Source organism: Camelina sativa, chromosome 9, assembly GCF_030686135.1.
Source record: "Camelina sativa cultivar CO46 ecotype springtype chromosome 9, ASM3068613v1".
NCBI lineage: Eukaryota > Viridiplantae > Streptophyta > Magnoliopsida > Brassicales > Brassicaceae > Camelina > Camelina sativa.
In genome coordinates, this window is record NC_141888.1 from 6,114,986 (window position 1) to 6,222,360 (window position 107,375).

Here is a 107,375-nt window from a genome sequence, read left to right on the forward strand (position 1 = left end):
TCGTCCACATGGATACGAACTTTGTTCTTGTAACTTTTCAAACTATGTGTGGTTAAAACCATGTGGATAGAGCGTTTCGAGTACTGGCGTTTTCCGCTGGATAAATCCTTTCCGTACACCATTTTTTAAAGATTTGTCAGAACTTTAAACGTGTTATCAGTATTCCCTCTCTCTCCTTACTGTCTGCTCTGTTACACATTAAATGCTCCTTCAAAAGCACTGTCGTGATGTAACATTTTTGCGCCTACAACCGCAGGCTCACTGTTCTCTTCCGTAGACTACTCCGTCTGTTGGCTCAGCTTTTAAAGATGTCTACACCAACTGCAATAATTTCCCCACAACTATTACTCTTGTAACAAATAATCGATAAGAACTTTTATGACCACAATATACTGTCCACGTGGATTTCTTTACTTAGCCCATTTTTTTATAGTAAGGTTGTTTCTTAGGAATCAAGTTCCCCCTGGATACGTCCACGTGGTTAGGTTTTTGCAGTTACTATTTAGGGCTACGTGTTAGTGTTTTCGTTTACTGATTCTATATAACCAGAGTATCTCTCTGTTATGAGATAGCTGAAAATGATTCCGACGTACAAAATCGTCTATGAAAACTGCTCTCAGGGAAAATGCGGACATGGCCGAATTTTACCTAAAAGGCATTTCCCTCGTCCGCACAGTGCACTGACACCGGTGACTGAACGCTAACCAGCGGAAGAACCAACCACCCAACCTCTTGTTCGCCTGAATCCTGAGGTTTGTTTCATTCTTTTTACAGTACGAATCCAGATAGATTTTTAAGCACTGGTAAATTTAATATTTATACTTGTCGCTATTACAGATCCCAACACGTAAAGATCTACACGTCCCAGCACCAATTCTGGCGAAAATTGTCAGCTGCGTAGCTCAGGATGGCATCAAACATTTGAGGAACTGACTTGTCGCAGGGGGTGCAGGTAGAGTAGCAGTTCACTCGTTGAGTACACTTTCATCGGTTAGGTTGGATCGCCATTCCAAATTTGTTAAGTGGTCAAGACTGGATTCTATGTACTATGATTTTTTTGGGTGGTGTTTATACGCTAAAAATCCTTACGCTTTGTATGTGAAAAGTTTATTCTTAGCTTTCCAATGCTGTGATCTAAAAGAGGCTGTCTCTTTGATGAGTACCATTAAACATGTGTACCCAGTTGCTGAGTTGTTGTGGATTATGCTGAGTTGTTACTGGACCTACAAAAAAAAGTATCGTTTTGGTGATGTTGATAGGATGGCTGACTCTCTAATGTACCACATCTGCAGCATGCGGCCAAAGCGATGGGGGACTTATTCTAATACTTGGCGCTTTGAAGATGTGTCAAGTTGCGGTAATAAACATGCAACGTTCGGGGAATTCAATGGGGAAAAGTGTATCGACTGTATCTTCTACTATCTATCGAGAGATATACTGCTTCTATCTTAGATATAATGTTTGTATGTTGCTTTTAAATCCGCTCAAACTCCTATCCTATAAGATCTGCTTAAGATTTGCTACTCTAATATGAATTCTACTTTTAGCATTTGAATTTTCTTAATTCAGCCGACAATCTAATGATGTCCACTTTAACTCGACTTAAACAAGAGTATCTAAACACATATCCACAGCAAACCTATCCACAAGATACTGCAGGTTATCTCTACCTCTACCTACATTTCCTAAGAAGACAAAGGTTTCGATCCACGGGGTAATTGTAGGTGGCTATATTAACGGGTTAATTGCTGGCAAAGGTTGCTTTGTAGTTTTGTACATTATCCGTCGGCTAGATAAGAAATGGCTATCTGTCCACTTGGATACTAAATATGTGGATTACAATTACAAAGATCATACGTCGTTGAGTTTACTTCCTTGACTCAATATTCCACAAACTGTTAAGATTAAAAGTTCCAAACAACTTACACCCAAAAAAAAAAAGGTTGGAAACAACAGCATAATAGGTTTAACGATACTTAGTAAATGCAGACAACAAGTCTTACCCGTAGCAAAATATAAATTTCATAGCAAAATGTGGTACAAAACAGCAAACCCTAATCTTAACCTTTTACCAAAAAAAACAGCAAACCCTACTTAAGAAGCTTCTTAGACGTGAAATCCCTTCCATCATTCTGCGTTGAGACGAACAGCAATTTCGGACCAATCAATCGGAGTAGGAACACCACACTGCTTTGCGTCGTGGTCCACAACAACTCTCATCGCCTCTAACTTCTTGTGCTCTGCCTCCAAGTCCACAAGTTGTTGTGCCAATATTTCATTCAGTTGGGAGAGTTTGGCGTCAATTAAATCGACTTGATGCTTCAGGGCGGTACACTCTTCCTTCTTCTTCATATGATCTTTAATCATATGAAGAATATCTTTGAAGCGCTCAGCCGCCTCCGCCTCAGCCACGGCTCTTGTCTGACTGAAGGCTTCGCTCACGGCCAGAAGAGCTTCCTCCTCCCACTCGAAGTCAGCTTCCCGTACTGGGCGTTTGCTGGAACTCTCCCCGGCAACGGTCAACGGGCGTGTTGCTTCGTCTTCCCACTCTGACATTGGTTTTGAACGTTTCCTTGAACTCTCTCCCGCCATAGCTCGACTCTCTAATGGAAAAAATCGATGGATCTAAGAGTTTATTTATAGTTGAAATGATTGAAGAGAATGGAACGTTTCACCGCTTTAAGAGGGAGAAGAGAACGTATTCAGAGAACCAAAAGACAAGAGGAGCCAACGTTTCAATGACACAAATAACCTCCAGATATCGGAAAGACACCTAGGAATTCGAAACGGTATAAGGAGATATCGAAACGATGCACTGAATATTGATGTTCATGTACACAAAATAACTACCACGTGGATAGCAATAACCAAATAACAACCACGTGGATAGCAACAACGCGTACACTTAAAAAACTGATTAATGCTATTTGTATCCACAAAATAGTAATCCACAAAATAAGTTATCTTCTTTATTTATGTTCAATTGTCCTTCCAATCACATTCAAATGTGTACACACCTGATAAACAAAACTCTAACACTTACTAATACATAGAAAAGTATGCGTTTGATCACGTCTATTCGTAAATTTGCAACCAAAGTTCTAGATTTATCATCAATAAAATGAGTTTAGTTAAAGTAGCCACAGAAATTCACCCAGATTACAATAACTTAGGATAAATACACAATATCTTTAGCTAGGTAAAAGTAGATACACTCCATGCATCTCTCCCCGTTCGCTTCTTTAAGAGCTTTGTGTTCCCACAAACACTCTGGGAAATCTTCAAAATACCATGTCTTCTGGTATGTGCTTTTTCTTTGAGGTCCGATCAAGTAGATGTGGTACATCAAAGAGTCCGCGAGTTTGCCTGCTTCAGTAAATCCATACTTCTTCTTAAACTTCCAGTACACATCCATATTTAGAATGCCAGCGCAGCTGCTCAACATTATCCACAATACTTCTGCCACTGGGTACAGACTCTTGACCGTACCGACCAATTCAATTGCCTCATTCAATTGAAGACATTGAAACACTAAGAACAAGCTTCTCACATACAAAGCATACGGATTCTTCTGGTTTAGACACCTTACAAAGAAACCATAGAAGACATGCGAAGGCCTTGACCAGGTCACAAACAATGGATCTCGGTTCAACTTTACCGACGAAAGCGTCTCTGGGGAAAAAACAGCTACTATTCCCTCGCAACCAGCAAGTATCCAGTTTTTCAGCGCCATCGGGCCATCTTCAGATACCAAACTCACGATTTTGGCAAGTATAGGGGCTGGGATGTGTAGATCTCTCCGCGGAGGTAACTACAAAAAAATCCAAAGAAAAGGGGCTCACATAACATATTGATTCGGAGATCTGAAACAGTATATGTAAGAAAACGAACCTGTAACTTTAAGATCTCAAAGACCTGTCTACTTCTCCATCCGATCGAGCAAGGAACCTTCGTATCATACTAGAATGGCTGGGAACAACAAACGATCGGGACAACCAAAACCCAGCCGGGCCAAACTCACCAAGAGAAAGATTCCACCTGTCGACATCGCTCCTAGTGAATCAAATGAAGCTGATCATCCTCACAATCAAGTTGACCAGTCAGGTAACGATGAGGAGAATCTACAACAACTCGGTGATGATATACAACCTGAGCAAGCAACCATACGAAATGACGTTGATGATGAAGAACGTGACCATGAGGAAGTTATCCCACTACGTCGAAGTCAGCATCTCAAGTTTGATCCATCAAACTGGAAAACACTTGAGTATACTAAAACAATGTTGCAGTCGCACATCCTATTCAATATGTATGCACTATTGCACACTTTCTTTTGGAAACACCAAGTGTTTCTTGGTCAAGTTGACAAGCATTGGATGCCACAAACATATGATGAAGCCAAGGAACACAAGGTGTTGCATGATGCGGTCAGTGCTGAAACTACGGCCATGGAGCAGAACCATACATGGGATGAGGCTGACTTACCAAAGGGAAAGAAAGCAGTCATATCTTGCTGGATCTTCTGTACTATTAAGTACAAGAGTGACGGGGAGATCGAATGCTATAAAGCAAGACTTGTCGCGAGGGGTTCACACAAACGTATGGGGAGGACTACCTTGATATGTTTGTTCTGGTTGCTAAGTTACACACGGTCAGGGTTGTTCTCTTGTTGGCTACAAACTTGAGTTGGGAACTTTGGCAAATAGACGTTCATAATGCGTTCCTACAGGGTGAACTCGAGGATGAGGTTTACATGTGACCTCCACCTGGTTTAGAGAACACCATTGGTCCTGTAAAGGTATTTAAACTCAATAAGGCCATTTATGGTTTAAAACAGTCCCCAAGAGTGTGGTACCATAAACTGAGCAACACCCTACTTGAGAGAGGCTTTCGCAAATCAGAAGCCAATCACACTCTCTTCACCTTGCCAAACGACAAAGGTATTGTAGTCATCCTAGTTTATATTGATGACATCATCATATCTGGGAATGACAAGGTAGGAATTCAAGTTACTAAGGATATTCTCAAATCAGTTTTTGATATTAAGGACCTTGGAGAACTTAAATATTTTCTTGGAATAAAAGTATATAGGTCTGACGAGGGATTGTTTCTATCACAAAGGAAATATGCTCTTGATCTTTTGAGTGAAGCAGGAAAACTTGGTTCCAAGGCAGTTACTACACCACTTGAAGAAAATTATAAAGCAGGAGGAAAGGGGGAGCTTGATGCAGCTCCATTTGAAGATGTCAAACAATATCAGCGATTCGTAGGTAAACTAGTACAACTTCCCAAAACCCTTTTTCATCAATTTCTGCTTAAGTATTCCGGTTCCATGGTTTTCCCTAAACCAAACCGACCCAAATGGACAATTAAGTCAATCTGGTCGAACTAGAATTTATTGGTGCCGACGATCGACACCCATCCCCAAAACCTATATTTTGGTTCGCGGATATTACAAAAAGTTTTGTAAGATTAGGTAAAATTTAACCCTCCAATGGTAAGTTCTAACCAAGTTTCTAAGCCAATTTGTTTTTAAAATCAGAGAACTTGTTTTACAAGCAACAACTAAACAAACCAAAACCATTTGAGATCCAAATCAAAAAACATCCTTTCATTGCACAACCATCACAAACAAAAACCATTTTCAATAATTCAAACCACTGTACATAAGTTCATACATTGGCAAAATAATTGATATAACTAAAAAAAGATAGAAATAGTACCTGATGGGTGTAGAGGTTCTACATAAGTTCAGACATTGGCACAATAACTGCAAATTTTGAGCACACCAAGCTGCGGAACTGAATGTCTAGATATATAACTCTGCATTTCTCAAATCACTGCGATCCTGATTTGCAGCTTGTTTACATTGTCCGTAAAATCTACTATACCCATCAAGGAAACAATAGTAGGGGTGGTTAGCAAGCCGCTCCAGCATCTGGTCGATGAAAGGCAGGAAAAAGTGATCTTTCCTAGAGGCCGCGTTGAGCTTCCTATAGTCAATACACATTCGATGACCTGTTATTGTCTTTGTGGGAATTAGCTCATCTTTCTCGTTTCTGATAACGGTGATTCCTCCTTTCTTCGGAACGCAGTGCACCGGGGACACCGAAGTACTATTAGAGATGGGGTAGATAACTCCAGCATCGAGCAACTTCAAAATTTCCTTTTTCACCACTTCTTTCAGGTTTGGGTTTAGCCGACGCTGAGGTTCTACACTAGAATACGACTCATCCTCTAGGTTTACCCGGTGGGTGCAGAGATAAGGGGATATACCCTTGATGTCATCTAGAGTGTAGCCTATTGCTCCTCTATATTTTCTTAACTGAGTGCAAAGCAATTTCAGCTCTTTTTTGGGCAGGCTAGAATGACGATAACTGGATAAGTTGAATTTGGTCCCAAGAATGCGTACCTTAGCCCGAATGGAAGAGGTTTGAGTTCTACTTTAGGCGCCATTGACTCGGACCAATCATCAGTGGTTTGAAGTTGCGACTCGAAGTGGTGCTTGATCCACCTGCTTGGTGGAATGGTCGTGTTAGTGGCCGGGCTGGTGATCGGGTGGCCTTCTGTTGAGCAGCTGCACGACATGATGCAGCAGGTGACAACTGACTTGTTCAAGCTTCGGTTTTTGAGCATCATCCCCTCCTTTTCAGCCTCCCCCATGTCTTCACTTAACTCCGGTTCGATGACTTCCCAATAAGTATTAAGCAATTCCTTATAGAGCTCCGTTTCTTGGTGTATGAATCCCTCCTTACTATCTTTTGTTAGCGCTGTTTGTAGGCAATCCCCGATTTTTATCTCCTCAAATGGCTCCTCACGCAGTTTTTCTAACTCCTCTATCCAGAAGGTTTTCCCTGCGATTGTGGGCTTTTTCATAGTTTCCCGAATATCAAACTGCATAGTAAGGTCTTCCCCTAGCTTCAGATTGATCTTCCCGTTCCTCACATCTATCATTGCTCCTGCGGTGGCTAAAAATGGTCGTCCTAAGATAAGCGGATCCCTTGGTTCTACATCCATTTCCAAAACCACGAAGTCGGTTGGTACGTCTACTAATCCCACCTTGACCGGCAAGTCTTCCAATACTCCACTTGGCAACCTTGTGGTTCGATCTGCCAGAACTAGTTGAATTTCAGTGGGTTTGAATTTCTCAAATCCAAGACGTTTGGGTACAGTTAAAGGCATTAAGCTGACTGATGCCCCTAAGTCGCAGAGACATCTTCCGAACGTCAAAGGTCCAATCGAGCAAGGCAATGTGAACGACACTGGGTCGCTCAGTTTTGTAAGTGCAGTAGTCCTCTGGATTATAGCACTGCACTTGTGATTGAGAATGACCATTCCTTGACTTGTTTGATCCGTTCCATCACCGCATCCTTCAGGCATTTCTGGTAAGGGGGTATCAGGGTGAAAGCGTCCATTAGAGGCATGCGAAGCACGAGTTCCTGCATCTGTTTTTTGAACAATGCCTTGTACTTCTCAAGAATTTCCTAACAAAACCTTCCAGGAAATGGCAAGGGTGGCTTGTAAGGTGGAGGGATAAATCGTCTCTCCTTTTGTTTCTCTCCTCCTGGTTTGTCTGTAGGTAGTGTGCTGACCGGAATGTCCACCCGATCATCTATCCGGGTAGTGTGATCGGGTACAGGGTCGGGTTGCTCTGTAGAGTGGTTTGGTGGTTGAGCAGGAGTGGGCGGCTCATGGAGATCCCCCCATCTAAATCATTGCTGTCCGCAGTAATGTGTGGTGGTGCCTCCCGAGGTGGTAATTGGCATCCACTCCGTAGTGCTATGGCGAGCGCAGACTCCTGACTTTTTTAAGTTGAAGCCGAGTTATCAGTAAGCACCTGAATTCGAGAGCTCAAAGCATCAAACTTGATGTGCAGTTTCTGATAATTGGCGGATAAGCGGCTTCCGAGCTCATCGAATCTTGTATTTATCTGAACGGCATCGGTCTTCTGAGTTGACAGTATTTGGTGCATCAGTGAGAGCAAATCGAGGGATGAGGAAGTGTGTGAGGTTATCGGGCGGATAGTCTGGCGATTGGGGATGTAGGTTCTGTGCCTTGTGTTGTGACTGCCTTGATTATTGATGTAGTACATATCTGCCAGCTGAGCACTCTCCCCATCTTGTTGCTGAAACTGGTCTTATTCTGAGATGGCATGGACATGCTGTTGTTTGTTGAGGAGCTTATCCAACTTGTCATTGAGGGCTTTCATGTGTCTCTTGTACTTGGCATCATCCTCTCCAGTAGAGCGTATAATGCGATCATACTCCTCATTGTAGTGCCCATCAGACTGAGCCAAGTTCTCCACAAGTTCCCAACCTTCATCAACATCCTTGTTGAGGAAGTTCTCATTACTAGCAGTGTTCAGCAACATCCTGATCTTAGGGACTACACCTCGGTAGAATGTACTCAACAATGAAGCATTGCTGAAGCCATGATGAGGGCATCTGCTTGTGTATCCCTTGAAACGTTCCCAAGCTTCATTGAACGTCTCATTGCTTTTTTGAACAAAGCTGGAGATGTCATTTCGCAGTCTTGCGGTTCTGGAGTTGGAGAAGAATTTGGCTAGAAACACCTTTTTGCATGCTTCCCAGATGGTGATGGACTCCTTGGGGAGTGATTTCTCCCAGATGGGTGCTTTGTCTCCCAAAGAAAATGGGAAAAGCCGGAGTTTGAATCCATCTTCACTAACTCTACTGATCTTGGTTAGACTACAAAGCCTATCAAACTCATCCAGATGGTCCAATGGATCCTTCATTGGCAGTCCATGAAACTTGTTGCGTTGTATCATCTGGATGAGACTACTCTTTATCTCAAAGTTGTTGTTTTGGACAGCAAAGAGACATTTAATTACTGTTTGTAGCCTCTCTCTCTCTCTTTCTCTGCATTCTTTGCTTTTTAAACAAACTAGGTGGGTGCCCGCGCTATGCGCGGGTTGTTGTTTTCATTTGTGTTGTTAATTTTTTGGGTTTGTATTTTTGTATTTTGACGTTTATTTTTAGGATGTTTTGTGTATATTTTTAAATTATATATGTTTAATAGCAGTCGCCTCAACCGATATTTCATACTCTGCAATAGATGCAATAGATGTTTGAGGAGTAGTAGGATACCAATTCCTTTTTCTCGACAACCGCAGGAACAACAATATCAAACACCTTCTTTTCAACCGCAACAGTTCCACCTGCAGCAGTTGCAACAACAACAACTACTACTAAAAACACTCAAATACAAAATTACATCATCTGAAGAAGTATGTATAATCCAGTTGAAAATAATAAGCAAGTGTCTTCACAAAAACAAACAAACTTCACTAACCAACATCTTGTCTCAATATTTTTAGGCCCTAGGTGAACTAAATTTTTTAGACCTCTTTCACAGTAATTTTTTTTGTCCCCTTTGTTCAAAGGTTTTGTTCTGAATTTTGGAGTGGACTCTTGAATTTTGCCGCTCCCGCCACCCCCTTGAGCTGGTTAACATCGAGAGGCTTTTGAAAAGATTTGCGAGACTTTTGTGTTATGTTATTAATTTAACTTTAGATTGAGAAAGTGAGGTTGCTTCTAATATGCGATGAGGCTAAGTGCATACACCCTAACCAAAAACCCTCAAAGAACCTCAACTGTAACATACCATAGCAATCATATCCAATACTCTGGATCAACCTATTGTACTAAGAGTTGCTACACAAAAATATAGGAAATGAGAATGAATCAATACAATACAAACTACACACAAAAAACTTACAAACAACAAATGGTCAAAGATACACTTAAAAGATGAAACTTTAAGATCGAGCATGTCAGAATTGAGGTTACCTTGAAGACGGGTTTAAATCTATCTTCACCAAGTTTGTGAGTTGGGTGAAAATATTTGGTCGCGGAAACTAACTTGAAAAGAGACATATTTGGTTTTGCTTCTACTCAAATTACCTCAGTCTCAAAAACTTTTTCTCTGGTTTTGTGATAGAAAATTGACTGAAATTGGAAAATCAAAGAGAGATATCCGAAGAAGAGAGAAAGAGGAAATGAGAGAGAGAGAGAGCCTAACTCTCCAAATGTATTGCATTTCTACTTCGGGTGAAAATTATGGCAAATCCATTACAATTACGCTCTAGTTTGAGACAATTATAAAGGATATGTTGGTGGTGATACACGGAGTCTCTGTTACAACGTGAACACATCAGCCGCTACTCTCTCTCATTCTATAGGTTGAGGACGAAAAGCATATGGTGTGAAGAAGAAGAAGAGCGAGACTTTTTACCTTTTTTGATTCGGTGTGCCAAAAACTTACGAGTAGAGAAAAGCTGATGTGGAACCGAGAATAATTATCATTGGTTCAAAAATCTGAGCTGTATTAATTGTTATATTTTGATTGGCTAGCTGTTTTAAATTAGGTGTCAGCTCCAGGTTGTTCTAAAATGCTGAGGTGGCATGCAGAGGGAGAGAGTTAGCCCACTTTCATATTATAGATTACTAGCAATCGACCCGCGCTACGCGCGGTAGTTAGATGAAAGTGTATTCCGAGTTTTGTTGTATATATTTTTTTTGGTTTTTGTAAATTCATCTTTACGTTTGTTTTTGTATTTAATTTTGGTTGCTTATGTTGTTTTGTTGGATATTTTAATAAAAATATTTTTTGGAGTAAGTATAATTTAGTTTGCTGTTTTTAAAGGAAAAATTGAGATCATCTTGTGTGTTTATAATACTTTTTAAAAAAGTTATTATTAGAAGTTAACATTGTTTAGTTGAAGTTGTTATTTTGTTGTAGCTGTTAGTTATCATTAATTTATTATTATTTTCTATTTTGTGGTTGGATTGTTATTTAATATTTTCATATGTATTTAGTAAACTGTTGGAGTAATTTTTTTGTCAATGTTTTAGTATTTGGAGTGAAAAATATTGTGGATTTTATTAAGAAAAATAAATAAGTTATTTATTGTGGATTTTATTGTCAATATTTTTTCTAGGCTATTTTTGTTTGTTTCATTCAGACCCAATTTCTCTGTAAGACTTATAATTTGTGGGTTAATTGGACCATTATTTGTATGTTATTGAGTTGAAATTGATTTGTTCTTTTTCAAAATCCGATGTCCTCGTGAACAGATAGGAGAAGAGCAATTTTCCGATCTAGAGGTCTGTTTGAGGACTGAACTTATGTCTTTGATGCTCATAATCGTTTTTTTCAATCATTCCTATCGTAATCGTTTTCCTTTGATTTTTTTTTTTGGGGTTTGCATATTTGGTTGATTCCTTGCTCGCTTCGTATCTATTGGGGATATTTGGTTATCCCTTGTTGATTTTGATAAAGGTGAATGTCAATTGGGTTGCAAATTTGTTTATATGAAAATATGTTGGCTTCTTTAGGTTTCCTAATTAAATTGTGAGTTATTTTGTGTTATTTGTTGTAATTTTTTTCCCGTTTGTCCTGTGAGTGAATTTTTTTTATTCGATGTTAGTTGTGTTTTGGAGAAAATTAATTTTCTTGTTTATCTTGCTGTAATTTTATAAAGTCCGGGTTGTTTTTTTGTTTCTTTGGTTGTCTTTTTCATATAATTTTGTGTTATGGTTATCTGATTGTGACATTCATATATCTGAATCTTTTTAGTTTATTTAATATGTGTTCATCTCTTTGCGTCTTTGTCTTTGGTGATGGATTTGTGAAGTGCTGCCAAATAATTATTTTAACTGATTTCTAGTTGTGTTTCCTTGATTGTTTGAAAGTGTTGCTTGGGTTGCCTTGTTTTGATATTTGAAATTTTAAATTATGATCAGTTTAATAGAAATCTTTAACTATATTATTACCACTAATGAAAAATTATAGTATTGTTTTCTTATTTTAACATTTAATTTATTTTACATAATTATTTTTTATTTAAACTTTCGATTAATTATAATTGACAAAAAATATGCACTAAATGAATATTTTAAATTTATTTTAAAATAAAAAAAAAATTGAATTCATAGGATTTAAAAATAGTGATGGGTCTAGAGAATTTGAATGAAATAGTGTTGGGCCTACAGATTTTAGATGAAATTTAGTTGATCAGTTTGTCATTTGTATGATTGTTTAAAGGACTTATTAAAATCTGTAAGGCGGTTGTTTTGTGTTATTTGTTGTAACTTTTTTTTCCGTTTGTCCTGTGAGTGATTTTTTTTGATTCGATGTGAGTTGTGTTTTGGAGAAAATTAATTTTCTTGTTTATCTTGCTGTAATTTTATAAAGTCCGGGTTGTTTTTTGTTTCTTTGATTGTTTTTTCATATAATTTTGTGTTATGGTTATCTGATTGTGACATTCATATATCTGAATCTTTTTAGTTTATTAAATGTGTGTTCATCTCTTTGCGTCTTTGTCTTTGGTGATGGATTTGTGGAGTGCTGCCAAATAATTATTTTAACTGATTTGTAGTTGTGTTTCCTTTATTTTTTGAAAGTGTTGCTTGGGTTGCCTTGTTTTGATATTTGAAGTTTTAAATTATGATCAGTTTAATAGAAATTTTTAACTATATTATTACCACTAATGAAAAATTATAGTATTGTTTTCTTATTTTAACATTTAATTCATTTTACATAATTATTTTTTCTTTAAAATTTCGATTAATTATAATTAACAAAAATATGCACTAAATGAATATTTTAAATTTCTTTTAAAATAAAAAATTGAATTCATAGGATTTAAAAATAGTGATGGGAATAGAGAATTTGAATGAAATAGTGTTGGACCTACAAATTTTAGATAAAATTTAGTTGATCAGTTTGTCATTTGTATTATTGTTTAAAGGGCTTATTAAAATCTGTAAGGCCCATAAAATTAAAGAAGATGTGACTGATGTGGCAGCTGAGGTGGCTGCATCAGAAGTGACAAAAGCTAACTTTATATATATAGATACTTAATCCAACATTTCTTTAGTGTTTGTTATGTGAGAAGAGTTTAAGCGTATTAATGTCACTACTACAAAAATCAATTCTGTATTCAGTAAGACCAGAGTTTTTATTATACACTTGCAATTTCTCATTTTCTCTAACAAAGAGAAAAATACAGAATTAAATGAAAAATAACAGTGAGATGTCATCGTCGAGGCGTAAACACAAGTTGCAGACTATATCCAAATTTAGAGTTTTCTTTTTTCCTTCTTCTTCGTCTTCTTCAAAACTCAGATCATCATCAGATCTTCGAAACCCCAATTTCACAAATCAGGTAAAAAGTCTCCCCCCTTTTTGTCTCTTTCTTGTTCATCTTCAATCCTCTCTCGTAGATTTACCAAAGTGGTTCTGTCTCTTTACGGATTTTGTTAAATGAGAGTTTGATGTTTTGATGTTTTGATGTTTTGATGTTTTGATGTTTTTCTCTGTCTTTTGGAACATTGGGTTTTGGTTGAGGCAATTCCTCTGTTTACATGTTCTTCTGGGTTATTTATACCTGTTGTTGCTTATACTTTTCTGGGATTGTCTTTGTCTAGGATCTCTATCTGTTATTTATCCGACTTTGTATATTTCATCTCCTTGACAATATGGGGCGCAAGATACACTCAAAAGTGAATCTGGTGACGAGGAAGACAATCCCAGGATTAGCAGCAAGGGAGAGAAAAAACTAACAACTGGTTTTCTTAATTAGTTTCAGTTCTCAGTGATTTTGCAGTCTCTTTCCTATGGAAGATGCTCATTCAGTGAGTAGTCCGAGACGAGTTTTAAGCTTCTCGAAGAGAAAGAAGCAAAATCCCGGTTACCGGGACTCAGACAGCAGAAGGTCATCTCCGTTCAAAGCATCACAAGTTCATCATGGACCCAAACCCTCAGAGGTGTATGGTTTTGTAGGTTCCATTTCGACTGTTGTTGCCACTGTCATCTTCTTGATATGGGCTTACGTACCAGATAAACTCTTGGAGTCTTTAGGTATCCATTACTACCCAAGCAGGTACTGGGTACTGGCTATGCCAACCTATTTGATGGTGACTTTGATGCTTACTTTGGCTTTTTACATTGGTCTCAACTTCATCGCTACTCCACCTCCAACCTCTCTCAATACCTTGTTTGGTGAGCTCCCCTCTCTTATAGAGATTACTTTCATCTAATAGCTAGCTAGAATGTTTTAAATGTTGTAGGTGCAGGGAAGTGGGTTTTTGGAGTTTGCTTGCTTTGATGATATTTGTATGTTTGGTATGGCAGATGAGTACAGTAGAGAACCCGGGGAACTCGATCCTGGGATGGAAGAAGGTGAAGACAGGCCTATAGATCCAATTTCTGACATTGATATTACAAGAATCAATGATCTTATGTTACAATTCAAGTGATGTCAAGTGTATCAGAGATATGATTATGATATGATTATGATTCTCAATATCATATCATATCATATCATATATTATGATTGTGTATACTTTAGGAAACAACTGTAATTAGCTAAACCTAGTCTCCTCCTAGCTCCTCTTGTATAAATACCTCTATGTACAACTATTGTGAATATATCGAAAACATATTCTCTACATGGTATCAGAGCCTTAATCGATACTCTCAAATTTTTTTCTCTCTAGTCGTCTCTTCTTGATTTCTCTTCACCCTCTTCATTTCTTCTCTTTATTCTTTCTCCATGGCTCTCGCTGCTGAAAACGTTGACACCACTCAAGGTCTTCTTAACGTTAATATGATGAATGTCACCAAACTCAACTCTACCAACTACATAACGTGGAGTCTTCAAGTTCACTCCCTCCTTGATGGGTACGACCTTGCCGGCTACATCGACGGTTCCAAACTCCCGCCAGATCAGACACTCTCCACCAATCCGCCAACACCGAATCCAGCTTACTCGACCTGGCGGCGTCAAGACAAACTTATCTATAGTGGTCTCCTTGGCACACTCTCCCCAGCTCTTCAACCTCTGGTCTCCAAAACGAAATCCGCTGCTGAGATGTGGAAAACAATTTCCTCCACCTATGCCAATCCAAGCTGGGGACATCTTCAACAACTTCGGTTGCAGATCAAACAAACCTCCAAAGGTGAGAAAACCATTGATGAGTATATGCAGACGCTGACGACACGTTTTGACCAGCTTGCTCTCCTTGGCAAGCCCCTTGCTCATGAAGAACAACTTGAGTACATCTTTGCTGGCTTACCCGAAGATTATAAGTCTGTCGTTGACCAAGTGGAAGGTCGTGACACTCCACCTTCTATCATTGAAGTCCACGAAAAGCTTATCAACAAGGAAGCTAAACTCCTTGCTCTCTCCCTGTCCACACCGTCCCTTGGACCCGCCTCTGCTAATGTTGCTACCTCTCGACAGAGATCCACCACTGGGAAGCAACAATCTCGTCAATCTCAGCCCTGGCACAACAACAACAACAATAAGCAGCAATATCAGCCATCACGACCGGACAATCGCATGACCAGAGGTTATCAGGGCAAGTGTCAACTCTGTGGCGTGTTTGGTCATAGTGCCAAACGGTGTACTCATCTCCAACAACCACACTCCTCTCAGTCTGGCATTCTTCCTTCTCCATTCCGTCCGTGGCAACCTCGGGCCAACCTTGTTGTTGCTTCACCTCCATGGGTAATGGACAGTGGGTCTACTCATCATCTCACAAGTGATCTCCACAACTTGGCTTTGCATCAACCCTACAATGGCGAGGATTCAGTTCTCATTGGTGATGGATCCGGTCTCTCCATCACCCACACTGGTTCTCTTACTCTTCCATCAACCTCTCGCCCTCTATCTCTTAAAAATGTTTTGTGTGTCCCACATATACAGAAAAATCTGATATCCGTATATCGCCTATGCAATAACAATCAAGTCTCAGTTCATTTTTTCCCTACCTATTTTCAGGTGAAGGATCTCAGCTCGGGGGTTCCGTTAATCCAAGGCAGGATTAGGGGAGAATTATATGAGTGGCCAACCTCTCCAACCGTCTTTCAATCCTTCTTCACAACCACCACACCACACCTCTCGATCACTGACTGGCATCATAGGCTTGGTCACCCCTCTCTATCTATCACAAAACAAGTTGTCTCTCAATTTCTTTTACCTTGCAATAATAAATCCTCATTAAACACTCTGTGTCCAGACTGTTCTACTAACAAATCTCACAAATTACCTTTTCACCAAACATCCATAATCTCCTCTCGTCCCTTGGAATACGTTTTTACTGATCTCTGGAGCTCACCTACTATCTCAGTTGATAATTACAAATACTACTTTGTGCTAGTAGATCACTTCAGTAGATACACATGGCTATACCCTCTCAAACTTAAGTCTCAGGTTCGCGAAACTTTCAAAGCCTTCAAAGCTCTCGTTGAAAATCGTTTCTCCACGCGCATTGGAACCCTCTACTCCGACAATGGAGGCGAGTTTATTGCCCTCTGCACCTATCTTGCTGACTCCGGTATCTCTCATTACACTACACCACCGCACACACCGGAACACAACGGTGTTTCTGAAAGAAAGCATCGTCACATTGTTGAGACAGGCCTTACCCCACTTACGCATGCCGGGCTCCCCAAAACCTATTGGTCCTATGCTTTTGCCACCGCCACATACCTCATTAACCGTCTTCCCACGCGGGTGATTGCAATGGCGTCTCCTTTTTCCAAATTGTTTGGCTCTTCACCAAACTACGATAAACTACGAGTCTTCGGCTGCCTCTGCTTCCCCTGGCTTCGCCCATACAACACCAACAAACTTGAGGATCGATCGACGCCGTGTGTCTTCATCGGTTACTCTCAAACACAGAGCGCATATCTCTGCCTTCAACCTAACACTGGTCGCATCTATATCTCCCGCCATGTCAAGTTCGATGAAGCTGTCTTCCCATTTAAGACTCTCAAATCAACATCACCACAATCTCACACAGAACCTCCTCAATCACAACCTTCCTTCTCCGTAATACCACTCACCGCAACCACTCCACCACAGCCGTACCCAAACCCACCTTCTCCACCATCGCCACTAATATCTCTCTCCCCACCGGAACCCGCAAGCTCGGGTTCTCACTGCCAAGGGAATTCTTCGACAGAGACAACACCGCCTTCACTACCAAACGACAATTCGGGTTCTCCTCAATCTGGATCGGCTACTGGGCTCTCGATGACAAATTCTCAGTCAGGCCCATCTTCGGCCCAAGAAGGAAGTCCAGCTCACAGTTCTTCAACACCTCCAGGCCCACCAGATACTAACTCTCGTGCCAACTCCCCTGTTCTCCCGTCGCCACAACGCACGCCATCTCCGATTGCCGCTGCTCCGTCTCCTCCTCCTCCGGCACATCCGATGCTCACACGACGGAGGAACAATATTACTAAGCCAAATCCGAAGTACAACTACGCTGCCTCTCTCTCGCGTCTAATTCCGGCGGAACCACAAACGCTTGCCCAAGCTCTCAAAGATGAACGCTGGAGAGGTGCCATGTCCCATGAGATCGATGCCTTTGCCAGAAATCAGACCCTTGATCTTGTCCCTCGTCAACCACACTTCAATGTTGTTGGATGTAAGTGGATTTACAAAAATAAATTTCAGCCTAATGGTTCTCTTGACAGGTGCAAGGCTCGTTTAGTAGCCAAAGGCTACAATCAACGGTTTGGTGAAGACTACACCGATACGTTCAGTCCGGTCATAAAATCAACCACCATCCGCCTTGTTCTTGATGTCGCAGTTACAAACTCTTGGCCAATACAGCAACTTGACGTCAATAACGCCTTCTTGCAAGGAACTCTATCTGAAGAAGTATACATGGAACAACCGCCGGGCTTCGTTGACAAGGACAACCCAACCCATGTCTGTAGACTACGCAAAGCCATCTACGGTCTCAAGCAGGCACCAAGGGCGTGGTACACTGAACTTCGCACTTTTCTTCTCACTCTTGGCTTTACAAACTCACTTGCGGACACCTCTCTGTTTGTTTTAAAAGTTGGTCGGGAGTTCGTTTATTTACTTGTTTATGTCGATGACATACTAATCACGGGAAATAGCAAACAAGGGATCAGTCGGATCCTTCAACTTCTTGCAGATCGTTTTTCAGTTAAAGACGCTGAAGACCTCAATTACTTCCTCGGCATTGAAGCTCGTCGCACATCAGCAGGTCTTCACCTCTCACAACGGAAATACATACTCGATCTCTTACATCGGTATGACATGACCAACGCAAAACCGGTTCTCACACCAATGGCCTCGTCACCGAAACTCAAGCTTCCATCCGGTGTTGCTCTGTCTGATCCTCTCAAGTATCGTCAACTCGTTGGGAGCTTACAGTATCTTGCCTTTACAAGGTTAGACATTGCTTATGCAGTGAATCGTTTATCTCAGTTCATGCACCGTCCTACTGATGTACACTGGCAAGCTGCGAAACGGATACTACGTTACCTAGCTGGAACACCGACCCATGGGATCTTCTTCTCTGCAACTAACAAGCTCAATCTCCATGCCTACTCGGATGCGGACTGGGCCGGTGACTCCGATGACTACGTCTCAACCAACTCGTATATTGTTTATCTTGGTAAACATCCCATCTCTTGGACCGCAAAGAAGCAAAAAGGAGTTGCTAGATCCTCTACCGAAGCAGAGTACAGAGCTGTCGCTAATGTTGCCTCCGAATTAAGTTGGATATGCAACTTACTCACTGAACTTGGGATATCACTTGCAGCTCCACCAGTCGTTTACTGTGACAATGTCGGAGCCACATTTCTCTGTGCTAATCCTGTCTTCCACTCTCGGATGAAGCACATAGCCATCGATTACCATTTTGTTCGAGGTCAGGTCCAACACGGTGCACTTCGAGTCGCTCATGTCAACACTCAAGATCAACTAGCTGATGCTTTAACCAAACCATTACCCCGTGCACGGTTTATCCATCTCAGAAACAAGATCGGAGTAGCTCCCGCTCGTCCATCTTGAGGGGGCGTATCAGAGATATGATTATGATATGATTATGATTCTCAATATCATATCATATCATATATTATGATTGTGTATACTTTAGGAAACAACTGTAATTAGCTAAACCTAGTCTCCTCCTAGCTCCTCTTGTATAAATACCTCTATGTACAACTCTTGTGAATATATCGAAAACATATTCTCTACAAAGTGATGCTATATATGTTTTGTGTCAATGAACTTTTTGTTTGAATATTTCTATCGAGGTAAACTTATTAATAGTATAGTGTGTGTGTGTAATCACTGTTGTTTGTAGTTTTTTTTTTTTTTTTTTTTTTGTGACAATATTTGTAGTATTTTTCTCTTTCTCTGCATTCTTAGCTTTTTAAGCAAACTATAACCTACGAAACTCAATACCGTGTGATGTTTTGTTACAAACCACTTAATCCTACATTTCTTAGTGTTGTTATGTGAGAAGAGTTTAGCGTATCAATGTCACTACCACAAAAATCAATTCTGTATTCAGTTTATACTTGCAACTAGGATGTACTATTCGTTTTCATAGATTATTTAAATAGGTTAGTATAATAATATAATCAGGTTTTTTAGTTAGTTAATATATGTTGTTGTATTTACAAAATTTATCCCACACTAAATTTCTTTGTTTTGTAATATCAATATTACACTGTTATATATATTTTGGTGTTTTGACAATAATTAACAGTACTTGCTAATAAAATTATATGGGTTCACTTTCAAATATACAATAAAGTATGATTAAAATCAAATTTGCTAAAATAATTATATGAATAAATTACATCATATAATTTTTTGTATTGTTAATATATCTATATGTCCGTAACATTGTTAAACTATAATAGATTATATTTAATTTATAAGGAATAAAAACCTTTATACAATTTTTACTAACACAAAATATAACAAATATTTTGAACTTTTGAGCGGACAAAACATAACAAAATACAACTTTTTGAACTTTTGAACTTTTGAAACACAAACCTTTTGAACTTATAACAAAACATAACAAATATAACAATTTTTATTAGAACCTGAATATTATCATATCTTCAGTATATCTTCAATATTGTTTCTTATTTCGACTAACATAATTAATAAAATCGACTGCGACATTTTTGGCAATAATATATTTTTGGAATGTAAATATAATTCGAGTTTTAATCATTTATGTTTTCGATTAATGGGATCTGATTCACTAATTTTGGGTTGTAACATATTATATTAAACCGACCTGTTTTTGATAATTAACTTTAATGATTTTAGATTAATGGTGTTTAAGACCATGGCTTTTTGGCAAATTGTTTCACAAAAGATTATTGCACAAAAATATACTTCAAAAATATTAAGATAGATTTAAATATATATCTGTTTATAAAAATTCAAATCACATCATATCCTGAAAAAAAGTTAATAAAATATTAACTTTATGTATTAAATAGTATTTCAAATAATTAAATATAAGATTAAATAAAAGTGAAAGGATAATTATATTTTAATCTAACATATTGCTTTAAATTAGGTAGATAAGTTTTAGGAAATTTAAAATTAATATTATCAAATAGGAAAATGATTGTGTTTGGTTGTAAAGATTGTAGAGAATTTAGTTGGGACTTGTTTGGATACAAAGATAATAAAATTGATAAAAAAAAATGTACTCCAAAAATGCTAAGATAGATTTCTCATTTTTTTTTTTTAAAATTAAATGAAAAAATAGCAGTGAGTTGTCATGATATGATTGGTAGAAATAAATCCGACGTGGACATCATCGGTTATTAAATATAAGAGAATATTATCACTTATGCTATGTACAGTGTCAAACATCTTTGGCAATGCCACTTCTCTCAATCCATTTCCCCGCTTGCCACAGTCTCATTGCAGAAAGATTATTATACCCTCATTTTATTTTGAAACACAAATCTAATTATTTTCCCTATTTTCTTCTTTTCTGGAAAGTTGACATAAATCAGTCAGACAATTAAATAGGCATCAATAAACGTAACGCCGATCAATAACCCAAATTCTTTCTCCAAAACCCAATTCTCTCTCTCTCTCCTCTTCCATCTTTGTCTCTCTCGGCTTCTCATCTTCTTTCATCTCAATCTCTTTCAGTCGTCCGCGGTGCCATAAAATTAAAAGACCTCCGTCTGATCCGTCTTACTCTGCCAGATCTAGTTCTGCAGGTTTTATACCTTACACCACTTGGTATGATGATAGTCAACTAATTTGCGTTGTATTTAGGGTTTATGATTTTATACTCTTACCCTTTTTTTGGCTTTCAGTCTTCCCCAAAACACCGAAGGAAATCTTTCTGGTGGCGCCTCTAGCAGGTTAGGGGAGATAATGGTCCACAGTTCTGTAAATTGTCTATTTGTTTATGCATTAAATTGTTTATTTGGTTTTCCGTTTTATGTCTATTTATAACAAAATAATTTGTCTACACCGCAGATCTGCAGACATGGTGGACGGGATCCAAAATTTCAGGTTTTTGTCTATCCTAGTTATGTTTTTAAGTCGTTTGTATCCCTTTAGCTTTACAGAATTGATGTCCTTTGCTATCAAAAGAATCTTGTCCACACTGTAGATATGTATTTTAGATGGACCAGACCCAACAAATATAGTCTTATGTCCTTTGCTCTATATAGTGTTTGGTTTAAACTTTTTATGTCCACACTGTAGGTCTGCTATCTATGCATGCATTGATCATGATGTGCCTCCGGTGGACCAGATCGAACATCTAAGGTTTTAGTCCGCCAACATTATGTCCCTCATTCCATTTTATTGACCATATCCTTTTGTGTCAATTGCTAACAAACCAACTTGTCTACAGATACGGTGGACGAGATCCAAAATATAAGGTTTTTGTCTATCCGATTATTTCCTTAGGTTTCTTAATTCGTCCATATCCATTTGGCTTTACATTTTGTTGTCCTCTACTATCAATATAAACTTGTCCTAACTACAAGTATGCTGTCAACACATGCATTGATCATGATGTGCCTCCGGTGGACCAGACGAACATCTAAAGTTTTTGTCCGCCAACATTCTGTCTTTCTTTTCATTTTGTTGACCATATCATTTTGTGTCAATTGCTAACAAAACAACTTGTCTACATTGCAGATCTGCAAATATGGTGGACATGATCCAAAATCGAAGATTTTTGTCTACCCAGATTATTTTCCTAAGTTTCTTAAGTAGTCAATATCCCTTTAGCTTTACGTTTTGTTGTCCTTTACAATCAATATAATCTTGTCCACACTATAGGTTTATAGTTTAGGTGGACCAGATCCAACAGGTATGTCTTTACGGACAAGTTTATCTTTGTTTAGTCCACTACATTTCTGGTCCATCGTACGCTTACTTTTTGTCTATCCATCTATTTAGTCTATTAAGTTCCCAATTTTTGTTTTATAACTATAAGTCCATCAAACTCACATATGTTTTGTCCATCGTTCAGGTTTGAAGACATTCAACCTGACACTGGTGAACTCGCCGAGGACAACAATGTTACTGCACAAAGAAGGTATGTCAGTTTTGATCATTGTTAAGTCCACTGTATATTCATTTCTACACCACAATAGGTTTACTTCTTGTCTATCTGACCATGTTGTCTATTAAGTTCCTGATGGACCATTTTTGTTTTCAAACTGTAAGTCCATCGAACTCACATGTGTGTTGTCCATCGCACATGTTCGAATCTGTTCAGCCTGACATTGGTGAACTAGTGGAGGACAACAAACAAGGTACTTCTCTATGGACTAGTTTTATCATTGTTTAGTCCACTGCATTTTTATTTATGGAATATAGTATGCTTACTTTTTGTCTATCGAGCCATGTTGTCTATTAAGTTCCATATGGACCAATTTTTATTTTCAAACAATAAGTCCATCACACTAACATGTTTGTTGTCCATCGCAGAGATCCGAAGACATTCAACGTGACATTGGTCAACTCTGGAGGTCAATAATGTTACTGCGCCAGAGAACTCCACCGACTTCATTTCTTTTTTTTCCTAGATGTGTGTACGTTTAATGTTGAACAATGACAATTACTCTAATACAGCTTAATTAAAGAGGAAAAAATCTTGCATTAATTCCCCTTTGGCATACGTACAAAACAATCACATCATCACCATTTTTGTTTGTTTCAAACCACATGCCCAAAATCAATAATTTTATTTTATTTTTCTCATTTCTTTAGGTCAAAGGGTTAATTTAGTCTTCTTACATCTCCCTATCATGTGAGAGAATGACATTTTTCAGAAGGAATAAACAAAATGGCATTTGTAAGAAGTTTTTTGAGGAAAATGGCATTTCTGGCCAAAATCTCTTTTTTTTTTTGTAACCATTGGGCCAAAACATGCCGGTCCATTACCCTAATCCCTACATTCGTAGGGAGCGAGACTCGATCCCTGGTGTGATGGTGCTTTGTGCATTAAGGACTTACCTTTGGCCACTGCACTAAGATCACTTTACATATTATGCAACTTTTTTATAAACTATAATTTATGCGATTGTTTTAAAAGTTTTTTTAGATAAAATATTGTGCAATAAAATCATATGTTAAATACGATGACTTGAAAAAGACACTTATTTTGTAAGTTTTATATTGTTAATGATTCTAGATAAGTACTCGTGCTATAATAATGGTTAAATTTTATTATACAAAATTTTGTATATTTTCTATTTTTAAATAAAATTTTAATATGTTATATTAGTTTATATTAAGACCCGTGCTAGAGCATGGGCTGAAATTGAATATTAATAAAAAATGAATATTTTATAGATTGAATCATTTATATTTTGTTTTTAAAAATTAAACTTATGGTATATCCGAAAATAAAACTATATTTTAATTATAATAAATAATATGATAATTTATTTGTTTCACAAAATATATTCATATATATAAATGAGAGGTGAAATATAATATTAACAAATTAATATGTAAGTTAGATATCAAATGATTTTATTTGATGAATAATTTAATAAAGTAAATTAATATGGTAAGTTAGATATATGATATCAATGATTATTTAGAATATTCTCTTTAAGTTTTTTGGAAACAATAAATCTAGACTATACAAATAATATAAAACTTAATCTATAACCTATTTGTAACCAACTTATTAAAATTATATATTTTACAAAACAAGGTTGTGTACTCTTATTTTATTATGTAGGTGAAACAATCCTTCCCGTTTTTTTTTTTTTAATACCTTAATTTACTAGTGGTCCCATACCCACTAACATCCTAACATCAATCAATAACCGCGGATAATCAAATAAAACAAATTCCATTAAACCAAAAGAATTCCAACATTCAAATCCAATAACCAATAACATCAATCAAATAAAGAGATAACCAACAACTAACATCCTACAATGTTCCTTTGACTTAATCTAGCAACCTAACAACAGCTAGACCACAATCAATCAAGTCTCTAGAACATCCTCCTCCTCATAGCCCTTGATTCCACGATCACACTTTTCCTTTACCTGCACACCACAAACAACAATTGAGATGCGTAAGTATTATCATAAATACTTAGTGAGGCCGTCCTCCCATCTACTGGGTTATACACACAAGCATATGAGACCCTCAAGTTTAAGCAAAACAAACAACACACAACAATACATCAAACCAGGAAAACAAGTCTCGGATAAGACCGGTGTCGACCGATGCTATGTCGGCGTCGACCGATGCTTCAAGAACAAGTGCCGACCGATGCTCCTCAGACGGTATCCATCGATGCTACTCAAAACGGTGTCGGCCGATGCTCCTCAAAAGTGGTATCGATCGATGCCTCCTCTGCAGACACGATCTGCGCGAAAACCCAGCGACGAACTCCGACTCCAATCAACCCAAAATCGACTCCAATCAAGTCTAACCATCTCGGAATTCACTAGAAATCACACAAACAACGAACCCAAGCAACAAACAAACAAACAGCAAGGAAAACACTCAAACAAGAGAGATCTCATGCTTAGATCAACCATGGTCAAGCACTCACCTCAAGAACAGGAAGATTGGATTGAGAAACGTGGAAAACAACACCTCCAGAAGCTCCCCCTTCGTTTCCAGCAACAGATAACCCTCCTACAGCTTCAGATCTCTCCAAAAACTCCAAGAACAAGCCCAGAAAAACCCAGAAACGTTTTCCTCTCTTTTCTCTCTTTCTTTTTACTCAACGGCGACAAATGAGACTTTTCTGAAACCCTTCTTTCGTCCCAGACACTTAACACACGATTAGGGTTTTAAATCAAACCAAACCGAACCAATTCGGCAATTAAATCAAACCCGACCAAACCGGAAAAACATGGTGTCGATCGATGCCACCAAGGGTGTCGATCGACACCCACACCAAAAATACACAAATTGGTTCGCGGGCGTTACAGTAGGGATACAAATTTTAAGGTTTAAGACCAACTCCAACCCATCTCCATTTCTACCTCCAAACTCCATTTTGGAGAAAAACCTTCTCCAACTCCACTTCATTTCCATCTCCAAAATGGAGATCTCTATATTTGTTTCTATATTTGGAGATTTTTAATTCATTTTTCCATTTTTGAGTTGAGCTTTTTTATTTGCAAATCAGTCCTTTAAATTTATATAGATTTATATTTTATATCTAAATACAGTTAAATATTATTATTTTCTACTTAAACTTATAAATAATAATTTTAAAATTCAACAATTAACATATATAACATAGAAAATAGACAATACAAACAAAAGTACAATATAACATTACTACCAATAAAATTTAAAACACATAATATAACTTAAACTGAAGATTAAAAACAACTTAATTCAACAAGTTCTAATAATTGATGATGTTGTGTAATGTAATGTTATTCAATAATAAATTTTAAATATAAATAACATACTAAATTTTTCTTTTTTGCTAAAAATAAAATAGTTGGGTCAAATTTGTAATTTTAATAAATAAAGAATCATTATATAAATTAATAATAAAATATAAGAAGAATATTCTAAAAATATTCTTTTTTGGAGCAAATATGAAGAAGTATGTTGGAGTAAAACCATCTCCAAAATGAAATTACTCTAAAATAGAGTAAAAAATGAAGAAATGAGTTGGAGAGGGTCTGGTGTCAAGAACAAGAAGAAAAGGCGAGGGCCCATTATGTTCAGTTTTTTGTCGAAAATAAAAAGACTAAAATACCCCTACATTTTAAAGTATGTCCTCGGACTCTCTAAAGGTTAATTGGGGAAGAAGAAAACTCTCCGTCTCTTTATACTTTCTCTCCTCTTCTCCTCTTGTTCTATTTTTTTTTTTCCGATTCGAGCAAAACAATTTTCACAAACGAAGTTTTTTTTTCTTTCCCCCATCACTCTCGCACTTCTCCACCTTGAACTCTCTCTTGCTCGATTCCGGTGATTCTCATTCGCTTTTACTGCTTTTTTTAAGGGTTCACGATCTGAGGGTTTTTGATTTACTCTTATTGGGTATTTGTTTCCTGTGTGACTATTAACTTTCCTGTTACTGTCTCTTTGATATTGAAAACAATTAAATATCCCAACCCTAATCTCAAATTGCTTCTTCTGGGTAATCGTTTTAGATGTTAAATTACTAATCTTTTTTGTTATTTGTAGAGTTGTCAATTTGAAAAAATGTCGCAATCAGCTGTAGATGTGCCGCCAAAAGGTGGGTTCAGCTTCGATCTGTGTAAGAGGAATGATATGCTTACACAAAAGGGTCTTAAAGCTCCTTCTTTTTTGAAGACTGGTACTACCATCGTTGGTTTGATTTTCAAGGTTTGCTTTTTTCATTATCCCTTAGTTTTGTTTATAGATGAATGGGAGCTGTTTTGTACTTAGTCCTAGGAAAAAATTGTGCCGAGACTTAATGGGTCTAGAAGTTGAATCCTAATCAGTATCGCAAGCATACGACTAGATTGCTCTACTTATTAGATCCTTTTACAAGTTCTCATCTCTACAAGTAGGTTTTGTGTACTGCAAAATGTGGTGGTGGTTATTAATTATCAGTTTTCTGCCTTTTTGTATAGTTTAGAGAACAGTATTCAAACCTGCGAAGATGTTTCTGTTCCTGCTCTAATAGTTTGTCTTTTGGATTCATTTTAGTATATGATTGGTGGAAGGTATGTAACGCTGATTTCAATATTTGGGTATATGTATAGGATGGTGTGATACTAGGGGCGGATACCCGAGCAACTGAGGGACCTATTGTTGCTGATAAGAACTGTGAGAAGATTCACTATATGGCACCAAATATATATTGCTGTGGTGCAGGAACCGCCGCTGACACTGAAGCAGTTACTGGTATTTCACTCTCTACTACCTTCAGTGTAGGACAGATTTTGTTTTCTCGAAAATCAGAATCTAATTGACATAATGTGTTGCTCCCTAAACTTAATGCTTAGTTATCTTGGTTTCATTCTCATTGTCCAGATATGGTCAGCTCACAGCTGCGGTTGCATCGTTACCAGACCAGTCGAGACTCTCGTGTCATTACTGCTTTGACCCTTCTCAAAAAACATCTTTTCAGGTAAATTGGTTCTGTCTCATCTAGAAACTCGTCTTAAAGAAACATAGAGATTACTTAACTGCCTAAGTTTCATTTCAGCTATCAAGGTCATGTCTCTGCTGCGCTTGTGCTTGGTGGAGTTGATATCACTGGGCCTCATCTGCATACTGTAAGTTTTAATTCCCGGATGCTGACTCCTGAGAAGAGATTTTTTTGTTTGTTTGTTTATTGTTATTCATATCACATCTGACCATTTGTCTTATACACAGATATACCCACACGGTTCAACTGACACTCTTCCATTCGCTACAATGGGTTCTGGTTCTCTTGCTGCTATGTCTGTGTTTGAGGCAAAGTACAAAGAAGGCCTAACTGTAAGTAGGCGGAAATATTCATCTTTCTGTTTCCAGATACATTATTTTCTTCTGTCTAATTAATTTCTTGTTACAAAATCCTCTAGAGGGATGAGGGAATTAAGTTGGTCGCTGAAGCCATATGCTCGGGTATATTCAATGACTTGGGTAGTGGTAGCAACGTGGACATCTGCGTGATTACAAAGGTTTGTCTTCAACCTGCTGTAACAAGTACCTTTTGATTAATGTACAAACTCCCTTTGGTCAACATATAAAACTCATAATATATCATCTCATTGACATTAAAGTGACCAAGTAAATCACCAACAAACCCACAAAACCCAAGTCTTAGCATTGTCATTAGATTAATGAAATGTCCTCTCCATTTGGTTTAATGCAATCCTAAATCCTCTGTTCAGCAAGTACACATTACGCTGGCCAAGTTATTCACCACAAAATCAAACTCTTTGCATTGCATCTGTTTTGTTGCTTTTGGAGCTTATTGTTTTACACTGTGTTGGCAAACAGGGGAACAAGGAATATCTGAGGAATTACATGGAACCAAACCCAAGAACCTATGTCAGCAGCAAAGGTTATTCCTTCACCAAGAAAACCGGTAAGTTACTCTTTGAGCACACAACAAAAAAGCCTCGGGTTGAATCCAGTTTTAATCCTTGGTTTATTTCTAACTTCTATCTTGTTGGCTTATTGTGTGACAGAGGTTCTTCTCACCAAAATCACCCCATTGTTGGAGCGAGTGGAGATTACAGAAGTGGGTGAAGCCATGGAGGAATGAATAAATCATTCTCAAAACCTTTGCATTGATCTACACCAAGGCTCTTTGTACTCTCATGTTATCATCTTCCCCATGTTTAAGGATCATTCGATACTTCTTGGTCTATGTTCATCTTAGATTTTTCTATAGAGAGAGAGAGATTTCTTTCTTTCGAATCGTATAAAAAAAACTTGGGTTTCTGCATTTTTCTACTTGTACTCGGTGCTTTCTCACTTTTGTCTTCTTGAAAAACCACCAAAACAAAGTTTATATCCTTCATAAAATAACTACATAGACTTTTTTTTTAATACAAAACATGATCTGATCAGTAAACCGATAGCAACTTGACCAAATTCAATCCGAGTTTGATATGATTTTAACTAGGGGTGTCAATCGGGCTGGCCCGGCCCGGCCCAAAACCCGTAAAGCCCGCTTATGTTTGAGTCCGGCCCGGTCCGGCCCGAAATATTTTCGAGCCTATATTTCAAAGCCCGAACTCGGCCCTAACAGGGCTACAGGGCTTTTCGGGTTTTTCCGGGCTTTTCTTTAAAAAAACAAAAATAAACTTATTCTTTTAGAAAAAAATGAATATATGTATAAAATGAGCTAATCAAAATTAAAATGACCATAGTATTCATTAAATTATTTTAAATATTAAAAAACAAAGAAATTCTTAAACTTATATTAAGTAAAACATAAAATCCGAAAAGAACCGAGGATGTAGAGCATGCTTTGGTGCCTTATATGTCGTTCTCGGTATTAATGTCTTTTAAATCTTTTTTTGTCATCGAGTTCTACATATAAAAGAAAATTAAAATTTGTTAAATTTTAACAAGGATAAATTATTGAAAATAAGTAAATATAAATAACAACATATTACCTTCACATTGATCCAACCACCGATTTGTGGGTTTTGCTTACATCTGGCTGCATGACGGTGCATGGTTGATGTTCCACAATCTTTTCCAATTGTAAGTATTACGTCACAGTACTTGCATTTTACCATCTTTTGACCATCATTGTTACTAAGAAGATCGAAGTGCTTCCATATGGGTGAAGCAAAAAAACGGTGTTCACCTATATCCATATTATTTAACTCATGTAAAAGGAACAAAAGAATAGGATTCAAATACTATCATCGAAATAAGAGAATCATTTGATGAAAGAAATCATCAAAACATTGCCTTCCACCAAAAACAAAAGCAATAGTGTCTCTTTAATTAATTCAAAGAAGTATACGTATAACTAAAAATTCAAAGAAAACACCAACGACTCAACCTCAACGTATGTGATCTAAAAAGGAACCCTATTGTTTGTAGTTTTCAGTGAGGCCGGCAAATTAAATCAATACATGTACACATCGATATACTTATATATTCAAACATGATTAAACACATAATTTAACTAACAAACTTGCTAAAGATAGTGTACTCACGAATTGAAACTTGAAAGACGATGAAAGCTGGTAAGCTGGAAACAGGTTTTGTTTCTTAGATTTATAGTGCGGCACCGTTAAAAATTAGGGTTAGAGTTTTAGCTCAATTAATTATTTTTTTATAATATTTTCCATACAAATTAAAAATAAAAAAATAATTATTTTATTAATTTAAGGGCTTTTCGGGCCGGCCCGAGCCTGACCGGGCTAAGCCTAAAAAACCCTATAGCCCGAACGGGCTTAGCCCGAAAGGGCCGATTTTTTTTGGACATAAATTTGAAAGCCCGAGCCCGGTATTTTTCAAGGCTGGGCCGGGCCAGCCCACGGGCTTCGGCCCTAATTGACATGCCTAATTTTAACCCGATTCTTCTTTTTCTTCACTCAATTTTTATACGTATCTTTTTCTTCACCTAAAGTCAAGAAACATGTCTATTGGAGTACTAAGTTGTATTATTCATCTTGGATGGTCAGTTTTAATTTCTTTCTTTTGATTGGTGAAACATTGATTTCGATCGGTTTTTTACACGGTTACGTGAGAAAAAAGCAAAGGAGGAGAAGGCTGATATCGAAACTAATGCCGCGACATCGCATTCAAAGTTGTCCTTATTTGAATTGAACCAACAAACTGAACCCTAGTGTGAACAATGTTGTGTTTTGAATCTGAAGTACGTCTTCTTCAAAAACCGACTTAGAGAATCTGATTAAGACAGTGACAAATTAAGAGTTGTGTGTGTGGCCGAGTCTGAGAAGTACTACTGAACTCACGAGTCAAGTGATCAAAGATTTAAACGTAATTTTTGTGATAATGCCTTGGATAAGAAGGCTGTCCGTGGTTGCCTAATGCTTACGACCTTAGGATGCAAGTTGATAAATTGGATGCATGGTTTTTGGTTTTAAGATATATATCTAAAGATATATTATAACTATAAAATTCAAAAAATTATGAAAAAGAACCGTACATATTAATGGTGCACCGTAAAGAATAACTCAAGATGGACTGCGTATTCTCTAGTCTTTATTTCTAGTATTTTAATACTTAAAGAACATACATTTTATTTTCTCCCACAATCGGTGTTAACTGTAAACCAAAAGAGTATACTACAATAAATGATAACAAAGTACACAAAGAGAAAGAAGAGGCTTGAAAGGCCGTGTTCTTGAAAGCAATGCTGGCGGTCGAATCCAGCGTCGTGGGAATAAGTATACTGTTTAAATTAGCAACTTCAAAGGGACACTCAACATTTACCCTTTCCTCGTCTATTCTTATCATCTCCTTCTTCCTGATCTTTTCTTCACCAACAGGTGTCTAATAACTTGAATATATACGACTGTTCACAACCATATTTTCTCATTGATTTAATCTGATTTGGATTTTTGTTTTTTTGTAGGTTAAGATCACTTCCTCCACTAAGTGCCTCAATACTCTGTAGTCTGTAAGATTGGACTTCTTGGATTTCTAGGGTAATATCTAAATAACACATTCCATCTTCCAATATATAATAAGTATGAAATTAGCATTCACTTAAGTGTTACTAATATATGATTTTTGGCTGAAATAAATACAAAAAATGCTAAAACCTGATAATCAATTACTAAAGTGTTGCTAATATATAATTTTTGGCTATCAGCCGTCGTAATATAGAATTTACGTTCACCCTAAACAAAGACATTTATGTTAATAACTGCTAAACATGAAATTAGTTAGAAAATATCTAAAGAGTGCAATATATAAAAAATTGGGTGAAAATTCATTTTATCGAACGTACTTTTGCAAAGGTTGACAAAAAAAAAAGAAGGTACTTTTGCAAATAATGTAATGTACATTCATTTGGACCATTCTAAGATATAATACTATTTAACGTGCTAAATAGTAATATATAAATTTTAAGAAAATAAATCGCATTTCTATATGATATAGATATAACCACATCACAACTTAAATGTCTGTACTGAAAAGTAGCATAATGCTGGCTCGAAAACGCGTTTTATATAACAAATAACTATCATGAACAAAGTTGCATAAAGTGTTTTTTTGGTACATTAGATGCTTCCGTAAAAAAAAAATAGTATTACAACATTAATTGGTGTTCCCAAAATTAGATGAAATCAACAAAAATTCGAAGTAATCCATGGATAATACTACCATCTAAATTCGTCGATTAGAGGTAATCAATGAACTGATGGTAGAGATTATTTGTAAAAAGAATAAACTAATATTAATATTTAATGTTCATAAGATGCACAAACTAATAAATCACAACCGTCTCAAAAAAAAAAAATTAATCATTTTCACATATTTTTTATCATATTTCAAATCTTGAATATTTTGTTTTTTGTTTTATTACTGTTCTTGCATGAATTGAATTTTCAATTAAATTATCATTGTAAGAATTTAACTATATATTTTGTTTAATATGTATTCTAAATTGTGTTCAATTATATATATATATATATATATATATATATATATATTTTATTTTTTTTGACAACTAAGATATAGCTTAGTTGTAAAGTATGCACCACGTAAAAAAAAACTAACAGGTTCAAACTCTGATTTTAAAATCGCCAAACACAAAAAAGCAGTGATAATAGTAGCGCAATCACGGCGAGATGAATAAAAAAACAAAATTCAACACTCCAAACACATTATTCAACTCAGTAAATCACCAATTTTTGTTTCAATTATATCATTCTTTTTTTAAAATGCCTTGGAAAGTAAACTATTTTATGTATTTTTAATAATAATAAATCATCAAATCTGCACCATGACAATAATACATGACTTAAATGGTATTTTCAAAAGTGTAATAAAATGAGGGCATTTTTCCAAATTTACTCTTTTAGTAAACTCGATTGATGGTAAAGAAAACTACATAATCTAAAAAGATTATGAAGCGGTGACAATTACTCTTTTTATAGGTGACAATTTTTGTTTCAATTTGTAGTTTAAAGATTTGTCTATAATAAAAAATTTAGATATTTCAGAGACTTCTTTCTTTCGAATCCCACCTATAAAAAGACAATTTTAATTAAAATTTATGTAGTTTCCTCAACATTGGTTTGTGCAAATTAAACCAAACCAAATCGTACCGTGTGGTTTATCAAGAAGATTGGTTACAAAATACGGCGTCGTATCTTTGGATGACGTGTTTTTGTTCCGCTAATATCTCTCTTACACGCGCCAATACGAACACTTACACATCTAATAGGAAATAGAGATACGCACACATAGTGTCTTCAATATATCCATTTAAGACGTTACCAAAAGACCGACTCTAGTCTTTTCTATATCTTTCAGATTTGTTATCTCTCGTTCTAAACGTAAGATTGAAGAGAGGACGATGGAGAAATTATCTAATGGCGTAAGAGATCACTCTTTGATCAGTGACAACACTATATCACCTTCAGCTCCTGCTCCTCTTAAACAACCTTTCGTCATCGGTACGAATTTTTTATTTGTCTTTCAGATTTTAGAAAAATTGATTTCGTTTGGTTTAATTGGATCTGCTAAATTCAGGTGTTGCCGGAGGAACCGCCTCCGGGAAGACGACGGTATGCAATATGATCATGTCTCAGTTACACGATCAACGTGTTGTGCTTGTGAACCAAGTAATTATTATAAACTCTTAAATCTGTTTTTTCACTTCATATCATCACGAGCCCTATCGAAAACAGTCGTGTGAAAACATTTGATTTGTAGGATTCGTTTTATCATTCCCTTAGTGAGGAGAAATTAAAGAAGGTTCACGAATACAACTTCGATCATCCTGGTGAGTGATTGATCTGATGAGGACTGATTCGATTTTGTTTGGAAAATCTTGATTTTTGATTGATTGAAAACTACACAGCTGCGTTCAATACCGAGGTTTTGCTTTCGTGTATGGAAAAATTGCGATCAGGCCAACCAGTGAATATTCCTAGTTACGATTTCAAAACCCACAAGAGCATTGAATCATCAAGTCCGGTAAAGAGATGCGTAAAACCTATGAATTGTTTCATTAGTAACACCTGATTATGGACTAATGCTGATCTGTATTCAGGTTAATCCTGGTGATGTAATCATCTTAGAGGGAATCTTGGTTCTTAATGATCCTCGAGTTCGTGATCTCATGAACATGAAGATCTTTGTCGATACAGGTTTGTTATTTCCTCGGCTTCATTCAAGGCCTTAATGCTCATATCCAATACAAATTTACACCAATATGCAGATGCTGATGTACGACTCTCGAGAAGAATACAGCGTGATACTGTCCAGAGAGGAAGAAACATCCAAAATGTTCTTGAACAGGTTCAGTGATGAGTCTGAATTTGACTTGTTTTGATGGGAAGATAATAATGTTGTTTTTTCCAGCTTTTTAATCATCAGACCATCACTTTCGTTTTCAGTATACCAAGTTTGTGAAGCCGAGCTTTGACGAATTCATCCAGCCATCGATGAAGTATGCTGATATAATCATTCCTAGAGGAGGAGACAATGATGTTGCAATTGACCTCATTGTACAACATATTCGTACAAAGCTGTGCCAACACAATCTCTGTAAGATATACTCAAACATCTTCATCATATCTTCTACGTTCCAGATCAAAGGAATGCATACTCTTATCCGCGACGTCAACACAGCAAAGCATGATTTCGTCTTTTACGCTGACCGATTGATTCGACTGGTATAAGCATCCAGTCAGTACATTAAAGTTCCGGCGATAGGTTTTCTTAGAAGAAACAAAACTAAACTTGGAGTTGTGTATGTTTGTTTCAGGTTGTGGAACATGGACTTGGTCATCTTCCTTTTACAGAGAAACAAATCACAACTCCAACAGGTAACTGAGCCAATAAAATGTTGGAGTTAAGGTAAAGATTAAAATGTCACTTAAGTAATCGACTTTTTGAACTGAACAGGATCAGTGTACACTGGAGTTGACTTCTGCAAGAGATTGTGTGGCGTCTCAGTGATCAGAAGGTATCTAATACAAAGCTTTGCTATCTCGTTTGTTTGTGCATCTTCTATCTTAGGTTTATGTTTTTGATATATACAGTGGAGAAAGTATGGAGAATGCACTAAGAGCTTGCTGCAACGGTATTAAGATTGGTAAAATCCTCATTCACAGAGAGAATAACGATGGTCGTCAGGTCTGAGATAACATTGCCTGCAAACATGTTTCCCCTATACATCTCAGCTCAACAGTTTTGCTCATTCAAATGATGTTTCTTGCAGTTAATATATGAGAAGTTGCCTAAAGATATCGCAAGCAGACATGTCTTCCTCCTCGACCCTGTTCTAGCTTCAGGTTCGTAGTAATACACAAAGGATATTTTTCGAGTCAGTTGTTGCAGAAATGTCTAATTAACCTTCTTAAATTGTTAACAGGATACTCTGCAGTGAAAGCTATAACTTTGCTTCTGAGCAAGGGAGTTCCAGAATCACAGATCATCTTTCTCAATCTTATAGCAGTAAAGACATACTAAAGAAACCTATTGTCCATGTTTTTTCTCTAGGTTAATTAAATATTATATACTAACACAAGAAAAAAAACTGCAGGCACCTCAAGGTATCCACGCGCTGTGCAAGAAATTCCCGATGCTAAAGATTGTGACTTCAGAAATCGATGCATCCCTTAATGAGGACTCGCGTGTGATACCAGGCATGGGAGAATTCGCAGACCGTTACTTTGGTACAACCAACATTAGTGCAAAAGTAACAACAAGCTTGACTGCAAATCTCAAGTCAAGAAGCTAAAAAGATATACTCTTCTATAGTCATTAAGCTACTTGGGAACCAACAAAGCCATACCATTATTATCATACAAAACTTGAATACTCTTCTGATTCATCCTGAGATTCTCTTTCTACCATCTTCATTCTCATTTTGCTAATATTTATCCTATTTCTCTAAATTACTCTATCCAGTATACATAACATTACATTGATCAAACCCATTCATTCTTTTCTTAGTAGACTAATCTCCAGTCTTATAGTTGTCTATTGTGTACAACTCCAATACCAATACTGATTTATTTAGGCCTGATATGACTTGAATGCGTATAAAAAAATAATAGATTTGTCATTTCATTGCTAATTCCGGGCAAACAAGAACCAAACATCTCATTCCATTATCTTTCAAACCAAAAATATCTTTGCAGCAACAAGAAATTAGAAAACCAGATACAGGTTCACATCTAGATTTCAAAAAGAAACCTAGAAACTAGAAAACAAAGCTTGTGGGTCTTACTGTTGTTTGGCTTCAACCTTCTTCTTCTGCCATAGCCTGTCGACTCCACTGTCAGCATCACCCTTTATCGTTTCAAGAAAGTGTTAACAAATGTCATGTACTAACAAAAGCATTACATGACCAATTCTAGTTAACACAATGATCCAGAACCAATTCTATTGCTATACTATATTAAAGTCAGACAGACAAGTCTCAACATTTATGATAAAGAAGCTGACTTGACAAACCTGAGCACGGACAAAACCGCAGAGAGCAAAGGTAGTGAATTGACCAGTGTACACCCCATCAGCATCGAGATGACCAATGTTGAGCTGCACAGAAGCATGATCCTTTGATGTGATCAACCTGTTAGTAGCCGAGCTGCAATTATAATCCAAACACAAACAAGAACAATCAGTTCATTAAGTTTCCTTACAATAATAATAAAAAAGTTTTTTTTTTGTCAGTCTTTACCATTTCCTTGGAATGTAAAGCTCAGTGACTTGACCCTCTTCGTTCTGCATCTTTTGGAGATTAAAACTGACAGATTTCTAACTCTTTCAATTGCTACAAAACAAACAATTTGTACACAAAAGATTGTAACAAAAACCACGAGATAAGATCCAAAGAGAAGAATTAAATCGAAGAGGAAGTCGAGTTTTGTTTACCAGTTACAGCAGAAGTAGAAATTGGCGACGACAAGGAAAAAAAAAATGCTGCACCGTGTTTTGTCTTCAACAACCCTAGCGTCGAAAGTCGTTGTTGTGTTAAGATACCGTTTTAAGTTACATGTTTAACAACCAGTTATCAGTCTCTCTACCCAATTTAGACCCTTCAGCTGATACGGAATCACTTAACCGCGGATTTATGGATCCTAATTTGAATGATATTCTTCCTTAAGTGAACGGCAAAACACTAAAATGATATCCGAGGAACTGCGAGTCGAGATCCGAGTAAGGATATAGTGTCACACATGAAAAGTAGTTGTTTCATTTATATCACAAAAACTTGTAATCATACAAATGTAACTTTTACAAATTGTGTCTCAGTATGATACATATCCATGGTCTCATACATATATACACATTCAAATATTACATTTAACTAGAGTAGCTTTGCCCCAAATTGAATAGTAAAAAGAGAATGAAAAAAATCACCTTTTTATTCTTCAAAATCATCTCATGTGAACCACAAACAGGGACAAACAGCTCTTAACTTATGCTTTTTGGCACCCAAATAGTTAGTCTCTTATTTTATTGTATCCATCTGAAACTCACTGGCGATGGCCTTCTGGTAAAGCTACCACTTTGTGGAATGGCACTGTTCTTTGAGGTAATGCTCCGTCTTCTTCATCGTCATCGAATTCTAGCAAGTACCTAGCATGAATCAGAAAGGATATCAGATTAGGTACTTAGGATTCTTAAATCTCAACCAAAAATGCTTTATTAGTTGATGATGGGATATGAACAAAGGTGTGGAGGAACTTACTCGTCAGACTTCCTCTGGAATCAGATGTGCAACATGCGGGTTTAGATAACTAGAGGTTAGTTCTTATTGGTTTCGTATACATCTGCTGAAACGAGTTTGAAATGTTGCGGGAAAAAAAAGCTAACCTTTCGTGGGGTACTGACTACAGTTGCCTTGTAGAGGGCTGTGGTTCCAGGATATACAGCTAACACATGTTTCCCTGGTTGAAACTCTTGTGTGCTTGTAGGATCATTCCGTTTTGGAAACGGTAAAATACATGACATTGATAGTTTATACGTCCTAAAGATTACAAGAGAATGAATAATCAGCAAGCTGCTCAATGTTATTGCAAAAGTTTCATAGTTATAAAGAGCTCTTAGTTACCTCTGGCCACCTCCTTCTTCATCATCTCCTGGTTCTTCATCAAGTACTTCAACTCTGTGAAAAAGGTTTGAAACACTATTGAGACCCATTTATGAATCTATTGTAGAGCAACATATATACCATAATTGCGTCATAAAAGCTATCTACTAGTTTAATCCTAATAAATAAATGCTTGACTGTGACCATGAGATTCATGTAAATTCTCAAAGTCTCTCTTTTAGCACAACTATGTACATATTCTACAAACCAATGTGAAAATCTTACTAAAAGGGTTCGAGCTTACTCTTTTGTTTCTCTGTCGAAGTGAATAACTTTCACCACAAACCATTCATCCTTCTCGGCATCCTCGGCTGTGACTCTTGCAGCAACCTACAAAAAAACAAACAGATGTCACAAAATAATTTTGGCCAATTTTAGAAGAAAGAAGTGATTGAAGTACTTCAAGAAACAAGTACAGTAGTAGTTGTTGTACCTGTTCACCCTTTAGACTGGCATATGCCTCGATTTGATTTCTCATGGAAGGAGAAACTCTTGTTACATCTGAATCTACTTTCATTCTCTTTCTCTTCTGTTCGTTGCCTTCTGCCACTTATGTGATATCATTACAAGCATCGGAAAACCTTAAATCCCTCTTTTATATATATATATATATATCAATACATTACTTACAAGACTAGCCTGACATATTCAAAGAAGGGTCGTAACAGTAATCGAAGTATACCTAATTTTCTGCGTTGTTGCCCAGTTGGTCCAGATGGAAGCAGAGAATCCAACTGAGTAAGCAGAATGTTTGAAACGCTGCAATAAAGAACACAAACAATTGTGTCATTAATAGTTGTATCATCCACTCTCTAAACCATTCAAAAACTGATGTAACAAGTGAAAGGAGATGATGAAGAGATATGGCTTACGTTACTTCACTTTCTGAAAGCTCTTTTGCTTGAATGTACAAATTTTTAAGCTTTGACAATGAAGTATCACCAGGCTTCTCAACAATCTCAGGCGCTGCAGTTCAAAACACATACACAAGTCAGCCAGATAACTCATTGAAAGCAAATAACAGTCATAAAGTCACATAAACTTCAAACCATTCTAGCTGAAACAAGCTCAATTTCAGTATATGATTCTCATTAGTCTGTTTCCATAATAGATAATTCGATAAATCTAGTCCGCTACTACGATTCTTTCTGAGTACGAAAACAGAGCTTAATCAATAAATTCCAAAACTCATAAACAAGTTAAAGACACACAAGAACAAATGCCAAAAGTGGTTAAATCCTATTCCTGTTTTCCCTAATCAAAGCACAATACCTATTTCTACATTACGACATGAATAGCTAAAGTCTATTAATTGGTTCTCTTGGCAGATAACTGTATTCAAAATTCAAACTTATCAGCATCTAATTATGAATCAATGTAAACTAACAACAGAGTTCTATCTAACTACTTCAAGATCCAAACCCCAAATGATCAAAAATAACCATAATTAATCGAACACAATCAATACCAATTTGAAAATCACGTATGACTAAGAGAAGAAGATCAAAAAGCTTCATTCAAAAATTTGGATAGTAGTAAGAAAAAAAAAAAAGGCTGAAAATGGAAAGACTTTACTAGCTTGAAGCTTCTTATGCATCTTATTGATCTCCACAAGAACTTCCTCTTGTTCTTTCCTTAACCGATCAAGCTCCTTCGTATTATCTAATATTCCGGCAATGTCCGGTGACGACGACGACATCGTTGTCTTTCTTTCCAGCTACTGCTGCTGCTAACAAAAATCCCGATAAAAAAGAATAAAAAAGACAAATTTAAAATTCTAATCACTTAAAAAGTTTCAAATTGTTTTCTATTTCTGTTGGAATTTCTAAGAAAAAAAATACAATTTTTATGTTCAAACTTCAAACATAGGAGGAGGACAAAATCTGAGAAAAGATCTCAGTTTTTATTTTTATTTTTCTTTTGAGATTTAGTAAATTCAAAAATGCAAATCGCAATTTTGTTTTGTTTTTATTGATTTGTGATTCGGCAGATCAAGTATGAGTACGACGTCGTTTATATAAAGGGAAAGGTTTTTTTAAAGCATATCCTTCTATAGTTTCCCAATATATAAATTTGGTAGTAATGAGTATGTAATAATAATTCGGATTAGACCAATGCAAGTAGGATCAAGTTTTTAAAATGGAAATTAAGTAAATTTCTTTGAACTAGATTTTACTAATTAAAAGCTTTTATTATTAAGAGAATTTAACCAAAAAAACAACTTAGTAGAATATTTTATTCTACAATTGTTTTTACTCCTATACTATTTTTTAACTAACAAAAAAACTTAGAATAGGTAAAGATATAAGTTGAAGTGAACACCTGTTAGTGTATTATTCATAATCATAAGATTTATTCTTTAAGAGAATTAAAAAGAACCAATTTTATCATAACTTGAAGTCAAGCAATTAACACCTTATTACATTAATTTATTTTAAATTTGTTTCTACTCTATAATAATTTTTTAACTAAAACAAATTAGAATAGGTAAAATATATAAGTTAAACTGAACACATGTTAATGTATTATTCATTGTTATAGAAAGTGATTATCATAATTTTACCTGTCTAACTAGAAGAGTGTTATAAACTTCCTTACTCCTTCTGTCATTTGTATATGAATGAATTGTCCAATTTAGATAATATATGCCTTTAACAGGTCTTGGTTGATTAAGAAGTAAATTAATTCAACTTATTTCATTCACGAAAGACAGTTTGAATTTTTTCTTTGTTTGAGCTAGTTGTCTATGTTGCCGTTTCAAGCAGTAATTTCGATAAGAATGAACCATTTATTGATTCAAAAACTGGAGACGTTTTGAAGGTAGCATCCGTTTATGAATAATGATAGAAAATAAGGAACGTTTCCAATTTACTGTCAATTAAAGACAAATTTTATCGGCTCTTTTACGTGCAAGATGCAGGGCTAGGCATTGAAGGTAGTATATTGTGTGGTTTATTATATGACAGTGATAAAAACAGTATACACATCATCATGACCTTTTCCATCGATCCGTTGTCATGTCCATCGTATATTTTAATTTAATCTTTTTTTTTTAAAACATATGATATATCGTATGTATTGTTTATCAATTATCACCTCTACGTACCCCTAAGTAGTGTTGTTAACAAAACAAAAAAAATTTCTTTGTTTGAGCTAGTTGTCTATATTACCATTTCAAGCAGTAATTTTGATAAGTATGAACCATTTATTGATTCAAAAACTGGAGATGTTTTGAAGGTAGCATCCGTTTATGAATAATGATAGAAAATAAGGACCGTTTCCAATTTACTGTCAATTAAAGACGAATTTTATCGGCTCTTTTACGTGCAAGATGTAGGGCTAGGCATTGAAGGTAGTATATTGTGTGGTTTATTATATGGCAGTGATAAAAACAGTATACACATCATCATGACCTTTTCCATCGATCCGTTGTCATGTCCATCGTATATTTTAATATAATCTTTTTTTTTTGAAACATATGATATATCGTATGTATTGTTTATCAGTTATCACCTCTACGTACCCCTAAGTAGTGCCGTCAACAAAACAAAAGTTTTTTCTTTGTTTGAGCTAGTTGTCTATGTTGCCGTTTCAAATAGTAATTTCGATAAGTATGAACCATTCATTGATTCAAAAACTGGACACGTTTTGAAGGTAGCATCCGTTTATGAATAATTATAGAAAATAAGGAACGTTTCCAATTTACTGTCAATTAAAGACGAATTTTATCGGCTCTTTTACGTGCAAGATGCAGGGCTAGGCATTGAAGGTAGTATATTGTGTGGTTTATTATATGGCAGTGATAAAAACAGTATACACATCATCATGACCTTTTCCATCGATCTGTGGTCATGTCCATCGTATATTTTAATATAATCTTTTTTTTTTGAAACATATGATATATCATATGTATTGTTTATCAGTTATCACCTCTACGTACCCCTAAGTAGTGCCGTCAACAAAACAAAAGTTTTTCTTTGTTTGAGCAAGTTGTCTATGTTGCTGTTTCAAGCAGTAATTTCGATAAGTATGAACCATTTATTGATTCAAAAACTGGAGATGTTTTGAAGGTAGCATCCGTTTATGAATAATGATAGAAAATAAGGAACGTTTCCAATTTACTGTCAATTAAAGATGAATTTTATCGGCTCTTTTACGTGCAAGATGCAGGGCTAGGCATTGAAGGTAGTATATTGTGTGGTTTATTATATGGCAGTGATAAAAACAGTATACACATCATCATGACCTTTTCCATCGATCCGTTGTCATGTCCATCGTATATTTTAATTTAATCTTTTTTTTTGAAACATATGATATATCGTATGTATTGTTTATCAGTTATCACCTCTACGTACCCCTAAGTAGTGCCGTCAACAAAACAAAAGTTTTTTCTTTGTTTGAGCTAGTTGTCTATGTTGCCGTTTCAAGCAGTAATTTCGATAAGTATGAAGCATTTATTGATTCAAAAACTGGAGACGTTTTGAAGGTAGCATCCGTTTATGAATAATGATAGAAAATAAGGAACGTTTCCAATTTACTGTCAATTAAAGACGAATTTTATCGGCTCTTTTACGTGCAAGATGCAGGGCTAGGCATTGAAGGTAGTATATTGTGTGGTTTATTATATGGCAGTGATAAAAACAGTATACACATCATCATGACCTTTTCCATCGATCCGTTGTCATGTCCATCGTATATTTTAATATAATCTTTTTTTTTTGAAACATATGATATATCATATGTATTGTTTATCAGTTATCACCTCTACGTACCCCTAAGTAGTGCCGTCAACAAAACAAAAGTTTTTCTTTGTTTGAGCAAGTTGTCTATGTTGCCGTTTCAAGCAGTAATTTCGATAAGTATGAACCATTTATTGATTCAAAAACTGGAGATGTTTTGATGGTAGCATCCGTTTATGAATAATGATAGAAAATAAGGAACGTTTCCAACTTACTGTCAATTAAAGACGAATTTTATCGGCTCTTTTACGTGCAAGATGCAGGGCTAGGCATTGAAGGTAGTATATTGTGTGGTTTATTATATGGCAGTGATAAAAACAGTATACACATCATCATGACCTTTTCCATCGATCCGTTGTCATGTCCATCGTATATTTTAATTTAATCTTTTTTTTTGAAACATATGGTATATCGTATGTATTGTTTATCAGTTATCACCTCTACGTACCCCTAAGTAGTGCCGTCAACAAAACAAAAGTTTTTTCTTTGTTTGAGCTAGTTTTCTATGTTGCCGTTTCAAGCAGTAATTTCGATAAGTATGAACCATTTATTGATTCAAAAACTGGAGACGTTTTGAAGGTAGCATCCGTTTATGAATAATGATAGAAAATAAGGAACGTTTCCAATTTACTGTCAATTAAAGACGAATTTTAGCGGCTCTTTTACGTGCAAGATGCATGGCTAGGCATTGAAGGTAGTATATTGTGTGGTTTATTATATGGCAGTGATAAAAACAGTCAACACATCATCATGACCTTTTCCATCGATCCGTTGTCATGTCCATCGTATATTTTAATTTAATCTTTTTTTTTTGAAACATATGATATATATCATATGTATTGTTTATCAGTTATCACCTCTACGTACCCCTAAGTAGTACCGTCAACAAAACAAAAGTTTTTTCTTTGTTTGAGCTAGTTGTTTATGTTGCCTTTTCAAGCAGTATTTTTGATAAGTATGAACCATTTATTGATTCAAAAACTGGAGACGTTTTGAAGGTAGCATCCGTTTATGAATAATGATAGAACATTTTCTGATTTACGTGTTTATAGGATTATGAAAATGGTATTGTTGTCTCTAATTAGTTAGACATGACTGAAATCCTTTTTTTTTCTTTTTTTCTTCCTATTCTAGTATATGATTGAATTTGCATGCTCCTCTTCTACTATTGTTTTGTAGTTATGTTTGAAAGTTTATTGTGTTTAGGTTTAGGAGTTTGATTTAGAATTAATTTGTTAGAAACAATGTGATTTTTGGTGTAATTTAATTATTTTGGATTTATAATGTTTGAAATTGTAGTTAAAAACTAGAATGGTGCATTTGAAATTTGTGATTCTATTGTGACATTATCAATGATTTTGTGATTTCGCACATTATTAACTTTTGGCATTTTCAAAGCTAGTTTTAGGTTTAGGAGTTTGAATTAGAATGGATTTGTTGAGAACAAAGTGATATTGGTGTAATTTAATTAATTTGAATTCACAATGTTTGGAATTGTTGTCAAGAACTAGAATTGTGCAACCAAAATTTGTGATTCTATTGTGATTTTGTTAATGATTTTGTGATTGTTCACAATATAAGGTGTATACTTTTTCAAAACTCGTTGTTCGTTTGGGAGTTTGATTTAGAATGACTTTGTCATAAACAAAGTAATTTTGGTGAAGTTAAATTAATTTGAATTCATAATGTTTGGAATTGTTGCCAAAAACTAGAATGGTACAACTAAATTTGTGATTCTATTGTGACTTTGTTAAGGATTTTGTGATTGTTCACATTATTAACTGTAAGCTTTTTCAAAACTCATTTTAGGTTTAGGAGTTTTATTTAAAATGAATTTGTTGTGAACAAAATGATTTTGGTGTAATTTAGTTAATTTGGATTCATAATGTTTAGCATTATTGTCAAGAGCTAAAATGGTGCAACTGAAATTTTTGATTCTATTGTGACTTTGTTAAGGATTTTGTGATTATTCACATCATTAATTGTAGGCTTTTTCAAACTCATTTTAGGTTTAGGAGTTTGATTTAGAATGGGGTTGATGGGAACAAAGTGATTTTGGTGTAACTTAATTAATTTGGATTCATAATGTTTAGAATTATTGTCAAAAACTAGAATAGTGTAACTGATATTTTGTGGTTCTATTATGACTTTATTAAAGATTTTGTGATTGTTTACATTATTAATTGTAAGCTTTTTCAAAACGCATTTTACGTTAATGAGTTTGATTTAGAATGAAATTTTTAGGAACAAAGATGTTTTGGTGTAATTTAATTAATTTAGATTCATAATATTTGGAATTATTGTCAACAACTAGAATGGTGCAACTAAAACTTGTGATTTTATTGTGCCTTTGTTAATTATTTTATGATTATTTACATTATGAAGTGTTGGCTTTTTCAAAGCTCATTTTAGGTTTAGGAGTTTAATTTAGAATGGATTTGTGTGGAATGATGTGATTTTGGTGTAATTTAATTAATTTGGATTCATAATGTTTGTAATTGTTGTCAAAAACTAGAATGTTGCATTTGAAATTTGTGTTTCTATTGTGACATTATTAATGATTTTTGTGATTGCGCACATTATCAAGTTTTGGCTTTTTCAAAGCTAGTTTTAGGTTTAGGAGTTTGAATTAGAATGGATTTGTTAGGAACGAAGTGATTTTTTGGTTTAATTTAATTAATTTGAATTCATAATGTTTGGAATTGTTGTGAATAACTAGAATGGTGAAACATAAATTCGTGATTCTATTGTGATTTTGTTAATGATTTTGTGATTTTTTAGTATATTAAGTTTAGGATTTGTCAAAACTTGTTTTTGGTTTAGGAGATTGATTTAGAATAATTTTTCCGGAAACAAAAAGATATTTGTGTAATTTAATTAATTTGGATTCATAATGTATGGAATTGTTGTCAAAAACTTGAATGGTGCAACTGAAATGTGTGATTCTATTGTGACTCCATTAAGGATTTTGTGATTTTTTATATTATTAAGTGTAAGCTTTTTCAAAACTCATTTTATGTTTAGAAGTTTGATTTTGAATAGATTTGTTGGGAACAAAGTGATTTTGATGTAATTTAATTTGAATTCATAATGTTTAGAATTTTTGTTAAGAACTAGAATGGTGCAACTGGATTTTTTGATTATATTGTAACTTTGTTAAGGATTTTGTTATTGTTCACATTATTAAGTGTAGGATTTTTCAAAGCTCGTTTTAGGTTTATGAGTTTGATTTAGAATGAATTTGTTGGGAACAAAGTGATTTTGGTGTAACTTAATTAATATGGATTCATAATGTTTGGAACTGTTATCAAAAACTAGAATGATGCAAATGGAATTTGTGATTCTATTGTGACTTTGTTATAGATTTTGTGATTGTTTACATTATTAAGTGTAAGTTTAGGAATTTGATTTAGAATGTATTTGTTGAGAACTAAGTGATTTTGGTGTAACTTAATTTATTTGGATTCATAATGTTTGGAATTGATGTCAATAACTAGGATGGTGCAACTGAAAATTTTGATTCTATTGTGACTTTGTTAAGGATTTTGTGATTGCTCACATTATTAAGTGTAGAATTTTCTAAAGCTAGTTTTAGGATTAGGAGTTAGATTTAGAATGAATTTGTTGAGAACAAAATGATTTTGGTGTAACTTAATTAATTTAGATTCATAATGTTTAGAATTGTCGTCAAAAACTACAATGGTGCAACTGAAATTTGTGATTCTATTGTGATTTTATTAATGATTTTGTGATTCTTCATATTATTAGCTGTAGGCTTCTTCAAAACTTGTTTTTGGTTTAGGATTTTGATTTAGAATGAGATTTTCGGGAACAAAATGATTTTGGTGTAATTTAATTAATTTAGATTCATAATGTTTGGAATTGTCGTCAAAAACTAGAATGGTGCAACTGAAATTTGTGATTCTATTGTGATTTTATTAATGATTTTGTGATTTTATTAATGATTTTGTCACTAACAATCCTAAGATGAAAATGTAAGATGCAGAAAGTAAAACTACAAAAACTAAGAGCTAAATGCAAATAGAACAGAATGATTGCAGCTAATATGAAATAAGAGCAGAAATAGAAACTACTATGATGAACTAATGCAAGACAATAATGAACATAACAATGAGTAAATGAAACAGAAATGCAAATAGGAATGAAACAGGACAATCACAAATCATAAACAAGAGTTCTGGGGATGAACTCGAGCAAGCACTCGACCGAGTGTAGGTCGAGTACAGGGTCGAGCTGGAATAATCCGGGAAACAGAGCAACACAATAAAAACAGAGCAATTCAAATACGAATCAAACAACAAGCAAGCAACAGGATTAAGACTTAAAAATCAATAAACAAAGAAGGCCTTGAGGAGGGATTCATGGGCTGAACTAATCATTGTGGTTATCTAACTTGGTCAACAAATCTCAAGCAAACTTTGAGCTAATCTCTAGACATATAAATCTAAGACAAGTTTCTTCCACTCTCATGGCAAGAAACAATCAAACCTATGCATCTCTAGACTTGTTCTCACATAGTAAAGAATCTACACAAGCAGGCATTAAGCAATACATCTCAAACCAAACAAGACCTCTAATCTCTTAGCAAGCCTAATGGTAAGCTCTAGATCTAGCCTTATCTATGCTTCTTAAACATTGGTGTGATGCTAAGAAGCTTGAAATCAAACCCTACCCTCTCAGATATAGGATCAACATTAAGAACATCTAGCCTAGAAGAGATCTACAACAATCAAGCTTGACCAAATCACACAAACCACAAGATCAGTCCAGCCTAACCCATCCTCAAGATCCTAGAGAACTACTCACAACAACTCATGATGAACATCAAATTCATAAACCCAGAAAATCTCGAAACTTGCATCAAATGAAAGATAAGAACAAGATCTACAATGTTGCAAAAGGAATCAAACCCAAATTCTTAATATATTGAAAGTTATGGAACCAACAATATTGAAGAATCTAAGAGTTTTCTTAAAAAGGATACAAAATCTAAGAAAATAAAAAGACAAAGGAAATAATTCCTTAAAAAGTAAAAACTAGGTTTCTGACTCTCTAAAAAGTTGCACACCTTGGTGGCTGCAGGTACAAGGCTTTATATAGGAGAGGAGGTGGAAGCCCTAAAAAACACTAAAAGACAAAATAGTCAACGGCTCGGTCAACTCGACCTGTGCTCGGTCGAGTGGCAGGTCGAGCTGGCTTCTCTCGTGCATTCTCCATTTGGTCGAGTCCTCCTCAGCACACGGTCGAGTGTGTGATCGAGTTGGACTCTGGACCTTGGTTCTTCAGCCTTAACTCTCTTGCTTTTCCTTCATGATTGGCTCACTTCTCCTCAGCATTGCTTCCATGCTCCTTAAACTCCAAAATCACCTGAATATGCATGAAAAGATGCAAATGCAATGCAACTAAACTCTAATGCATGATTAGTGCTAAAGCTACACAATAATGGCCTAAATGGATAGCAAAAGATGCAAAAGATGTGAATAAACTAAGGGAAAATATGGTAAAATATATGAACATCAGCTACAGACCACTGTAAGCGGAAACAGAAGAAATTGGGTTGAGTGCCTGCCTTTGGTGGAGTTCGCTTACAACCTGGCCGTTCACCGCACCACTAAGAAGTCGCCGTTCGAAGTCGCATATGGTTTTAAACCTCTTACCCCAATGGACGTGCTACCTTTACCACCCAGTGAAGTAATGAACCAGGACGGAGAAAGCAAGGCCGAGCTCGTGAAGAAGATTCATGCGGACGTAAAGGCAAGCATCGAGAAACAAACCAAACATTATGCGCGGACGGCCAATAAAGGCTGCAAGACCATGGTTTACAAGGAGGGCGACTTGGTGTGGTTACATTTGCGTCTAGAACGGTTCCCATTGAAGAGGGAAGACAAGCTGAGCTCACGCGGAGATGGACCGTTCCGAGTGCTCAAGAGGATCAACGACAACGCCTACCGCCTCGAACTACCAGGTGAGTACCTGACATTGACATCGTTCAACGTTTCTAACTTGGCCCCGTTTGACGCAGGTACCGAGGAAGATGTTTTGAGGGCAAAACCTTTTCAAGAGGGAGGGAATGATGGAACCTGGGACGACGGCCAGGACCAAGACGTGTACCAAGACGGAACCGAACAGGAAGATGCGGACGCGGCCGCGACCGGATCAAGACGGCCATCGACCCTTGCACCAAATTTAATGCCCAAAGCTACCACAAGGAGCCGAACAGCAGCCACGGCCGCCAAAAAGAAGTGTCTCATCTTTGTCCAAGAATTCGTCCGAGATCAAGAGGAGTTCGAGCATGGAGCCATTCAAGCCGCCGGATGGCCGACCGAGGTTCCTTTCTCGGTCTTCACCATTACAGAAGGGTGAAGACCTCCAAGTGATTAGGGGGAATGGTACTCTTTTTCCTACCTTGGGTTTGTCCCAATGGGTTTACCAAAGAGGTTTTAACGAGGCTACAAACCCTAGTGCATGGTCACGACCGTGGACCACTCCCGATCACGTGCCCATCCTATCTTTTGTTTTTCTTTCCTTTGTGACCATTATCTTTTAAAAACTTGTTCTAGACGCTGCGTTTTTATTTTAGCCACGTGTTTAGGTTTTGGGAGTTCCCTTGTAATGGCTAGCCTATTTAAAGGACCTAGACCCAAAAATGTAAAGGCAGACTAGTGATAAAAATCAAGGTTGTTCCTTTCTCTCTCATTTTCAGCGATTGAAACAAAACTCTAGAAGCTTCACAAACTGGGTTCGTAACCTTCTAGCTTAGTCGTATCACAAGGAGATCCATCCCTTGCGTGTCGCTACATCGATCCACCTTCGACCTTCATCAACCGAGAGACTAACGAGTCGAGCATCTCCTCGTGAACCTCTTCCACCTCTATCTTCATCGTACCAAGAGTCTAACGAGTTGAGCATCTCCTCGTGAACTTCTTCCATATGTTCCGATTGTTTGTTGGAGCCGTTCAGATCCGATTCCTTCAGTTCCAGTCTCGTCTGTAAGTTCGTGAGTCACGGCCGTCGTCCGGGGTTACATCAATGACCCTGGAGAAAATCTCGCAGTGCACCGCCTCCTGGCAAGGCGCATCCGATGGTCCAGGAGGGATCTCTCCTGCCATCGACGAAACCAGGGAAAAAGCAAATCTCAAGCGGTCATGAAGCTCCAAATCAAAACTGAAATGACCCGACCCGTTTTTTTTTTATAATTTTATTTAGCTAGTGATCTCATACCCACTAGCCACCTAACCACAACCAGACCATACAACGGAAATAACCAAAAGATACCATTAACCAATAAACTAATAATTAGTAAACCAATAAATCAATAGCAGTAATAATTCAACCAACAGAGTCATAAAACATCAAACCAGCAACCTAGCAATATTCTAATGACTCAACTTTAGCAACCTAATAGAAGCCAAACAACACATCAACGAGCCACTAGAACATCCTCCTCTTCATTGCCTAGATTCCACGATCACACTTTGCCTTTACCTGCACCACAAACACAAATTGAGATGCATGAGTATTGTCATAAACACTAAGTGAAGCAATCCTCCCATCTGCTGGGCTATACACACAAGCAATTGAGATAACTCTAACCAACCAACAACAATCAACAAACAAACCAGGAAACTGCATCGACCGACACTGAATGGGGTTGCATCGACCGACGCAAGCCTGCATCGACCGATGCAAGACTCGATTGCATCGACCGACACCAACACTGCATCGATTGATGCATGCTCGACATTCGCAAAATCTCTAATTGCATCGATCGACACCTCCACTTGGCATCAACTGATGCTCCTAGGTCTTATCGTGGACCGACACACATAGTGCATCGATCGATGCACATGTCAAGCATCGTCTTCCCCAAAGCTCCTTGCCAGATCTTTGTTCCTAAACACATCAATCTCAATCTAATGCCACTAAGAAGCCTCAGAAAGCCCCATGTGACTCAAAAACGTTCTAACAAGCCAAGGAATCAACCACATAACACATAAACACAAAAATCAGAGAAATCTCAAACTTAGATAAGCCATGGTCATGCACTCACCTTTGCCAAAGAAGATTCTGACCCTAAACCCAATGAAAACACCCTCTTAGCAAGGTCCTAACACAAACCCAGCTACAGATCTCCACTCCACAGGCAAAATATCTCAGGAAAAAACTAGAAAATTCCAAAAAGCTCACAAGATCAGTTTCTCTATTATTTTCTCTCTAAAAAGCGGCTAAACTCGACTAAGGACGATAAAATCTCCTTTAAAAACACGATCTCAAGGGTTTCCTAACCCAAAACGCAACAAAACGGGCGTTTAACTCAAGTCAACTCGTGAAAATTGACCTTGCATCGACCGATGCACCTCTCAAACCGAGATTATGGTTTGCAGATGTTACAGGAACTTGTAAACAATCGTGGATTTTTGATCCGCCGTAATGGGGTCTGGACACATAAAGGGGTTGTTGAGGTTTACCGAAAACCATCTCCAACCATTGAGTGGGGAACTAGCCAGATTTTGTGCTTTCAAAAGGATTTTAGAGGAGTGACAAAAACTTAAAAAGTGAGAAAGAAATGCATGGAAAAGAAATTAAACAAAAAGAAACTGGCATAGAGGTGAACAGGATGAAGGATCTCCTGATGCCGGCGAGACAAAGCACTGCCGGCGCCAGAAAGGGTAGTCGATGGAGGTTTTTCGATGTTCGGGCCTGAAAGTGTTTTTCTTCCTCTTTGGTTTTTTAGCTTAATATTGTTTTTCCTTGTTCTTCATTTTTGTTGCCATTTACAAGTATCATATTTTCTAAATTCTGAAACATGGCTCCACATGCGTTCTTTTTTTTTTTACGAATCACAAAATAACTTTGTTCCTCTCTAAATTTGGTGTGGAACAAATCGGAAAAAAAAATAATTATTATTTATAAAAAATAATTTATGCAAAAGTCTAATAAATTGTAATAAAAAATAATTTATTGAAAATTCTAATAAATTGTAAAAACGTTGATGATAACGTTCAAATTCAACATAACTATAAAAAGTACATGATAACGTCAAAACTCTTCTAAACAAATCTATCTTTTGATTCAACCAGTTTCACAACTTATATTTTAAACAATTCGTACATAGTCAATATCAAGTTCAAACTCATCTCATATTTACCTCATGAATTGTTTAATAATTTAAGTCTTATAAAATACAACTATAAATAGTATTCAGCACAAGAAGCCATCGACTATAGAAAAAAATTCCCTATGATCCAAAGACAAAGGTTAAAAAAAAATTATATGCTTTTTATGTTTTCCTTAAGGTCTTGTGTTTTGTTTTGTTAATATATGTATTTTATTTTGATCTTTAGAAGATACTTGGATTATGGCAAGTTCCAAGAGACTAGTGAATCATCACGGCGTGGCGGTCTTTCAAGAAACAAAGGCAAATCGACCACTGCATCAGGGATCGACACTGAAGGAAAGGTATATATGTTTTGTTTATAATTATTTATTAAATTTTAATGCATATACGATAAACTATATTAAAACTAAACATGATTTTTGAGTATGTATATATTATAGTATGTGTGGAAGGAAATGCATTGTCAAATTATGATTGAACTCGTTATCACAGAGCTAAAATCAACAGCTGAAAGAGCCTATATGGAAATTGTTCGAGATCAAATTGCTGAGCAAATATGGTCTGTAAAGAGATGTTGTACTCAACATCTATAGTTGCTTATCTTTTATAATCATCATATAAGTATCATGTATTTGTAGTGGTTACTGAAATTTCCAACAATTCATGTTCATGTATTCATGTTCATGTATTCATGTTCATGTATTCATGTTCGTACGTGTGTATCATGGGTCGAAGATGCTTGTTTTTGATTAAAAAATATATATTTTTATTTTTCTTTTAATATTTTTTAGATTACTATTTACCATACCATTTGTTCTGTTTTTCTTCTGCACTTACAGTATTCCTCTTCATTTATTTTTTATTATTTTTTCCTTTCTTATTTGTTCTTTTTTATTTCTCTTACTTCTCGTTCTTTTTTAAAGCTCATTTTAAATTTGGAATTTGATTTAGAATAAATTTGTTATGAACAATGTGATTTGTATTTTCTTTTGATAATTATTGTGCTTATGTTTGATTTAGCCTAAAATCATCAATAACTAAACTGAAAAAGTGATTTTTTTTTACGGTTTCGATTATCAAACCCGAATATTGTTCTTTATTTTATGAGTTGTTTAACATTTTTCCATTGCTGTAAAAATTAAAAAATACTTTTTGAGTTTTGACATTATACAGTTTAGAGATTTGCAGATTTAAATACAACGAGACGTTTGGGATTATTTGAAGATGTTTTCATCTGTTAGAAGGGGTGGGGGGCAACTTGGCTTGGCGTTTCTAACGGTGGCTCCGGTCATCCGGTGGATTTGGAGCTCCTTCGGGTTGACAACCAGATCGGTGATGACTGACATCAACGTGTCTACGACGTATCTTCACGATTCCATCTCCCCCCACACCCCGACATGTGTTCTGTGGTGTTGGCAACCTCACGCACGAGTCACGACTTCCTGAGTTGGTTTGCTTATTGGGCTTCCTATCTTTGGGCCTTACCCTTTATTTTCAAAACGACCAAAAAAAAAATACTGCAACTTCAACTTCTTTCTGATCAAGGCAATACTTCTTCTTCTTCCTTCGAGCTTGTCTCTTGAATATTTGCATTTTGCAATTTCTCTCTTCTTCTTGGTTTTTCAATCTTCCCTCCGATTCAACCAAAATACCTATCGACCCACAACAATTCTAAGGTTTTAATCGGCGCTTTGGCCGAATTATATTATATATATATGAATTTTGTCTACGAAACTTTTCAAATCGTATACAATTCTCTTTCCAAATCGTATACAGTGGAAACATGAGAAGACCCAGTCACATGATGAGGCTTCTACTAACATCCCTCTTCGGGGTTATTGTTGGTTTCCTTATGGGTATTACTTTTCCTACCTTGACCTTAACTAAGGTAACATTCATGTACAAATCTTCACCTTCTTGGTGTCAGCTTAATTATTGTGATCTCCTTATTTTTTTTGATAATTGTGTTAGATGAATCTTCCATCCACATTGTTCCCTTCGATTGATCTTGCATACATTGAGGATAAATACTCTGACATATCAAGACAAAGACTATTTGGTTCTTGGTCTTCCACAAAAGGTCTCAAACTCAAGAAGGACATCCCTGACCCTCCCTTTAACTATAATGACACTAAGGTTTTGTGTGATTCATTCTCTCTGTTTCACTGCTTATTTTTAATAAAAAAATGTTGATGATAGAACACTTTCGAGTTATTGTAGATATGGGTTCCTACTAACCCCCGTGGTGCTGAGAGGCTACCTCCAGATATAGTCACACCTGAATCAGATTTATACCTCCGTCGGTTGTGGGGTGACCCTAAAGAGGTAATCTACTGGCTTTTTAATTTATTTATTAGAGAATGGTTTCAAGATCATGTCACATTTTTGTTTGTATGTCATGATGATACAGGATTTAACAACCAAGCAGAGGTATCTAGTTACATTTACGGTTGGTTATGATCAAAGGAAAAATATAGACACTGTGTTGAAGAAGGTATCCTGCCTCACCTTTACTTCTTCTTCTTCTTCTTCTTCTTCTTTCCTTCTTTTTATTTTCTCATTTCTTGACTTTACGTTTCTCAGTTCTCAGATAACTTCTCTATAATGCTGTTTCACTATGATGGCCGGGCTAGTGAATGGGAAGTGTTTGAATGGTCCAAGCGAGCTATTCATGTGAGCATTCGTAAACAAACTAAATGGTTAGTGGCTACTTAACTAAGTAGGAGTGTCTATGTAGTGAAAGGTTTACTTAAAAAATATCTATGAATTTTCCCTGAAGGTGGTACGCCAAGCGGTTTCTTCATCCTGACGTAGTTGCCCCCTATGATTATATCTTCATATGGGACGAGGATCTTGGCGTTGAACACTTTGATTCGGAGAAGTATGTTTTTTTTTTTTTGAAGCTTGGACTTCCTTTTAATAGCTATTTCAGGTTCTGAAGACTAAATTATCTTTGACAGATATTTGGCAGTGGTGAAGAAACATGGTTTGGAAATCTCACAGCCTGGGTTAGAGCCATATGAAGGGCTTACATGGGAGATGACAAAGAAAAGAGACGACACTGAAGTTCACAAGTTAGAAATATATAATGAAGTTTCTAAATTGCTTCCGCTTTGATTAATCATATACAGTGGTCGACACTTACACCATATCTCCTCTCATATCATATCATATGTTCTTGCAGGCATGCTGAAGAGAGGAATGGTTGGTGCTCTGATCCAAATTTACCTCCTTGTGCAGCGTATGCTATTTTACTTATCTATATCATTATAAATGAACTTAGCAAAAGGGATTTACCTAGAAAGTAAATAGTCTCATCAATCTTGCTATTGAAACCAAAATCAGATTTGTAGAGATTATGGCTCCTGTTTTCTCACGCAATGCATGGCGCTGTGTGTGGCATATGATTCAGGTATGTAATGGAACCAAATTATTGTTCTTCTCTCTTTAAGTGATTCAAAAATCACTGTCTTCAGCAAATTGTAATTGTTACCTTGTAACCCGCAGAACGATTTGGTTCATGGATGGGGTCTAGACTTTGCCGTTCGGAAATGTGTTCAGGTCTGCAACTTAACTTCCTTTGGACAGACCCATCTAGATCCCTCTCTCATGGGTTCTGTACACTCGTATATTATATCCTCATTAATCTTACTTGCCTTAACAGAATGCACACGAGAGAATTGGAGTTGTAGATTCTCAATGGATTATTCATCAAGGTGTTCCATCACTAGGAAATCAAGTATGCTTTCAAATCCATATTAGTCTATAATTTTGTGGACTGCCTTTGGAAATTATATTACAGAACTCTATTGAAAATATAGTAGTTGTGTTTATCATATAGTCACACTTCTCAAGCTCAAAGCCTACACAGATGTTAATTATAAGAAAGTTTAAAATTATATTTTGATGCGGTATGACGCATTCCCATTCTGAATTGTATATTCACTACATTAGCCTGTGTTGTAAATGCATAAAACAGGATTGCTAATCATCCTGTTTATTCTTTGTGCTTCTGAAATCTTGACAGGGACAACCAGAGCGTGGGAAACAACCATGGGAAGGGGTAAATACCGATGCAATTAGAATGAATAATACAACAAATCCCCTAGTCTTTTTTTTCATCCTTGTTACTATCCGTTATAGGTTGGGATTCTCTTGTGTTTATAAATGTATATACCTCGTATCTTTATTCGTGTTTTCAGGTGAGAGAGAGATGTAGGAGAGAGTGGACAATGTTTCAAGACAGATTGGATGATGCGGAAAAAACTTATCTTGAAGCATCTGCTCACAAAAATGCTTCTTCACGGCCTCACGGGTAATATAGTTATTTTGAGGAAAATAATAGTCTCTCACTCCAACTTCTACACTCTTTGTTAATTTTGTTCTCGGAGCTGTTCTTTAATTTGTTTATGGAAGAGAATAGTCTAATGGAGAGAAGAAAACTGTAAGGACATTCATTAACATATATGATTAGTCTTCTTTTTTTACTCTGGTAAATCAGATTATCGATGAGAATTATGGGGGAGAGTAGAGTTAGAGGTAAATCATAGGATTCTTAAATTCACTTTTGCTAGACGTTTCAGTGTTTTTAATTAAACAATAACATGGTGCAAAGTTATAGTGAGTTGTAAGAAAATGGAATGGTAATGTTAGAAAAGTTAGCTTAATTGGTCGTATGCTGTACCACTTGATTTATGTTAATGTATGAGTACTGTTAACTTCACGTATACCATGAACATCGAGATAAAACAAAAATATGAAAATTTGAATTGTCAATACGTAAAATTGGATCCGGGTTCTAACTTCTTAATTCCCCTGGAGGACATATGGTCTGATAGTCGGATAAATAAGAGGGAGCGGGCGAGATTCGAAACAATAAGAACAGTAGAACTCGACCTTGCCAGAATCTTTGACTTTGTCAAAAACTGTAACAATGAAGGTATCTTGGCAACGAAAATGACAGCTATTGCAAATTGGTCGTGTAGATCTATTGTTAGGTAGCAGTTCAACCCCCTTACAAATCTTTCCTCCTGGTTTCGCATACCTGATATCCCCAAGTACACATAGTATATGTAGAGTCACACCACAATCTTTGCAAGTATAGAACGAAGTCTCTGGATTTGTTTCTCTTTCGCAAATATCACACCAATACTTGTCACTTGCCTTTTCACCGTAACAAAGACTGAGTGGATGATCATCATATCTTGCTAGACTTACTGTTAATGGCAGAGTGGCGCAACGAAAAACCAAAAAAAAAAATTGCACTTGACACAACATAGGACGACTTTATTATTGTTGATGCCACAACCCTGGCATGTTTTAAAGTGACTGCCTACTAGTTTAAGGTAGAATAAAGGATGAGGATGACTTCCATGGATAAAAGGCACTGAAATGGAACTGCATAGTAAGTCAAACATCCCATCATACACAGCAAACTAGAAGACAAGCGCTACAATTTCTTGGGTTGTCACTATTGTTGTTATTGAGTAGACCAAGATGAAGAGGTTTTGGGCTCAGGAAATGTCGCTTCTTTTTAAAAAGATTAGCACACGTTTCATGGAGAATGAAACTGCAATCTGACTCTGAACACTTGTAGAATGTGTAAGAACCGATGGGATGAATACATGCTCCACAGAAGCTGCTTTCTTCACCGTCTTTGCTGAGGCTCATGAGGTTATGTTCATGAGTGAAATGTGTGATTGTGTTATCATCATTCCTCTTGAATGGCTCAATATCTTCAACTTCTTCAGGTACTCCATCAAGCTCTTCCCCATCCCACACGTCATTCCTTGTTGCACATAGCGAATGAATAGCAGAATTAGGACAAATAGAACAAGAATAAGCTCCATATGACCAATCAATCTCTTCCCAACAAACTCCACATCTCCATTCTCCAGGTCCAAGAGGATTCTTGAAGGAAACGCGGTGGTCATGGTGATTAACATGGATGACACGTGGTAAACGAGTACAGTATTGATGGAAGATTATGAAATCACATTGAACACAGACGTAAGGAACGTCTTCGCCATCTGTCCCACAAGCATCACAAACAAAGGAGATAAATTTTGGCATGAGTGTGAGTGTATGCTCATGGACCTTCAAATTTTGAAGAGCAACTAGTAGGGGTTTTCTAATCGCACAACCCATATCCAAGCTGAACATACAAATATCACAATGATAAAGTAAATTCCCAATGTCTTCACCACATATATGACATGTTGGCTTTGTGTAACTTGGAGCTCCATTGGTGAGAAGCTTAAGAGGGTGTCTGACATGAGAAGGGTGAGTGATCTCTGTTAAGTCAAATACAGAGACACATTGCTCATGAATCACCAACCCGCATCGAAGGCAGAGATAGCCTTGTCCGCCAGATTCGTTACAAAAGTCGCATATACGTAGTGATCTAAAATAACAGAATTGTAGAGGATGGTGGTGCCACGCAGGCACGGCCCGGAGCTAAAGCTGGTAAAGCTAGGGCTTTAGGCAGCAGATACTTATAATTTAATTTAGGGGCATCATATCATTAATGACTCGTGTGGTACAGTGGTATAAACATCCATATACGTTTAGTAGTTGAGGGGTTCGATTCTACCTGGTGCATTTTTTATAAAAATATTTTGTTTTCTTTGTTTAGCAATGGAAAAAAAATTTCTTTGCTTCAGGCAGCAATATAACTTGCGCCGGCCCTGCCACGGCATATAAAAATGGAACGGGGAAGTTATGTGATCAACTATGCAACCAATGTCCAAATTGAGTTTGCAATCAGAGCAATGATAAAGAAGGCACTTGGTGTTTTTACCGCATAGATGGCATTTTGGGTCAGTGTGATCAGGAGCTCCGGTCGTGAGAAGCCTAAGACAATGTCCAACATGAAAAGGGTGGTCGCATATCTCTTTTGTCTTCAACACAAATGCACATTTGGAGTGGATATTAAACTTGCATTCGCCGCATGAGTAGCGACCATCGTGCAATCGATCGCAAGCATCACATTCCAAACGATCACCATTGTAAAAGTAGGATACACGATGCTCGTGTCCTTCTAACCTGGAACTCATGGCGGTTTGTGGATAGCAACTGAGGTGGAGTGAGTGCAAATCAATGTTTGGTAATAGTACTTTGTCCGACTTCGGTTTTTGTGTTATATTATATCAGTGCTACTTGCAACATGATAACATAAATTAATATTGACGTTGACGAATCTTTAGTAATACTATCAGCAAGAACTCAACAGCTCCGGTTCCTTCAGTCAAGAACTCAGCTCCGGTTCCTTCAGTCAAGATCGAAAGTAAATCTGGTCAGAAGTGGGATCGAGCAAACACGAAAGTAAAGAAGGAAGACGAAGAGATCGAAGAGAGTGTCTTACAGGATGATGTGATTAAAACGGTAATGGGCTCTACCTCAAACAAGCCCATTATCGTCAAGCCCAACAAGCCTCTCTTAGCCCAATGCAAGATTGAAAAGCCTACAACTATTCAAGCTTCTTCAAGCCTTCAACGGTCTGTTCCACCTGCACAAACAGACGACAACAGAGTCAGCAAAGCAAAGAGAACAATTGACCGTACGGAGCCAATACAACTCAAGAATAGATTTGATTGTCTAGACTCATGTGATGTATGAGCTGTCTCATGGGAAAAACCCTAATTTTGTAAAGTCTATATAAAGACTAGTGATGTAACCTAATGACTTAAGGAAAATAAAGAGAGAAATGTTTCTTACCTAAGAGCCGCTGAGCTCATTCTTTATGGTATCAGAGCCATGGATCAAATGATTCAACTTTATTCTCCTCCTGCTCTTCACATCTCAAATTGTGTCACTGTGCAATTAACTGAGAAGAACTATCTCCTTTGGAAATCCCAGTTCGAGTCTTTTCTCTCTGGTCAAAATCTTCTCGGCTTTGTAAATGGTGCTTTCGCTCAACCACTAGCGTCTATTCCAGTTCCTGCTATCGATGGTCAAGTGGGTTATGTCTCGAATCCTGACTTCCTGTCATGGCATCGAGCAGATCAAGTTGTTCGAGCCTGGTTGCTTGGATCTCTCTCCGAAGATATCCTTCGCGATGTCGTTCACACTACTACTGCTCAAGAACTCTGGTCTGCTCTGGCTCAGCATTTCAACAAGGTATCAGCTTCTAGACTTTTTGAACCGCAACACAAGCTTCAGACAGTTGAAAAGTTAGACAAGTCCATGAAAGATTATCTTAGAGAAATCAAAAGAGTGTGTGAGAAACTTGCCTCTGTTGGTAGTCCTGTTAGCGAACAAATGAAGATCTTTGCTACTCTCAAAGGTTTAGATAGAGAATATGAGCCTATCAAAACCTCTGTAGAAGGATATGTGGACACTCAACCCACTCTAACCTTGGATGCTGTGATTTCAAGGCTCACTAGCTTCTCTGACCGTCTTGCAAGCTACAGTAATGGCACAGAGGTCTCTCCACACATGGCGTTTAACACCTTTGGTCCAAATGCTTCTGGTCACTACAACAACAATAACATAGGAAGAGGTAGCTCACGTGGTGGAAATAATCGTGGTGGTAGAACAACTTCACAACAAAAGGTCGAGGCTTTCATCAGCAAATCTCACAAGAAGGTGGTGGACTTACCAAGGTGATTTGTCAAATATGTGGAAAACCAGGTCATCCTGCCTCTAAGTGCTGGTACCGATTCGACAACAGCTATCAGTTTGATAATATCCCTCAAGCTCTAGCTGCTCTTCGGATTACAGACGTTACTGATCAAAATGGAAGCGAGTGGGTGTCAGATACTGGTGCAACATCTCACGTGACCAACTCTCCTCATCACCTGCATCAGTCACAAGCATATGAAGGTAATGAAGCAGTAATGATGGGGGATGTAAGTTTTCTACCAATCACTCATACCGGTTCAGCGAGTCTCCCTTCAACCTCTGGTAATTTACCTCTTAATGATGTTCTTGTTTGTCCTGGTATTGCTAAATCTCTGTTATCTGTGTCAAAGCTTACTACCGATTATCCTTGTGGCTTTCAATTTGACTGTGATGATGTGCGTATCTATGATACGGCAACAAGGGGGTTGTTAACAAAGGGCAGACACAGTAATGGGCTATATACACTGGGACACTTACGTGGAGGAGCTTCGCTTCAAGTCAACTTCTCGTCAAGGCAACAAATGGCTTCTGAAGATGTTTGGCATAAACGGTTGGGGCATCCTCACACGCAAGTTCTCCAGCAGCTCTCTGCAATAAAAGCCATAGTTATCAGTAATAAGAGCACTACCAAGATCTGTGAGGCTTGTCAACTTGGAAAGAGTGCTAAGTTACCTTTTTCTGCTTCAACTTTTGTAGCTACTCGACCCCTGGAAAGAATTCATTGTGATCTATGGGGTCCTTCACCAATAATGTCAGTTCAAGGTTTCAAATACTATGTGATCTTTATTGACAACTATACAAGATTTTGCTGATTCTACCCTCTCAAGCTCAAGTCTGATTTTCTGCAAATATTCTATGGTTTTCAAGTGCTTGTAGAAAATCTATATCAGAGTAAGATTGGTACCTTTCAATGCGATGGTGTTGGTGAGTTTGTTAGTAAACAGTTCACGGCTCATCTGCAGAAAAGTGGGATTCAACAACTCATCTCCTGTCCACACACACCACAACAAAATGGGTTAGCATAACGAAAGCATAGACATATTGTTGAGTTGGGTCAATCTATGATGTTTGAAGGAAGGATACCTCAAAAATATTGGGTTGAGGCGTTCTACACAGCAAATTTCCTGATCAATCTCTTACCAACCACGACCTTGGATAAGAATCTTAGTCCTTATGAAGCTTTGACAGGTCGAACTCCCAACTACACAGCTCTTAGAGTGTTTGGTTGTGCCTGCTATCCAACACTTTGTGACTATGCTGCAACAAAATTTGATCTACGCTCTTTGAAATGTGTGTTCTTGGGTTACAATGAGAAATATAAAGGATATCGGTGTCTGTTACCTTCCACTGGACGTGTTTATATCAGCAGGCATGTCATCTTTGATGAAGCAGTCTTCCCTTTCTCCACTTTGTCTGCTGGGAACTCTCAACGATGCACTCCTCTCATGACTGCTTGGTACAAGAGTAATCCTAAACAAGATCAAAACACGAATCAGATAAAAGAATCAGTTGAAACTAGAGATGATCAAGAAAAGAATAAACCACTGTTCTCACCGCAAGATTTCCCACCATTACCAAAAACAAGGTCTTAGGTTGTGTCCACTGCGGGAGAGGAGGATAGAAATGAGTGTACGACAGGCTTTGATCCTGCTTCTATTGGCAACAGCTGTTCTCCTTCTCCTGTCAGGACGGATACTCCTCTGCCAAACTTCGCTATCTCCAGTTCATCAGTGGTTCATACTCCTCCAGTGACTCCAATTCATATTTCGACTTCATCTTCAACACCTGCGACTGCGTCTGAAACTAACAAGTCCATTACTACACCCGTTCAAAATCAGATATCTGTCCCAAGTATTCAAGAAACACAAGACTCATCAACCTTGAATACCTCTGCCTCAGAACGTTCTTCAAGATCAAGCACACCAACTCCAGTATCAAGTGAATCCTCGGTTCCTTCTATGCCCTCTGTTCAGTCTCCACAGGTTCCTGCAACATCATCACAAGAAGAATGTGTTAGTCAAGCCCAACCTACTCACGGTATGACAACAAGGTTAAAAGACGGGTTACGGAAGCCGAATTCGAGATATGCTTTATTGTCTCATAAAGTATCTCATCATGAACCAAAAACAGTAGCTGAAGCTCTCAAACATCCTGGTTGGAATGGAGCGATGGGTACTGAAATGGGAAACTGTAAGGCAGCACACACTTGGGACTTGACACCTCCTACACCAAACATGAATGTGTTAGGAAGCAAATAGGTGTTTAGAATGAAAATAAATGCTGATGGATCACTACAGAAGCTAAAGGCTCGATTGGTTGCTCAGGGTTTCAATCAAGAAGAAGGAATTGATTACCTGGAGACTTACAGTCCTGTAGTTCGCACAGCAACTTTCAGAGCAGTCTTGGATATGGCCACCAAAATGAGTTGGGATATAAAACAAATGGATGTTGAACACGCCTTTCTTCACGGTGATCTCATAGAGACAGTGTACATGAAACAACCAGCTGGATTTATAGATCCTGAAAAACCAAATCATGTGTGTCGACTGAGAAAATCTCTCTACGGGTTAAAACAAGCCCCGCGAGCTTGGTATGATAAATTTAGCACGTTTCTATTGGAGTTTGGGTTTACCTGTAGCATACCGGATCCATCACTCTTCGTCTACAAGCGAGATGGAGCAGTCATTGTGCTTCTGCTCTACGTGGACGATATGCTTATCACAGGAAACAACTCTGCAGCTATGACAGCCTTCTTAGACTCTCTCAACACCCAGTTTTGCATGAAAGGTCTGGGTCAAATGCATTATTTTCTTGGAATTCAGGTTCACTTCCACCCTTCAGGTCTCTTCCTTTCCCAGCAGAAGTATGCAGAAGACTTGTTAGTTGTTGCAGCCATGAGCGAGTGCTCTTCTGTTGCAACACCTTTGCTTGAACAACTAGAAAACACGAGAGCTAAGAACAAGGAACCGTTTCCAAACCCCACATATTTTTGAAGTCTAGCTGGAAAATTACAATACCTGACTCTTATAAGGCTTGACTTCCAGTTTGCGGTAAATTTTGTCTGTCAGAAGATGCATGCTCCAACTTTCGCAGATTTCCATCTTCTCAAGCGAATTCTTCGCTACATCAAAGGCACAATCACCATGGGACTCAATTTCAATAAGAACACAAGCAGTACTCTCAGAGTGTACAGTGATAGCGATCATGGAGGTTGTGCGGAAACAAGTAGATCAACAGGTGGCTATTGTTTTTACCTTGGTACAAACTTGATCTCGTGGGCATCTCAGAACCAGGACTCTGTTGCTCGAAGCTCCACGGAAGCCGAGTACAAGGCGATGTCCGATGCAGCAGCTAAGATTTCTTGGATCTGCAATATTCTTAAGGAGCTCGGGATTCCTCAGTATCAGGCCCTAGAACTGTACTGTGACAACCTCTCTGCTGTTTATCTCACGGCGAATCCTGCGTTTCACAAGAAAAGTAAGCATTTTCTGAATCACTATCACTATGTAAGAGAGAAAGTTGCTCTAGGAACGGTTTTGGTAAAACATATACCTGGTCATCAACAAATCGCTGACATCTTCACGAAGTCGCTTCCGTTCCGACCTTTCAGCAACCTCCGGTACAAACTCGGTGTGGTCCTTCCTCCCACACAGAGTTTGCGGGGGAGTATCAGCAAGAACTCAACAGCTCCGGTTCCTTCAGTCAAGAACTCAGCTCCGGTTCCTTCAGTCAAGATCGAAAGTAAATCTGGTCAGAAGTGGGATCGAGCAAACACGAAAGTAAAGAAGGAAGACGAAGAGATCGAAGAGAGTGTCTCACAGGATGATGTGATGAAAACGGTAATGGGTTCTACCTCAAACAAGCCCATTATCGTCAAGCCCAACAAGCCTCTCTTAGCCCAATGCAAGATTGAAAAGCCTACAACTATTCAAGCTTCTTCAAGCCTTCAACGGTCTGTTCCACCTGCACAAACAGACGAAAACAGAGTCAACAAAGCAAAGAGAACAATTGACCGTACGGAGCTAATACAACTCAAGAATAGATTTGATTGTCTAGACTCATGTGATGAATGAACTGTCTCATGGGAAAAACCCTAATTTTGTAAAGTCTATATAAAGACTAGTGATGTAACCTAATGACTTAAGGAAAATAAAGAGAGAAATGTTTCTTACCTAAGAGCCGCTGAGCTCATTCTTTAAATACAACGAGTGGGCAAGTCGTTAGTCTTTGTTTAGTTTAATATCGTTCCGTTCAGGTTTTGTCTGCCATGTTAGTTTGTTTACTTAGGCATCTTGTATTATCTTATTTTGCCTTTTCTTTGACTCTAAACAAGAAATTATTCTTCTTTTATTGTATCAATCGAGATCAACGAAGGAAGAAGTCAAAAGTCATGTCATTGAGCCGACGATGATGCCTTGGAGATTAATTATCAAAATCATTCAAGTGGGTTTCGTTTAGTCCTCTCTTGTTTCTTATCATAATATTTTAAACTATGCTCTCAATATTTATCTAACAGGACAAAATTTTTAGAAATAAAATGTGTTAATAAATAAAGGGTTATTGTCAAAATTGCTTTTAGCTTAATTTTTCTTATGTCGAACTACTTGACTTCTGTTTATTCATGAGTGTCAATGTAATTTATGTTTATGTATCGTGTATGAGTATATGAATGAAATTAATCATGGCAGAACAAAGCAACACGAATGAGGGACAAAAAGATATTCACGGTCGTATATATGATCATGTTATAGTCGGAACTCGTAAGGTAATGGAAATGTTGGTAGATAAATACGTAGTCTTTAGTTAATAGCCACAACAACAAGTCAGCAACAAATTCAATAATCAAATGAAAAAGAAAAAGAAAACAAAAAGAATCCAAACAAAACATCTAATATGATAAATGAGTTTCAAACTACAAATATTATAACTGCCGCCTCATCAAGTAGAAGTATTGGGTTCTAATACCCATGGAGGGCATATGACTTTAACCGTGGTAAACAACCATTCTATGTCTAGGTCCCAGTTGAAACGCTTGAAACAATAAAATGAACAAAAGGCTTGGTCAAGGTAGATATGTTTAACAATAAAGGAACCTGGGCACCGGCTATGACAGTTTTTGCAAAATCGTCGTGAAGATGTATTGTTAGACAGAAATTCAAATTCGGAGCTGACTTTTCCTCCTGGTTGGGCGTACCTGATATCCCCAACTACGCAGAAAACATGAAAAGTAACTCCGCAATCTTTACAAGTGTAAAACCAAGTCTTTGGATTTGTTTCTCTTTCGCAGATATCACACCAATATTTTTCGCTTGCCTTTTTATCACCATAACAAAGAGTTAGTGGATGATCATCATACCTGGGAAGCACTACCGTTAGTGGTAGAGTGGCACAACGGAAATCCAAAAAGTAATCGCATTTCTTACAGCCTATGACGACTCTATCTTCATTAATGCCGCAACACTGGCAAGTCTTCACGGCACCGTATTGTAGTTCGAGGTAGAGTAAATGATGATCATGACTTCCATGAATAAAGGGAAAAGGAATTGAGCTGCATAGTAAGTCAAAGTTGGAGTAGATGAATCCATTGCATATAGGTAGACGACAAGCTCCGCAAGATTTTAAGTAAGTTTTGCTTCGGAGGCGAAGATCCATAGGTTCTGGGCTCAGAAAATGTCGTTTCTTCTTAGGAAGATCAGCACATGCGTCGTGGAGAATGAAACTGCAATCTGATTCTGAACATTTGTAGAATGTGTACGAACCGATGGGACGAACACATGCTCCACACAAGTTGCTTTCTTCACCGTCTTTGTTGAGGCTCAAGAGGTTATGTTGATGAGCGAAATGAGTGATTGTGTTGTCGTCATTCCTCTTAAATGGCTCGATATCTTCAACTTCTTCAGCTGTTCCGTCAAGATCTTTCCCATCCCACACGTCTTTCCTTGTTGCACATAGTGAATGAATAGCATAACGAGGACAAATAGAACAAGAATAAGCCCCATATGACCAAATGATCTCTTTCAAACAAACTCCACATCTCCATTCTCCAGGTCCAGAACCAAGAGGATACTTGTACGAAACACGGTGGTCATGGTGATTGACATGAATAACACGGGGTAATTGAGCACACTCTTGATGAAATATCAAGAAATCACATTTAACACAAACGTAAGGAGAACGGTCGCCTATCGTCCCACAAGCATCACAAACGAAGGAGATCAATCTTGGCATGAGTGTGCGTGTATGCTCATGGACCTTCACATTTGAAAGAGCAACTGGTGGTGGTTTTTTTATTGCGCATTCCAAATCCAAGTTGAATACACAAATATCACAATGATAGAGTAAATTTCCAGCGTCCTCTCCGCATAGATGACAAGTTCCGTCTGTGTAATCTAGAGCTCCATCGGTGATAGGCTTAAGAGCGTGTCTGACATGAGAAGGGTGAGTAATAACTTGTGAGACAAATTGGGAGACACAACTCTCATGAACCACCAACCTGCAACGAGGGCAGAGATAGCCACGTTCGTCACCATCTCCACAAATGTGGCATATCATTCTAGAAGTAATATCAACAATGAGTAGAGGATGGGGGTGCCACGGCATATTTAGGTGAGATCGGCGGGCAGAAAGAGCATCAATTACGTCCAAATTGAGTTTACAATCAGAGCAATGATAAAGAAGGCGTTTGGTTTTTTTACCGCTGAGATGGCATATTGGGTCGGTGTGATCAGGAGCTCCGGTTGTGAGAAGCTTAAGACAATGTCCATCATGAGAAGGGTGGTCCCATATTTCCTTTGCGTTGAACACAAATGCACATTTGGCGTGAATATTAAACTTGCATTCGTCCACTCCATTTGGCTTGAACGCAATAATCGTCGCCATGGTGAATCCCCTGTACCTGCCACTACCCTGCTTCAACGGATTGATCGAACCATCAGAAACAAGCTTCTGCTCCTTCAAGATTCGGGAAACCGTTCATCTAGGGAGGCTCTCACCCTATGGTCCACCACTAGAATCTAACTAATGTATGCTTTTCAACAAAACTTAAACCCAGCTTACATTTGATGTAAAGAGAAAACGGTTTTTTTGATGAATAAAATTTTACATTCATTCAAAAAAAAAAAAAAAAAAAAATTTGCATTCGTCGCATGAGTAGCCAAAGTCATTCGACCGATCGCAAACATCACATTCAAAACGAACAGCATAGTTAATCATGGATCCACGATGCGGGTGTCCTTCTAACATATAACTCATGGTGGTGGCAGTTAGAGGAGGTGAAGAGAATGCTAATTTTGGTTTGTGTAATAGGACTTTGGGTTCGTGTCCTTCTAACATATAACTCGATCTAATTATATCAATTAATGCTACTTGCAACATGATAATATACTTTAATATTGACGTTGACACATCTATATTAATTTCATTTTATCAATCCAGATCGCAGAAGGAATAAGTCGAGGCCATGACAACTCACATTAAGCTGACAATGATACCTTCCAGTCAACTATTAAAATAAAATCACACGGTTTTTCTTTAGTCTTTTTTTTTTTTTTTTTTTTTTTTTTTTTTTTTTTTTAATATCCAAAAGAGATACCGTTACATTTAGTGCTAGAGAAAAACTTAGGAAGCTCAGAAAGGATCAGACATAGATACGAGAAAGATAGTTTGAAAGTTTAATGAACTTGGAAGTGGGTGAACCATATGCAGAGGTAAGTATCCTGAGTAGTCTGATTTTGCGGATGAGTGCTCATATCCTTGCGATCTAGCCACAACAATCTCTTTCTTATCAGCAGTTGTATTTCCTTTTGCAGCTGATTCTCCGTACGTAAAGAGGGTGTGTGAAGCCGATTGTTTCGCTCCTTCCATAGAGTGTATATCAGGGCATGGAAAACCAGTTTACAAATTGAATTAAGCCTCCTGTTTGTGGTGGGATTCTTAATCCAATTCATAAAACTGGCAAAGGTCGGATCTGGTTGAGGAGCAAATTGATCGAATAAGCTGGTGAGTAGATTTCTGGAGAAGGGACAATCGAAGAATAGGTGATCTCTTGATTCCATACCTACTTGACATAAGAGGCACGCAGGTGAAACAGGTATACTCCACCGGATCAGTCTATCTCTCGTAGTGAGCCTATCTTGTACAGCTAACCAAGTCATAAATGCCATCTTGGGGATATTTTCTTTGAACCAGACTTGAGAGGACCAAGGAACATTGGGACCAGCTGGGTGCAAGTATCTCCATGTTCTCATTGATGAGAAGCTCCCTAGTGTTTGATCCGACGGTAGCTTCCAGTGGAACGTATCAGAACCCATGTCAGGAGTAGGAACTGATTGAGAGTGCAAACAAGTTCTAAGCAGTTGCATTAAAGGATGTCTCCCACGTGGGATTGACCAGGAACCATTGTTAACTGCATCACTAACCTTGGCTAGCTGACCGATACCAGTAACTCGTGGACCCAAATCTCCTAGAATATGCGAAAGAGGGCCAAGACCTGTCCAATTATCATGCCAAAAGAGAGCCTATTTACCTGAATTAACAGTGCAATGAACGAATGGTCTACCGAGGGCTCTAATTTTTGTTAGACGCCTCCATATCCAACTCCCTGAGGCAGAGAAATCAGCTTCCCAGAAACTTTTGTCCTTAATTAAGTGCTTATTGACCCAAGAAACCCAGAGAGAGCCTGCTTGTGAAAAAAGTAGCCAAATCAACTTGAGACCAAATATTTTGTTCCAATCCACCAACCTCTTAAGCCCCAAACCTCCTGAAGATTCCGGAGAACAAACTATCTCCCAGGATACCTTTGCACCCCTAGCTGTAGTAGCAATGCCATTCCACAAAAATGCATTACAGATTTGCTCCAACATCTCCAAGCATTTGGTAGGTAGCAGAAAAATTGAAGCCCAGAAATTAATTGTGTTGTTGATGACTGAGTGGAGTAGTTGTAGCCTACCAGCAAAGGACAAGTGTCTATTTGTCCAGGAGGATATGCGACCTTTAACCTTGTCTATTAGCGGTTGATAATCAGAGGCTGTTAACTTGTGTGTGAGCAAAGGAACTCCCAGGTATCGGAAAGGTAATGAGCCGTAAGTGAGGTTGTGTGCAGAAGCTAACTGACTGATAGTGTCTCGGTTGTCGCCATCCAGGTAGAGACATGTTTTTTGTAAGTTTATACCAAGGCCTGATACCCGCTTGAACTGAGCAAGAACATCCAGTATTTCAACCAAAGAAGCTTCATTTCCATCAAAAAATATGAGGATGTCGTCTGCAAAGCTAAGATGAGTGATGAGGGGGTTAGAACATTTAGGATGTGTTTGAAACCTGTTTGCAATGGCAGCTTCATCCAACTGTTTTGAGAGAATGTCCATGACTAGTGTAAAGAGTGGAGCAGATATGGAGTCACCCTGTCTCAACCCTTTTTTCCCTGAGAAATATCCAACTAGCTCACCATTGAAACCCACCGAATATGAAGGAGTAGTGAAACAAACCACTAATCAACTGATGAACTGGGGAGGCAGGTTATAAGCTTCAAGAATGTTCATGAGAAAATCCCAATCAATGTTATCAAAAGCTTTGGTGAGATCTACTTGCAGGCATCCACGAGTTACCGGTCCTTCCTTGTTGAAATCCTTTACTAGTTCAGTTGCAAGTAAAACATTTTCACAAAGTAGCCGGCCTGGTATGAACGCTACTTGATTTCTCTGAACTGCTGATCCTGTGATTAGCTTGAGACGCTTTGCAAGTATCCTGGAAATTACTTTGTAAAGTGTATTGCAGCAAGATATTGGTCGGAACTAAGAAAGGTGTTCAGATGAGGTAGTCTTGGGGATCAGGGCTAGAATAGTAGCATTCACTTGCTTGAGTAGCTTACCAGTTCTGAAAAATTCGATTACTGCTTCAATCACTGATGGTCCAACTATTCCCCATGAGCTTATGAAAAACTCAACTGTGAATCCGTCAGGACCAGGAGCTTTATTCCTTGGGAGAGAAAACATTGTGGAGGTTATCAGCTCTGGAGTGGGAATAGAACATAACTTAGCAGCCAAATCATCTGAGCATCTGAATGTTGATAGTTCTCTGATCCTTTGAACTGAAAGAGACTCTACCGTGGTATTTTTAGTACCAAGCAACCGGATATAGTAATCAACAGCCATTTCCTTCAGTAGCCTTTTGTCTGAAACCCGTATTTCATTTGCATCTAACAGCGATCGGATCATATTCCTTGCTTGATGAGCCTGAACTGATTTGTGAAAGAATCTTGTGTTTGAGTCCCCTTCAGAGCACCATCGGACTCTTGATTTATCTCTAAAAAAAGACTCCTCTGCATTTGACATTATAGACCAATGGTGTCTAGCTAACCTTTCCTCCTCAAAAAGTAATGGATTTGGATTGTCCAGAAGACGGATTTGGATAGAGTTTAGGGCTTCTAATGCTTCTGCAGATCTAGCTTGGATGTTGCTATAATGGTTACGGTTTAAAGCCTTGCAGCCCATTTTCACTGCTTTGAGTTTCTGACACAGGGAAAACATGCTGGATCCAGGAAGGATAGTAGTATTCCATGCTGATTCCACCATTGCCGAGTAAGTCGGATGAGTTGTGAAGAATGATGAAAACTTAAAAGGCACCTTCCTTCTTTCGACTGTATCTGAGGTAACGACTAATATTGGTGTATGATCAGAACCTCCTGGAGAATCGTAGATTGCATTAGATTGAGGGTAGGTTGATAGCCAAGCCTCATTGGTAAGAGTTCTATCGAGCTTGCGAGTTATCGGATTAAGCGGCTGACTGTTGTACCAAGTGTGCGCAGGACCTTGACTTGCTAGTTCCAGGAATTCACAAGCCTCAATACACTCCTGAAATTCGGTCATGCCTTGGATAGGCAGAGGATATGGATGAAGTGAGTAGTGATCCTCTGCGCGAAGTATTTGGTTGAAATCCCCAAGAAGTAACCATGGATGATTACGTTGAAGGGTGTTGTGATGCAACTCCTTCAGGGTTTCCCAGAGCTCTCTTCTAGCAATCATGGAGTTCCGAGCATAAATAAATGATACGGAGAAGGACTGTTGCGTTGATGGATCAAAAACACCACAAGAGATCACTTGGTCAGTTATCTTGTGGGTAAAAACTTGAATAGCCGGATCCCAGACTACCCATATTCTCCCATTCTGAGCTTCAGAGGAATAGTTATGTTCATATCTCCATCCAGGGAAGTTACGAGCCAAAATAGCAGCAGCATTATCCTGCTGTACATGAGTTTCCAAAATGCCTCCTATTGAAGGTCTTGCTGACTGAACCCATCTCTTGAGCTCTAGTTGTCTATTGGAAGAGTTTAATCCTCTAATATTATAACAAAAAATCTTCATCATCAATAAAACAGTGGGCAAAAAGTTGAAAGCTGAGCTTTCAAGCGTGACGAAGATGGGGACGACCCTCAGGTGGTATACGTCCCTTATTAGAATTCTTTGTGACCTTAGCGTTTGTCATTTTCGAATTTGGCTTCAGGCTTTCCTGCAAGGAAAGAGCTGATGATTCCTTTCTATGACCTGTATCTTGTTGCTTGCCTGCTGCCTGACTCCGTGCAAGCCTCGAGGGCTTCTTCTGGTTAGGCAAATGATCCCCAGGCTGTACCGCTGATTTGGTTGGTGACTTAGGAGATTTTCGACCATGAACCACTTGCCATTCATTTGGTGAGTCAGCTGTTGGTGAGTCTAAGTACTTGTGAGTTCCAGTAGGAGGTGGCACCATCTCCATTGACTTAGTTGGTGGTGTGGAACTAACTACATCCAGCGATGCAATAGCCTCTGTTGTGGGTTCAGGAGGGATGGGAATACCAGCAACCAAGTGTCCTTTGACCTGCCAAACTTGGGATGCGACTTTGTTAGATTGAGCATTCTGAATTACTTGAACTGCTGGTGTGGCTGATGAAGTTGATGCAGTGTTGGAGCTGAGAGAGGTGGGCTTAGGAATGATCGGAGCAGAGGGACAACGATGATAGAGGTGTCCAAACTCTTTGCAGTAATCACATTTGGGAGGGAGGCGGGGATACTCAACCCAAATACGGATTTCATTTCCATCATCATCTTCTACGAGAACCGACTGTGGGAGAGCTTTTTTGAGTAGAATTTCCACCTTTATCCGAGTATCTGTGGCTAAAGGCGGAAGCTGATGCTTTTCTGTATGTAATGGTTCACCAATACCTGAAGCTATGGTACTTAGTCCAGAGAGAGAGTATAGCTGAGGAGGAACGTCTTTGAGTATGACCCATATCGGGAGAGAGACCAGCTTAAGCGGTGATAGTGTTGCTGTTGGAGACCAAGCGGTTACAGTGAAGAGACAGTTACCGGCTTGCCAACATCCAACCTCTAAAACCCATTTGCGAGTTTGGTCAGAAGGAATATAGATGAGGACCAGTCCATTCGGGAGACTTCGAATGTTAATTCTGCCGTCTTTTCCCCAAATGGGATTCAAATCCACAAAAATTTTTCCTGCTGGTGGTGGTGTGCCATGGAAGTGAGCCACTATATGGTCTTTCCAGGTGTCTGAGGCTTTGAGGATGACAGAAGCTGGAGCTCGAACTCTCGGGGTACCATCCTCGGTGAAGCTTGGCTTAGCAGCTTTTTTGAGATTGCGGAGTTTAGGGTTGAAACGCTCTGCCCATGTCAGCTGAGTATCATCTATAACCGGAGGCTCAACCTCATAGTCCTTCTTAAGCGTGGATTCAATTGGAGAGCTTGGTAAGTCGACTTGAGTAATAGGGGCCACAATAGCTGTTGAAACAGGAGGGTCTGGTATCTCCGTCGTTGGAGGAGGATCTGGAGGAACTGAAGAGGGTGAAGCCATGGTAGAAAGGAAGAGGGGGGAGAAAGGAGAGGATTCTCAACGGCGGCGTGAGGCCTCACCGTCGGTCAAGGTAGAAGAAATTTTTAGATCTGAGATCGCCTTTTTAATCGCCCTTTTTTTTTTAGGAGAGAGAAAATTATTGGTATAACTGTTCATTCTTTTTTGGTTTAGTCTTCTCTGGTTTTTTATCATAAGATTAGTTTTGAAATGACAAATGAATTCAAAACATCCATGATCCACTCCCCCTGACTTTTCAATTTTATGACCAGTCTTTACAGTGAGTTAGTAAAATTCTGTTTATCGTATTTCAAAATTTGGTAGAGTTTTATGTTATATATTCAAATAAGGGTACAAAGTTACAACGAGCTGTACAAAAATGGAAAGCTAATGTTAGAAACGTTAGCTTCATCTGTACATACTAGACAAATTATTTATAACTAAAACATTTAAACTATAAATTATATTTGTTGGTTAAATATGTTATAATTATATAAGGCCATGTTTATAGGTATATCAGATGGGGTGTTTTTAGGCTTTTTAAAAATGAAAATAATTGAATAGTGGACTTAAGATCAGGCTCATTGATCTTATTCTAGAACTGTTCTTGGGCCTGATCTTGTGTGACATGTCTCTCTCGGATTGGTTGAGAATATATAGAATAAATTTGGACATTAATATATGTATTAATTAAATAAAATGTTTGTCTTGTTTAATTAATTAAGTAATATGTATGTTTGTTTTTTTTTAAAATTTTATTTACAATTTTTTTTTTTGTTTCATAAAAATATGGCATTGTATTTTGAATTTTAGTAAAAGTTTTATAAGTTTGCAATTAAAATGTTATTTTATAAATTTTTCTAATTGTAATATGTTTAAGAATATTAATAAACATTATATTATTAAATAGTATTAAACATTCTTAATTTTTTTATTAAACATGAATCTATGTATTTATTAAACATTCTTAAATTTCTATAAGAATATTATATTATTAAATATTAAGATCTTAAACATGTTCTCCCAATAACTAACTTTTTAACAAAAGTTCTTAACTACTGATCTTACATTATTTTCACAATATTTATACTCTAAGAACACCCTAAACTGATCTCCCTATAAACATGCCCTAATAATTGTTAATTTTATGGTGTAAAGTTTAAACCATATAATACTGCAATATAATTTATTTTTTACATAATATTTATTAATCAATTTAATTAGATATGTCTATTCTCAGACACTGATAGTGTTAACAAAATAATGAAATGATGTTTTACCCGTTTAACACCAAATTAATAATATTTTAAATTTATATAAATATCGACAAAATCCGTCCCGCTATATAACTCTGTCCCAAGGTATTTTAACTCGCACTATATAATCTTAATTTTTAATATTTATTGTTTGATATGTTATTTATTAAGGTTGTAACCATTTACATTTTATAAGATCGACGCTTCTTATAAAGTTTAAATATTTATAATACTTGGAATTCTTAAAATGGTTGAGTATTTCTCATATTTGAAGTTTCGGAAAAGTTAAATATATTATTAATATTTTAAAGGTTTTCTAACTTTTTTAAAAAGTTGAAATATGTATTATATTTAAACTTCTTATAAATTTTAAATATTTATAATATTTGAAACTTCATAAACGTTTAATTATTATTAATATTTTTAACATTTTATAAAGTTTAACTTTCTAAAAAATATAAATATTTATAATATTTATATTTTTTATAAAATACAAATATTTATAATATTTAACTTTTTAAAAATCTTTAAAATAAAGAACCAGAATAAAGCAAATAATTTTTTTTTAAAGTTTGAATGTCTGATAAATCAAGTTTTTTACTCAATTGTATTATGAATCATTTTGGTATCTTTTATAATATGACTCTGAACTATTGCCTAATTTTTTTAGGTGATGTGGGATACTGTACCCATATTTTTTTATTCATCTATTAAGTAATATATGTCTGTTTTTTTAAATGTGTATTACATCATATGCAGTAAAAAATCACAATTTTTATTAATCACAATTTTTATTAACTAAATGCATTATAGAATAATTCAAGATAATTTAAATATAAATTCAAATAAAAATGAAAGGAAATCGTATATTTATGTTTGAATGAGGTAGAAAGATTTTCTTATTTTTAAAAATCTTACTATAATTAATTTTGAAATGTTTGGTAACTAATATTAAATTCAATGCATTAAATGTAAAAACTTTCCAAAAACTATTTTTGAGCAAAAACTGCTGCAAAAATATTAGTATAGATATAGAGAAAATATGAAGAATGTAATTTATACGATGATCATGCATGGTCGTAGTAGATAAATAATCGTCGTGAATCAGTACCTTTTTCTTTTGGTGAATAGCCCACAAATTCAAACTAGAGATAAAAAAAATATCATAAAAAAAAACTTATCAAAAGAAAAATAAAAGAAAGTCCAGAAATAACATCTACCGAATGAATTTCAAACTACAAACATTTTAACTGCGGCCTCATCAAGTAGTGTGTTTTACCCATGGAGGGCATATGTCCCTATTCGTTCTATACCTCCTCAACATCATAGGTCGGAAACGCATGAAACAATAATAAGAACAAAGGGCTACGTCACGGTTGTAATGTTTAAGAATGAAGGAACCTGGGCATCGGATATGACAGTTTTCGCAAAGTGGTCGTAAAGATGTATTGTTAGGCAGTAATTCAAAATCGTATTTGATTTTTCCTCCTGGTTGGGCGTACCTGATATCACCAACTACGCAGAAAACGTGCAAAGTGACTCCGCAATCTTTACAAGTGTAGAACCAATTCTTTGGATTTGTTTCTCTTTCGCATATATCACACCAGTATTTGCCGCTTGCCTTTTCATCACCATAACATAGAGTGAGTAGATGATCATCATACCTTGGAAGCGCTACCGTTAATGGTAGTGTCGCGCAACGGAAATCCAAATAGTAATCGCATTTCTTACAGCCTATAACGACTCTATCTTCATCAATTCCGCAGCTCTGGCAAGTCTTCCCGTCACCAAATGGTGGTAGTTGGAGGTAGAGTAAATGATGATCGTGACTTCCATGGATAAAAGGCACAGTAATCGAAGTGCATAGTAAGTCAAAAATATAGTACATGAATCCTTTGCAAACAACCTGACGACAAGCTCCACAAACTTCTTCGCTTCGAAGACAAAGACCAAGAGGTTCTGGGCTCAGAAAATGCCGTTTTGTCTTAGGAAGATCAGCACACGTTTCATGGAGAATGAAACTGCAATCTGATTCTGAACACTTGTAGAATGCGTGATAAGTACCAATGGGACTAACACATGCTCCACACAAACCACTTTCTTCACCGTCTTTGCTGAGGCTCATGAGGTTATGTTCATGAGCGAAATGAGTGATTGTGTTGTCATCATTCCTCTTGAATGGCTCGACATCTTCGATTTCTTCAGATACTCCATCGAGCTCTATTCCATCCCACACGTCTTTCCTTGTTGCACATAGTGAATGAAGAGCATAGTTAGGACATAAGGAACAAGAATAGGCCCCATATGACCAATCAATCTCTTCCCAACAAACTCCGCATCGCCATTTTCCAAGACCAAGAGGATACTTATAAAAAACGCGGTGGTCATGGTGATTGACATGAATGACACGTGGTAATTGAGCACACTCCTGATGGAATATCATGGAATCACATTGAACACATACATAAGGAGAACGGTCACCTTTCGTCCCACAAGCATCACAAACGAAGGAGATTAATCTTGGCATGAGTTTGAGTGTATGCTCATGGACCTTCATATTTGAAAGAACAACTAGTGGTGGATTTTTAATTGCACAATTCATATCCAAGTTGAACTTACATATATCACAATGATAAAGTAAATTCCCAATGTCGTCTCCACATAGATGACAGCTTCGGTGTGTGTAATCTGGAGCACCATCGGTGAGAAGCTTAAGAGGGTGTCGGGCATGAGAATGGTGAATGATCTCTGGTGAGTCAAATCGGGAGACACAACTCTCTTGAACTACCAACCTACAACGAGGGCATAGATAGCCATGTATGCAGTAATCTCCACAAAAGTCGCACCACATTCGAGATTTAAAGTCAACCATGAGTAGAGGATGGAGGTGCCACGGCATATTCAAATGGGCTCGTGCACACAGGACATCAACTAGGCAACCAATGTCCAAATTGAGTTTACAATCAAAGCAATGATAAAGAAGACGCTTGGTGTTTTTACCGCATAGATGACATATTGGGTCGGTGTCGTCAGGAGCTCCGGTTGTGAGAAGCTTAAGACAATGTCCATCATGAGAAGGGTGGTCGAATATCTCTTTGAACTCGAACAGAAATGCACATTTCACGTGAACAGTAAACTTGCATTCATTGCATGAGAAGGCATCACCATACGATCGATTGCATGCATCGCATTCCAAACCATCAAAATAGGGAACGTGGGATAAACGATGCTCGTATCCTTGCTCGTGTCCGCCGAAGTACACAGTCATGGCAGTTGCGGCTATCATAAGTGGAGTCGTGGAGAGAATGCAAATTAATGTTTGGGTAATAGCGCTTAATTTGGTTTCGTGTAATAATGGTTTCTCTATATAATCATATCAATGCTACTTGTTACATTATCTTATACGTGTCATTATTATTGACGTTATAAATCTATATTAATACAACTAGCTAGTGGGCAAATTGGTAGTCTTTGTTTAACTAACGCTAATATCGATTGTCCCGCTCAGGTCGTGTCTGCCATGTTAGTTTGGTTAATTAATTATCTTTCCTCTTTTAACTCTCAACGGGTATGTTTTCTTCCTTTTTTCAATTAAACAACTGAAAATCATTTCACATTGAAGATTCATCGAGATCATTGATGAAAAAAGTCAAATTCATGACAGCTAGCACATATACTGAGCCGACGATGATACCTTCGAGATTAACTATTAAAATTTAATCAGACAGTTTTCCCTTGCAAGAGTATTTAGGTAAATATGATATAGGGTGTGATTGGTGACAAAATCAAAGCGGTATAAATGGTACAGCTTTGAGTTTTTACCAATCACAAAAACTTTACTAAAAACTTTATTAACAACTTTACTCTCAGCTTTTTTATACAATTTTCATGTACAGCTCTTTCTTACAGCTTTGCACTATTCCCTAAAAACTTACAGCTCTAGCTTACAATATTTTTGTACAGCTTTGGATACGTTACCAATCAGACCCATACAATTCTAAACCAAATAATTGGGTAAATGATGTAAGACTATTTATTCTTTTTTTGGTTGAACTGTAATATTTCTTATTAATGTTGACGAGGGAGTAAATTTATTATTCTTTTCATGAGGTGGAAATGTAGTCATTTTTCTCTTACCCTATGTGATAGTCTGATAGATGACCGATTAAAAAGCTAATCAAGATATAGTTAGAGCAAACCCATTGCACATCCTCAAATTAGTGTCTCTAATTTTTAATAATATTAAAAATAATATTAATCTTTTCATCCTATTATTTTTAGTTTTTATCTTCCCATTAGTCATTCATAATATGAGTGTCTTGATTCTAAACTCAACAAAAAACTGAACACAAAACTTAACATTGAAAAATAGAGAAAATGGAGCTATGATGATTAATCCATAACACAGAAACTGAACATTAATCCATAACAATGGGAAATCAGATATAACAAGGTGATCTCATCCTTCTGATCATCATCATCCTCTGATCATCATCATCCCTCTCATCCCTTTTTCAATCTAAGCAAACACTGTAAATACATACCAAAAAAAGCCGTTTGTAATTCACATACTGTTTGTATTATCGTTTGTAATTAACTTAAAGACTGGTCAGAACCTGAACAATGAGCTCTCTCAAGAGATGTTTATACTGGTGGTGATAAAGGTTGAAAAGCCATGTTGGCTAACTTTAAGAGTTTATTACTTTTTATTGTTAAAAAAATAAAACACATCTCCACAGGATGTGCAATGGGATTGCTCTTAGAGGCATCAAAGAATGCGTTTGTGAAGACAATGAACCACGACTTCGTGAGCCTAAACTAATAATTTTAGGCATAGACAATAATAGATGTTAGAAAACAACGTAGTGGTATATATATACATTTTTTACACCATTTTTTTCATGGATAGATAGGCAATGCAACTATTATATCAAGATTCAAGTATCTACAGTGTTAATATTATTTTTGTTTGAATCTTTTATATGTATTACTGTGTTAGATTTTTACATGTACAGTGAAACTTCTATAAATTAATCCTCTATAAATTAATACTTTAGATACTTGTAAAGAGATAGCGACATCGTAACCTACTCCACATTATCCATTAGGAAATTGTTGAGTTTTGTTTCGTCATTTTAACTAAAGTAGATGGAACCGTAATATTCATAGTTTACAAGAAATTTAGATGCACAATAATCAAAATTTAAAACAATATACAAAGACAAAGAAAGATATAAACTCAATCAATCATTGTTTAAGCATCACAAGAAAACAAAAAAATAAACTCTCATAATTGAAAAGAAACCTGGCATCCATAAGAAAAAGAAAAGTTTAGCATAAGATTGTCTCCGCTTTCACAAAATAAGCGTTCCATATTGATATTTCCTAACTTTTAAGAGAGTGTCGTACGAACCAGCACCAGTGATTTAAGAAAGAGAACTGTTTTATATTACTCATACGAACTCATTGTGGGAGTAATTTCTATTTGATAATATGTTATTTTGGATAGCTAAATTTAGGTGTCCAAAGAAACAAAAAAGATAGGATAGCTATTTTTTTTTTCAACTTCATTAAGAATTAAACCTTTTTCAAAAAAAAAAAAAATCATTAAGAAAACAAACTAAATGTAAGTTTATGTACATGAAAATACACACGGTCGTATGATCATGTTATCTTAATATAAAATGTATAGGTAGCCTTTTATTTTGTTTGGGTAATAGCTCACAACAACAACAAATTTAAACAAGAGAGCCAAAAAAAATAAAATTAAAATCCATGTTGCAGGCTTGCAGACAAACATTTTAACTACCGCCTCATCAAGTATTGGGTTCTAATCCCCATGGAGGGCATATGGTTCTAACCCCCATAGACTCAATGTTTTGGAAACGACTAAAACAATAATAAGAACAAAGGGATATGTCGTGCTTGATATGTTTAACAATGAAGGAACCTGGGCAACGACAACCACATTCATGGCAAAATGGTCTTGAAGATGCGTTGTTAGGCCGCAATTTAAAATCGAATTGTATCTTTCCTCCTTGTTGGGCGTACCTGATATCGCCGACTACACAGAAAACATGTAAAGTGATCCCGCAATCTTCACAAGTGTAGAACCAAGTCTTTGGATTTGTTTCTCTTTCACAAATATCGCACCAATATTTGCCGCTTGCCTTTTCATCACCATAACAAAGAGTGAGTGGATGATCATCATACCTTGGAAGACTTAAAGTTACTGGTAGAGTTGCACAACGGAAATCCAAATAGTAATCGCATTTCTTACAGCCTATGACGACTCTATCTTCATCAAATCCACAGCTCTGGCAAGTCTTCACGTTACCGTATTGTAGTTTGAGGTAGAGTAAATGATGCTCATGACTTCCATGGATAAAAGGCACAGTTATCGAACTGCATAGCAAGTCAAAGTTCCATGGACTTGCGGAGTAGATGAATCCTTTGCAAAAAGCTTGATGACAAGCTGTGCAACTTCCTGTGTGACTTTTGTTGTAGAGGTTAAGAGCGAGAGGTGTTGGGCTTAGAAAATGACGTTTCTTTTTAGAAAGATCAGCACAGGTTTCATGGAGAATGAAACTGCAAACTGATTTTGAACACTTGTAGAATGTGTATGAACCGATGGGACGAACACATGCTCCACACAAGCTGCTTTCTTCTTCGCCTTTGTTGAGGCTCATGAGCTTGTGTTCATGAGCGAAATGAGTGATTGTATTGTTGCGATTTCTCTTAAATGGCTTCGTATCTTCAAATTTTTCACGTACACCATCGAGCTCTTTCCCATCCCACACGTCACCCCTTGTTGCACATAGTGAATGAAGAGCATAACAAGGACAAAGGGAACATAGATAAGCCCCATATGACCAATCAATCTCTTCCCAACAAACTCCACATTTCAATTCTCGAAGACCAAGAGGATACTTGTACGAAACACGGTGGTCATGGTGATTGACGTGAATAACACGTGGTAAATGAGCACAGTTTTGGTGAACCATGAAATCGCATTGAAGACACACATAAGGAGAACGGTCTCCATCCGTCCCACAGGCATCACAAACGAAGGAGATCAATCTTGGCATGAGTGTGAGTGTATGCTCATGGACCTTCATATTTGAAAGAGTAGCTGGTGTGGGTTTTATAACCGCACTACGCATGTTCAAGTTGAACTTACAAATATCACAATGATAAAGTAAGTTCCCAGCGTTGTCTCCAGATACATGACATTTCCGGTCTGTGTAATCTGGCGCTCCATTGGTGATAAGCTTAAGAGGGTGTCTGACATGAGAAGGGTGGATAATTTCTGGTGAGTCAAATACGGATACACATCCTTTATGAATCACCAACCTGCAACGAGGGCAGAGATAGCCACGTTTGCCACCATCGTTACAAAAGTTGCAAAACATCCTAGACCCGAGATCAAGAATGATTAGAGGATGGTGGTGCCACGACATATTAAGATGCGCTCTTGCACATATGTGATCGATCATGCAATCAATATCCAAATTGAGTTTACAATCAAAGCAATGATAAAGAAGGCGCTTTGTGTTTCTACTGCAGAGATGGCATTTTGGATCGGTGTGATCAGGAGCTCCGGCTGTAAGAAGCTTAAGACAATGCCCAGCATGAGAAGGGTGGTCCAATATCTCTTGGAACCTGAACAAATATTGACAATCCATGTGAATAGCAAACTTGCATTCACCGCATGAGAAGCCAGCACCATATGATCGATCGCAAGCATGGCATTCGAAACCAACAGCATAGTTAATGAGGGATACAAGATGCGTGTGTCCTTCTAACTCATGACCCATGGCTGTTGCTTGCGGTTTAGCAGAGAGGAGGAGAGAATGCAAGTTAATATATGTTTCGTGTAATAATGGATCAATATAGAAATGGAACTATTGCTATATATACTCTAATTATATTAATACTTGTGTTGCATTGCATTATAGCTCGCTAGTCTTTGTTATCGATTGTCCCACTCAGTTTTTGTCGGCCATGTTAGTTTGACTTTGTTTATTTCGACTTCTTTATTTTCTTAATTATTTTGGCTCTTCTAACTCCCCAATAGGCAAGTTCATTTATAAGACTAGTTACAATGGCCTGTTGAATCTTTATTTCAACAGCTTAATGCCTATATGATAAGGGTGTTGAATACAAAAGAAAACCGATGTGGATTCATTTTAACTAAATAAATTCAACTCGTTGAATGCAAATGAAGTGGGGTTTAGAGGTATATGTGTCAGCTGGTGATTGTAGGGAAGGGTGAGAGAAAGTTTTTTTTGGACCGACATAATTTTTTTTTTCTATCTGTTGTTTCCTATTGATTATCCAGATTTTTGTGTGTTTTTTATCTCCTCTCAATTATTTATACTCAATTATTTGGTTGTAATCAATTTTTTTTTAAAAAAGAAATTTATATCAAAATTCATAATTTTTTAAAATCTATATATAGAGACTTTTTTCGTTTCATTTGGACATAAAAAAAAACTTCATTTCTCACTAACTTTCTCCTATATCTTCCTATCAACTCTTAATACTTTTTAAAAAATTTCTTTTGTTGTTAAATGGATCCCAATAATAATCCGTTTAACACTCAAAATTCTTCTAATCATCCGTTCAACTATCCAAATTCCAACAATTATCAGTTTCAAAACCAATCTGCAAATCAACCCCAAAATGTACCAAATTATGGGTTTTCACCAAATTTTTTCATGCCATAAGCTGTTCCAAACTATCCTCCATATTTGGATCAATGATGTCATATCCATCTCAAACACCTTCTAGTTCTTCTACTCCAATGGGTAATGTTTCAAATGTTGGAGTAAATGAATTTCCCGGATTTTCTACGCAAATGGCTCTTGGTGATATGAGCGGTGGTACTGAAGTCACTCCAAATACAGAAGATTCAACTCCAACTCGCCAGAAAAGTCCCAAATGGACAACAGAGCAAAATTTGGTGTTATTGAGTGGATGAATTATATATGGAACATACAGCGTTGTTGGTAAAAACCAAAAAAGTGAAGCTTATTGAGGTAAAATTGATGACTACTGTAATGAGCATTGCTCATTTCATCCTCCTCGCGACGGAGCTTCATGCAGAAATCATTACAACTACATGAATCTAGAACTAGGCAAATGGATTGGTGCTTATGATAACGCCAAGCGTTTACAACAAAGCGGCTGGTCGAAGAATGGTGTATTGGTAAAAGCACATGAATTATATTCAAGTTCTACAAAAGGCCAATTCAATTTAATGTCAGAATGGCAAGCTGATCGTGATCAACCACATTATAGTAGTCAAGTAGGAGGAAATACTGGATCTGGGAGCAGTGGATCGAAGAGATCCCGTGAGAGTGATGCAAGTGATTCAAGTTCTGTAGGATCTGTTGCTCGTCCAATGGGGAGAGATGCAGCTAAAAAAAAAGGGAAACAGAAAGGTAAGGGCGCAGCTTTGGAAGTAGTCAACGAAGAGTGGATGAATTCAAACAATTCAAGACGCAAGAGTTGAAACGATTGGACAAAATAACCATGAGGCAAGAGGAAGCAAACCAATTAATGAAAGAAAGAACTGAAGCTAAAAAGATGAAGATGTATCTAAAGCTAAGTGAAAAGGAGCATCTTGATGACCGAAGTAAAGAGTTGTTGGAGAAGTTTAGTCACGATCTATTTGGAAATTAACTATTCTCAAGTGTCTGGTTCAATTATGTATTTTCTATTTTAATAATGTGTGCTTGTTTCGATATGCTTTAATAACGTGTGTATCTGCTTTAATAACATGTGTATGTCTCTTTGTGTTTTAATAATGTGTGTTTGTTTTCTTCTTCTTTAATAATGTGTGCTAATTTTCTTCTTCTTTAATAATGTGTGCTTGTTTTCATCTTCTTTAATAATGTGTGTTTGGCTATTTCTCCGACGATGTAACCCATCACTTTCGACTTTTATCAGAGAATCTAATCTATTTTGTTTTTTTCTTCTCTAATAATGTCTATTTGGCTCTTTTCCGACAATGTAACCCATCACTTTCGACTTTTATCAGAGAATCTAATCCATTTTGTTTTTTTCTTCTTTAATAATGTCTATTTGGCTCTTTCTCCGACAATGAAATCCGTGACTTTCGGATTTTATCACAAAATCTAATCCATATCTATTAATTAAGTAAATATAATGTTTGTTTGGAATCCGATGATATCAACCACTCAATTTCTTATAAATGAAACCTCATTATTTCATTTTTGTATACCAATAACACAATCCTCATCTTACTAAAAAAATATCAATAACACAATCCTCAATGGATCCATCTGATTTTCCTTTTGATGTCGAAGCTTACAAACGACAGTCAGAAATAGAAGAAAGATACATCGTGAACCGGTTTAGAGAGAGTCGAAACAAAATAGAAGAAGATTATCTAGGTCGTAACAAGAGAAAATACTTCAAGAGAGATCATGTAGCCGCAAACCAAAGATTGATTGACGACTACTTTGCCGATCAACCTACATATGATGATGCAATGTTTTGTCGTCGATTCCGGATGCAAAAACAAGTTTTCCTCCGAATCGTTGGTGACCTGTCAAGCAGTGAAGACTACTTCACCCAACGAGTTGACGCAGCCAATAAAGAAGGTATATCCCCATTAGAAAAATGTACCACAACTATGCGAATGTTAGCATATGGTATGGCGGCAGACGCGGTCATTGAGTACATCAAAATTGGAGGTACTACAGCATTGGAGTGCTTGCCTAGATTTTGTAAAGGAATCATACATTTTTATGAGTAAGTGTATCTCAGAGCTCCAACTCAAGATGACCTCCAAAGAATTTTGCATGTCAACGAGATGCGAGGGTTTCCAGGGATTATTGGAAGTATTGATTGCATGCACTGGGAATGGAAAAATTGTCCTACGGCATGGGAAGGTCAATTTACTCGAGGAGATAAGGGAACCACCACTGTTATTCTTGAAGCAGTTGCATCTCATGATCTATGGATATGGCATGCTTTTTTTGGGTGTCCAGGCACATTGAACGATATCAATGTTCTAGATCGTACACCAGTGTTCGATGATGTTGAACAAGGAAATACTCCAAAAGTAAACTTCTTTGTGAACCAACGCCCATGTGATATGGCATATTATCTAGCTGATGGTATCTATCCTTCTTATCCAACTTTCGTCAAATCAATTCGTCTTCCTCAAAGTGAACCAGATAAGTTATTTGCACAACACCAAGAAGGATGTCGGAAGGACATCGAACGTGCATTTGGAGTGTTACAAGCTCGATTTAAAATCATTCGCGAACCAGCACGTTTGTGGGACATAGCCGATTTAGCTATGATCATGCGGTCATGTATTATATTACATAATATGACTGTTGAGGATGAGCGAGATACATATGCGCAATATTGGACTGATTATGATCAGTCTGAGGCAAGTGGTTCTTGTACATCACAACCATTCTCTACCGAGGTGCTACCTGCTTTTGCAAATCATGTGCGTGCTAGATGTCAATTACGTGATTCAAATGTCCATCATGAATTGCAAGCAGATCTAGTCAAACACATATGGGCTAAATTCGGGATGTTCCGTGATTAAAGAGGTTTTAAAATTTATGTGTGTGATTTAAGTTAAGATGATTGTACTAATTAAGTTATGTATGTTTTATTAGTTGTATTGTGTGTTTGTATTTTCCGAATTTGAAGTTTGTGTAATTTTATTTTTTTTAATAATAATAATTTTTTATATATTAATATATTAGCTAAAAATATAAAATTCAATTTAAAAAATAATAATGTAACTTTTATTAATTTTAAATTACTATAAATGTGTTGTTATCAAATTAAGTAAAAATAAAAATATAAAATGAAAATAGTGGGGTAAGGTGTTAAATTCTATTAAACAAAACTATTGGAGAGGTTAAAATTGAGGTGGTGTTGAATGATTAGGTGGAAAAAAGAGAAAATGATGTGGAATGTTAAAAGTTGAGGTGGAGGGTGTTGAAAAAAAAAACCATTGTAGATAGCCTAATGTTTTATCCATGCTATAGCTGTGATTGGGAGCACTATGAAGTGCGTATTTGACTAGTTAAAAAAAAATATGGCAAATGTTACCATTTACAATTTATTTGAGTGGTTTGCGTTTTCTCCAAAAAGTGAAACTAACTTACGTGCGCTTTCAAAATAGGGTAATTAACTCATGGACCGCCTTTTGTCTCCATGAATACCAATTATCTAGCGTATTGTTTAAAAATGCACTGGGTAAAGCTTGTTTTATTTAATTAATTTATAACTTTATTTCTTCTCAAATTATAAAACAATCAGTATTTAATATAAAAAATCAGATTATATAAATATAAAACAGACTAATATAAACTATTAAGTATATCATAAATCATGGGTCTCCATATATTAAATTTTTTTTAATCCAATTTACTTTATTTTAAAATTATACATCTTCATTGAATTATACACCAATTGCACAATTTTATTGTTTCATATCTTTATCATTTTTTCTAAATACTATATATATATATATATATTATTGTGTGTATATAACCGAATATATTGTTTTAAAAGTAAAACAACATGTTTAACAATTTTCTTATTAACAACCAAAATATTTTCTTATTAATAATACCACTAGTAGTTTTTTCACCAATCAAACATTATTTCATATCAACCGTACCAAACAATAAAACCGCTTTACCCGCACAACCAAATACACTGTTACCATTCAGACCCATATTAACATTTTTGAAATTTGGTAAAAAAAGTTTGGAGTTAAAAAAATATATTTACATTCCACAAATGATATATATTTTCTGACTAAAAAAGATGTATCATTTATAGAGTTATGATGTCAAATATAAAGATATATCTTGTTACACAATTTAGATATTGAGTACATAAAATTTAGTCCTATGAGTAATAATATAATATCAACAATGTTACAACTCTGTGACAATAAAACTAAATCTGTATAAATACTAACTTTAGCAATTTAACATATGCACGTAAAAAAGCAACAATATTTTGTGGAAAATTTTGTCTCTCTATAGGTCCAAACCTAGACTAAAATCCATAGGTCCAAACCTAGACTAAAAATAATTACAACTATATCCAAACAATAACCAGACCGTAATCATATTTTATTTAAAAACTATACCGTTTATCGTAAATATATAGTTAAATTAAATTAACTATAACCGTTAATTGACTGTAACCGTATCAAAACCATTGATTAACCGTATAGTTAAACCGTAACCGTTTTAAAAACATAATAAAATATACTAACTAATATTTATTTAATATGAATCATATGATATACAGAAATATAAGTACACTAAAAGAACATATTAATTAGAAAACAAATAATATATATTATTTTATGTCATGTCATCAAATAATATCAACCATATCTTATTATCAAATAACCGTAACCATATACAATTGAAATCGCTTCAACCGAAACCGTATTTAATCATACCGTTTATTAAACAGTAACGATTAAGGTTAAACAAAATTTATAACCGTAACTGGTGGTCTGGGCCGGTCCTATAGTTTATGTGGCCTAAAGCAAGTTTATAGAAGTATAATTATTAAAAATTGTAAAACTTTTGCATTTATTAGAAATTATTTTTGTTTCAGTAATATTATTTTAAGTTGTATATGTGATTAATAAAAGAATGAAGAAAATAATAAAAGAAAACTAATATTATTTTTTAAAGGTAAAAGAGGACTTAGGCAAGGCGACCCTCTTTCCCCTTACCTTTTTGTGATTGCAATGAACACCCTCTCCCTAATGTTCAACAAAGCTGCTGAGGATGGGAAGATAGGCTATCATTACCACTGTGACACGGCAAAGCTTACCCATCTTTGTTTTGCGGATGATCTCTTGATATTCCTGGATGGGTCGCTAACTTCAGTACAAAATGTCCTGCAAGTATTAAAAGAGTTTGAGGAGCTTTCTGGTCTAGCTATTAGTGTTCAAAAATCATCATTCTATACGGGAGGAATGACTGAGGCTGAAACAAACCTTATTGCAACCACTACTGGCCTCTCTCATGGCGTACTCCCTGTGAGATATCTTGGTGTACCCCTATGCACAAAGAAACTCTCGATTCAGGACTGTGAACCACTTTTGCAACAGGTTAAAGGAAAAATAAATAACTGGTGCACAAAAGCCTTATCTTTTGCGGGTCGACTGCTTCTTATTAATACTGTCATCGCCGGTATCTCGAATTTCTGGTCATCTACTTTCGTTCTCCCTAAGGCCTGCATCAGAAAGATAAATTCGTTATGTAGTGCCTTCCTTTGGAAGGGAACTCTAGAAGGCCACCACTCTGCTAGAGTTGCTTGGGACAAAGTCACAAAGCCAAAGAATCAAGGAGGACTAGGAATAAGAGATCTCACCTACTGGAATAAAGCATGTACTATTAGGCTGATTTGGTTGCTCTTTTTTAGGTCCGGATCGATTTGGGTAGCATGGTTTAAAGCTCACTTTCTTCGGGGATCACTCAGCAACTTCTGGACAATGAAACCAAGGCCAAGTTACTCATGGATGGCGAACAAGTTGGTCAAAACTAGAGAGGTAGCATATAATTGGATAAAGCTAAGGATTGGGAATGGTCTTACCTGCAGGTTCTGGTCGGATAATTGGTCACCCTTCGGGAAACTACAGCACTATCTCCGGAATCACACACACTCTAGTCTGGGAATCCCCAAGAACTCCACTCTTGCTCAACTCTTTTCACGTGGTCGATGGTGTTTGCCTCATGCAAGATCAGAAGAACAGGTAACTCTTCAAGTCTACCTCACGACTGTAAACCTCACCGACACTGAGGACACTTATGATTGGGAAATTCCTGGAGCCACGGGTCCTACTACCAAGCGTTTCTCCACCGGACTGGTTTATAACAAGCTCCGGGATCCTTCGCCCACAGTACCATGGAGTAAAGTAACATGGATCTCAGGAGGAATCCCGAAGCACTGCTTTCTCACCTGGCTTCTAATGCTAGATCGCCTTCCCACTCGGGATCGCCTTCTGAACTGGGGCTTACAGACCGATCCAAGCTGCATCCTATGTAACCTCTTCCCAGAAAGCCGCTCACATCTCTTCTACTCTTGCTCCTTCACTTGGACCGTGTGGAGATCGATTGCAACCAAATGCCAGATCCAACCTCAAACATCTTGGGACTCAACCGTGATACAGATGCAAACATTACAAGGCTCAAAGGCGCGCTGTCGGCTAACTCTACTTGCTTGGCAGTGTTCGTCCTACTTGATCTGGTCCGAGAGAAATAATCGACTTCATCGCCAACACTTCAAAACCACTGACCAACTCCTCCGCCTCATTGATTCCACGATCCGAAGCAGAATCGATTCTTACAGGGACTCCAATCCATCGATGTCTGCCTTGATGCTACAGCACTGGTTCTCCACTCCTTAGATGATCGAGTGACGTTTACTATTCCATCGGCTAGGTTAGCCTATTACTAGGTTCAAGTTCACGATCCTTCCACTATGTATTTTTCTCTTTTGCTCACTGGGCTTGGCCCAAAAACACTAAGGCTGGACCTTTGTAATTTTTTCTTTCAGTTTAAATAGAAAGCCCTTTGACAAAAAAAAAAAAACTAAGTGTAGAACAAAAATATGTCAAGGATCGGAGAGCTTTTCTAAAAAATAAGAGGGGAAAAGAAAAAATAAAAATACAAAACAAAAAGATGCATGTGGAATCGAAACCGGGTGACTTTAAAATTACTTGTAGTCACATTAATGCCACTCGACCAATAACATATTCATTAGTGTGGCCTCAATTTTTTCTTTAATATTGTGTGACCTAAAGTATAGGCTTTGCCTGCCTTATGGTAGGGTCGGGCCTGGTAGGGCCGGGCCTGCTGGTGGTTATGCCTAAAGCATGAGGGACAGAGATACATACGATTGTATGAATATGATCATGTTTTTAAAAAAAAATTTAAGAAACGGAGCTTTTTATTATTGGGCTCCTTAATGGAGAGATCCACGAAATTACAAGGGAAACAGAGGTTACAAGCAAATCGGAATAGTAACCATCACCGAAAAGAAGACTCGTGCCCTATTGACACCATGTTGCAGAGGGTCCGATCATCAGTTCCGGCGGATGCGAGTACCACAACTTTGCGGTTTATAGAGGTATCTAGTAAACGGGGAGGAAGCATCCGACTCCCGACCACCGTTCCTTTTTACTCGACCAACCAGCCCACCACAAATCTCTCGGTATGAACAACTCTCCAACAACTCGGCATGTTGTTGGTAGCTCCTGTTCCTAGCAAGCTTCGACTTCAGGCATATTCTCTTCTTCCCAGATATGACGTTCTTCCATTTTGCCGAATCAGATCTCTTCACACCGGCCCGGCGGAGGCAAGTCACGGCAGCGATAGGGGCCGATGGCTCAATCGGAAAACCAAAACGCACGAAATCCTCAACAGCCTTCAAGAAACGAATATACCGCTAACCGCCACAGCACTTCGACAACCCACCTTCTCCTCCATCGACTTCCGTCGTGAATGCTAAGCCAATCTGACGGATGAGCCACGAGAGTCGATCACTGCTCCTTACCAGCGTTTTGAAGCCGACAGGATCTGCAGCAATGCTCTCCTTCCGGTATCTTGGAGTCGCACCCACATCGAAGGAGGAGTGTCGACGGAGAAAGAAGATCTAATTCATCCCTTCACCCTCACAGTAAATCGAGGTAGTGAATCACAAGGCCACCAAGAACAAATCTAAAAAGTGAAAAAGTGAAAACTCAAGTAGAGTGAAGAGAGAGTTTATTTGGAACGATTGTCCCTTGGAACAAATTTTTCTAAAGTAATGATTGTCCTTTGAATATGATCATGTTATGGTCGTAAAGTAATGTAAAATGTCGGTAGATAAATACTCTTCGTAGTTTTGGTGAATAGCTAGCCGCAACAACAAATTCAAAACTAAAATGAGAAAAAAAAAAAAAAAAAACCTAAAGCTCTCTCTCGTTCTCTTAAAACTCTCAAGTTATGTAACACATTGACATCTTTATTTATACTAAAACACTAATCCTAATCCTATTAGAAAATCTCTATGTTTAGATAACTCTTCGAGAGACATAAATTTTATTTTCTGAGACTATTCTGTATTGAGAGCTGAAAGGAGAAGATCTCTAATCTTTCATAACACTTTGGAGAAGAATTTTGTACCCTTTTTACTCTATTCTTTTGCAATTCAATTATGTTTATCATTCATTTGCTGTTCTTTCATCTCCATGTCTGAGTAGTTTCTCTGTTGGGTTTAGTGTTTCAGAAAGATTTCTAAAGTGATTCTCCCAAGGAATCAACACTCTAAGGTAGGTAGACTGATAATCCTAGAACTCTGAAGGCTCGCGAAACTGGATGATAAGGCGCGAGATGAACTCGAAAATCCTTATGCCCCAAACTCTCTTAAAACAAACCAAACAAAGCAAGGTGGTGGAACTTTAGATAGAAGCTTTGCGGAGACAGATGACAAGGCGTGAGACGAATCCCGAAAATCCCTGTGCCCTAGACTCTCTTATAACGACTCTTCAATCCTCAGCTAACGAATGGCAACATCAAGTGCGGCGAAATCACTTGATATACTGAAAACTCTTTGATGTAACCCACCAAGGAGAACTCTTTGATGTAACCCAACAAGGAGAAAGAACAAGTTCCAAAAGAACAAAGGAGTTTTTTGATATGCTCAAATTAAACCCTAGAGTTATTCTCTCAAATTAAGAGATCACTGTAGTACTTAGGGGTCGAATTCCACAAGAACTCTAGATCATACAATAAATTATAGATTTTTATGGTTACGCTAAACATAATAATTTGTATTGAAATTAAAGCAATGCAAAATATTAAAATAGAAGTGTTGTAAATTCAAGGGATTAAAAAGCTAGGTCTAGGGAATTTCTCAGGAACTTATGGAATATTAAATAAATAAATAAATAGGATTCAAGCAACTGAAATCAGATCTAGAAATCTAAACTCAATTGTAAAATAAATCAGTTCTCACTGCAACTACTATCTAAGTTTAAAACCCAAAAATCCAAATCTCTTTGTAAAATTCAAGGTTAAAACCAGCTTTAAAAACAAGTTTAGATTATTCACAAAATTACTAAATCAAATCTCTTTGCAAGAAGTAATTTTGCTCATTAAAGGTTTAATCAGGAAAATCAATTATATTCTCATATCAATTTATTTTCCTAGGTTACTAATTCTAGATGACCAATCAAGAATTAATATGAAGAACAACCAAAGATGAAGATCTAGAAAGATAATGAACCCTTAAAATAAACAGATGTAATAATCCATAAAAACCATGTGAAAAATCCTAAACCTAACAAGTAAACTACTCAAACATATTCAATGAAACACAAGACATCATTCTGAATAATAAGCAATAGATATTTAAAAGTAAGAAATGAGTTTAGGATCTCTACAGAGGGAGTTCAAATTTCTCTCCCAAAAACTCTCAATATCTCTCAAAAAGTTAAAGCTGCTAGAATAAAACTTCAGGGTTTCTAAGACCTAAAAACACTATATATATGTCCTAAAACACGTCAGAGACTAGTCTTGCAATTATGAAAACTTCGGGTAACTTTTTAAAACTTCCCAAACTTGGGTCTTGATACGGCTAAACTGGGTGTCGACCGACACCAAGGGTGGTGTCGATCGACACCATCACTCTTGATTGAGTCCAATTTGATTTTCTCCAGTTAAATGCTCCTAAATGATCCAAATTGCTCCACTTTGCTCCTTCTGTGCCAAAATCCTAGAAAACCTGTAAAATCTCAAAAACATCCTACAAAACAAATCAAAAGACTCAAAAACACACTTATATCATGGTTAAAACCCGTAAAACCATGACATATCATTTTCCACTCTCAAATAAAAGATAAAATATATTTGGATTAATTGATGTTTCTCAAATGAGATTACATGTGTTTATAAAGATATAAGAAACTTGGTAACAAAGCGAATAAAGATAGATAGTTGAATGAAAACCAAACTCTTAAAGTTTTCCTTCCCAAGGTGACTCTTGAACTCTATTTTCGTCACTCCTCTTAGACCACAAAATAAAGGGATTATTTTGGGATTTCTTGCACTTGAATTAGGCTCAAAGTTGTCTGGACTTGATAGACATCATCCCCAATAAAATTTCACATGCTATCCTTGCCCATAATCTCTTGAATTAGCCCAATAAGTGCATCTTTGAACTTCTCTCTCTTTGACTCCTTGGTTCAATTTGCTGAAAAGAAACAATATTGCCTGTATCATGTCTTCACCTTAGGCTTAGTAGAAACAATTCCTGGTTTCCATACATAATATTGGAAGCTCCTAAACCAATTGGACCTAAAACTCTTCAAGTGAAGAACTAAATTGACCTCCTTTGGCAAATGGAGTGTATCCTCATGTTCCGTGGGCCAAAACTTCTGTTCCTGAGCTTGTTGGAAACATAAGAGATCCATTAATACACTCCAAGTAGTTTCGTGTCGAAATAGTTTCTGAGTTGGTTTGTGTAACACGATCATTGGCTCAGGCGCGAAACTGGGACTATGATAAATCCACTAACTTGAAATATCCATATCTTTCACATATGAACTTATTTCAGTGTGATTTCAATTCTCCATGGTTTTGGAATGGATCAATATTCCATAACAGTTCCGTTCATAGCTTGAATCCTTCTGACTTGGTCGGAATCCTCCGTTGAATGTTCGTAGGTCCAAATCGTGTAACCATGAGTTCACCTGATTTGTAAAATGAATAACTCCTTCATCCGAATTATGATTGGACTGATTCCACTTCGAGATATGCTCTAAACAAGGTAAGAATGTATCCCAAATAGTCGTTTGGCTCAAAAAATTGATCTTTGACTTTGTTTGTGTTGAACAAGACTCAAGGATCTTCTTGGATGGTCTCATGATCATATCAGTTTCTAAGATTAATTGATGCTAGATTGGTGATACTAGGATTTTTGTGTCTCCTAGTAGGTCTCAATTAACCTTATATGATATAGTACTTAAGGTGTCAATCCAATTTGGAATCTTTACTATCACTCAAGATGCAATCACGAAGTCACAAGTTAAGCCAATCCAAAAAGAGTGTTTTTCTAACAATCCTAGAATGGTCATAATACAAAACGGAAATGAGTCACAGAACCAGAAACAAAAATGTATGACAAGAAGCGAACAAGAATAAATGAAACCGAAAACGATTCTAAGCATGAACAAACGAAACAGTCTCGGGAATGTAATATCAATCAAAAAGATAGAGGTCCTAAGGATGGGAGTAATTGATGTCGGTGGAGTATCCTAGTCTACAGAGTGTTTAACATAACACAAGAAAACTATCCCTAAACAATGAACATCACAACTTAGCTAATCCAATCTCTTGGCAAAAGCTACTCAGACTCAACCACCTCCATACCTAGCTCTCGCTAGAGAAACATGGTCGAGCAGGCATGACAAACAAGTTCATTCATGTCAACAATCATCCTAGACAACCAATCTCTTAGGCTAGGAACGTAAGTCTCTAGCACTAGTTGGTCAGACATTTCATCAAACACCTTTTGGGTGTGGAAATGTCTCGAACCTAGTCCCAGTTGATCAGAGAGAAACTAGTATTTCTAACTCTAGTCCAAAAGGGAATCATACAATCAAAGTTTAAACACTCTACATCCTAAGATCCTCCACTTAATCTATCCCATCCTCAAGAACTAACACACTACTTAGATCCGGAAATCATCACCAAAGATACAAATCCAGAAAATATTCAACAAAGCATAGTAGATAGATAGAAATGAGAAGAACAACTTTGTAGAAGAAATCCAATGCAAAAACTCAATAAAATCAAAGCTATATGGATTACAAGATCGGAGTACGTTTTTGGTGGCTAGGTAAACCATACAAAAGAAAACGAGATAAAAGCTAAGATGTCCTCAAAAACAAGACTTAACAAAATGTATATATAGTGAAAATGCGTGAATCCCTAAAACTTACAAAGACAAGATAGGGCGTCGGTTCAGGAATCTCCTGAAGCGTGTGAAACCAAACATGTGCGATTGATTGGTGCAGCTGAGAGTGGCTCGATTGGTGCAGCTGAGAGTGGCTCAATTGGTGCAGCTGAGAGTGGTTCGATTGGTGCAGCTGGGAGTGGCTCGATTGCGGAGGTTGAGCGTGGCTCGATCCTCTGCGCTTCCAACGTCTCGTAGACACCTGAAATACTCCGAAATGCACAATGTATGCAAGGATGATGCAGAAATTGCCTAAACATGCAAAGTGTACGAAAGAGGTTCTAATATGATGCAAAACGACTAGTTGTCCTAGCTAAATGCATGACAAATTCAGGCTAAGGAGATGCAAAATATAGACATATCAATTGGTTAGATTAGGGATTTATCTTATTATTCTTCATCCATTGTTGTTCTTAATGCTTAATCTAGATTGATTACCTAGATTAAGATCTTAGGTTTAATTCATCGGGGCACCAGAAGTGTTGTTGAGTTGCTTGAAAAGAACATCACTGAGCAAATTGATCCTTAGCCAATGCGAGTTGAAGTTAAGGCACTTTGTGAACAAATTAAACTTGAACTTGTTAATGCTTGCTTGGTTTCAAAAGAGAGTTTAGGGTCTATTAATTCATTGCTTAGATAATTAACGCTGCGAGAGTAGGTTAGCATTACAATTGTGATTTGAGTTCAAGAACGGTGTTTAATGCATCCATATCTAATTTTCCAAATTCGTTATCATATTTCCTGATGATTCCCTATTCCCAATGTTTTTCCATTGATTTAAATACCTCTTTTATTTACTACTTTGCTAGTGACTTTCAAACACAAACTTCTTTTGTCTTAGCTATATTTGATCTTAATAATTCATAGTGTGATTGTTTGGTCTATGTCGATTCGATCCTGAAGTTTTACAACGATACCACAAGATCGTGGTTGAGTACACATGATACGATCTCCCTAGGATAAGAACTCTGATGAAGGCTGTAGACTGATGAATGATGATGAGATTCGATGGTGATGGTGCGGAAGTGGAAGGTGATGATTCGTAGGAGACAATTACGATGGAATTAATGAAGATCTAGTGATAACAATGGTTCGATGGAGATATATGTTTAGGTGGTTGTGTGGAACGAAACAAAGTGAAGAGTTTCTGAATCACAAAGTGTATAGAAACCCAGAAATCAAGAACGCATTCAAGAATTCAAATTGAGGAAAAAGTTTGACAATACTTGTTCATACAACTTCTTCGCTAAAGAACAAGGAGGCGTGGCTATGGGGCTTTATAATTAACCCTAGGCTCGACACTCCAAACAACAGGAAGTTCAAAATAAAACAACAAGACGTTTTAAGGAAAACAAGAAAAACAGCAAAACATCAGGTACTGAAGTCTGGCAACTTAATTCTGAAGTCTGGTGACTAAAGTCTGAAGTCTGGTGACACAATACTGAAGTCTGAAGTATGGTGACACAATACTGAAGTCTGGTGACTAAAGTCTGAAGTCTGGTGACACAATACTGAAGTCTGGTGACTTGTAGATTATCCCCCCTTTGGTAATGATTTCTAGATAACTCGACGTAGTGATCCATTTGCCTCATTAAAAACCATGCTGAGAAAACCCATTGGGACAAAACTCAGCTATGGGAAAAAGAGTACAAACTTCTCACCTAAGTTACCTAGTCATCATTACCGGGTGAAGTCTTCAGGTTGGATATGTTGAAGACTTGGATCCTTGGTAGGTTGAATGACCCATCACTATGAGTGCATGAGCTTTCTTGGCCCTCTCCTTAGCTCTTGAACGAGTGATCCTTCCCACCACCTCCAGTTGCTCTGCAGCCTCTGGCTCCTTGCTTGCCACGATCATATCATCCTCCCCCTCTTCAAAAGGATTTGTCCTCAAATCGGAATCTGCATAGTAAGAGAGCAAGTCAGAAACATTGACTGTTGACGATATGGTATACTTACCTTGAAGATCAGTCTGATATGCGTTGTCATTGATCCTCCTTATGACTTCTCTGAAAAACAAATTAGCTACAATGATAGCATCATCCGTCTTGTGACTTGCAATGACGTGAGCCATCTTGCTAAACCTGTCAACCACAACAAAAATAGAATCTCTACCATTTCTGGTTCGAGGTAAGCCAAGAACAAAATGCATAGAAATTTGAGTCCAAGGTTGAGAAGGATTTGGTAGAGGAGTGTACAAGCCGTGAGACTGTACCTTACCCTTCGCCATTTTGCAAATATGGCACCTAGAACAAACCTTCTCAACGTCCTTCTTCATTTGAGGCCAATAGAAGTGTTCTTGCAGTCCAAGCAGAGTCTTTGACACCCCAAAATGTCCAGCTAGTCCACCTCCGTGAGCTTCTCTGATCAGCATCTCTCTCATGGATCCTCTTGGTATGCACAATCTATCCTTAAAGAACAGATACCCATCCTGCCTATAGTAGTTTTCAAAAGCAAACTTATGGCATTTGCCATAGCTCTCAGCATAATCGAGGTCAGTCTCATAAAATCCTACTAGCTTAGAAGATAAAGTAGAAATGAGAGTGTATCTCCTGGATAATGCATCTGTGACTACATTATCCTTACCTGCACTTGGACTCAGGTTCTCTTTAATGTGTCCCTTGCTCATCAGCTCTTCTACTTGCTTCTGAAGCTCTTTAGTTTCTACTGGATTGGTTCTGTAAGCTGGTCTGTTCGATAGAGCTGAACCAGGTACCAATTCGATCTGATGCTTTATCCCACATAGTGGCGGCAAACCTGGAGATATCTCTTCTGGAAACTCATACTTGTACTCCTCTTTAATCTCTATGATTTCGCGTGGAAGCTCTTCTGCTGGCTTAGTGCTGGTGAGTGTCTCTTTATACCCAAACTTGAATGTGGTCATCTCTGGCTCAAATAGCTTGTTGAACTCGCTGTGATTGATGTACAGGCTGTGAGACACTTTCTCTGTATCCTTGTGGTGCATGTGAAGCTGGTCCTTGTAGATTTCGCTGGGTGTAAGTGGTAGAAGAGTGACCTTGCGCCCTTTGAACTCAAATGACTGCTTGTTGGTGTAACCATCTTGAAACACTCTTCTGTCGAACTGCCATGGTCTTCCCAAAAGGATGTGACTTGATTTCATTGGAATAACATCACAAAGCAGCTCATCCTCATACTTCCCAATCGCTAGTTTCACCATCACTTACTGCGTGACTGTCAAAGCACCCTTGTTGTTCAACCACTGTAGCTGATAAGGTCTTGGATGTGAAGTAGTCTTGAGATTAAGCTTCTGTACCATCTCTTCACTAGCTGCATTAGTACAGCTACCACCATCGACAATCAAAGTGCAGACCTTGTCTTGAACCTTACACCTGGTGTGAAATAGGTTCTCACGCTGACCTCTATCATCTGGATGCATCTGAACACTTAAAGCTCTGCGTGCTACTAACATCTCTCCCATGACTGCGGATTCTCCTTCTTCATCTAGTTCAGGCTCTGGTTCACTCTCTGAACTGTCTACTGGCACAATCTCTCCTCCATCTTGAAGAAGAAACATCTTCTTGTTAGGACAGTCTTTAGAATAATGCCCCTTCCCTTGGCATTTGAAACACCTGATATGACTTGTAGAGGTGCTACTCTTGGGCTTGGAATCGATTTTAACTTCCTCTTTGACTATGGTTGTCACGGGTTTGCTGTCCTTGGTGAAGGCGGGTTTACTGAACTCTCTCGGTTTGGGCAGGTCAGGCGTAAATGTAGACCTCACTCTCTCTTGATCTGCGATTCAATCAGCTCTGCCTTATGTACCATTTCTTGCACATCTTCATAGTTCTGCAGCTCTATCTTGTCTTGAATCTCTCTGTTCAAACCTCCAAGAAACCTAGACATAACCATGTCTTCACTTTCCCTCAAATCAACTCTGATCATAAGTGTTTCCAGCTCCTGATAGTAGTCTCTTACAGACTTAGTGCCTTGAGTGAGACGCCTCAGCTTGTTAAGAATCTCTCTCTGGTAGTATGTAGGCACAAACTTCTTCCTCATCTGCGTGACTAGCTGTTCCCATGTAGTGATAGCAGGCTCTCTCTGTCGATGTCTAGTAAGTCCCAACTGCTCCCACCACAACAAAGCATAACCACTGAATTCGGATATGGCTATCTTCACCTTGTTCAACTCATAAGTACCTTGAATCTGAAAGTTGGATTCCATATTCCTTTCCCAGTCTAGATAAGTTTCTGGATCATTGGTTCCATGGAAAGAAGGATACTGAATCTTGAGATGTTTCAGCTGCTGCCTCAAAGGATCATATTCCCTACCATGATCTCTATTTCGGTTTCTCCTCATTGTTTCTTGACTATGATCTGAAACTTCTTCTTCTTCAGAATAATCTCTCTCTGAATCAATGTATATCCGATGCCCAGCTACTTGTTCAGCTAGTCGTGGGCGTGTGTGATCTCTGCCAGTTCTGTGATGCTCTCTTTCTGTACCTGGAGTGCTTCTCCTCTGATTGAAACAAGTCTCTCTCCCCCCAGTAAGTGTATTAACTGTTCTGATCCGTGTGTGCTTGGAGGAAGCTCCCACGTGTGCCTTTCCTTTAGCTAAGCGGAGAGCTTCATTCGGACTAGGCGGGTCTAAAGAACTTTGTTCTGGAGCACTAGATGCGTGAGCTATGTCCTTGAATTGTTTCTCAAACTTGTTACTGAGCTGCTCCATCTGTTGCTGAAACTGAGTAGACATTGTTTTGTTTGCTTCAGCTATCTGCTTAGACATGGCTTGGTTCAAAGCTTCCATAGCCTCTGGAGAAAGCTCCATTGTACCTGCAAATTAAAGAAGAAACTCGCAGTAACTTGTTCTTTGAATGAGAAAAACGAAAATAAACTCTAAGACTCAGAATTTTAAACAATAGACTCACGGATATAGACCTAATATCGAAACAAACTACAAGAGAAATTGATCAATACCAACCCTATAATGAACAAACTCGAAATAAACAAACCCTAATTTGCAGTCTAATTTCGAACAACACAAAACTAAATCCTAAACTCACAAAACTTGACCAAGACTCAAACGAATCAACAATAAACTAAACCCTATTCGATCTAGACACAAACGAATCAACAAAAATTCAAACCCTAAAACTAAACAAACGAAATTAAAAAAAAATTACAAGAGATTAGGGTTCTTAGAATCGCTTAGCCTTGGCACAGAGTTGGCTCTGATACCACATGATACGATCTCCCTAGGATAGGAACTCTGATGAAGGCTATAGACTGATGAATGATGATGAGATTCGATGGTGATGGTGCGGAAGTGGAAGGTGATGATTCGTAGGAGACAATTACGATGGAATTAATGAAGATCTAGTGATAACAATGGTTCGATGGAGATATATGTTTAGGTGGTTGTGTGGAACGAAACAAAGTGAAGAGTTTCTGAATCACAAAGTGTATAGAAACCCAGAAATCAAGAACGCATTCAAGAATTCAAATTGAGGAAAAAGTTTGACAATACTTGTTCATACAACTTCTTCGCTAAAGAACAAGGAGGCGTGGCTATGGGGCTTTATAATTAACCCTAGGCTCGACACTCCAAACAACAGGAAGTTCAAAATAAAACAACAAGACGTTTTAAGGAAAACAAGAAAAACAGCAAAACATCAGGTACTGAAGTCTGGCAACTTAATTCTGAAGTCTGGTGACTAAAGTCTGAAGTCTGGTGACACAATACTGAAGTCTGAAGTATGGTGACACAATACTGAAGTCTGGTGACTAAAGTCTGAAGTCTGGTGACACAATACTGAAGTCTGGTGACTTGTAGATTATCCCCCCTTTGGTAATGATTTCTAGATAACTCGACGTAGTGATCCATTTGCCTCATTAAAAACCATGCTGAGAAAACCCATTGGGACAAAACTCAGCTATGGGAAAAAGAGTACAAACTTCTCACCTAAGTTACCTAGTCATCATTACCGGGTGAAGTCTTCAGGTTGGATATGTTGAAGACTTGGATCCTTGGTAGGTTGAATGACCCATCACTATGAGTGCATGAGCTTTCTTGGCCCTCTCCTTAGCTCTTGAACGAGTGATCCTTCCCACCACCTCCAGTTGCTCTGCAGCCTCTGGCTCCTTGCTTGCCACGATCATATCATCCTCCCCCTCTTCAAAAGGATTTGTCCTCAAATCGGAATCTGCATAGTAAGAGAGCAAGTCAGAAACATTGACTGTTGACGATATGGTATACTTACCTTGAAGATCAGTCTGATATGCGTTGTCATTGATCCTCCTTATGACTTCTCTGAAAAACAAATTAGCTACAATGATAGCATCATCCGTCTTGTGACTTGCAATGACGTGAGCCATCTTGCTAAACCTGTCAACCACAACAAAAATAGAATCTCTACCATTTCTGGTTCGAGGTAAGCCAAGAACAAAATGCATAGAAATTTGAGTCCAAGGTTGAGAAGGATTTGGTAGAGGAGTGTACAAGCCGTGAGACTGTACCTTACCCTTCGCCATTTTGCAAATATGGCACCTAGAACAAACCTTCTCAACGTCCTTCTTCATTTGAGGCCAATAGAAGTGTTCTTGCAGTCCAAGCAGAGTCTTTGACACCCCAAAATGTCCAGCTAGTCCACCTCCGTGAGCTTCTCTGATCAGCATCTCTCTCATGGATCCTCTTGGTATGCACAATCTATCCTTAAAGAACAGATACCCATCCTGCCTATAGTAGTTTTCAAAAGCAAACTTATGGCATTTGCCATAGCTCTCAGCATAATCGAGGTCAGTCTCATAAAATCCTACTAGCTTAGAAGATAAAGTAGAAATGAGAGTGTATCTCCTGGATAATGCATCTGTGACTACATTATCCTTACCTGCACTTGGACTCAGGTTCTCTTTAATGTGTCCCTTGCTCATCAGCTCTTCTACTTGCTTCTGAAGCTCTTTAGTTTCTACTGGATTGGTTCTGTAAGCTGGTCTGTTCGATAGAGCTGAACCAGGTACCAATTCGATCTGATGCTTTATCCCACATAGTGGCGGCAAACCTGGAGATATCTCTTCTGGAAACTCATACTTGTACTCCTCTTTAATCTCTATGATTTCGCGTGGAAGCTCTTCTGCTGGCTTAGTGCTGGTGAGTGTCTCTTTATACCCAAACTTGAATGTGGTCATCTCTGGCTCAAATAGCTTGTTGAACTCGCTGTGATTGATGTACAGGCTGTGAGACACTTTCTCTGTATCCTTGCGGTGCATGTGAAGCTGGTCCTTGTAGATTTCGCTGGGTGTAAGTGGTAGAAGAGTGACCTTGCGCCCTTTGAACTCAAATGACTGCTTGTTGGTGTAACCATCTTGAAACACTCTTCTGTCGAACTGCCATGGTCTTCCCAAAAGGATGTGACTTGATTTCATTGGAATAACATCACAAAGCAGCTCATCCTCATACTTCCCAATCGCTAGTTTCACCATCACTTACTGCGTGACTGTCAAAGCACCCTTGTTGTTCAACCACTGTAGCTGATAAGGTCTTGGATGTGAAGTAGTCTTGAGATTAAGCTTCTGTACCATCTCTTCACTAGCTGCATTAGTACAGCTACCACCATCGACAATCAAAGTGCAGACCTTGTCTTGAACCTTACACCTGGTGTGAAATAGGTTCTCACGCTGACCTCTATCATCTGGATGCATCTGAACACTTAAAGCTCTGCGTGCTACTAACATCTCTCCCATGACTGCGGATTCTCCTTCTTCATCTAGTTCAGGCTCTGGTTCACTCTCTGAACTGTCTACTGGCACAATCTCTCCTCCATCTTGAAGAAGAAACATCTTCTTGTTAGGACAGTCTTTAGTCTGGTGACACAATACTGAAGTCTGGTGACTTGTAGATTATCCCCCCTTTGGTAATGATTTCTAGATAACTCGACGTAGTGATCCATTTGCCTCATTAAAAACCATGCTGAGAAAACCCATTGGGACAAAACTCAGCTATGGGAAAAAGAGTACAAACTTCTCACCTAAGTTACCTAGTCATCATTACCGGGTGAAGTCTTCAGGTTGGATATGTTGAAGACTTTGATCCTTGGTAGGTTGAATGACCCGTCACTATGAGTGCATGAGCTTTCTTGGCCCTCTCCTTAGCTCTTGAACGAGTGATCCTTCCCACCACCTCCAGTTGCTCTGCAGCCTCTGGCTCTTTGCTTGCCACGATCATATCAACACATTAGGTTATTAATTGACCTATGATCAATCTCTTTCCGATCTATTCGTCCACACTCTCCGGCAATCTGTAATGGCCAGCACATCGACTCCTGCTTCCTCCTCTGGTACCGAAAGTGACCAATTAATCCGCCGAAACTCCAAACGCAAAGCTCCCAGATCGAATGGCGGAGTTCTGGTTGCCAGATCCATCAGGTCGGATGTTGGGGCCCAACCTCCTCAAGTCCTTATATCAGAAGAGGTCCATGCTTTTCAGACTTCGAAACTGGATGAGGAACTGAAGCGTGAAGGGTATGGAAACGATGCAGAACCATCCGACCTGCCAGCCAAACCTTCAACCATCACCCCTTCCTCTCTCCCGAACAGACCTTCTACCGATTTTGAAGATGTGAAGTTTCGGTTTGCTCGCACGGGTGTATTGGTTAAGGACATAGCTCCTTTACTTGATAATCGTTGTCAAGACTTGTAGCACATTCAAGACAGTCCAAACGTTTCTGAATTCCTGCAAACTTAGGAGCTGTGGCGTATCAATCATCATTCCCCGAGATGACCAGCATCCTTAGAATCCGTCGGAGGGATATATCTGTTTGTACGAAGATTACTTTGAGCGCTGCGACTCTGGTTTCCTTTGCCTTCGTTGTTGACTTTATACGCACATCGTCGCCGGTTGGCGATCTGCCAACTCACTCCAGCCAGTATCTGTAACATCGTTGTTGCGCTGAGGTCGAGATGCGCATCGGGGTACAATGTTTTGAACATTTGACAAATTTTAAAGCGTCAAAGAAGAATGGGAACTAGAGCATGAATATGAAACCAGCTCATAACTTCCTGCCCGGCAAACGAATTAGTAACTTCTAGAAGTGGGAAGAGAAGTTCTTTTACGTCCGAGTTGGCTACAACTCTTTTCAACATCCATTACGCGTGAAGCAGAGAGTGTGCAAGGATGCGCCTGGTAGAGCTTACTCCTTGCTTTTCGCCTAACTAGACAAGCTTTTCTGACCTGATTTATTTCATGTTTCTTTTTTCCCGTTGCAGATCGACCCATGTCATTTGGGACATTTCCGCCAGGATATAGTGAAGTCAAGGCTGCGCTTTTTAGAGGTTCCAATCGTAGGTGGGATCGTATTTCCTGAATAATAGTTTAACAAGCGATGGGGAAAGCCAGGACTAATTTTCCAAGTTTTCCAAATGTGCTCGGACAGTCGTCCAGGGCTGCAAGTACGTCTATTGTGGATGCCTGCGGGCTTCGGACGGAGAAGCCAGATCCTGCGGTCGAATAGTTTGGGGAGGGTCCCCTTTTTCCTTTTTTTAAAACAAGAAAACCCGCCCACTTGGGTCGTGGTTTAACTTTTCCAATTCCTAAATGGAAATTTTGCATCGAGATTGATTTATATAAATAGGGTGCTTCTCCTCTATACCCAATCATTCCTTGCTCGAATTTTAGCTCAGATAGATTCCCACAATCGAAGCAATCACAAGCTCAATATAAAGCGTCCATTCCTCATTTGAAGTCAGGGTTGATGTTCCAACATTTTCAAGAGCAGAGGCTATCGAGAGAGGAACACCCTATTATCCGAATATCAGGGTTATGTGGATGCTAATGTTCTGCGTTAGACTGAAAGAAAGGCTGACCTGGAAAGATTTTTTCTTGCGATTGAAGAGCGTCATCTTGAAACCCTTTTATATGAGCGAGCATGCAGACGAATTTGAGGTTGTCAAAGCTACGGCTTTCATTAACCATGTAAGTATTTTTTGTATCTCTGTTGAGTTTATTTTGTTTGTCCATATTTGACAAGTATCATGTTTGCAGATCGGAAACGTGCATCAAGACAAGTATCATGACCTTCAGTAGTTTCCCTTGAAAAAAACGCCGGATCGATAATCGTTTAGCCGATCTGAAAGCAGAGATTTCATATGTTGCCTTGATGAAGCTGAGCATAAAGCCAGGGCGCTCGAGACCCGTCCGAAGAATGGGAAAGGGTTACAGCTGGACGCGCCTGAGTTCAAGGCTTGAATTAATTTCATAATTTCTATAATGGCGATTTGAGAGAAAAAAAACTTGTTTGAGTTTTTATTTTGGAATAAGAGTATTGTCTTTCTTTATTTTAATTAGATCTGGTGCTAGATCGGATTACCGACCTGTTAATGCTGTTTTAAGTTAATTCAGAACTTTACAAGCTGCGGGACGTCTCCCGGCTTACATCAAATAATCCTACGTAAAATATCATGGAGAAAAACTCTGGGCTCCGCAAGTGGGCTGTTTTTTTCCCAAATAGTATGTATTTTTTGCGGGGAGCGAGATACTGGGCTCGGGGACGGACATAAAAAAAAACTCTTGGTTTGGGTTATGTTTCTGTCCAAACTAGAGCTCAGGTGCAAAACAAAAAACTCTAGGTTCGGCTTATCCCTTGACTAAGAGTTCATCCGATTGGACGCGAGTCCATCACCTGGCCAGGGTGTCGTAAAATGTTTGAAGAATGAACATGTTTGGTTCGAACTGGTGTATATATATATAAAACAAATTGAATGGTTTGCAGTTTTTTCGAGAGGTTTGGATTGACCGAATGCGTTAGCAATATCTCGAAACTTGACATCCTTCCGCATATAAATACAGTGGTTCGGAGAGAGTTGCGTCTACACCATCACCAACAGACTTTCCTCTACTTCCTATTGAGAGTGATTCCAAAGAAAAGATTTTGGAAACATGCGTGTGAGTACCAGATTGGCCTAGTTACGACGCGTGAGCTGACCGCTGCTAGAGTCAGAAGACATCTCGTGGAAGATCCAGAAGAGGATTTTCTTAGGATGGAAATTAAGGCATATCGAGCCTGTATCCAGAGACTGAGCACCTATATCAAGGCTCTACGCTGTCAGTTCAAACACCTCTTCGAATTATGTCGGCAGGATGGGACCATCACCTACCTTGTAACATCCCGACCGCCATCTCTTAGTAGGGTCCATGTTTAATCCCAGCCCATGGGCCAATCTTCTTTAATGGGTCTCACGTCCCTTCATTAGGCCCGTAAGCCCATCAATATCTGAAGGCCGGTTTGCTACCTCCGAGAGGTTTTAAAGACTTGTTACCATCCCTACAAATCACCACATGATCTTTGCCTGTGTTTTTGTCCTCATTCGCACAGTTCCGACAGTCACTTCCTGGAAGGTCGTCCATCCTGAGACTACTCCAACACAAGCACACTTAACTCTGGAGTTCTCTCGGGATCCTTGACCAAAAATATAAGTGCACTTTGGTGACATAGGTGGCCAAATAAATTATTTTAAACCTCGCCCCAAGTCTCTAAAACCAGTGTGTCACAATTCACCCCCATTTACATATCGCAACGTCCTCGTTGTGCACCAAGAACATCACCCCCGATGGTGTGAGCCCACTCGTTTGGGTTCAGCTTTGATACCACTTGTAATGCCCCGACCGCCACCTCTTAGTGGGCCCATGTCAACTCTCATTCCATGGGCCCACCTTCCTTAATGGGCCTCACGTCCTCTCACTAGGCCCGTGA

At 37.5% G+C, this 107,375-nt stretch overlaps 11 protein-coding genes, 1 non-coding gene and 2 pseudogenes across 30 annotated transcripts; 7 read left to right on the forward strand and 7 right to left on the reverse strand.

Moving 5' to 3' along the window:
• Window positions 1-3,169: 3,169 nt before the first annotated feature.
• Window positions 3,170-3,733, reverse strand: LOC147937799 (uncharacterized). The gene has a single exon (XM_087465268.1). The coding sequence runs from the start codon at window positions 3,731-3,733 to the stop codon at window positions 3,170-3,172; it is 564 nt and encodes a 187-aa protein (XP_087321394.1).
• Window positions 3,734-8,426: 4,693 nt separating this feature from the next.
• Window positions 8,427-8,533, forward strand: LOC147937800 (small nucleolar RNA R71). Its single transcript, XR_015567536.1, has one exon. It is a non-coding gene; the product is annotated as a small nucleolar RNA R71 (small nucleolar RNA).
• A 4,376-nt stretch (window positions 8,534-12,909) lies between these two features.
• LOC104710576 (phosphatidylinositol N-acetylglucosaminyltransferase subunit P-like) lies at window positions 12,910-14,474 on the forward strand. Of its 5 annotated transcripts, none has more exons than XM_087464379.1 (3): window positions 12,910-13,189; window positions 13,452-14,025; window positions 14,158-14,474. In XM_087464379.1, exons 2-3 carry the CDS (start codon window positions 13,641-13,643, stop codon window positions 14,280-14,282), a joined length of 510 nt encoding a protein of 169 aa, XP_087320505.1. In that variant the 5' UTR covers window positions 12,910-13,189; window positions 13,452-13,640; the 3' UTR covers window positions 14,283-14,474. The 5 variants fall into 5 exon arrangements, with proteins under 5 accessions (XP_087320505.1, XP_010425505.1, XP_010425503.1 ...); XM_010427203.3 differs by having other exon boundaries at window positions 12,912-13,189; window positions 13,620-14,025; XM_010427201.3 differs by having other exon boundaries at window positions 12,955-13,189; window positions 13,607-14,025.
• An 11,616-nt stretch (window positions 14,475-26,090) lies between these two features.
• On the forward strand, window positions 26,091-28,721 carry LOC104710577 (proteasome subunit beta type-7-A). Of its 2 annotated transcripts, none has more exons than XM_087464381.1 (9): window positions 26,091-26,350; window positions 26,498-26,659; window positions 27,043-27,184; window positions 27,314-27,410; window positions 27,489-27,558; window positions 27,659-27,763; window positions 27,850-27,948; window positions 28,271-28,358; window positions 28,462-28,721. In XM_087464381.1, exons 2-9 carry the CDS (start codon window positions 26,516-26,518, stop codon window positions 28,536-28,538), a joined length of 822 nt encoding a protein of 273 aa, XP_087320507.1. In that variant the 5' UTR covers window positions 26,091-26,350; window positions 26,498-26,515; the 3' UTR covers window positions 28,539-28,721. The 2 variants fall into 2 exon arrangements, with proteins under 2 accessions (XP_087320507.1, XP_087320506.1); XM_087464380.1 differs by having other exon boundaries at window positions 26,091-26,278.
• A 4,423-nt stretch (window positions 28,722-33,144) lies between these two features.
• Window positions 33,145-35,844, forward strand: LOC104710578 (uridine kinase-like protein 5). The gene is made up of 13 exons (XM_010427206.3): window positions 33,145-33,393; window positions 33,470-33,561; window positions 33,653-33,722; window positions 33,801-33,916; window positions 33,993-34,089; window positions 34,161-34,240; window positions 34,339-34,617; window positions 34,710-34,770; window positions 34,850-34,910; window positions 34,987-35,080; window positions 35,166-35,238; window positions 35,319-35,401; window positions 35,490-35,844. The coding sequence occupies exons 1-13, from the start codon at window positions 33,294-33,296 to the stop codon at window positions 35,685-35,687; spliced, it is 1,404 nt and encodes a 467-aa protein (XP_010425508.1). The 5' UTR covers window positions 33,145-33,293; the 3' UTR covers window positions 35,688-35,844.
• Window positions 35,845-36,041: 197 nt separating this feature from the next.
• LOC104710579 (small ribosomal subunit protein eS21y-like) lies at window positions 36,042-36,749 on the reverse strand. The gene is made up of 3 exons (XM_010427207.3): window positions 36,633-36,749; window positions 36,407-36,539; window positions 36,042-36,241 (listed from the first exon to the last, which is right to left on the reverse strand). Exons 1-3 carry the CDS (start codon window positions 36,680-36,682, stop codon window positions 36,176-36,178), a joined length of 249 nt encoding a protein of 82 aa, XP_010425509.1. The 5' UTR covers window positions 36,683-36,749; the 3' UTR covers window positions 36,042-36,175.
• Window positions 36,750-37,132: 383 nt separating this feature from the next.
• LOC104710580 (SAGA-associated factor 29 homolog A-like) lies at window positions 37,133-64,631 on the reverse strand. Of its 10 annotated transcripts, none has more exons than XM_087464389.1 (19): window positions 64,368-64,631; window positions 64,101-64,271; window positions 63,803-64,007; window positions 63,566-63,664; window positions 63,181-63,484; window positions 62,903-63,068; window positions 62,437-62,768; window positions 62,103-62,345; window positions 61,890-62,018; window positions 61,632-61,805; window positions 61,453-61,536; window positions 39,624-39,774; window positions 38,921-39,014; window positions 38,731-38,807; window positions 38,482-38,588; window positions 38,293-38,378; window positions 38,010-38,063; window positions 37,768-37,925; window positions 37,133-37,534 (listed from the first exon to the last, which is right to left on the reverse strand). In XM_087464389.1, the coding sequence occupies exons 12-19, from the start codon at window positions 39,745-39,747 to the stop codon at window positions 37,524-37,526; spliced, it is 711 nt and encodes a 236-aa protein (XP_087320515.1). In that variant the 5' UTR covers window positions 39,748-39,774; window positions 61,453-61,536; window positions 61,632-61,805; window positions 61,890-62,018; window positions 62,103-62,345; window positions 62,437-62,768; window positions 62,903-63,068; window positions 63,181-63,484; window positions 63,566-63,664; window positions 63,803-64,007; window positions 64,101-64,271; window positions 64,368-64,631; the 3' UTR covers window positions 37,133-37,523. The 10 variants fall into 10 exon arrangements, with proteins under 10 accessions (XP_087320515.1, XP_087320516.1, XP_010425511.1 ...); XM_087464390.1 differs by having other exon boundaries at window positions 62,103-62,351; window positions 62,437-62,771; XM_010427209.3 differs by lacking the exons at window positions 61,453-61,536; window positions 61,632-61,805; window positions 61,890-62,018; ... (6 more) ...; window positions 64,101-64,271; window positions 64,368-64,631 and adding exons at window positions 37,647-37,660; window positions 39,890-39,997 and having other exon boundaries at window positions 37,772-37,925; window positions 38,482-38,597.
• Window positions 53,423-56,423, forward strand: LOC104710581 (uncharacterized). Of its 4 annotated transcripts, none has more exons than XM_087464382.1 (13): window positions 53,423-53,814; window positions 53,898-54,062; window positions 54,147-54,251; window positions 54,337-54,420; window positions 54,510-54,625; window positions 54,706-54,807; window positions 54,887-55,000; window positions 55,111-55,167; window positions 55,272-55,338; window positions 55,434-55,487; window positions 55,591-55,665; window positions 55,954-55,989; window positions 56,129-56,423. In XM_087464382.1, exons 1-13 carry the CDS (start codon window positions 53,710-53,712, stop codon window positions 56,243-56,245), a joined length of 1,197 nt encoding a protein of 398 aa, XP_087320508.1. In that variant the 5' UTR covers window positions 53,423-53,709; the 3' UTR covers window positions 56,246-56,423. The 4 variants fall into 4 exon arrangements, with proteins under 4 accessions (XP_087320508.1, XP_087320510.1, XP_087320511.1 ...); XM_087464384.1 differs by having other exon boundaries at window positions 53,448-53,814; window positions 54,517-54,599; XM_087464385.1 differs by having other exon boundaries at window positions 53,454-53,814; window positions 54,510-54,599.
• Window positions 56,733-58,486, reverse strand: LOC104715047 (uncharacterized; annotated as a pseudogene).
• Window positions 64,632-65,323: 692 nt separating the features above from the next.
• LOC104710583 (uncharacterized) lies at window positions 65,324-67,657 on the reverse strand. The gene is made up of 2 exons (XM_087464392.1): window positions 65,843-67,657; window positions 65,324-65,742 (listed from the first exon to the last, which is right to left on the reverse strand). Exons 1-2 carry the CDS (start codon window positions 67,425-67,427, stop codon window positions 65,561-65,563), a joined length of 1,767 nt encoding a protein of 588 aa, XP_087320518.1. The 5' UTR covers window positions 67,428-67,657; the 3' UTR covers window positions 65,324-65,560.
• Window positions 67,658-75,845: 8,188 nt separating this feature from the next.
• LOC104710584 (uncharacterized) lies at window positions 75,846-77,950 on the reverse strand. Its single transcript, XM_087467638.1, has 2 exons — window positions 76,238-77,950; window positions 75,846-76,137 (listed from the first exon to the last, which is right to left on the reverse strand). The coding sequence occupies exons 1-2, from the start codon at window positions 77,919-77,921 to the stop codon at window positions 76,001-76,003; spliced, it is 1,821 nt and encodes a 606-aa protein (XP_087323764.1). The 5' UTR covers window positions 77,922-77,950; the 3' UTR covers window positions 75,846-76,000.
• A 2,269-nt stretch (window positions 77,951-80,219) lies between these two features.
• On the reverse strand, window positions 80,220-82,529 carry LOC104710585 (uncharacterized). Of its 2 annotated transcripts, XM_087464365.1 has the most exons (2): window positions 80,919-82,506; window positions 80,567-80,848 (listed from the first exon to the last, which is right to left on the reverse strand). In XM_087464365.1, exons 1-2 carry the CDS (start codon window positions 82,450-82,452, stop codon window positions 80,700-80,702), a joined length of 1,683 nt encoding a protein of 560 aa, XP_087320491.1. In that variant the 5' UTR covers window positions 82,453-82,506; the 3' UTR covers window positions 80,567-80,699. The 2 variants fall into 2 exon arrangements, with proteins under 2 accessions (XP_010425520.1, XP_087320491.1); XM_010427218.2 differs by having other exon boundaries at window positions 80,220-82,529.
• Window positions 82,530-83,227: 698 nt separating this feature from the next.
• Window positions 83,228-84,468, forward strand: LOC104710586 (uncharacterized; annotated as a pseudogene).
• Window positions 84,469-88,358: 3,890 nt separating this feature from the next.
• Window positions 88,359-90,083, forward strand: LOC147937801 (uncharacterized). Its single transcript, XM_087465270.1, has one exon. The coding sequence runs from the start codon at window positions 88,419-88,421 to the stop codon at window positions 90,081-90,083; it is 1,665 nt and encodes a 554-aa protein (XP_087321396.1). The 5' UTR covers window positions 88,359-88,418.
• Window positions 90,084-107,375: the final 17,292 nt, after the last annotated feature.

Coding starts and splice junctions, on each gene's coding strand:
- LOC147937799 (XM_087465268.1), bottom strand. CDS start 3,733: ATGGCGCTGAAAAACTGGATACTTGCTGGTTGCGAGGGAATAGTAGCT.
- LOC104710576 (XM_087464379.1), top strand. CDS start 13,641: ATGGAAGATGCTCATTCAGTGAGTAGTCCGAGACGAGTTTTAAGCTTC. Junction 14,026..14,157: donor CTCTCTCAATACCTTGTTTG/GTGAGCTCCCCT, acceptor TTGGTATGGCAG/ATGAGTACAGTAGAGAACCC.
- LOC104710577 (XM_087464381.1), top strand. CDS start 26,516: ATGTCGCAATCAGCTGTAGATGTGCCGCCAAAAGGTGGGTTCAGCTTC. Junction 27,185..27,313: donor TGACACTGAAGCAGTTACTG/GTATTTCACTCT, acceptor CTCATTGTCCAG/ATATGGTCAGCTCACAGCTG. Junction 27,411..27,488: donor CTCAAAAAACATCTTTTCAG/GTAAATTGGTTC, acceptor GTTTCATTTCAG/CTATCAAGGTCATGTCTCTG.
- LOC104710578 (XM_010427206.3), top strand. CDS start 33,294: ATGGAGAAATTATCTAATGGCGTAAGAGATCACTCTTTGATCAGTGAC. Junction 34,618..34,709: donor CTGACCGATTGATTCGACTG/GTATAAGCATCC, acceptor TGTTTGTTTCAG/GTTGTGGAACATGGACTTGG. Junction 35,081..35,165: donor AGAATAACGATGGTCGTCAG/GTCTGAGATAAC, acceptor TGTTTCTTGCAG/TTAATATATGAGAAGTTGCC.
- LOC104710579 (XM_010427207.3), bottom strand. CDS start 36,682: ATGCAGAACGAAGAGGGTCAAGTCACTGAGCTTTACATTCCAAGGAAA. Junction 36,540..36,632: donor CTTTACATTCCAAGGAAATG/GTAAAGACTGAC, acceptor TTATAATTGCAG/CTCGGCTACTAACAGGTTGA. Junction 36,242..36,406: donor GCGGTTTTGTCCGTGCTCAG/GTTTGTCAAGTC, acceptor GAAACGATAAAG/GGTGATGCTGACAGTGGAGT.
- LOC104710580 (XM_010427209.3), bottom strand. CDS start 39,747: ATGTCGTCGTCGTCACCGGACATTGCCGGAATATTAGATAATACGAAG. Junction 39,015..39,623: donor GCATAAGAAGCTTCAAGCTA/GTAAAGTCTTTC, acceptor TTTGAACTGCAG/CGCCTGAGATTGTTGAGAAG. Junction 38,379..38,481: donor CCAGTCTAAAGGGTGAACAG/GTACAACAACTA, acceptor GTTTTTTTGTAG/GTTGCTGCAAGAGTCACAGC.
- LOC104710581 (XM_087464382.1), top strand. CDS start 53,710: ATGAGAAGACCCAGTCACATGATGAGGCTTCTACTAACATCCCTCTTC. Junction 54,252..54,336: donor TGTGGGGTGACCCTAAAGAG/GTAATCTACTGG, acceptor ATGATGATACAG/GATTTAACAACCAAGCAGAG. Junction 55,001..55,110: donor GACGACACTGAAGTTCACAA/GTTAGAAATATA, acceptor ATGTTCTTGCAG/GCATGCTGAAGAGAGGAATG.
- LOC104710583 (XM_087464392.1), bottom strand. CDS start 67,427: ATGGCGACGATTATTGCGTTCAAGCCAAATGGAGTGGACGAATGCAAG. Junction 65,743..65,842: donor GGCAAGCGAAAAATATTGGT/GTGATATCTGCG, acceptor TGGGGATATCAG/GTACGCCCAACCAGGAGGAA.
- LOC104710584 (XM_087467638.1), bottom strand. CDS start 77,921: ATGATAGCCGCAACTGCCATGACTGTGTACTTCGGCGGACACGAGCAA. Junction 76,138..76,237: donor GGCAAGCGGCAAATACTGGT/GTGATATATGCG, acceptor TGGTGATATCAG/GTACGCCCAACCAGGAGGAA.
- LOC104710585 (XM_010427218.2), bottom strand. CDS start 82,452: ATGGGTCATGAGTTAGAAGGACACACGCATCTTGTATCCCTCATTAAC.
- LOC147937801 (XM_087465270.1), top strand. CDS start 88,419: ATGAACACCCTCTCCCTAATGTTCAACAAAGCTGCTGAGGATGGGAAG.